The 144,179-nt window shown below is 38.5% G+C and overlaps 2 protein-coding genes and 1 pseudogene across 7 annotated transcripts; all 3 read right to left on the bottom strand.

Annotated features, from left to right (window-relative positions):
• Positions 1-50,345: 50,345 nt before the first annotated feature.
• Positions 50,346-114,288, bottom strand: LOC136400349 (guanylate-binding protein 4-like). 6 transcript variants are annotated; one of them, XM_066376860.1, is made up of 12 exons: positions 113,997-114,288; positions 112,665-112,923; positions 103,471-103,666; positions 100,321-100,448; positions 95,717-95,826; positions 95,298-95,494; positions 80,372-80,617; positions 63,692-63,972; positions 54,012-54,224; positions 52,513-52,615; positions 52,024-52,217; positions 50,347-50,761 (listed from the first exon to the last, which is right to left on the bottom strand). In XM_066376860.1, the coding sequence occupies exons 3-12, from the start codon at positions 103,658-103,660 to the stop codon at positions 50,543-50,545; spliced, it is 1,881 nt and encodes a 626-aa protein (XP_066232957.1). In that variant the 5' UTR covers positions 103,661-103,666; positions 112,665-112,923; positions 113,997-114,288; the 3' UTR covers positions 50,347-50,542. The 6 variants fall into 6 exon arrangements, with proteins under 6 accessions (XP_066232960.1, XP_066232957.1, XP_066232958.1 ...); XM_066376861.1 differs by having other exon boundaries at positions 112,665-112,864; XM_066376862.1 differs by having other exon boundaries at positions 112,665-112,770.
• On the bottom strand, positions 97,469-97,986 carry LOC136397304 (cleavage and polyadenylation specificity factor subunit 5 pseudogene; annotated as a pseudogene).
• Positions 114,289-125,443: 11,155 nt separating the features above from the next.
• LOC136400347 (guanylate-binding protein 1-like) lies at positions 125,444-141,563 on the bottom strand. The gene is given in 13 exon segments (XM_066376857.1): positions 125,444-129,833; positions 130,930-131,123; positions 131,356-131,458; positions 131,870-132,082; positions 133,227-133,453; positions 133,456-133,506; positions 134,344-134,451; positions 134,454-134,585; positions 135,747-135,943; positions 136,196-136,305; positions 137,193-137,320; positions 138,092-138,308; positions 141,373-141,563. Coding segments are annotated over 12 exon segments (1,770 nt in total). The 5' UTR covers positions 138,282-138,308; positions 141,373-141,563; the 3' UTR covers positions 125,444-129,716.
• Positions 141,564-144,179: the final 2,616 nt, after the last annotated feature.

Raw genomic sequence — 144,179 nt, 5'->3', positions numbered from 1 at the left:
AAAAAAAAATAAAATAAAAAAAGGGGGGGTATGGACCCACAAAAAGCAAATAATGAAAAAATTTGGATCAAGAATAAAATGATTTGCATTTAGGTGTTGGTTGACTAAGAGTTATGATGAGAGGAATAAGAGGGAAACAGGAAAATGGGGGGACAAATTAAAAAATTACTATTGTATTTAGTGGAACAAGAGCTTGATAAAATGGAGAGCCAGGGATGGGAGCACTGCTAGTGATTTAAAAATGTGAAGTAAAAACCCCCCGAAATGCCACAAACATAAGTTTGAGTCCCAGATAAGATAATTTGTTCGTTATTGAGGTTTAAATGAGAGGAGACATAAAGGAGAAAGGAAGAAACTAATATAGAGGGAGAAAAGAAAGAGAGAGAGAGAGAAAAAAAGAGGGAACCACTAAAAGAAGAAAAAAGAAAAAAGAGGAGAGAGAGAGAGAGAGAATTAAGGGTTTTGGAGTGCAACCCTCATAGAGAGAAAGGAAGAGGAAAGAAAAGATAATGGGAGATGTAACACTTATGGGTAGTGTAGTTCAAGGAGAGGAGAGAGTAAGACCGGTAGACAGTTAAACGACCAAATTGGAGGAGGAAAAAAAAAAATCAAGGATGAAGATAAGAGAAACAAATGAACAAATATAATAAAATGGGATAGGTTATAAAGTCTTCGGATTATTCTTGATTTTGAGAGGTTATCTTCTTGATTTTTCTTTTCTCTCCCTCTTCCTGGTCAGTGACTCTGTACCTTAGGTTCTGCCCCTTTGGCACACTCAGGTAGAGGTTTGCAGTTGATAAGTCTCTATGGTGATGTCATGTATTGTGCTTCAGTCTCGTTGGCAGTCGAGGCTCATTAGCATTTATAGGCTCCGACAGTGAGAGAGTCCGTGTTCCTGAAGCCTCTCTCTTAGTCTTTCCTTCCTCAATTAGTAGCCTGATAATCCAGCTATGGGGTTGCTGCTGCCTCTGCCTGGATAGTAAGAGGCTCAAAGAGCTGGCAACTCCCCACTCTATATATTCCCACTCAGCGCAGGGCTCTGGGTAAGGCTCAGTCAGTCAGAGCTGCTAGCATATCAGGCGGGGCTTCCGCCCACTCAAAGACCTCTGGCTCTGCCACTCTGTCCGGTAACACGGGCGTGCACCCACTTCTGGGGTGCTTGGAGGAAACTCTCGTTCACTATCTGTGCGTGCAGACCAGGATTTCAGGTCTGTTCCCTCTGAATGAAACCCCCCGCCCGCACTGAAAAGTTCCAGCGTTGGAATTGGCTCTCACTCCGTCCCCGTGTGCGGCTTTTTCAAGGCGCTGGGGCAGCCTGAGACTCTGCCCTCGGCCCACACAAAGGCCCCCGACTCTGCCCCTCCATGGGACAACACGGGCTCCCACTCCCGAGGTGCTGGGAGGAGTCTCCTGCCCACTCTCCATGCGCGCAGACCAGGATGTCAGGCCGGAAGTCTTGCCCTCTGAGTGAAACCCCCTGCCTGCACTGAAAAGTTCCAGCGTTGGAATTAGCTCTCGCTCCCTTCCCGTGCAGGCTCCCTCAAGGCACTGGGGCGGCCCGAGATTCCGCTTTTTGGCCCACACAAAGGCCCCTGACTCTGCCCTTCTGTGGGATAACACGGGCAGGCACTGCCAAGGCACTCAGAGGAATCTCTCGCTCACTATCTGCATGCGCAGACCAGGATATCAGACCAGCGGCCTCACCGTCTGAGTGAAAACCCCGCCCGTACGGAAAAGTTCCAGTGTTGGAATTTGTTCTCGCTCCCTCCCCGTGTGCGGCTCTCCCAGGGCGCTGGGGCGGCCCAGAGGCTTTCGGCCCACACAAAGGCCTCTGACTCTGCCTCTCTGTGGGGTAACACGGGCGCACCCTCCCGGGGCTTTGGAAGGAATCTCTTGCTCACTATCTGCGCGCGCCGACCAGGAGATTGGGTAAAATGGCTGCCCCGCTTGTCTTTCTTTGTCTGGGTTTGGCGCGAGTGTTAGCTGTATTGCCCGGGTTGTCACAGGAACAGTTTTTCCTCGGCTTGGATGTCTGTGCCACAGCCTGGTTCAGCCGTTTGTGCTGTGGCCTGGATCTATTCACCCCCTTTGCCCGCCTTAGTTTCTATATTCTCAGTTTCCAGTGAAAGCTGCCCTGTTTAGGTTAGTGAGGAAGGCGGAGCATTTCTTACTCCCTATTTCCTTCGGTGTTTGGTTATATATTTAGCCAATTTTTCGCTTGATCATACCTTTGGTTGTATTGCGAAACATCTGGAGGCTCCAAGGATAGGTTTTTCTGTTTCTGGTTGAAGATCTTGTTGAGTTTTGGGGGAGATTTATCGGTATCGCTTCCTACCCCGCCATTACTCTGACGTCATCTCCTATTATTTTAATTTAGTCTGATCCTTGCTCTTGATGCTTGCTGCACAGAGATTTTATATTAGGTTCCAATTTGGTTAGCTTTAGTCTCAAGTCTCCATGTTGTGTTATATCCAGCCGATTTCTTTTTTTTACCAGTAAATCATTTACAGCACTAAATCCACATTCAGCTAAAAATGAAGATGGAAATGGTAGCAATATTTTTCTTGCAAATTTGGTTGAATTTGGGTATTTGATTTCTGTTTCCTCACAAAGCCATGCCATCGCTTCTTTGATATTAAATAAAGCTTTAACTGACTCATCATTTTGCAATTCTGCGAGTTCTTCTTGATACTGCATATTTGATATATCAGACAAATCCACTAACATTGGCTGCATCATCCATGTTGGGAAATCAATTTGTTTTAAATCAGAAAATCTTTCTTTTAAATCAGCCGATAGAATATTCAAATGATTGACAATAACAAATAAAGCGGTATCAGTTACTTCACATTTTTGGAGCCAATGAAACTGTTGAAAGTTTTTGTTGTTAATATGTTTCTGACATAACTCAATATTGGTAATGAAATGAAATATCTTTGCTTTTGCATCGCCAAGAGTTTTATTTGTCCCTTGAAGTTGCTTATTTAATATATTTAGTTTTTCAAAGATAATGGCTAAATAACTCACAAATGCTTTACCATCTATTGTTAACAGATACTTCATTTCAGGTTTGTCGCTTAAAAAATCACTAAGAGTATCAAAGAGTTCCATAAATCTTTTCAAACAGTTTCCTTTAGATAGCCATCTTACTTCAGTATGAAGTAAAAGTCTCACATGGTCTTCATTTTGTTCTTCACAAAATAGCTTGAAAAGACGCTCACATTTGGCACTAGCTTTAATAGCATTAACACACTTTATTACTGTATGTAATACTTCATTCAGAACAGGCGAGATGTTTTTAGCTACCAAGTTTTCCCTATGAATAACACAATGCACAAGAATCATTTCTGGATTCGCATCTTTCATCAATTTTAAGCAGACATTTTTCTTGCCCATCATATTGGGAACACCATCTGCAGCACAAGATGTTATATTTTTCATTGGTATGTCATTGACATCTAAGTAGTTTTTTAGCTTATTATATATATCTTTGGAGGTAGTGGTGCTTTCTAATCTTTTACAGAACAACATTTCTTCAGCAAAATGTCCTTTATCAATATATCTTACGTAAGTTATCAATACTGCCTCACTGTCTCTCAAAGTTGATTCATCCATTTGCAAGGAGAATTTTCTTGTTTTCAGCTTTTCAATAAGTTGTTTTTCAATATCCTCACTCATTTTGTCTATTCTTCTGCTAACAGAATTGTTACTGAGTGGCATAACTTTTATATCTTTGTCATCTTTTTCAAGAACCGTTTTAAGAAATGCTGATATTGACGGTTTTATTAAATTCTCTCTGATAGTGTGATTTTCTCCAGTTTTAGCGATGAATAAAGAAATTTGATAACTAGCCTCAAGAACACAATTATTAGTTGAAGTATGAGCAGTAAATAGAGACTTTAATGTTCTTTTTTCAAAATTTTTCTTTAAAGTTTTAAAGTAATTCAAATCTAAATTAATATGAGCACTATGTTTCACCTTCAAATGCACCTCAAGACGACCTCGTTTCATTGATTCGTTGGTCAAGCATGGCTGGCATAAAAGACAAAAAGGAATCCGCTCATCGTGAACAGCGGGTATGAACCCAAATTTTAAATATTCCTCTGAATATTGACGAGTTTTTTTCTTGCTTGCACCACTCATTTTACTATGGGTATAAGAAATAAAAATAAGATCAATTAAAAACTAATATTAAAATATGTGTTAAAATATATTCAGTGTGACATAGAGTAAACGTATACTAAAAATTCATATTTATTTAAATGTATATAACACATTTACTACACTACCACCGCAAATCAAAAGGTATCTATATTTTTTCCACTTGACAAAATTTTCTGGAAAGTTATGCTTCTAAAATTAAAATTGTCATGCATGCACTATTATAGCCCCAATAATATTTATAAAATATTATTGCTTTCTAGCCCCGATGCAAGAAGTACTTAAAAAAGAGTTTAATATTGATAAAAATAAAATCAAATACTTACCAATTATATCTATACAATATATATATGTATATTTACTAAATCAACGAGCTTTTACAACAGTTTTGACTGACACTTATTTCAAATTAACACCAACTGAATAATGTGAAACACTACAGAAGTTGCAATGGGCCAATTAGGTGAGAATAACTGCGTTGTTTATCGAGTTTTTAAAACGTCTGGGGTTCCCCGTGGCAGACGGCACGCTCCGCGGTGTACCCAGGACGAAGTTTACTTGACGGCGCCAATCACCCAGTTGATATTTTGGTCTCGTCAAACAAAATTATACTTAATAATTATTTACCGCAATTATTTAAGAATTGCATTTTTTGTTAAATTTGGCACCGATAGCTAGCATTGCATTTAAATGGCCCGGGGTGAAAGAGTTAAAGTTGTGTCGAGTCCATTTTCAAATTGCCCCCCTTAACTATCGAATTGCCCCCCTGTGGGGCGTGGGCCCCACTTTGGGAAACACCAATCTAGATGAATAAACTGGACTTTTAAAATTAAATTCAAGTAACTAAATGTTTAATCCAATCTTTTTATGTATATATAACTTATTATGACCAAATTGAGTGGACAGGTCTGCTGAAACATAAGTTGTACATTTAGACAAAGGTTTTGTTTTAATTTCTCAATTAAGTGCCTAGTTGGATGAATTTCTGTAACAGCTGATTCAGACATGAATTGATAACCTAATGATGCTTTTCTTTTATTCAGGATAAAAGAAGTAAATGAGACTACCAAACAGGTAGAACAAAAAATCAAAGTGGTCATTTTCAAACTTATCAATGAAATTAATAAGAATGGAAAATCTCTCTTACAGCAGCTAGAGGTATGATTCACAGCACAATCAAACAAAAACTGCTTGTTTCTCTTAAGCTGTTGTTTAATGTTTATTGAAAGTTTTTCTAGATTGAGAAAATATGGAAGTAAACTGAAAAAGATGGTGCATATATTGATTACTTCAAATGAATTGTCACTATTCAACACATTATTTATTTCACGCTTTACAGATTTTTTTTTTCTTTTATTTATTTTTAATGGGGTGACATCAGTAAATCAAGATACATATATTCAAAGACAACATGTCCAGGTTATCTTAAAGTTCAATTATGTTGCATACCCATCACCCAAAGTCAGATTGTCCTGTCACCCTCTATCTAGTTCTCTTTGTGCCCCTCCCCCTCCCCCTTCCCTCTTCCTCTCCTCCCTCCCCCCGTAACCACCACACTCTTATCAATGTCTCTTGGTCTCACTTTTATGTCCCATCTATGTATGGAAAAATGCAGTTCCTGGTTTTTTCTGATTTACTTATTTCACTCCATATAATGTTGTCAAGGTCCCACCATTTTGCTATAAATGATCCGATGTCATCATTTCTTATGGCTGAGTAGTATTCCATGGTGTATATGTGCCACATCTTCTTTATCCAGTCATCTATTGATGGGCTTTTTGGTTGTTTCCATGTCCTGGCCACTGTGAACAATGCTGCAATGAACATGGGGCTGCATGTGTCTTTACAAGTCAATGTTTCTGAGTTTTTGGGGTATATACCCAGTAGAGGGATTGCTGGGTCATAAGGTAGTTCTATTTTCAGTTTTTTGAGGAACCACCATACTTTCTTCCATAATGGTTGTACTACTTTACATTCCCACCAACAGTGGATGAGGGTTCCTTTTTCTCCACAACCTCTCCAACATTTGCTATTACCTGTCTTGTTAATAATAGCTAATCTAACAGGTGTGAGGTGGTATCTCATTGCAGTTTTGATTTGCATTTCTCTAATAACTAAAGAAGATGAGCATCTTTTCATATATCTGTTGGCCATCTGTATTTTTTCCTGGGAGAAGTGTCTGTTCATATCCTCTTCCCATTTTTTTATTGGATTGTTTGTTTGTTTGTCGTTGAGTTTTATGAGTTCTTTGTATATTTTGGATATTAGGCCCTTATCTGAGCAGGTGCTTAAAAATATCATTTCCCAATTAGTTGGCTGTCTGTTTATCTTGTTATCAATTTCTCTTGCTGAACAAAAACTTCTTAGTCTGATGTAGTCCCATTCATTAATTTTTGCTTTCACTTCTCTTGCCTGTGGAGTCAAATTCATAAAATGCTCTTTAAAGCCCAGGTCCATGAGTTTGGTACCTATGTCTTCTTCTATGTACTTTATTGTTTCAGGTCTTACGTTTAGATCTTTGATCCATTTTGAGTTAATTTTAGTACAGGGGGACAAATTGTAGTCCAGCTTCATTCTTTTGCATGTGGCTTTCCAGTTTTCCCAGCACCATTTGTTGAAGAGGCTTTCTTTTCTCCATTGTGTGTTGTTGGCCCCTTTGTCAAAAATTATTTGACTATATATATGTGATTTTATTTCTGGGCTTTCTATTCTGTTCCATTGGTCCGAGTGTCTATTTTTATGCCAATACCATGCTGTTTTGATTGTCGTGGCCCTATAATAGAGTTTGAAGTCAGGTATTGTAATGCCCCCAGCTTCGTTCTTTTTCTTTAGGATTGCTTTGGCTATTCGGGGCTTTTTATAGTTCCATATAAATCTGATGATTTTTTGCTCTATTTCTTTAAAAAATGTCATTGGAATTTTGATGGGAATTGCATTAAATTTGTATATAGCTTTGGGTAATATGGCCATCTTAATTATATTTATTCTACCTAACCAAGAACAAGGAATATTCTTCCCTCTCATAATGTCTTTTTCGATTTCTCTTAACAATGGTTTATAGTTTTCATTGTATAAGTCTTTTACATTCTTTGTTATGTTTATTCCTAGGTATTTTATTTTTTTTGTTGCTATCGTGAAGGGGATTATTCTTTTGAGTTCATTCTCAAATGTTTCATTGTTGGCATATAGAAAGGCTATTGACTTCTGTATGTTGATTTTGTATCCTGCGACCTTACTGTATTGGCTTATTTTTTCTAGAAGTATTTTTGTGGATTCTTTGGGGTTTTCGATGTATAGGATCATATCATCTGCAAAAAGTGATACCTTTACTTCTTCTTTTCCGATATGGATGCCTTTTATTTCTTTGTCTTGTCTGATTGCTGTGGCAAGAACCTCTAGTACCACATTAAATAAGAGTGGAGAGAGTGGACAACCCTGTCTTGTTCCTGATTTAAGGGGGAAAGCCTTCAGTTTTGTGCCATTTAGTATGATGTTAGCTGATGGTTTATCATATATGGCCTTTATCATGTTGAGATATTTTCCTTCTATACCCATTTTGTTGAGAGTCTTAAACATAAAATTGTGTTGTATTTTATCAAAAGCCTTTTCTGCATCTATTGATAATATCATGTGATTCTTGTTCTTTGTTTTGTTGATATGGTGTATTATGTTGACCGTTTTACGTATGTTGAACCATCCTTGAGATTCTGGGATGAATCCCACTTGATCATGATGTATTATTTTTTTAATATGTTGTTGTATTCGATTTGCTAGTATTTTGTTTAGTATTTTAGCATCTGTATTCATTAGAGATATTGGTCTGTAGTTTTCTTTTTTTGTGCCATTCTTGCCTGGTTTTGGTATAAGGGTTATGTTTGCCTCATAAAATGTGTTTGGAAGTATTGCTTCTTCTTCAATTTTTTGGAAGACTTTCTGTAGAATAGGAACCAAGTCTTCTTTGAAGGTTTGATAAAATTCACTGGTATAGCCGTCTGGGCCTGGACTTTTATTTTTGGGGAGGTTTTTAATGGTTTTTTCTATTTCTTCTCTACTAATAGGTCTGTTTAGGCTTTCTGCTTCTTCATGACTCAGTCTAGGAAGGTTGTATTGTTCTAGGAATTTATCCATTTCTTCTAGGTTGTTGAATTTAGTGGCATAAAGTTTTTCATAGTATTCTACAATAATTCTTTGTATATCTATGATGTCTGTGGTGATTTCTCCTCTTTCATTTTGGATTTTGTTTATATGAGTTCTTTCTCTTTTTTCCTTGGTAAGTCTTGCCAAGGGTTTGTCAATTTTGTTGATTTTTTCAAAGAACCAGCTCCTTGTTCTATTAATTTTTTCTATAGTTTTTCTGTTCTCTATTTCATTTATTTCTGCTCTGATTTTTATTATCTCCTTTCTTCGGCTGGTTTTGGGTTGTCTTTGTTCTTCATTTTCTAGTTCCTTAAGGTGTGAAGTTAAGTGGTTTACTTGGGCTCTCTCTTGTTTGTTCATATATGCCTGAAGTGATATGAACTTCCCTCTTATCACAGCTTTTGCTGCGTCCCATAGATTCTGATATGTCGTATTATCATTTTCATTTGTCTGTATATATCTTTTGATCTCTGCACTTATTTCTTCTTTGACCCATTCATTCTTTAAAAGTATGTTGTTTAGTTTCCACATTTTTGTGGGATTTTTTCCCTCTTTTTTGCTGTTGAATTCTAGTTTCAAGGCTTTATGATCAGAAAATATGCTTGGTACAACTTTGATTTTTCTGAATTTGCTGATGTTGTTTTTGTGGCCCAACATATGGTCAATTCTTGAGAATGATCCATGTACACTGGAGAAAAATGTATACTCAGTCACTTTGGGATGAAATGTCCTGTAGATGTCTATCATATCCAGGTGCTCTAGTGTTTTGTTTAAGGCCACTATGTCTTTGTTGATTCTCTGTTTGGATGACCGATCTAGAGCCGTCAGCGGTGTATTGAGGTCTCCAAGTATGATTGTATTTTTGTCAGTTTTTGTTTTAAGGTCAATAAGTAGCTGTCTTATATATTTTGGTGCTCCTTGGTTTGGTGCATATATATTAAGAATTGTTATGTCTTCTTGATTCAGTGTCCCCTTAGCCATTATGAAATGGCCATTTTTGTCTCTGAGTACTTTTGCTGTCTTGTAGTCAGCATCATCAGATATGAGTATTGCTACGCCTGCTTTTTTGTGGATGTTATTTGCTTGGAGTATTGTTTTCCAGCCTTTCACTTTTAATTTGTTTTTATCCTTGTTGCTTAGATGAGTTTCTTGTAGGCAGCATACAGTTGGATTTTCTTTTTTGATCCATTTGGCTACTCTGTGCCTTTTTATTGGTGAGTTTAATCCGTTTACATTTAGTGTAATTATTGACACTTGTGAGTTCCTCATTGCCATTTTATAGATTGCTTTCTGTTAGTTTTGTGCCTTGTTTGATTCTTTTCTTTCATTTTTTTATCTTTTGTTTTTATTTGGTTGTGTTCCATACATCTTTCCTCTGTTGCTATCTTTTTTAAATCATGTGCTTCTGTGGTGGTTTTTTCAATGATGGTTACCATTAAGTACTGAAAAGGGTTCCTACCCTGTTCATTGTAGTGCACTATTTTGTGAGTACTTTTGCCCTCCATCGCCCTTTGCTACTGTTAATCTTCATCCTCTCCCCCCTTTCTTATTGTTGTCACAGTTTAAAGTTGGTTTTGTTATGTTTTTCTTGGAGCTTTTACTTGTGGCTTTGTTGTTGTTGTTTTTTTATTCTTTGTATCTGATTGGAGAACCCCCTTTAGTATTTCCTGGAGTGGGGGTTTTCTGGTGATAAATTCTCTCATCTTTTCTGTATCTGTGAATGTTTTTATTTCTCCTTCATATTTGAAGGATAGCTTTGATGGGTATAGTATTCGTGGCTGAAAGTTCCTCTCTTTCAAGACTTTAAATATTGGGGTCCACTCTCTTCTAGCTTGTAGAGTTTCTGTTGAGAAATCTGATGATAATCTAATGGGCCTTCCTTTATATGTTGTATTCTTCTTTTCCCTGGCTGCCTTGAGAATTTTTTCTTTGCAGTTGGTTTGTGCCAATTTTATTATGATGTGCCTTGAAGTAGGTTTGTTGGGGTTAAGAAAACTTGGAGTTCTGTTTGCTTCTAGAATTTGAGGTTTTAGTTCTTTCCACAGGCTTGGGAAGTTCTCATCTATTATTTGTTTGAGTATGTTCTCCATTCCATTTTCTCTCTCTTCTCCCTCTGAAATACCTATTATTCTTATGTTATTCTTTTTGATGGAGTCAGATAATTCCTGTAGGGCTATCTCATTTTTTTTAATTTTTAAATCTCTTTCTTCTTCTCTTTGTTGAGCCTCAAGTTGCTTGTCTTCTATTTCGCTAATCCTCTCTTCTATCTGGCCTGTTCTATTAGCTAAGCTTGTTACCTCATTTTTCAGCTCATGAATTGAGTTTTTCATCTCTGATTGATTTGTTTTTATAGTTTCAATTTCCTTGAAGATATACTCTTTGTGTTCATCGAGTTGTTTTCTGAGCTCCCTAAATTGCCTTTCTGTGTTTTCTTGTATATCTCTGAGTATTTTTAGGATTTCTATTTTAAATTCTCTGTCGTTTAACTCCAAGGTTTCCAATATCTTAAATTTTTTCTCCATAGATTTTTCCTCATCTCTCTGTGTTACCTCTCTTTCTTTTGTATCCATGATAATCGATTTTCTCTTCTTTAATGGCATCTGAGGGTGGTTTTCTTGATAGTATTAATGAGATTTTATAAGGAATAAAAGGATAAAAAAATAAAAATAAAAATAAAAAATTGCGTGTTTTTTTTTTTTAAAAATTAATCATTAAATAAAGAAAAATAAAATAAGATAAAAATTTGAGGAAAAAAAAAAGGAATAATTCTCTCCCCTCCTTTTTTCCTCTCCTCTCCTCTCCCCTCTTTTTTGAGAAAATCTTGTGATGAACTGTGAATTATATTGTACTAGATAGAACAAACAATACTTGTGGTGGAGGGCCTGAATTGGGGAGAAGTAATATAGGGGTAAAGGAAAAAGACAAAAAATAAAAAATAAAAAATAAAAGAAAAAAATATTTATATATAAAAAAGGGGGGGAGCAGTATAGACCCACAAAAAGCAAATTAGGAAAAAATTTGGGTCAAGAATAAAATGATTTGCTTTTAGGTGTTGGCTGACTCAGAGTTATGATGAGAGGAATAAGAGGGAAACAGGAAAAAGGGGTGGAAAATTAAAAAATTACTATTGTATTTAGTGGAACAAGAACTAGATAAAATGGAGAGCCAGGGATGGGAGCACTGCTAATGTGTTAAAAAGGTGAAGTAAAAACCATCCAAAATGCCACAAACTTAAGTTTGAGTCCCAGATAAGATAATTTGTTCGTTATTGAGGTTTGAATGAGAGAAGACGTAAAGGAGAGAGGAAGAGGCTAATATAGAGGGAGAAAAGAGAGAGAGAGAGAGAGAGAGAGAGAGAGAGAGAAAAGATGGAACCACTTAAAGAAGAAAAAAGAAAAAGGAGGAGAGAGAAAGAGAGAGTTAGGGGTTTTGGATTGCAACCCTCATAGAGAGAAAGGAGGAGGAAAGAAAAGATAATGGGAGATGTAACACTTATGGGTAGTGTAGTTCAAAGAGAGGCGAGAGTAAGACTGAAAGAGAATTAAATGACCAAATTGGAATAAAAAAAAGAAATCAAGTATAAAGAAAAGAGACACAGACGAACAAATATAATAAAATGGGATAGGTTATAAAGTCTGCAGATTATTCTTGATTTTGAGAGGTTGTCGTCTTGCTTTTTCTTTTCTGTCTTTCTGGTCGGTGACTTTGTACCCCGGGTTCTGCCCCTGTGGCACGCTCTGGAAGAGGTTTGCAGTTGATAATTCTCTATGGTGATGTCATGTATTGGGCTTCAGTCTCGTTGGCAGTCGAGGCTTATTAGTGTTTATAGGCTCCAACAGTGAGAGGATCTCTCACTGTGAGAGTGTTCCTGGAGCCTCTCTTCTAGTCTTTTCCTTCCACAATTAGAAGCCTGGTAATCCAGCTATGGGGTTGCTGCTGCCTCTGCCTGGATAGTAAGAGTCTCAAAGAGCGGGCAACTCCCCACTCTATTCCCACTCAGCACAGGGCTCTGAGTAAGGCTCAGTCAGTCAGAGCTGCTAGCATAATCAGGCGTGGCTTCCTCCCACTCAAAGATCTCTGGTTCTGCCCCTCTGTGGGATAACTCGAGTGCCCACTCCTGAGGTGTTCGGTGGAATCTCTTGCCCACTCTCCGTGCGCACCCACCAGGATGTCAGACCAGACAGGTCACACTTCGAGTGAAATCCCTACCCACACGGAGAAGATCGAGCTTTGGAACTGGCTTTCGCTCTATCCCCGTGCGGCTTTCCCAAGGGGCTAGGGCTGCCTGAGATTCCGTTCCTGGCCCGCTCGCAGACCTCTGATTCTGCTCCTCTGAGGGGAAACACGGGCGCCCACCCCTGAGGAGTTCGGAGGAATCTCCTGCACACTCTCCGTGCGTGGGCGCTGACCAGATTCTGAGTCTCAGGCGGGACGTCTCTCACTCCGAGAAAGCCCTCCTCCCACACAGAAAAGTTACTGGGTTGGAATTGGCTTTCGCTCTGTCCCTGTGCGGCTTTCCCAAGGCGCTGGGGCTTCCACTCCTGGCCCGCTCACAGGCCTCTGACTCTGCTCCTCTGAGGGAAAACACGGGCGCCCACCCCTGAGGAGTTCGGAGGAATCTCCTGCACACTCTCCGTGCGTGGGCGCTGACCAGATTCTGAGTCTCAGGCGGGACGTCTCTCACTCCGAGAAAGCCCTCCTCCCACACAGAAAAGTTACTGGGTTGGAATTGGCTTTCGCTCTGTCCCCGTGCGGCTTTCCCAAGGCGGCTTTCCCAAGGCGCTGGGGCTTCCGCTCCTGGCCCGCTTACTGGCCTCTGACTCTGCTCCTCTAAGGGAAAACACGGGCGCCCACCCCTGAGGAGTTCGGAGGAATCTCCTGCACACTCTCCGTGCGTGGGCGCTGACCCGATTCTGAGTCTCAGGCGGGACGCCTCTCGCTCCGAGAAAGCCCTCCTCCCACACAGAAAAGTTTCGCCTTTGGAGTTGGCTCCAGCTCCCTCCCCGTGCCCGGTCCCCTCAGGGCGCTGGGGCTCCTAGGAGATGCTGCTTTTTGCCCTCACAGAGGCCTCTGACTCTGCTTCTCTGTGGGTTAGCACGGGCTGCGCCCACCCCTGAAGTGTTCGTGGGAATCTCTTGCCCACTAACCCCGCACGCGCCAGCCAGGAGATGTGGAAAATGGCTGTCCCACTTGTCTTTCTTTGTCTGGGTTTGGTGCGCGTGTTAGCTTGAATTGCCCAGGTTTTTCCACGGCTTGGATCTCCGTGCCACAGCCTGGTTTGGCTGTTTGTACTGCGGTCTGGATCTATTCACTCCCTATGCCCGCCTTAGTTTCTATATTCTCAGTTCTCAGTGAAAGCCATCCTGTTTAGATTAGAGAGGAAGGTGGAGCATTTCTTACTCCTTATTTCCCCCGGGGTTTGACCATATATTTAGCCAATCTTTCGCTCGATCCTACCTTCGGGTGTGTTGTGAAGCATCTGAAGACTCCAAGGATAGGTTTTTCTGTTTCTGGTTGAAGAACTTGTTGAGTTTATGGGGAGATTTTTGGTATCGCTTCCTACCGCGCCATCACTGTGACGTCATCCCGCTTTACAGATTTAAATCGAAATGTTCAGATCCCGCCATATCAGAAACAGTGCCGTGTTTCCACTCGAATGCCATTTTAAACATTCAACCTATACACATTTTTTTCTTTTTGGTATAAGTACAGCATTTGGAAGGGCACATTGCAGGTGATACACGTGTGTGTGTTTCTGCCATAAGAAACAGATCATCTTTGTACTTTCAGCCATTAATAGAGAGCACACTTAAAATAGCTTTAAAGCATTCTGTAGGGTTAAGCACTGTCTATAACATCCACAATATACAGATGTTCAAATTTACCATATGTATATCATATAGTAAATGATTCCATTTATTCCATTCTTTATAAAATGCACAAGCATCACCACTCATACTTAGTCTCGTATTTGCTAGAGTTACATTGTGGCCTGCTCTTCATGAAAAGCAGTGCTTGCCAATACTTTGTTTTTCCTTAGGGATTGAGATAGCAGTCAGTTCTGTTACACAATGTATACATTCATTGCTGTGCTTCGATTCTTGAACCTGAAATGATGCAATTTCAAGTTACGGGTAATAAGTTTGGTAAGAAGTTGTGTAAAGATTAGATCATACTTTAAAGGGGACTATATTCTTCCAAGGCAATGGTTAATGCTTTTACATGTCAGAATTAGTTTCTCGTTGTATTCAAAATCCTTTCTAAAATTAGTTTCAAGTGTTTGAGTTAGCTTCGCTCATGTGTCTATTTGGCACTGCTGTAAAATTAACTTCAGGTTTGATTTTTAACTTGTCTCTATTTTCAGCTCAGGAAAATATTGCACGTTTAGATTACAGAACATCTTCCTTTAAACAAAAACTGCTTTATTTATGAACTGCACCATTACCAGCATACTGAGTTGAATATACAATCAGATTCCTGACAGTAAAGTGTGACATCATTGTGTAAAAAGAGTTACATACCCTTTAGAGAACACAATTTAACCTCTAATTTGAAAGTAATTTTAATCATGTAGCTAACATTAACAGCAAGTCCAACTTCAATGCACATGTACAGAAAACATTACACCTGTGTCATAAGTTAAAACTAAAGATGTATCCTACATTTCACACAATTCTTGAAACAAGGTACGTGCAGAATCAAAGGACCATTGTAAAGCAACCAATATGTGTCCTGTCATGTTTACCCTCAGCCTGAACCAAATTCCAAATAACTACAGCCTAAAATGAAATGCCTCTTTAAAAGATGACCCAAGATGTATTTTAACACTAAAATAAAAAAAAAAATTTTAAATAATTTTATTTTTAATGGGGCGACATCAATAAATCAGGATACATATATTCAAAGATAACAACTCCAGGTTATCTTGTCGATCACTTACGTTGCATACCCATCACCCAAAGTCAGATTGTCCTCTATCACCTTTTATCTAGTTTTCTTTGTGCCCCTCCCCCTCCCCCTTCCCCTCTCCCTCTCCCCCCCCCCCCCGTAACCACCACATTCTTATCAATGTCTCTTAGTTTCACTTTTATGTCCCACCTACGTATGGAATAATGCAGTTCCTGGTTTTTTCTGATTTACTTATTTCACTTCGTATAATGTTATCAAGATCCCACCATTTTGCTGTAAATGATCTGATGTCATCATTTCTTATGGCTGAGTAGTATTCCATAGTGTATATGTGCCACATCTTCTTTATCCAGTCATCTATTGACGGGCTTTTTGGTTGTTTCCATGTCCTGGCCACTGTGAACAATGCTGCAATGAACATGGGGCTGCATGTGTCTTTATGTATCAATATTTCTGAGTTTTTTTGGTATATACCCAGTAGAGGGATTGCTGGGTCATAAGGTAATTCTATTTTCAGTTTTTTGAGGAACCACCATACTTTCTTCCATAATGGTTGTACTACTTTACATTCCCACCAACTGTGTATGAGGGTTCCTTTTTCTCCACAAAGCCTCTCCAACATTTGCTATTACCTGTCTTGTTAATAATAGCTAATCTAACAGGTGTGAGGTGGTATCTCATTGCAGTTTTGATTTGCATTTCTCTAATAACTAAAGAAGATGAGCATCTTTTCATATATCTGTTGGCCATTTGTATTTCTTCCTGGGAGAAGTGTCTGTTCATGTCCTCTTCCCATTTTTTTATTGGATTGTTTGTTTGTTTGTTGTTGAGTTTTATGAGCTCTTTGTATATTTTGGATATTAGGCCCTTATCTGAGCAGTTGTTTGAAAATATCATTTCCCATTTGGTTGGCTTTCTGTTTATTTTGTTGTCAGTTTCTCTTGCTGAGCAAAAACTTCTTAGTCTGATGTAGTGCCATTCATTAATTTTTGCCTTCACTTCTCTTGCCATTGGAGTCAAATTCATAAAATGCTCTTTAAAACCGAGGTCCATGAGTTTAGTACCTATGTCTTTTTCTATGCACTTAATTGTTTCAGGTCTTATGTTTAGATCTTTGATCCATTTTGAGTTAATTTTAGTACAGAGGAACAGACTGTAGTCCAGTTTCATTCTTTTGCGTGTGGCTTTCCAGTTTTCCTAGCACCATTTATTGAAGAGGCTTTCTTTTCTCCATTGTGTGTTGTTGGCCCCTTTATCAAAAATTATTTGACTATATATATGTGGTTTTATTTCTGGGTTTTCTATTCTGTTCCATTGGTCTGAGTGTCTGTTTTTCTGCCAATACCATGCTGTTTTGATTGTCGTGGCCCTATAATATAGTTTGAAGTCAGGTATTGTAATGCCCCCAGCTTCATTCTTTTTCTTTAGGATTGCTTTGGCTATTCGGGGTTTTTTATAGTTCCATATAAATTTGATGATTTTTTGCTCTATTTCTTTAAAAAATGTCATTGGAATTTTGATGGGAATTGCATTAAATTTGTATATTGCTTTGGGTAATATGGCCATCCTGATTATAAAAAATATTTTTTAAACTTTCCATTATTCTACCTCTAATGTCAAACTGTACATAATACTAAGCTCCAGAAGATATCCTAACATTAATGTAAACTCAGTCTTTCTCGATCATTCATGTTCAGAAATGTAAGAATACCAGCCACGTTACTTGGAAAGTAGTATATTTTTACTGTGTGGAAAAGGAAACATACTTTGCCAAAAGTACAGCAATCTCGCGTGAAAAGTCTTACACTGTACACAAATCAGCTATGTGAATACTGATCAGCTGAAATGCTTTGTGAATAGTCCTCACATTGTTTCTTTCATATTTTGCAGTTGTAAATTAAAACGTTCAGATCCTGGCCTATCAGAAACAGTGCCTTTTCTCCATTCAGATGCTATTGTAAACATTCAACCCATACACGGTTCTCCTTGGAATATATTCAGCATTTGGAAGAGCACATTGCAGTGAAGACAGGCGTCTGTGATAGTACCATAAGGAACAGGTCATCATTGTAACTTTAGCCAATTATGCAGAGAGCACACTTAAAATATCTTTAAAGCACTTATTCTTAGGCTTTAGCATGTCTATAACCCCACAGTATACAGATATTCAAAAGTGACCATATGTATCAACACTATCATATCATTCCATTCTTTACAGAATGCATGAAAATCACCATTCATAGTTACTATAATAAGTGCTAGAGTTACATTGTGGTCGGCTCTTCAAGAGAAGCAGTTCTTGGCAATACTTTGTTTTTCCTTAGAAATTGAGATAGTACTCAGTTGTGTTACACAATAATGTACATCCACCCCATGTGCTTAGATTCTCGAACTGAATGAAATGGTGAGATTTCAAATTACTGTTAATATAGTTTTGTGTTTTTTTTTTTGTGTGTGTGTCTCCTTTTTTTTTTTTTAATAAATTTTTATTTATTTTAATAGGGTGACATTAATAAATCAGGGTACATATGTTCAAAGAAAACATATCCAGGTTATCTTGTCATTCAATTATATTGCAAACCCATCAACCAAAGTCAGATTGTCCTCTGTCACCTTCTATCTAGTTTTCTTTGTGCTACTCCCCTCCCCTTCTCTCCCTCCCTCTCCTCCCTCCCCCTCCCCTAGTAAACACCACACTCTTGTCCATGTCTCTTAGTCTCAATTTTATGTGCCACCTATGCATGGAATTGTGCAGTTCTTAGTTTTTTTCTGATTTACTTATTTCACTCCGTAAAATGTTATCAAGATCCATCCACTTTGTTGTAAATGATCCGATGTCATCATTTCTTATGGCTGAGTAGTGTTCCATAGAATATATGTACCACTTCTTCTTTATCCAGTCATCTATGGAAGGGCTTTTTGGTTGTTCCATGTCTTGGCCACTGTGAAAAATGCTGCAATGAACATGGAGCTGCATGTGTCTTTACATACCAATGTTTTGAGTTTTGGGGGTATATACCCATTAGAGGGATTGCTGGGTTATATGGTAGCTCTATTTTTAGTTTTTTGAGGAACAACCATACTTTCTTCCATAATGGTTGTATTATTTTACATTCCCACCAACAGTGAATGAGGGTTCCTTTTTCTCCACAGCCTCTCCAACACTTGCTATTACCTGTCTTGTTGATAATAGCTAATCTAACAGGTGTGAGGTGGTATCTCATTGTAGTTTTGATTTGCATTTCTCTAATACTTAATGAAGATGAGCATCTTTTCATATATCTGTTGGCCATTTGTATTTCTTCCTGTGAGAAGTGTCTGTTCAGGACCTCTTCCCATTTTTTTTTTATTGGATTGTTTGTTGTTGAGTTTTATGAGTTCTTTGTATATTTTGGATATACATGCACCCCATGTTCATTGCAGCATTTTTCACAGTGGCCAAGACATGGAACAACCAAAAAGCCCTTCCATAGATGACTGGATAAAGAAGAAGTGGTACATATATTCTATGGAACACTACTCAGCCATAAGAAATGATGACATCGGATCATTTACAACAAAGTGGATGGATCTTGATAACATTTTACGGAGTGAAATAAGTAAATTAGAAAAAACTTACCTGAGCTGTTGTTTGAAAATATCATCTTCCATTTAGTTGGCTGTCTGTTTGTTTTGTTGTCAGTTTCTCTTGCTGTGCAAAAACATCTTAGTCTAATGTGGTCCCATTCATTTATATTTGCCTTCACTTCTCTTGCTTTTGGAGTCAAATTCATAAAATGCTCTTTAGAACCAAGGTCTATGAGTTTAGTACCTATTTTTTCTTCTAGGTACTTTATTGTTTCAGGTCTTATATGTAGATCTTTGATCCATTTTGAATTAATTTTAGTACAAGGGGACAAACTGTAGTTGAGTTTCATTCTTTTGCATGTGGCTTTCCAGTTTTCCCAGCACCATTTGTTGAACAGGCTTTCTTTTCTCCATTGTGTGTTGTTGGCCCCTTTATCAAAATTATTTGACCATATATATATGGTTTTATTTCTGGGCTTTCTATTCTATTCCATTGGTCTGAGTGTCTATTTTTCTGCCAATACCATGCTGTTTTGATTGTCGTAGCTCTATAATATAGTTTGAAGTCAGGTATTGTAATGCCCCCAGTTTTGTTCTTTTTCTTTAGGATTGCTTTAACTATTAGGGAATTTTTATAGTTCCTTATAAATCTAATGATTTTTTGTTCCATTTCATTAAAAAATGTCATTGGAATTTTGATAGGAATTGCATTAAATTTGTATATTGGTTTGGGTAATATGGTCATTTTGATTATATTTATTCTTCTATCTAAGAACAAGGAATATTTTTTTCATTTCATTTTATCTTTTTCGATTTCCCTTAACAATGCTTTGTAGTTTTTGCTGTATAGGTACTTCACATTCTTTTTTTGTTTATTCGTAGGTATTTTATTTTTTTGTTGCGACTGTGAAGGGAATTATTATTTTCTAGTTTGTTTTATAATGTTTTGTTGTTGGCATATGGACTTTTGTATATTAACTTGGTATCCTTTGACTTACTGTATTGATTTATTGTTTCTAGTAATCTTTTTATGGAGTCTTTGGGGTTTTCGTTGTATAGAATCATGTCATCTGCAAAAAGCAAAACCTTTACTTCTTCTTTTTCAATATGGATGACTTTTATTTCTTTATCTTGTCTGATTGCTCTAGCTAGAACTTCTAGCACCACGTTAAATAAGAGTGGAGAGAGTGGACAACCCTGTCTTGTTCCTGATTTAAGGGGGGAAGTCCTCAGTTTTATGCCATTTAATATGATGTTAGCTGATGGTTTATCATGAATGGCCTTTATCATGTTGAGATATTTTCCTTCTATACCCATTTTGTTGAGTGTTTTAAACATAAAATTGTGTTGTATTTTATCGAATGCCTTTTCTGCATAACATCATGTGGTTTTTGTTCTTTGTTTTGTTGATATAGTATATTACGTTAACCATTTTACGTATGTTGAACTATCCTTGAGATTCTGGGATGACTCCCACTTGATCATGATGTATTATTTTTTTAATATGTTGTTGTATTCAATTTGCTAGTATTTTGTTTAGTATTTTAGCATCTGTATTTATTAGAGATATTGGTCTATAGTTTTATTTTATTTTATTTATTTATTTTTTTGCCATCCTTACCGGGTTTTGGTATGAGGATTATGTTGGCGTCATAAAATGTGTTTGGAAGTATTGCTTCTTCTTCAATTTTTTGGAAATTTTTGAGTTAAATAGAAACCACCTCTTCTTTGAATGTTTGATAGAATTAATTAGTATAGCCATCTTGGCCTGGATTTTTATTTTTGGAGAGGTTTTTAATAGTCTTTTCTCTTTCCTCCCTGCTTATGGGTCTGTTTAGGTTTTCTGCTTCTTCATGACTCAGTCTAGGAAGGTTGTATTGTTCTAGATATTTATCCATTTTTTCTAGATTGTTGAATTTGGTGGCATATAGTTTTGTTTTTTTTTTGTATTTTTCTGAAGCTGGAAATGGGGAGAGACAGTCAGACAGACTCCCGCATGCGCCCGACCGGGATCCACCCGGCACGCCCACCATGGGCGATGCTCTGCCCACCAGCGCCTGGAGCAGAGGCCAAGGAGCCATCCCCAGCGTCCGGGCCATCTTTGCTCCAATGGAGCCTTGGCTGTGGGAGGGGAAGAGAAAGACAGAGAGGAAGGAGGGGGGGTGGAGAAGCAAATGGGCGCTTCTCCTATGTGCCCTGGCTGGGAATCGAACCCAGGTCCCCCACACGCCAGGCCGACGCTCTACCGCTGAGCTAACTGGCCAGGGCCATATAGTATTCTAAACATTATAAAACAAACTAAAAGTATTATATACAAATAATTCTTTGTATATCTTTGATATCTGTGCTGATTTCTCCTTTTTCATACGATAGTGTGAATTTTGTTTGGATTTTGTTTATATGAGTCCTTTCTCTTTTTTCCTTGGTGAGTCTTGCCAAGGGTTTATCAATTTTGTCGATCTTTTCAAAGAACCAGCTCCTTGTTTTATTAATTTTTTCTATAGTTTTTTTGTTCTCTATTTCATTTATTTCTGCTCTGATTTTTATTATTTCCTTTCTTCGGCTGCTTTTTGGTTTTCTTTGTTATTTTTCTAGTTCCTTAAGTTGTGAAGTTAAGTGGTTTACTTGGGCTCTCTCTTGCTTGTTCATATAGATCTGAAGTGATATGAACTTCCCTCTTATTACTGCTTTTGATGCATTCCAGATATTCTGTTATGTCATATTGTTATTCTCATTTGTCTGTATAGATCTTTTGATCTCTACAGTTATTTTTTCTTTGACCCATTCATTTTTTAAAAGTACGTTCTTTAGTTTCCACATTTTTGTGGGTTTTTTCCCCTCTTTTTTGCAGTTGAATTGTGGTTTCAAGCTTTATGATCAGAAAATATACTTGTTACAATTTCAATTTTTCTGAATTTGCTGATGTTATTTTGTGGTCCAACATATGGTCAATTCTTCAGAATGTTTCATGTACACTAGAGAAAAATGTGTACTCTGTCCCTTTGGGATGAAATGCCCTGTAGATGTCTATCATATCCAATTATTCTAGTGTTTCATTTAAGGCTAATATTTCTTTATTGATTTTCTGTTTGGATGAACGATCTAGAGCCATCAGCAGCACATTGAGGTCTCCAGGTATGATTGTATTTTTGTCAGTTTTTGTTTCTAGGTCAGTCAGTAGCTGTCTTATATATTTTCGTACTCCTTCGTTTGGTGCATATATATAAAGAAGTGTTATATCTTTTTGATTCAATGTCCCCTTAACCATTATAAAATTACTATTTTTTGTCTCTGATTATTTTTGTTCTCTTGTAGTCGGCATTGTTAGATATGAGTATTGCTATACCTTCTTTTTGTGGATGTTATTTGCTTGGAGTATTGTTTTCCAGCCTTTTACTTTGAATTTGTTTTTATCCTTGTTGCTTAGATGTGTTTCTTGTAGGCCGCATACAGTTGGATTTTCTTTTTTAATCCATTCTGCTACTCTGTCTTTTTATTGGTGAGGTTAATCTGTTTACGCTTAGTGTAATTATTGACACTTGAGGGTTTCCTATTGCCATTTTATATATTGCTTTCTGTTAGTTTTGTATCTTGTTCGATTCTTCTCTTTTTTCTATCATTTGTTTTTGTTTGGTTGTAACCTACACTTCTTTCCTTAGTTACTACCTTTTTTAAGTCATGTGCTTCTGTGGTGGTTTTTTCAGGGGTGGTTACATTAAGTAATGAAAAGGGTACCCTCCATGTTCATTGTACTACACTATTGTATGAATGCTTCTGTACTCCATCGTCCTTTGCTACTGTTAATCTTTGGCCTCTCCCCTTTTTTTGTTTTTGTTGTCACAGTTTACTTTGTTTTATTGTGTTCTTGGTGGAGCATTTACTTGTGGTTTTGTTTTGTTTTGTTCTTTGTATCTGGATGCAAAACCCCTTTAGAATTTCCTGAAGTGGGTGTTTTCTGATGATAAATTTTCTCATCTTTTCTGTATCTGTGAATGTTTTTTATTTCTCCTTCATATTTGAAGGACAGCTTTGATGGGTATAGTATTCTTGGCTATAAGTTTCTCTCTTTCAGAACTTTAAACATTGGGTTCCACTCTCTTCTAGCTTGTGGAGTTTCTGCTGAGAAATTCGATGATAATCTAATAGGTCTTCCTATATATTTTGTATTCTTCTTTTCCTGGCTGCCTTTAGAATTTTTTCTTTGTCGTTCGTTTGTGCCAATTTCATTATGATGTGCCTTGGAGTAGGTTTTGGGGTTAAGATAACTCAGTGTTCTGTTTGCTTCTTGAATTTGAGGTTTAGTTCTTTCCACAGGCTTGGGAAGTTCTCATCTATTATTTGTTTGAATATGTTCTCCATTCCATATTCTCTCTCTTCTCCTTCTGATATACCTATTATTCTTATGTCGCTCTTTTTGATGCAGTCAGATAATTCCTGTAGGGCTTTCTCATTTTTTTTTTTTTTAATTCTTGAGTCTCTGTCTTCTCTCTGTTATGCCTCAAGTTGCCTGTCTTTTATGTCACTAATCCTCTCTTTCTATATGGCCTGTTCTATTAGCTAAGCTTGTTACCTTGTTTTTCAGTCAATTGAGTTTTTCATCTCTGTTTGATTTGTTTTCATAGTTTCAGTTTCTTTGGTAATATATTCTTTCTGTTTATTGAGTTGTTTTTTGAGTTTCCTAAATTGTTTTTCTGTGTTTTCTTGTATATCTCTGAGCATTTTTAGGATTTCTATTTTAAATTCTCTGTCAGTTAACTCCATGGTTTCCAATCTATAAAATCTTTTTCTATAGATTTTTATCATCTATCTGTGCTACATCTCTGTCTTTTGTATCCATGATATTCGATTTCCTTTTCCCTAATGGCATCTGAGGGTGGTTTTGTTAATACCACTAATGAGAATTAATAAAAAATAAGAGAAAAAAAGGACAATAAAAATAATTTTAAAAATTATTTTTTTTCCTTTTTTCTTTCCTTCTTTGAGAAAATACTGTGAAAAACTGAGAAGTATATTGTGCTAAATGGAACAAAACTACCTATAACGAAGGGCCTGAGTTGGGGAGAAATGATAAAGGGGCAGAAAGAAGGTACAGACCCACAAAATGTAAAAAAGAAAAAGATTTGAATCAACAATAAAATAATTTGCTTGTAAATGATGGTCCACTGAGAGATATAGTGAAGAGGATAAGAGGGAAACAAAAAAAAAGAAAAAAATTGTATTGTATTAAGTGGAACAAAAACTACATAGAATGGAGAGCTGGGGTTTGGGGGAATGCTAATGAGTTAAAAAGCAAAATAAAAAGCACACAAAATGCCACAAAGAAAAAGTTTGAATCCAAAATAAAATAATTTGTTTGTGAGTGAGGATCGAATGAGAGGATAATAAAAGAGAAATGAAGAAACTAAGAGAGAGGGAGAAAATAAAAAAAGGGAAAAAAAGGAGAGAGTTAAGGGTTTTGGAATGTAACCTGCATAGAGAGAAAGAAAAAAGAAAAGAAAAAAATGGGAAATGTAACACTTATGGGTAATGTAGTTCAAGATAAAGAGAAAAGAATAAGATGAGCAGAGGATAGAAAGACCAAGGTGGAAGAAGGAAAAAAAATGAAGAAAAAAATGAAAAAAACAAAAAAAGTGGAATAAGTTATAAAGATGTTAAAGACTGTGAATTTTTCTTGATTTTGAGAGGGTCTCTTCTTATTTTTTCCTCTCCCTCTTTCTGGTTGGTGGTTCTGTACCCCAGGCTCTGCCCTGTGTCATGCTTAGGTAGAGATTTGCAGTTGATATGTCTCTATGATGATGTCATATATTAGGCCTCAGTCTCGTTGGTAGTTGGGGCTTGTTAGCATTTGCAGGCTACAACAATGATAGAGTTTGTTTTATCAAAATCTCTCTCCTAATCTCTCCTTCCTGAATTAGCAGCCTGATGATCCAGCTATGAGGTTGCCACTGCCACTGCCTGGAGATTAAGAGGCTCAAAGAGCTGGGAGATCCCCACTCTATCCCCACTCAGAGCACTGTTCTGGGTAAGGCTCTGTCACTCAGAGCCGCCAGTATAATCAGGCAGGGCTGGGAGCCAATTGCTCTCAAGGTGTCTTTCTATGAGCCCCCAGGCATGTTCAGTATGCCTCAGCACTCTGTGGGACCACTCTTCCCAGGCTTTTTGCACTTTGTAACCTGTATTGGCTGGGAAGAAGATGCCCTAGTCATTGCCTGCAGCACAGGAGGTCTTAAAAGCTGCCAAGTCTCTCTTTTGAGTGCACAGCCCTGAGTATAAAAGCTCTGCCAATCAGAGCCACCAGCTTAAGTAGGTAAGGGGGAGTGTTGACTTCTGTTCAGTTCCCCAGGTATATCTAGTTAAATTTGCCTTAGCGTTCCATGGGATTGCTTTCTACAGGCTTCTTCCTTGTTAAAAAAAACCTACAGCCTAGCCTGTCTAACTTCTGCAGTATTCTCTGATGTTTTTTCCATAGGAATGTATTTTTCACCCTGTACCAGCTGACAGGAAGTTGCCCCCACCCCTACGTGCAGAGAAAGAGGCACTAAAATATGTAATGTCTCTTGTCTTAGATCGCTGATCTGAGAAAGACATTGTCAACTAGAACCGACCGCATAAGCCATATGTGTGGTGAGCAGACTGTGGGTTAAGTGAATTTCAGTGATTGGATTTGCAGATCTGCCCTAGAGACTGTCTGCAAGCTGCCTGCACACCCCTCTCCCTAGCGTTTCATATTTTATTTTTTCCCCGGGATGTTGGCCTGAATGGCTGGATGAGGTGCCCCGCCCGCCTGCAGAAGTCCAGGCATAGGGATGTTCGCTTTTGTGCACTCCCCATGCGCCGCTGTTCGAGGAGCAGGGATTACACCAAGTCTCTGGTCACAGCCCACGCTGAAGTCTCTGACCCTGCCTCTCTGCCAGGGAACATGGGTGCCAAGCCCAGGGCACTAGGAGAAACCTCTCGCACACTGTCTGCACTTGCCGACCAGGATATCAGGAGTACTGGTGGCTGCCACTCGCCTACCTTTGCTGAGGCCGGAGCCAGTGTTAACATGCATGGGCTGAGTTGCTGTGGGCACACTCTTTCCTTGGCTTGAAGGTCTGTGTTCAGCCTGGCTCCCTCCATGCTCCTAGCCCCCACTCTCTCTCAGTTCCAAGTGAAAACAGCCCTTGCTCAGGTTCATGAGGAAGGTGGAGTGTTTCGTTCTTTGTCTTATTTCCTTCACGGTTGATTATATATTTAGGCAGTTTTTCACCCAATGCCTTCTTGTTCAGTGTGTGGGACTTCCAGATGCCCCATGGATAGATTTTTCCATCTCTGGTTGTATAACTTGTTAAAATTTTGGGCAGAGTTATCGAGAGCACTTCTCACTGCGCCATTTCTCTGATGTCCCAATATAATTTTTATAATAAGTTGTGCAAACATTAGTTCTCACTTTCAAGGGGACTAGATTCTTTGAAGACAATGGTAAATGCTTTTACATGTCAGATTTTGTTTTTCATTGTATACGTGTGTTTTGCTGAAATTCTTCATCATGCCAAGATACTGTAATACGTGCTAGAGTTACACTGTGGTCTGCACTTTAGGAGAAGTAATGCTTGGCAATAGCTTTTTGTTTTAGGAACTAAGTTATGTTACACAGTAATGTACATCCACTGAACACTGCTTAGATTTTTAAACTGAATGAAATAGTGAGATTTCAAATTACTTTTTTTTTTTTTTTTGTATTTTTCTGAAGCTGGAAACGGGGAAAGACAGTCAGACAGACTCCCGCATGCGCCCAACCGGGATCCACCCGGCATGCCCACCAGGGGCGATGCTCTGCTCACCAGGGGGCGATGCTCTGCCTCTCCGGGGCGTCGCTCTGCCGCGATCAGAGCCACTCTAGTGCCTGGGGCAGAGGCCAAGGAGCCATCCCCAGCGCCCGGGCCATCCTTGCTCCAATGGAGCCTTGGCTGCGGGAGGGGAAGAGAGAGACAGAGAGGACGGAGAGGGGGAGGGGTAGAGAAGCAGATGGGCGCTTCTCCTATGTGCCCTGGCCGGGAATCAAACCCGGGTCCCCCACACGCCAGGCCGACGCTCTACCACTGAGCCAACCGGCCAGGGCCTCAAATTACTCTTAATATTATATATTTTGGTAAGAGATGCAAAGAATATTTCATACTTTATAGAGGACTGGATTATTCCAGGATGATGATTAATGCTTTTACATGTCAGATTTAGGTTTTTGTTGTATCCAGGTTTTTTAAAATTAATTTTAATGGGGTTACATTGATAAAGCAGGGTACATATGTTCAGAGAAATTATCTCCAGGTTATTTTGACATTTGATAATTTGCATACCCCTCACCCAAAGTCAAATTGTCTTCTTTCACCTTCTATCTGGTTATCTTTGTGCCCATCCCCTCCACCCATCCTCTCCCTCTTCTTCCGCCCCCTTCCTGCCACAGTAACCATCACACTGATGTCTATGTCTCTGAGTCTCATTTTTATATCCCATTTATGTATAGAATCAAATATTTCTTTGTTTTTTTCAGATTTACTTATTTCACTCAGTATAATGTTATGAAGGTCCACCCATGTTGTTGTAAATGATCCGATGTCATCAGTTCTTATGGCTGAGTAGTATTCCATAGTATATATGTACCAAGCTTTTTAATCCACTCATTCACTGACAGATATTTGGGCTGTTTCCAGATCTTTGCTATTGTGAACAATGCTGCCATAAACAAGGGGGTGCGTTTATCTTTTTGAAAGAGTGCTATGGTGTTCTTGAATGTATATTCCTAAAAGTGGGATAGCTGGGTCAAAAAGCAGTTCAATTTTTAGTTTTCTGAGGAATCTCCATTCTGTTTTCCACAGTGGCTACACCGGTCTGCATTCCCACCAGCAGTGCAGGAGGGTTCCCTTTTCTCCACATCCTCGCCAGCACTTATTCTGAGTTGTTTTGTTAATGAGCGCCATTCTGACTGGTGTGAGGTAATATCTCATTGTGGTTTTAATTTGCATTTCTCTAATTTAGGGGTCCCCAAACTACGGCCTGCGGGCCGCATGCGGCCCCTGAGGCCATTTATCCAGCCCCCACCACACTTCCGGAAGGGGCACCTCTTTCATTGGTGGTCAGTGAGAGGAGCATATAGTCCCCATTGAAATACTGGTCAGTTTGTTGATTTAAATTTACTTGTTCTTTATTTTAAATATTGTATTTGTTCCCGTTTTGTTTTTTTACTTTAAAATAAGATATGTGCAGTGTGCATAGGGATTTGTTCATAGTTTTTTTTATAGTCCGGCCCTCCGATGGTCTGAGGGACAGTGAACTGGCCCCCTGTGTAAAAAGTTTGGGGACCCCTGCTCTAATGATTAGTGATGTTGAGCATTTTTTCATATGCCTATTGGCCATCTGTATTTCCTCTTTGGAAAAGTATCTATTCATTTCTTTTACCCGTTTTTTCATTGAATTGTTCCTTCCTGGTGTTGAGTTTTACAAGTTCTGTATAATGTTTGGTTATTATCCCTTTATCAGTTGTATTGTCGAATATGTTCTCCCATTGTGTAGTTTGTCTTATTATTCTGTTCTTATTGTCTTTAGCTGTGCAAAAGCTTTTAAGTTTGATATAGTCTCATTTGTTTATCCTGTCCTTTATTTCACTTGCCCGTGGAGATAAATTGGTAAATACAATATATTGCTGCGAGAGATGTCAGAGAGCTTACTGCGTATGTTTTCTTCTAAGACACTTATGGTTTCACAGCTTATGTTTAAATCTTTTATGCATTTTGAGTTTATTATTGTGAGAGGTGTAAGTTGGTGGTCTAGTTTCATTTTTTTTTTTTGCAGGTAGATGTCCAATTTTTCCAACACCATTTATTGAAGAGGTTGTCTTTAGTACATTGTATGCTCTTACTTCCTTTGTCAAATAAATATCAGTTTTCCAGAAAACTGTGGGTTTACTTCTGGGTTCTCTGTTCTGTTTCATTGATCTATATGCCTGTTCTTATGCCGGTACCAGGCTGTTTTGAATACAATGGACTTGTAGGATAACTTGATATAGAAAAGTGTAATGCCTCCCACTTTATTTTTCCTTTTCAAGATTGCTGAGGCTATTTGTGTTCTTTCTGGTTCCATATAAATTTTTGAAATATGTGTTCTATATCTTTGAAGTATGTCATTGGTATTTTGATCAGTACTGCATTGAATTTATGAATTGCTTTGGGTAATATAGACATTTCAATGATGTTTATTCTTCCTAACCATGAGCACAGTATATGCTTCCACTTGTTTGTATCTTCCTTGATTTCTTTTATCAATGTTTAATAATTTTCTGAATAAAAGTCTTTAATCTCCTTGGTTAAATTTACTCCTAGGTACTTTATTTTTTTGGTTGCAATAGTGAAGGGGATTGTTTCCTTAATTTCTCTTTCTGACAGTTCATTGTTGGTGTATAAAAATGCCTCTGATTTCTGAGTATTAATTTTATATCCTGCTACCTTGCTGAATTCATTTATCAGGTCCAGTAGTTTTATGACTGAGACTTTAGGGTTTTCTATATACAATATCATATCGTCTGCAAATAATGATAGTTTTACTACTTCTTTTTCAATTTGGATGCCTTTTATTTCTTCTTCTTGTCTGATTGCTGTATCTAGGACTTCCAGGACTATGTTAAATAAGAGTGGTGAGAGGGGGCACCCTGCCTTGTTCCTGATCATAAAGGGATTGCTTTTAATTTTTACCCATTGAGTATGATGTTGGCTGTGGGTTTGTCATAAATGGCCTTTATCATGTTGAGGTATTTTCCCTCTATTCCCACTTTGCTGAGAGTTTTAATTATGAATGGGTGCTGGATTTTATCAAATGCTTTTTCTGCATCTATTGAAATTATCATGTGGTTTTTCTCCTTCTTTTTGTTTATGTGATGAATCACATTGGTTGATTTCCAAATATTGTACCAGCCTTGTCTCCTCAGAATAAATCTCACTTGATCATGGTGTATGATTTTTTTCATATATTGCTGGATCCAGTTTGCTAATATTTTGTTGAGGATTTTAGTATCAATATTCACCAGGGATATTGGCCTATCATTTTCTTTCTTTGTGTTGTCTTTGCCTGGTTTTGGAATCAGAATTATGCTCGCCTCATAAAAGGAGGTTGGAAGTCTTCCTTCCTCTTGAATTTTTTGAAATAGCTTGAGAAGGGTAGGAGATAGTTCTTCTTTGAATATTTGGTAGAATTCATTTTTGAAGCCATCAGGCCCAGGCGTTTTCTTTGTTGGGAGTTTTTTGATAACTGTTTTGATCTCGTTTGTTGTAATCGGTCTGTTAAGGTTTTCTGATTCTTCTAGACTGATATTTGGACGATTGTATGTTTCAAGAAATTTGTCAATTTCATCCAGGTTGTCTAGTTTTTTGGCATACAGTTCCTCATAGTGTTTTCTTACAGTATTTTGTATTTCTGTTGTGTCAGTTGTTATTTCTCCACTCTCATTTCTTATTTTATTTATTTGAGTCCTCTCTCTTTTTTTCTTGGTGAGTCTAGATAAAGGTTCATCGATCTTGTTTACCTTTTCAAAAAACCAGCTCCTAGTTTCATTGATCCTCTGCATTGTTTCTTTAGCCTCTATGTCATTTATTTCTATTCTGATCTTATTATTTCCTTTCTAGTACTACATCTGGGCTTTACTTGCTATTCTTTTTCTAGTTCTTTTAGAAGCAGGGTTAAGTTGTTTATTTGAGCTTTTTCTAGCATCTTAAAGTGTGCCTGTAGTGCTATGAACTTCCCTCTCAGTACTGCTTTTGCTGTGTCCCATAAATTTAGAGTTTTTATGTGCTCATCATCATTAGTTTCTAAGAATTTTTTATGTCTTCTTTGATCTCATTCTTAATCCATTCTTTATTTAACAACCTTTTATTTAGTTTCCATGTGTTTGAGAATTTTTGAGTTTTTCTCTAGTGGTTGATTTTTAGTTTCATGTCATTGTGATCAGAGAAAATGCTTGATATGATATCAATCTTTTTAAATTTATTGAGACCGCTTTTGTGCCCTAACATGTGGTCTATTCTAAAAACTGTATTATGAGCACTTGAAGAGAATGTATACTCTGCTGCTTTAGGGTGAAAGGTTCTGTAGATATCTATTAAATCCAATTTATCTAGTGTGTCCTTTAAGTCTGCTGTTTTTTTTGTTAATTTTCTTTCTTGAGTATATATCGAATGATGTTAGTAGGGTATTGAAATCCCCTACTATAATGGTATTGCTATTGATCTCGTCCTTTATATACATCAACATCTGCTTTATATATTTACGTGCTCCAATATTAGGTGCATAGATATTTGTAATGATTATATCTTCCTGTGGATTGCTCCCTTTATCATTATGTAGTGGCCTTCTTTATCTCTTAATATAGTCTTTGTTTTAAAGTCCATTTTGTTTAAGTATTGTTACCCCAGCTTTTTTTTTTCATTTTAATTTGCATGAAATATTTTTTTCCATCCTTTTACCTTCAGACTATGTGCCTCTTTTGTTTTAAGTTGTCTCTTGTAGACAGCATATGTATGGGTCTTATTTTCTTGTCCATGCAGCTACCCTATGTCTTTTGATTGGATCATTTATTCCATTTACATTTAAGGTTATATCGATATGTAATTGTTTATTGCCATTTTATTCTTTAAAGCTCTATTCCTCTTTTGCTATATTCTTTTCCCACTTTGATCTGTTTACACCAGGCCCCTTAATATGTCCTGCAGAATTAGTTTGGTTGTAATGAGTTCCTTGAGTTTTTTTTTAAATCTAGGAAGCTTTTTATTTCTTCTTCAATTTTAAATGATAGCCTCTGCTGGATAAAGTAGTCTTGGTTGTAGGTTCTTGTTCTGTATTACTTTGAATATTTCTTGCCATTCTCTCTGACCCCATGTGCTTCTGTTGAGAAGTCGAATATCATTCTATGGAGTCTCCTTTGTAGGTGACAGCCTTTTATTTCTCTAGCAGCTTTTAATATTTTCTCTTTATCACTTAGCTTTGGTATTTTAATTATGATGTATCTTGGTTTAGATTTCTTTGGGTTTCTCTTAAATGGAGTTCTCTGTGCTTCTTGAGCTTGTGAGAGTTTTTCCTTCATTAATTTAGGGAACTTTTCAGCTATGGTATGGTTGAACAAAGTCTCTATCCCTTGATCCTTCTCTTCTTCTTCAGGAACCCCTATGATGAGATGTTATTTCTCTTCCTTTTGTCACAGAGCTCTCTTAGAGTTTCCTCAGAGTTTTTAAGTCATTTTTCTTTTTTCTGCTCTGCTTCCATGCCTTCATTCAACTTGTTCTCCAACTTGCTTTTTCAATCTTCAGCTTCATCCATCCTATTTTTAATTCTTTCCATTGTAGTCTTCATTTCTGATATGTATTTGTCATCTCTGACTGATTCTTCTTTAATATTTAAATGTCCTTTTTTATACTTGCTATCTCTTTATTTAGGTGTTCATAATGACCATCCATTGTTATTCTAAGATTCCTAAGCATCTTTACAATCATTATTTTAAACTCTGCATCTGGAAGTATGGTTATTTCCATATCACTCAGTTTATTTCCTGGAGGTTTCTCTTGTGTTTTCATTTGGATTGCACTTCTCTGTCTTCTCATTATGTCTGCTTGTTTGTGTGTATTGTTAATAGAGCTGGTTGAGTCTAGGCCTGGTGTTGTCTGCCTCCAATTTTCAGTTGTGCTATTTCTAGGTCTTCTTTGTTTGGCATCAGTTGTTATTTGTAATCCACTGTGGGAAATGGCTTTTCTAGTAGAGCTGCTTTGAAGTCTTGATTTGTTTGTTTTCTTCTCAGTTTTCTTAACACAGTGTTAGTCTTTTTTACTTATCTCAGCAGGGGCCTCCTTTGAAAATGTATCCAGGAATGCGTTGGGTGTAACCTGAGACTCTGAAGGCCTGATCTGCCAGTTACTCTCTCCTGGGGCGGGGTGCTTTCTCAGCTTCAGTAGGGGGAGGTGTATCTCAGATCTCCATGGAGACCTGAGTTACTGCCTCTCCTCCCCACTTCCTTTTTTCAGCTGTGTGTTATTGTACTGATTATAGCTGGAGAGATGTCTGGAGATGGGTGACCCAGAACTACTTTAATCTTGTATTGTGTGGAAGGATCAAGCCCTCCCCCAGCTATGGCTGTCTCCAGCACTGGATGAATCAGCTTCTCAGGTCATCTTATGCATTCTTCTGCTTCTCACCATCTGTCTCTCTCTCTCTCTCCCCCTTTCTTTTGTAATACAAGCCAACCCTTTCAACATACCTCATTCTCAGGTCCCAGGCAAGTTGCTGTGAGTAATATTTATTGCCCTTTTCCTTGGAGTGACAGCCCTTCTAGGCTTTCAGCCTCACCCACCCTCCATTCCTGTAAGCAAAGGAGACCCAACATTCCTGGGAGCTTCCTACCAAGCTCAGTGTGGATTCTTCTTTGCTCCTTGCTTTTTGAGAGCTGTTTTTGTACTACAGAGTTGGTTTTTAACACTGATTGTTCCTAAATTAAATTTGTAATGCAATTTGGTGCTGTGAGCTGGGAGTCTGTGCATCTGCCTAGTCTGCTGCCATCTTCAGGTCTCTATCCAATTTTTTTGATGAAATTCATTTGAAGTGTTTTGAAGTTGTTTCACTTGTGTATTTTTGACAATGTATTAAAATTCACTTAAGGCTTTCACTTTAAATTAACTTCCTTTCCCCGCTCAGGAACATGATCAAAGCTTAGGTTACAGAAAGTTCTCTTTTAACCAAACAGTGTTTCATTTATGAACTGCACCATTACCAGCACACAGAGTTTAATATACAATCAGATTTCTCATGGTAAAGTGTGACATCATTGTGTAAACAAAGTTAAAAAAACTGAAAAAAACAGAAGTTAACCCCTAATTTAAAAGTAACTTCAATCATTTAACTAACATTAACATCAAGTCCAACTTCACTGCACATGTACAGGGAATGTTACAAGTGTGCAAAAGTTAAAACTAGAGATGTTTCCTACATTTCACACAACACTTGGGTCATGATACATGCAGAATCAAAGAACCATTGACAAACAATCAGTGTGTATCCTGTCATGTTTACCCTCAGTCTGTATGAAATTCCAGATAGCTAAAACCATATACATGAACTCAGATGTATTCTAACACTGAAGTGAATTGTTTTCCTATACTTTCTGTTATTCTGCCTTTAATATCAAACTGTATATCATACTAAGCTTCAGAAGATATTCTAACATTAATGTGAACTCATTAGTCTTTCTCTGACTTTACCTTTCAGAAATATCATAATACCATTTCGGTCACTTAGAAAGCAGAACATTTTCACTGTGTGCATAACAAAACATACTTTGCCAAAAGATCAGCAATTTCACTGGATCTTACATTGTAACCAAATATGCTTTGAGTGATGTGTATAATGAGTAGCTGAAATGCATTGTCAATATTCATTACATTGTTTCTTTCAAGTTTTACAGATAGAAACCAAAAGGTTCAGCTCCTTTCCTATCATAAACAGTGCCTTGTTCCCATTTGGATGCCAATTTCTATGTTCAACACATAAAGGATTTTGCTCCTTAATAAATAAACAGTGTTTGGAAGGGAACATTTCAGGTAAGACATGCATCTGTATTAGTACTAGAAGGAACAGATCATCACTGTACCTTCTTCCATTAAAGCAGAGAGCAAGCTTAAAATATCTTCAAGGTCTTTGGTAGGCTTTTAACACTTTCTACAACAGCCACAGTATACAGACGTTCAAAAGTAACTATATATATATCAACCCTTCCTTTCCATTTTTTACAAACACCATCAGAATCATTAGTCAAAGTTACTGTAGTATTTGCTAGACTTACACACATGTCTGGTCTTCAGGAGAAGTGCTTGGCAATACATTGATTTTCATTATGAAGTGAGATAGTATGCAGTTTTGTACACAGTAATGTACATACACCAACTGTGCTTAGACTCTCAAACTGAATGAAATGGTGAGGTTTCAAATTACTGTTAGTATAGTTTTTGTAAAAAGTTATACAAAAATCAGTTCATAGTTCTAAAGATATTATATTCTTCTAAGACATTGATTAACATTTTATTACACGTCAGATTTAGTATTTTGTTGTATCTGCATTTTTGGTGAAATCAGTTTCAAGTGTTTTAAGTTAGTTTCACTCATGTTTATGTTTAATTCTACTTGAAATTAACTTTAGGTTATCATGTTTACAATGTATATATTTTTTGCTCAGGAAAATCTTCCAAGCTTATGTTACAGAAATACTTTCTTTAACCAAACAGTGCTTCATTTATGAACTGCACTTTTACAGCACATGGAGTTCAATATAAAATCAGATTCCTCTTGTTAAATAGTGACCTTATTGAGTAAATAGTGTTACAAATCCCTGAAGAAAACAAAAGTTAATCTTGAATTTAATAGTAACTTCAGTTATCTAACTAATATTAGCAGCAAGTCCAACCTCACTTTACATGTACAGGAAATATTACAAGTGCGCAAAAGATAAAACTAGAGATGTTTCCTACATTTCACACAACGATTGTGTCAAGATACATGCAGAATCAAAGAACCATTGTCAAACAACCAGTATGTATCTTGTTATGGTTCCACTCAGCCAGTACATTTCAGGTAGCTAAACCATATAGATGAAACCAGATGTTTCCTAGCACTGAAATAAAAAGTTTCTCTATACTTTCTGTTAATTTCTCTTAATATCAAACTGTATATTATACTAAGCTCCAGAATATATTCTAACATTAATGTGAATTCATTAGTCTATCTCTTTCTTTCTCTTTCAGAAGTGTCAGAATACCACATTAGTCACAAAGAAAGCAGTACGTTTTCACTGTGTGCATATCAAAACATACCTTGCCAAAATTTCAGCAGGGACTTAGAAAATTCAGAACAGAAAATGTTTTCTACAAAAGAGTTAGCGAATGCTTTTCATCTCTGCACCAGGAATGGTAAAGTTAGAAGAGCTAGATCCTGATACGTGGAAGTTCACCAATGTTTACAGTTCCTGAAGGCCTGAGATGCTACAGGGCCATTTATGATGAGAAAAAGAAAAGCTCTGGACAAACCTTCCTGATGCCTACTTCAAGAAACTGACTGCAGTAGCAGAATCAAAACCTGACTCTCTATCATCAGTCCCATCCACTCCAACAAGTCCATCACCTTCTGCATTATCAAGATTGTTTAAGATTGTATTTGAAAATGTTTAAGTATTTATATACAGAGAAAGGTAAAAGTACATACTATATTGAGACAAATATCTGTCTCAGTTGCATTTAATAGGTAAATGCACCTGTTGCAACTTACATACAAATTCAATTTAAGAAGAAACCTACAGAACATATCTCATTTGTAACCCGGGAACAGCTTGTATATAATAAAATTTGTAATGCTTTTAAAATTATGTATTACTTATTGAATCTTATGTAAGTATTGATGAAAAATTGAGTGTCTAAGAAATCAGAGAGGGTAAGTTCTGAATGAAGGTGAAGATTTGGCTTTGGACTGAAACAGTAACACTCCCCCCCCCCCCCAGATACAAGCTCATGGGAGGATACATCCCACAAGGAGGATGAGCAGTAACAGCTGAGAGGTGACCCTGGTGGAGGGGAGCCCTCTGGGAGGTCCTGGGTATCAGAGCACAGGTGCTGGAGTGGCTACCAGGGTTCACACTCCAGGGATTGAAGTTAGCTCTGTGAGCCTTCATTTTCTTATCAGTGTTATGGGTAAAGCAAGAAAACCTGTCCAATTAATTCTTGTACAGACTAGTAACATCTAGGCTTTCAATAATAAAAAAGTATTTTCAAAGGTTAATGTAGTGTTTTAACAATAAGCAAGTTAGGCAATGTGTAAATCATGAGCCTTTTCCTGCTGTGTTACAAGCAAGAAAAATTACAGAGTATGCTTCTTGGACTCAATATATAAAATTTAGAGTGGTATAGATGATTTAACAAAAAAAATTTAAATGTAAATATATTGAAATACTCAACCCAAAATCTATTGACCTCAAATAAACAAGTAAAATGAAATAGTCTATTTTATGGTGGAATTAGATGGTTTCCAAAGTTTGCTCTTCAGGAGAGTCAGTCACCTGCAGTGATGGTGAGCACTAGCCCAGCCCTGGCTTCTCAGCAAGTGTCTCATATATTCCGGTACATTCTTGTGTGGACCACACAGAAAAACAATGCATGATAAACAAACACTATCAGGTCTTATAGTTATTTATAACAGTTGATCAATGAGAGTTAGGTTGATTTATTCTATATAACACAGGTTTATACTGTCTTTGAAATATTAAGTATTGTTAATACAAAAAATAACCAGAGTCAATCTTTTAAGATTTAAATTGTTTGTGAATTAAGAGCCACTTTTCTTGTAGTTGCTCCAGTGCATGGCATCGTTGGGTTGGGGGGAGTACAGAGATCCTGAGGCTGGAAGAGAAAAAAGGAGTGGGAAGTGACAGCAACCAGACTCAGCACGCAGATGGGGTTTACTCCATCAGTCCCAGGAAGAACTTAGCCCTTTTGGGCATTTGAACTAGGATGTGTTTCTCTTCCTCCTCTGCAGGGCTTTCGTGTAGCCCTGGGTGTGTGCATGAGGGGCAGCTCATTCCCGTGACAAAGTGCAGTTGCTCTGGTCACCTTGCTGTATGTAGCCTCTGATCCAGAGGTGTGGAGCTCCTGCAGCCTGGTTCAGGTTCTAGCCTCCAACTGCCTCCCTGCTGGCCAATACGGGGCCTGCACTCCAAATTGGGGTGCATTTGGGCATGGGTAGTTGCTGCTGATGTTTCACAAACATGCATATGGAAGACCAAGTTTAGGGGCTAACTTACATGTCTCAGGTGCTGCAGACAAGACAAGTTATCAGTTGTTCTTGTCCTTGCTTTGCAAGTTCCTCCTGTGTCTGGTCCTCTGGATACCAACGGTTCTGTTTAGAAGCTGAAAATCATGCCAGATATTTCAGCCAAGCAGTTATTGGTTGGGTTGATTAGACCCCAAATTGAAATCAAAGGGCAGGCACTTTTTTTTGCTGTCTGAAAAGTAGTTAGTGAGCCAAAGATTTCAGAGGCAGAGTTCCCAGAAAGCAAGAATAAAACTGCACAAGAGCACAGAGAGGTCAGGTGATCAAAATGTTGGTTTTAGTGATGTAGCACATAGATTTTTTAGAGAGAAAACTTTTTAGTAAAGCAGTGGGGGCAACTTCTGCCTATTGGGGTGAAAAGGGAGTTGCCACTAAAAAATTGAATGCAGTGAATGGGAGCTACTTTTTATTTCATTTAAAACATTTAGTTTTCAATTACAGTTAACATTCAATATTATATTAGCTTTACGTGTACCCCATAGTGGTTAGACATTTATATAACTTAAGAAGTGATTCCCCCCATAGTTCTAGTACCCACATGACAGCTGCATAATCATTACAATATATTGACTATATTCCCTATGCTGTACTCTACATCCCTGTGACTGTTCTGTAACTGCCAGTTCGTACTTCTTAGGTCCCCTTTCCTTTTCATCCAGCCCCAACATTGCTCCCATCTGGCAACCAGAACTTGGATTACATCAAAAAGAAGGAATCTACTCTTTTTTTTTTTTTTTCAGAGACAAAGAGTCAGAGAGAGGGATAGAGGGATAGATAGGGACAGACAGACAGGAACGGAGAGAGATGATAAGCATCAATCATCAGTTTTTCGTTGCAACACCTTAGTTGTGCATTGATTGCTTTCTCATATGTGCCTTGACCGCGGGCCTTTAGCAGACTGAGTAACCCCTTGCTCAAGCCAGCGACCTTGGGTCCATGCTGGCGAGGTTTGCTCAAACCAGATGAGCCCGTGCTCAAACTGGTGACCTGGGACCTCGAACTTGGGTCCTTCAACATCCCAGTTTGATGCTCTATGCACTGCACCACCGCCTAATCAGGCTGTATCTACTTTGAAATAAAGTTTATATGTATGATTAAAAAGTATGGTGTGTTCCTGACATTTTTTCTTTCGCTCCGGGTTTCAGGTTTTTCTTTCATGGTCTGAAACAGTGCTGGGTGGCTATGTACACAGCATCTCATTTACTATGCTTTATTTCTCAGGAAAATAACATATTTGTAGCCATTTCAGTGACTTAGCTGCAGTCAGATTCGAACTGAGCAATTTCCACTAAACACAATGATAATCTGTGTCTGCAGGCAACACAGACAATGTTGGAAGAGAGAAGGACAATCCAATGAATGCATTTCAAACTCTTAGTTTAGCCAATATCTACTGGGGCCTAATTTTAAGCAAACACAGCAGGACACTAGGGATGCCCTGCCACCTGATAGTGTCAGGATTTCACCCAACCTCCTGTCACACGCTGGGCTCAGCTGCAACCTATCTTCACGCTGGTCGTTTTTTAGAAAAAAAAACTGACCTTGTAAATCCTTCCCACCCTTACCCCAACCTTATCCCTGGGCTCCATTTCCCAGAGTACAGGTCATTTAGAGGTGGAGAGAAAACTGCTTTGATTAGAAAGTAACGTTGTTATCTGCCTTTTCCTCCTCAGTTTAGGTTGGCGTATATCTCTGAATATGGAGGCTCTGTCAATCAGAAGTTGCCCCCGCCCCTTTAGCGAGAGGCACTGAAAAATATAATGCCTCTTGTCTTGGATCACTGAACTGAGAGAGATCCTATCAATTAGAGCCCCATGGGTGCGCAGATTTCGTGGGTTAAGCTAATTTCAGTGATTGGATCCGCAGCTGTGCTCCAGAAAGTATTTCAGGCTGCCTGCGCGCCCCTCCCCCAATGCTTGATTGTTAGCTTGAATGGCTGGGTGAGGTGCCCCGCCCACGGAGAGAATCTCTGGAATGGGGAAGACAGCCTTGGCGCCCCTCCCTGACCACGACACAGGGCATGCGCGCGGTCTCTCAGGGCACACCGGTGGCTGGGGACCCTCACTCACAGTGCGCGGGCCGCTGGGGATGCTGGTGGTGTAAGGGAGCTCGCTCTGCGACCGGACCGCGACAGGGGGCACGTGCGCGCGCGGTTTCTCAGGGCACGCCGGTGGCTGGGGACTCTCCGGACCGCGGGGCGCGGGCACAGTTTCTCAGGGCACGCCGGTGGCTGGGGACTCTCCGGACTGCGGCACGGGGCGCGGGCACAGTTTCTCAGGGCACGCCGGTGGCTGGGGACTCTCTGGACCGCAGCACAGGGCGCGCACGCGGTTTCTCAGGGCACGCTGGTGGCTGGGGACTCTCTGGACCACGGCATGGGGCGCGCGCCTGGTTTCTCAGGGCACGCCGGTGGCCACCAGCGCCCAGGCTGCCGCTCCCCGAGTGTGGGTGGGCAGTTGCACGCGTGGGCTGACTCACCCCAGGCGTACTCCCTCCTCGGCTTGAATGAACATCCGTGCGGTAGTTAGCTTCCTTCACACTGTCAGCTCTGAACCGTCTCTCAGATTCAAGTGATAACAGTCCTTTCGCTTTCAGTGTGTATGGAACTCTGGAATGCTCCGAGGATAAATTTTTCTGTTTCTAGTTGATAAATTTGTTGAGATTTTGGGGAGATCTGGCGGACGCGCTGCTCATGGCGCCATTTCCGTGACGTCACTCCCTTCAGTTTAGGTTGAAGTGGTTTCTATTACTTCTCTTTCACTGATGGTTGGACTTCTAATTCACTTGACCAATGTCATGGAGCTTCACCAATTTCCTAATATGCATAAAGTAGAAGTAGAGGATTTACATTAATGTGAAACCGAAAGCACAGAGTACACAGCAATAACAACCATAAAAAAAATAGCTGAGAGCCCTGCCAATGGGAGGGTACATGGGTTTCACAAGATTTCACAACCATACTCCTCACAAAAATTAGGGGATACTTTATTGCTTCATATTCATTTTTAAATATCCTCTAATTTTTGTGAGCAGTATAGTTCAGTTTGACAAAAGCTCCAATCCTGATAGGCATGGTCAACATGGGAGCTCCCTCTTCTCCCATCGTTCAAGGAGGGCGAAGTTTCTCACTGGGAGGGGCAGGCCACCAGTATATCTCATCCCCTCCAACACTGAGTTGCAGAAACTAAACTCCTGGTTTGTGTGACCAGAAGCTAGGGGCAACTAACTCCACCCAGCCCGGTCTTAGAGTGAAGGCTTTAGCCCACACATAGTGGGCTGAGATCTGTGGGCTTAAGCACCCCACTCTGGCTCACTAGTAGGATGGGTTTTCCAAGCTGGGAGAAGCAAGTGGAGAAGTCCAGAGGCCAGCACCTCTGACCAGAAGAGGGAGCAGTGGCTCAGAGATATTTGTCCAGGGTGAAAGGCAGTCCCTAAACACAGAGATCTCTGAAGCTCTCCTCAAAAGAACTGACTTTGTTTGAAACAGAGTGTGGGAACTTGAAGACACTTGATTGTTAGCAGATTGACTTTACAGAAAATACAAACAGAGTTTTTCCAATCAGGAAGTAAGGGACCCCAGATAGTAATACAAATCAATATAGAAAACAAAGAGCACAGTAAGGGTATTATGTAATTATAAAAGACAGTATAAAAGCAGATCTCTCCCCTTTCTTCTCTTAACTGATTTGAAAAGCAATTGTCTTTGTAAAATACTTTTTTTGAATTTTGGTGTGACATTGGTTAATAACATTATACATTTAGTTGTACATTTATCTAATATAACATCTCTATATTGTATTGTACATTCACCATTCTAAGTCAAGTCTTCTTCTAATCTTCTATAAAGCAATTGTATATGAAAATATGTACATAATTATATAACAGGGTTTATAATATAAAATTATGTATATTATAAATACTATATATAATTATAACTTATTTAACAATAACAATACAATGGATAGGTGGATGCAAAGCTTATTGAAATTAAGATATTAATTGAACTTACATCTGATATTAACTTGAACTTACAAGAATAAAGAAAACCAGAAATTGTAAAAGAGAATGTTAATATAATAAACCCTATACATTTACTTTTTCACTTTTAGCCTCTTTAAAAGACATAAAATCATACAAACTAATAACTATCAATGTGTATTGTTGGGATTGTTACATATATAGATGTAATTTGTAATATATAAGTAAAAATAATAGCCCAAAAGAAGATATAGGGAACAGAGCGAGGAGTAACAATAGTTATGTATCTCATTGGAATTAATTTAGCATAGAATTGTTTTATTTTTAATTTTTTTGAATTTCTTTTTTTCCTTTGCTCTTTTTACAGCAGGCCCCTTAACATTCCTTGCAGTACTAGCTTGGCTGTAATGAATTCCTTGAGTTCTTTTTGTTTGTTTGTTTGGGAAACTTTTTATTTCTCCTTTCATTTTTAAATGATAGCCTTGCTGAATAAAGTCGTCTGGTTGTAGGTTCTTGTGTTGCATCACTTTGAAAGTTTCTTGTCGATCCCTTCTGGTCTCAAGTGTTTCTGTTCAGAATTTAGATGTCATCCTTATGAGGGCTCCTCTGTAGGTAATTAACTGCCTTGCTCTTGCAGCTTTTAGTATTCTTTCTTTGTCTCTTTAACTTTGGCATTTTAATTATGATGTGTCTTGGTGTAGGCCTCTTTTGGTTCCTCTTTAATGGGACTCTCTGTGCTTCTTGAACTTGTGTGACTTTTTCCTTCATCACTTTAGAGAAATGTAAACTTATAATTTCTTCAAACAGGTATTCACTCTATCTCTTGTTTGTTCTCTTCTCCATCAGGAACCCATATGATGTGGATGTTATTTCTCTTCATGTTGTCACAGAGGTATCTTAGAATTTCCTCAGTCTTTTTGTGCCTCTTTTCATTTTACTGCTCTGTTTCTGTGCTTCTGTTATCTTGTCTTCTAAATTGCGGATTCCATCCTTTGCTTCATCCAGCCTGCCATTGATTTAATCTAGTGCAGTCTTCATTTCTGATATTGTGTTTGTCATTTCTGACTGGTTCTTTTTTATGATTTTAGTGTCTTTTTTAATGCTTGCTATCTCTTTATTCAGGTATTTATTATGACCATCCATTCTTGCTCGATGATTCTTGAGCATCCTAAAAATCATTATTTTAAACTCTGCTTCTGGTAGTGTCATTACTTCCATTTCATTTAGTTCTTTTTTTGGAGATTTCTCATGTTGATTCATTTGGGTTGCATATCTTTGACAATTTTGTCTCTGTGTTAGTTAGTTCTGATTGAATTTGAAATTTTTGTGGTGTCTTTATGAGGAAAATGGGTTCTGTGGTACTGACCTCCAGGCCACCTCTTTTCCTTGCTCTAGGAATGCTTCTTGTGGGCACTATTTTCCTTCCTGTTGTATGTGAGTATTGAATGCAGTTGGTCTTTACGTGGGTACAGTTATTCCTTCAGGCTGCCTGGCTCTAATGGTAAACCATGATCATGTGCATTAGACACTGCTATGTCTGTCTTGTTGGGTGTATTTTTTTCTCCACAGTGTCTGGTATCTGCTAGACTCCTTCTTTGGGTGTGTTGCTTGTGTAGGTAGCTGAGTCTAGGGATGGGGCTGCCATCCAGTAGCAGTTGTGTTGGTTCTTGGCCTTCTGTGTTGGCATCAGCCATCAGCCATTGTTTTTGTAACTTGCTGAGGGCTACCTATCTGCAGCTACTACTCTTTTAGCTGTTTGAGTCTGTGTTTTCAGTGCCTGGGTAGTGTGGGAGTGGACAACCTGTGTATAAAGAGCAGCTTTTCTTTCCTGCTTAGATATGACAGAAACTCCATAAAACCACAAGCCATATAACATTTACCTCCACTTTCAGCTGCTCCACCTCCTCTTGCAGCTGCCTAGTCTTTCCGCAAAGTCTTCTGTAGAAAGACTGTAATGTGGGCACAGACCGGCCTCATCCAACCATCTTCTCTACAGGTTGCAAGCTTGTTGGTTTAAAGCAGCTATGGTTGGGAATACAATGTTAGTGGGGCCCTCTACTTCAGCGTTCTTTTGGTCAGCAGCTCAGTATGGGGAATGTGGCCCCCATTATAGAGCTTAATCTCTCAGCCACTGCTGGATACTCAAATTTTATTTCTCCCCAACAAAGTGAGCAACAGGTTCTGATAAAGTGTGGCTAACAGTCCCTCTGCAGATGTTCTTACAGCTGATGATACCCTGGTCTCATGGAGGAACACTGAGAGAGTCCTCTCCTGAGGCTGACTGTGCCCCCAGAAATTAGCTAAGCCCTTCTATCAGATCCAATAATAATAAGCTTACAGGGACCCACACATTAAATATCCATGCTCCAAGCCTGTCTTCTTTCCTTTTGTGGAATCTAGCCCAGCAGGCCAGGAGAGCCAGTAGCCAGGTCAGTTGACTGTGAAGCTCCACTGTATCTAATGCACATGAGCCGCTGCGCCAGTGCTGATCACAGAAATCAGAACTTGCTTTAGCTGGGCCAGATGTGAAGAGCCTTTCCTTAGGACACACCATTAGCAAGGGTTGTTAGGTCCTAGACCACTGCTCTCTGCAGCTGGCCACTGAATGTGGCAGTGCTTAGACTCCTTAGAAGGAACCCAGCACAGACCATGGAAGACCCTGCCTGTGACTGGCCCTCAGCAACCTTTTTGGAGCTAGCTAATTTGAGTTTGCAATCCAGAGTTTGTGGCTGCCTCTGATCGGGTCTGGTGCACGTGGAAATACCAAGCTGCATGCCTTGGCTGGCTTTTACCCACACTGGTCCTAGGGGAAGGTCTGCTTAAAAAGACATGATTCTGTGAGTCCCACCTCCAGCAGCCTCTGACTCCTGGCTGATTGATGGGATTGGCCACTGAAAAAACTTTTGGTAGATTCTAGAGCCTGTGGCAATTCAGGGATTAGGAAGAGTGGTTGGTGTGACTCCACCCCTTGGACCCAGGTGTCAGTCAGTCTAGACATTTTTTCACAGACCTCAGTAGGGTGTGACCCCTGGAGTTGAGTGGGTGTGGTTTCTTAGACCTAGAGGTATGGTCTGCTTGCAGTCTGGATAGCTTCTTTTGAGTCTACCCTGTGGCAGAAGAACCAGTCTTAGACTCAGACAAGGTGGGAGAAAGCTCAGGCCTCAACACCAGAAAACTGAGTCACTGATGTGCCTCTTGCTTCCTGGCTTCTCAGTGTGACCCAGTCTCCATGCTTGAGGCAGGAGTGACTCCCAAAGGTGTAGCAGTTACTTTTCTCCAGGCTGACGCTGCTTGGAGAGGACTGCTACACTCAAGAAATATGATGACTGTAATACTGGAGAATGACTCAACACAGGGGTTCTGGTGGCTGTCCCCCACAGTGTCTCTCCATGGGCCTCTAACTTTACACTCTCCTCATGCAACTCTAGTGCTCTCTACACTCCTCTTCTTGAGCCCTGGTAAATGACTGTGAATAATAGTTTCTGCCCTGGCCCTTTAAGACAGAGCTTGAATCTCCAAGAGCTTCGTCTCTTCCTTGCACACAGAAGCCCTGGCTCTTTTCACCACCAAATGCCATTTGTGCTCCTCTTCTAGGATCTGGGGCTATAGGCTGTGGCTCCAGGAAAGGGGCTGAAGACCCATACCTCATAGGGTGCCGCTCCTAGCAATGAGAGTCACTTTGGACCCTCAGCATGCTATCTCCTGGGCGCGTGGCAGCCCTTTCTGTGTCTCAGCCCTTCCTTCCAGTCTTGGTGTGGCTTATTCTGTGATCCTTGGTTATAGACTCTTTTTAGTTTAGTCCTAAATTGTTTTTTCAAGATGATTTTCCTGGGAGGTGGCAGTTGAAACATCCACCTACTTCATTGCCATCTTGGAATCTATATCAATATTTTCTTCATAGAAAATGAAAGAAATTTGGGGGAAACAGTACTTTTTAATATATTGATTTGAAATGTGATGTCTAGGACTACAACTGTCATTTTGAGAACAAGAAAGGATCTAGCCTTGAACATAAAAATGAGGTTGTCAGTGCATAGAGCAAAAAGAAAGCTGGATTACTAATGAGGCTCTTTGATCTGTACATTTCAATACTACCTTCAGGTTTCTGAGGCTACATTATTTTTAAAAAATTTATTTATAAGATTTAATTTAATTGGATGATTAAGTACCTTCTAAAATGTCCTATTATAGGCCATTTAAGTTGTCTTCAATTTCATAGCTTAAATTATTACTTTTTGCTTGTGATCACATTATTTGTATAATTAAAAAAATCTCTTTTAGATAATGACTAAATATGTTTAAAATTCTTAAATAAATTATAGGAAGATTACATCAGCTGAAGATTATAGCTTTAAGAGAATGAGAAGCTACAGAATGGGAGAAAATGTTTGCAAAAAAGAAACTTCCACTAAATGGCAAATCACTCTAGCAAATCAATGGACAACTTTATACTGAAACTCTCAACTTAAAATCAGCTCAAAAACTAGAATTATATTTCATTATCATGGCTTTTCAGCATTTGCCATATTCCCCCTTTAATCTACATACAGACAGCAAATATTTACTTATAGTGTTTCCACTATAAAGACTGCAGTCTTAGGGACAAATGCTGATGAACTATTTCAGCACTTCCTCCTTCTTCTAAGACTTGCATGTCAACATAAAGCTCCATGTTTTATAGGACATACTTGAGCTCACTCCATGCTCCCTGGAGCTTTAGCACAAGGGAATGCCCTTGTTGATCAAGCTACCCAAAAGAAAATTATTTGGAGCAACCATGACAGATCGAGCAATTCAGTCTCATACTATTCATCACCAGAACGCTGCAGCCTTGTGTAAACAGTTTCAAATTTCTCAGGAAGCAGCACAGCAGATTGGGAAATTCTGTCCAAGGGGTCCTATACTACAATCTGTCCCTTCATTTGGAGTTAACCCTCAAGGTCCCTTACCAGGACAACTTTGGCAAATGGATGTTACTCATATACCTTCATTTGGCAAACAGTCCTATGTCCACGTTACAGTGGATACATATTCTGGATTTAAAGTAACCTCTGTCAGAACAGGAGAGGCTGCTAAGCATGTTGTAGCTCATTGTCTGTATGCATTGGTCTATTATTGGATTTCCTAAACAGGTTAAACTGACAATGCTCCTGCATATGGAGCAAAAGCATTTACTGTATATTGTCAAACCTTTCGAATTATGTGTATTTCTTACAATCTTTAAAGTCAAGGTATTATTAAAGTGTACCCAGGCCTGACCAGGTGGTGGCGCAGTGGATAGAGCGTCGGACTGGGATGCGGAAGGACCCAGGTTCGAGACCCCGGAACAGCCAGCTTGAGCTCATCTGGCTTGAGCAAAAAAGCTCACTAGCATGGACCCAAGGTCACTGGCTCGAGCAGGGGGTTACTCGGTCTGCTGAAGGCCCGCGGTCATGGCACATATGAGAAAGCAATCAATGAACAACTATGGTGTCACAACAAAAAACTGATGATCGATGCTTCTCATCTCTCTCCGTTCCTGTCTATCTGTCTCTATCTATCCCTCTATCTGACTCTCTCTCTGTCCCTGTAAAAAAAAATAGATAGAAGGTGACAGAGGACAATCTGACTTTGGGTGATTGGTATGCAACATAATTGAACGACAAGATAACCTGGACATGTTATCTTTGAATATATGTATCCTGATTTATTGATGTCACCCCATTAAAAAAATAAAATTAAATTAAAAAAAAATAAAGTGTACCCAGCAAATATTTTAAGGTCAATTTAAAAAAAAAATTAAAAGGGGGGAGTCATATCCTGGAACTCCTACAGGTTTACCATACCATGCTTTTTACTTAAAAAATTTTAAATTTCTCTTGAATGCTGATGAACAGGAGACGCCAAATCTTTTTCTCCTGCAAACTACTACCTTCTTTATTTGATCCAGCTGATAACACTGTTTTGTCTTTTTCCAAATAGCCTCAGATATATGGAGAAGATTTATATAGGCGGATGAGGATCCTCAAACCCCTCAGCGAGATCTTCTGAGCATGGCTTTTAAGATACCGAGAGGCAGATAAAGCCCAATAGAGATCAGGGGAACTACCAGCTTTTAGGATATGCCCTTAAAGGCTCCAACACCACAAAAGGGTCTCCTAGGATGCCATCTGGGTCCTGCTTCAATAGTGGCAAAGGAAGGTCATTGAGCTAAAGCCTGCCAGACTTACATGTCTCTGCTGTGAGGAAACAGGGACACTGGAAGGTAGGCTTCCCCCTCGCTCCTCTAAGGAAGGGTTCAGTCTCTTCCAGCCCTACTCCAGCCACCTATGACCTAACCTTGCCCAGAATACTGGGGTTTGCCACTGAAGGCTGAAGGTGCTCAGGGCCATCGGCCCCATCTATGACACTGTGGACGAGCCTAGGGTATTTCTTCCAAGAAGCAGGTAAACTGATCTTATTTGCACAAGGGCCACCTAACTATGTCTTGCCTGAATAGTCAGGTTTTTTATTCTTCCCTTGAAGATCTCTGTTGTGGGTGTTGATAGTCCTATTTTCTGCTGCTTTGTTTAATATATAGTGTTTTTTTATTCCTCCTACCTCAATGCCCCACTTATATTTCAGGCTGGGACCTACTCCTAATTTGGAGCTTTCTTTCCCTTTTTTGCCAACTTCTATTATGAATCTACCTTTGCCACCCAGCTTAGTGTATCCCAAGGTTCTCTTTACCAAGCCACAGTCGCAGAGCTCCAGGGAAAGCAACCTGGTCTCATCTCTTCAGGCAGAGGAGAACAGAAGCTCCATATCCACACATGCTGCAGATGGCTTTTCCAGTCTACCTGAATCATTACCAGCCTGAAGCAGCAGTCATTGGGACTTGGATGTGAGCAGCAAAGTATAGAATTGTGACAACAATTCCAGTGCCATGCAGACTTTTCCTGGATGTGGACTTTTCCTGGACTCCTGCTCCTTTGGATAGCTCCTAACAGACTGAACTGGGGTTGGGTTGCATTTATCAGGGACTTGGCATGGTGTTGGGGCCAACTTGGACTTGGTGAACTTGTTAAGGACACTACTCTTTTATGGATTCTTGCTGTATTGGTCACGAGTTTGCTTAAAGGCTTTAATCACTGTAAAAAAACAACAACAATAGAAGACTGGATAAAGATGTGGCACATATACACCACGGTATACTGTTCAGCCATAAGAAATGATGAAAGCGGATCACTTACAATGAAATGGTGGGACCTTGATAACATTATATGGAGTGAAATAAGTAAATCAGAAAAAAAAAAGAACTGCAAGATTCCACACTTTGGTGGGACATAAAAACGAGACTAAGAGACATGGACAAGAGTGTGGTGGTTATGCGGGGCAGGGGGAGGGAACAAGGGAGAGGGGGAGGGGGAGGGGCACAAAGAAAACTAGATAAAAGGTGACGGAGGACAACCTGACTTGGGGTGATGGGTATGCAACAGAATTGAATAACAAGATAACCTGGACATGTTTTCTTTGAATATATGTACCCTGATTTATTGATGTCACCCCATTAAAATTAATTAAAAAAAAAAAGAATTAAAATATTGGAGCTGACCCTGAAAAGTTTTCTGTCTAAATCACCATCTTTATAAATTGCAGCAAGAATTTGGAGACCACTGCAGCTGACATTCCGGTAGACTTTATATTTGAACATAAAGTAGGGACTCAATTTTCAAGGCCTTATTGAGAGGCCCAAGGGACAATAAAATTAAGATGCACATCTTGTAATTTCTCTTTCCTGTGATAAGTAGACTCTTCCTGTTGAGATGAATTATGGTATTTCTGGTAGTGTCAAATTGATCCTGTCATGGGAACTTTCTCTTTCATGTGTTATTATTTCATTTTTAATCTGAGTAATCACATTTATTTTTGTTTAAATAATTAATAATTCATACAAGGTTTAAAGGGCTAGAAAATATATAAAGTTAGCTGTTCTCTCATGTCTTACCTCAGTTACGCATGTTCATTCCTGTTGTTTCCACGGATGATATTTTATGTTGTATTTTTCTACATAGATGGTCATAAACGCACATACTCATTATTTTCTAAATTTGCTGGTACACACCTTCTGCATCTTAGAGGTTTCTTCATATTCCTACAAACAGAGCTTCCCCTTTCACACTAGTGACTGTAGTGTATTCCTTTGTAAGCACGTCTCAAGATTTACTTTACCAGTATAAGACCCAGAAATTCAAAATTGTTTCTAGTCTTTTGGAATTACAAGAATCCTGATAGAAATTTAGTACTACATATGTCATTTTCAGCGAGGGTCAATAAATCTTAAGGTTTATTCCTAAGTGTGGACATGATAGATCAATAGTACTTGCTTTTTACATTTTGATACATATTTGTATTTCTGTAGCACATCGGAGAGACTGCCAGTTTCCTGAACCATTCATTGCCTACCTAGTGTCTTATCAAAACTTTCTTTCTAGACCATCTGACTGGTGACATGGCAACCTCCTCGTTTTACTTTGCAAGTCTGTTATAATCAATGAAGTTAAATATTTTTGCCTATTTAAAACATGTGGTTGTTGCTATTTGCTCTTTGTTTATAGGAATCATTGTAGCTGAAGAAATAAAATCCGTGACTATAATACAGATTACCAGTGTTTTCTTCACCTTACCATTTGTTTTCTTTTTTGTTTTACTTAAATCTTTAATATGAATAAATCATTTTCTAACATGTGTTTTATTTCTTTAAATTAATTAATTCTATCAAAATTAAACCCTTTTATACATAAGGCGCTGATGCTCTTTTGTAATCATTCTTTATTTTTAAACATTTTTTGGGTGAACCTACAATAACACACATACTTGAAAAAGACTCATAGTGTTATACTATTAAGACACAATGAACCTTCTATAAAATATTTACTGAAAATTCTTAGCCTATCTAAAAACGTAGCCCTAACTTCTTCACTCCAGCAATTATCTTCCCTGCTTTCCCACCGAGTGCTCCAAGTAATACACCACCTGCCACACTAACAATTTCTTTTAGTATTGAAGACCAACTGTTTTTATTTTCTTCAACCTCTTCTTTTAGTTGATTTATCTCTTTCATCATCTCCTCAGATTTCTTTTCAAATCCTTCATTAAGTAGTTCTGCTTGCATCTGTAAAAGGGAGAGAGTTGTCTTATGAAAGTTCCATATAATCATCTCTTTGTATTTAATGATTGCAGCAGCTCAGCACGTTCTATTTCTCTACTAGCTTACGTGGTGGTTGATGTATTTGTTCAAGTTTCCAGCTTTTGTTTCCTGATAGTGGGAGTAACCATGGTTTCAACTTTCCTAGGGTCCCTCAGCAAAATCTCACAGGGTTGGAGAGGAGTTAGGCTGAGTCAGAAATGACAACTATTACCGGGAATGTGTTCCTGTTCTAAGGATGTTTTTTGGGAAGAATGGAAGTTTAATTCTATTTCCCTATTGCACTGAAACAGGATGACTACACACATGTAACACATGATGGGAATTCTGACTCTCTGCAGAACACTGGTTATCACACTGCAGGTAGGGACAAAGTATGCATGGTACTCTGGGTATACAGAATGAATCAGGAAGACCTAGAAACTGATGCAGCATATTTAAGAGTTTTCAGCATTTTATATATCATATCAGATACAATCTGATATTTTCAACCAAATGAGTCCACATTAAGTTTTATTGATGGTTGTAACAAACATCCTAAGGTCTGAGGTCCTATTCACTTAGGGGCACAATGAGAACCTGAAATCACCACAAACAGCACTTCAGGAGCCTGGAGCAAGTCATTTGTACCCTGCAAACTCTAATACTACAGAAGATGTTGAAATTTTTTTTTTTTTTTTTTTGGTATTTTTCTGAAGCTGGAAACGGGGAGAGACAGTCAGACAGACTCCCGCATGCGCCCGACCGGGATCCACCCGGCATGCCCACCAGGGGCGACGCTCTGCCCACCAGGGGGTGATGCTCTGCCCCTCCGGGGCGTCGCTCTGCCGCGACCAGAGCCACTCTAGCGCCTGGGGCAGAGGCCAAGGAGCCATCCCCAGCGCCCGGGCCATCTTTGCTCCAATGGAGCCTTGGCTGCGGGAGGGGAAGAGAGAGACAGAGAGGAAGGAGGGGGGGTGGAGAAGCAAATGGGCGCTTCTCCTATGTGCCCTGGCTGGGAATCGAACCCGGGTCCCCCACACGCCAGGCCGACGCTCTACCACTGAGCCAACCGGCCAGGGCGAATTTTTTGATTTAAAGAATTAGAAGATCAGATTAATCTGACAATTCACTGAGTCATATGCCTTTGGATTTCCTTCAGGGTTTCTGACTTTAAAGTTTTGCTCTTCCCTTCATGAGGAAGCAGGTTCCTGTCCTTTAGGCTTTGCCCTGAACCCACATGGACTTACCTTCAGCTTGTGCTCCAGTGCCCTTTCCTGTTCTCTCAGGATGTTTTCTCTTTCTCTCTCCATTTTCTCCTTCAGTTGGGTTATGTTTTCCTTGAAGCTCTTCTCTTGAGCCTCCAACTTTTCCTCCTGTTCCTTCTGTTTCTGTCTTAGCAGCTCCTTTTCCTTCTCAGCTTCCAAATTCTTGGCATGCTCAGCTGTTCCCCAAGGGTTGTAGAGAGGAAAGAATAGCAGTTATAGCTGAGCTGTACTCCCCTAATTTCAGGGACTAAAATGACTTTAAAATGGTAAGGAGAAATCTGTTTCAGAATGTGTTGGAAAGGCATTAACTGACTCAATGAGCTTCCAGAATTTCCCTGGTTATTTTCAGTTTAGTAGAGTTGTAGGACAGAAGGACAGGAAGCACCTTGTTTCAGGAAGGTTTTGCTCTCACACCTGTTACAGGGCACTGCAGGAGCCTCCCCTCCCTGTGGTCAGAGCCCTGCCCTGTACCTGCTAGAGCCTTCTCCCCAGCAGTGAGGGCTTTGTCTGCCTGCAGGATGGATTCCTTTGTTGCAGCCTGTGACTGCAGGAAAGTCTGGAAGACCTCATTTCCCTTAAAAAAATAAATAAATAAAACAAACAAAGAAGAGCAAAGATTTGTTGTTCAATAAAACTACAAATTTGATCCTGAAAATTCTTCATCCTTCTTAGGATCCCATATTAATTACCTTTCGCCACAGCCACAATAAAAAATCCAACCTCTTTGGTAGAGTAAAACTCTGTATAGCAGCCTCTTTTCTAGCTCCCTAGCTTCTTATCTTAATGATGCCACCATCACAAACCCAGGTTCCAGACAGCCAGATTTAGGTACAGTTCTACAAACACTCATCCTCTATTATTACACTACCTGCACATTATTTTTCTTTGACTGGATTCTACTCTACCCTTTCTTTATTCAGATAGCATTTATTGATACTTTGGCTTGCAGCTTCTACTTTCTCTTCCATGAAGATCTGCTGAATTTCCTTCTAAGATTTGAATGGGATGTCAAGTACACAGACCTGACCCACCATCTCTACCACTCACTGGCTGTGTGTGCTTAGGCAGCTCAGTTAACATCTCAGTACATCACATTTCTTAGTTGTGTAATGGGGATGACAGCTGCACCTATATTCATATTATTCTAAGAATTAAATTGATAATCCAAATACAGCACCTAAGGTGATACCTGTAACAGAAAGTGAGTGCTCAATATATGTTAGCCATCATCATCATCACTATCATGTATACTTGCATGATAACCATATCTCATCATATCCAACTGACTATTTATATGTCCTACTTCAGTAAGATCATAAGCTTTTGGAGAACAGTGTTTCTCAAATTATATACCATATTTCCCAGTGTATAAGAAAGATGCTCCCATATATAAGATGCACCTAAATTTTGGGGCCTGAAATTTGAAAAAAATATATTATATAAAGTTATTGAACTCAAGTTTTATTCATCATAAAATTCATAAACTTCTTATCACTGTAAAAACTCTCATTCATTAGCTTGAGCTCATCTGTGTTTGATAATGAATCACTGTCTTTAACAATGAATGCAAAATCAAGTGTGAAAAAGTGGGAAATGCAAGTAAAAATGTCTACAACCACTCTATAAGTAGTATCCAGTTTTTAGACCACAAAATTTTTGAAATAAGGTGCATGTTATACAGGGGGAAATATGGTATTTCTTATGCTAAGCGCAAAAACTATTTATTAAATAAAACAGATGGTCTTTTTATATCTAGATTTATAATAATAAATTCCATATTTGAGAAGATCTATTTCTGGTTTATTTAAGATTATCTAACTAATTGTGTATACAAAAGCTGAAAATGTACAGATATCACCATGCTCTGCATTCTCTGCACATATGGTCCCATGGTCTTAAATTTTCAAGAGAATCCAGACAGACCCTGTGACTCCAGTGTGAAATTCTTTCCCCCTCTTTTTATACTTCACCTTAACTCCTTTCCTGGGCACCAGGTAATAGGACTTTTCAACCTTGTCAATTTCTTCTGAGTAGAGAGTGTATCCTCCAGGCTGAGAGAAATTTCCTCTCATAATGCCTTCTATCAGTGGCTCTGAAAGCTTCTTAAGCTGATCCTGGCAATATTTGACAGATGCCTCTTCATTCTGCAGCAAGAAATCATCTTTCTTCTTCTCTATGGTTTCCTGTCAGAGAAATGTGGAGAAATCCGAGGGAAAGAAGCTGTTAGAAGGGAAGGTCCCTCTGTGATTCTCTTGGAAGAAGTAGTCTGACTTTGAATTGAATAATGGGGCAAAATAGGTAAGTGGTATGGTCAACTCATCCCAGGACCACATCAAATTTACAAAAAAGTTATAGAACAATCAGCTTGGAGAATCATCTGTAGACTAGCATAACTGATATTCTGTCCTCTGTAAAACCCTTGGGGAACAGCTGAGCATGCCAAAAACTTAGAAGCTGAGAAGAAAAGGAGCTGCTAGGACAAAAAGAGAAGGAACAGGAGGAAAAGCTGGAGGCTTCAAGGAAAATATAACCCAATTGAAAGGAGAAAATAGAGAGAGAAAAATATAAAGAAGAAGCCACACAGGATTGGTAGGAAGGACAGATATGTGGAACAAGCATGTCCCATACCTACAGTGTGGTAATTAAGAATTGAGAAGGACAGCTCGGTTGGTCAGTCCCACCCTGTGGAATGATAAACCCCAGCCCATAAAACGAGTGCTTGGAAGAGGAGTTGCTGTAACATTTGTCTGTGAACACCTGAAAGATTTTAAATGAATGAGAAGAAAGTCTTCTGAATCCAAAGTGTTGCTTTTTATGGGCCTGAAAAGGGCTCAATTACTCATAAACTCACTTTCTCCAACCTTGCAGGGGTAGAAGTTTGAAAGACTCCAGAGATATACAAAGAGAAACTTAATTGGCTAGCTTCAGAAGATACAAAAGTCAGGGTAAAAACTGGTAAAAAGCCTCAACTCACATCATGGTGCCCACCAATGGGCTGCAAGCCTGATACTAGTGTCACCTGAGCTGTTCACAGCATAGTCTCTCCCAAGAACCATCACATCCAGTACAGGTGGAAACCAACTGCAGAGCATATTTTAACTCCCACCAAGAGGCCCTAAGGCAGATACAAATGGCAGTTGAACATGAATTACATTGGAACTTCTAAAAGGCTTCAAAACCAACACACCTGGTGGCCTGATTTAGTTTGCACCAGAGCACTATACAATCATTTCTAAAATGACATATCTGAATGGTGAGCTTAGTTGGCACCAGAACCATGCTATAAAGAAACTTTTGCACTGTGAGATCAGGATTCATACACAACTCATCCCTGTAGTCATCAGACCTTACTGATGTGTCAAGAGAAATGAAGGCTCACAACAAAAGGAGGGTACACAAATCCCTAGAGCAGCCAACTTAAGTTAACCAGGAAGACTGCACTATAGGTCACTACAGGACACTCTCTTCTTAATGACTGAAAGATTCCTTAACCTGGTGAAGGAAACAGACATATAAGTCCAAGAAGTGAAGAGAGTCCCAAACAAGATGAAGTCAAATAGGCCTGTCCTAAGATACATGATAACTAAAATGGCCAAGGTAAGAGATAAACAGAGAACCTTAAATGCAGTCAGAGAAGCAGTTAGTTATGTATAAGGAAGCTTTCATGAGACTGTCAGCTGATTTCTCAACAGAAACTATGCAGGCCAGAGATGATTAGCATGAAATAGTTAAAGTGGTAAAAAGCAAAGACTATAACCAAGATTACTTGACCCAATAATTTAATTTACACTTAAACAAGATAGAGTTTTGCAGACAAGAAAAAGCTAAAAGGTTCATCACTCCCAAGCATATATTGCAAGAAATGTTAAAGGTACTTTTTAAAGTAAAAAAATCAAAAATAAGAAATACAAATAAGGAAATATAGAAAAAATAACCAATTCTCACTAACAAATCCAAACACTTAATAAAAGCAGTGGATCAACTAAATATAAAGCTAGTACAAAGGTTAAAAGGCAAAAGTAGGAAGATTATATGTAATTACAATAAACAAAAATGCACATAAACCATACATACCGAGGAGTAAATCACTAATAAAAAAGAAACTTGGAAGAAGTAAAAATATTAGTGATTTTCAATTGTGTTCAAACTTAAATAACCATCAACTAAAAGTAGAACAGAATAGACATAACATGGTGTATATGAAGCAAATGGCAAGTGCAAACCAAAAATCTATAAGAGATATAAAAAAATAAAGAGAAAAGGAGGCAAACACAATGCTGTAGAAAGTAATCAAAACATAAGAGAGCAAGAGAATAAAAAAGAAATAGAGAACTATAAAATCATTCAATAAATAATAAAATACTAAAAACTACATGCTCATCTATAATTACATTAACTTTAAACAGACTAAATGCTCCAGTCAGAAACATGAAGTAGTTGAATAGATAAAAACACAAGAGTTGTGCATATGCTGCCTACGAGAGACCCACTTCAGATCAAAAGACACACACAAACCGAAAGTCAAGTGTTGGAAAAGAATAAAATTGCAGTAGCAATAGTTTTAACAGACAAGACTGACTTTCAAACACAGGCTGCAACAAGAGAGAAAGCAGGGCATTTAAAAATGATAAAGGGATTCATCAAACAAAAAATATAACTCATAAATATCTATGCACATAAAGTAGGAATATCTAAGTATATAAAGCAAATGTTGATAACATAAATTCAGAGATTGACATATACAGTTATAGTAGAGTAATTTACACACCATTGATATCAATAGATAGATCTCCAGCCAAAAAATAAACAAGGGAACACTAGCCTTAAAGTACACATTAATCTGGCCCTGGCCAGTTGGCTCAGCGGTAGAGCATCGGCCTGGCGTGCGGGGGATCCTGGTTCGATTCCCAGCCAGGGCACATAGGAGAGGCGCCCATTTGCTTCTCCACTCCCCCCCTCCTTCCTCTCTGTCTCTCTCTTCCCCTCCCGCAGCCAAGGCTCCATTGGAGCAAAGATGGCCCGGGCGCTGGGGATGGCTCCTCGGCCTCTGCTCCAGGCGCTAGAGTGGCTCTGATCTCGGCAGAGCATCGCCCCCTGGTGGGCGAGCCGGGTGGATCCCGGTCAGGCACATGCAGGAGTCTGTCTGACTGTCTCTCCCGTTTCCACCTTAAAAAAAAAAAAAAAAAGTACACATTAATCCATCTTTCAGGATCACTACAGTATGAAACTAGAATTAAATGACAGGAAGAAAACTGAAAAACACAAACATATAATATGCTACTAACCAAAGAAGGGGTTAACAATGAGATCAAAGGAAAAAAATTGAAAGATATTTGAGACTAATAAAAATAGAAACACAAGTACCCCAAAACTATGGGATACAGCCAATGGACATCTCAGAGGGACATTTATAGGCACACAGGCAGTGGTGGGATCCAGCTGGTTTGCACTGGTTCAGTAGAACCAATACCTAATTTTTTGCTGAGTTCGGCAAACCGGTTGTTAAAATGGCACTTGGAACTAGGGTTCTCTCTAAGGTGGATGCATGGGTAGCCGCCCAATGTGGAAATCACAAATGTACATTCCTTACTCTTTTTTAACATTCATCAGCGCAACAGCATATTCTAAGTGCCCGTAGTAATCTTCAATACGTCCATAAGTGAAAAAAATCGCATGTGAAGATGCCAATCAAGAAGCAGTATGGAAATACCTTAAATAGAAATTTTATTGTGTTTTGTCAGGTATTATTCAATATTTTTTCATTAATATTTTAAAAACACTTTTTTATAATCTAGTTTTGTATACCACTTTTATTGTTCTTATTCAAGTATTAAATGCATAAAAAACTACCTTTTGGTATGTTTTTTTTATACTTAAAATGGTCATTAGGGCAGAGAACCCGTTGTTAAATTATTTGAATCCCACCACTGAATACAGGCCTACCTCCACCAAAAACAGGAAAAACTTAAACAATCTATCCTTTCACTAAAGAAACCAGAAAAAAAAATAGACCAAATTAAGTAGGAGGAAGGAAATAATAAATAGAATGAAAATATATAAAACAAAGTCTAAAAAATATCAATAGAAAAGAAAAAATCAGAGAAGCCGAGAGCTGATTCTTTGAAAAGATATATGGAATTAATAATCTTTAAACAGATTCATCAAAAAAGAAAAGAAAGAGAAAAAGTTCAAGTAAATAAAGTCAGAATCAAAAGAGGAATAACGACAACTGACACAATAGAAATACAAAGGACTATAAGCATATATTATGAATAATTGTATGCAAACAATTTGAACAAGCTGGAAGAAATTCTTAGAAACATAAAATCTTTCAAAGCTAAATTGGGAAGAAATAAAATATCTGAACAGATTGATAACTAATGAATTATTGATAGCTAATTAAATTGAATCAATGATTAAAAAAAACCCTCCCAACAAACATAAGCCCTTATCAGATGGCTTTAGAGGTGAATTTAGAAAACATTCAAAGAAGAATTAGTACCTATTCTTCTCAAATTATTCCAAAAAACCAAAGAAGACTGAAGACCTCCAAAGTACTTAGAGGGTAACATCATCCTGATATCAAAGTCAGACAAAATATTCCAAAAATAGAAAGTTATAGGAGTATAACTGAAGTGCAAAGATCCTCAACAAAAGATTAGCTAACCAAATATAGCAATACATTAAAAAGTTCATATACCATGATCAAGTAGGATTTATTCCTGGGATGCAAAGTTAGTTCAACATTTGCAAATCAATGAATGAAATAAATCACATAAACAAAATGAAAAATTAAATAATATGATCATGTTAATCAATGCAAAAAAATTGACAATATCCAACATCAATTTATAATAAAATGGAGCAAATTTGGAATACAGGCTATATACCTTAACATAATAAAGGGCATGTATGAAAAACTCTCAGATAACATCATACTCAATGGTGAAAAGAAAAGTTTTTTCTTTGAGATCAGGAAAAGACAAGCATGTCTACTTCCACCAATTTTATTCAATATCATATTGGACATCCTAGTCACAGCAGTCATTACAAAAAAAGAAGTAATGATATTTAAATTAAAAAGAAAAAAGTAAAACTGTCATTAATTGCAGATAACATGATTTTATATATAGAGATCCCTAGAGATTTCATTAAAAACTATTAAAACTAATAAATAAATTCAGGAAAGTACAAAGATTCAAAGCTATGTAATATTCAGAAATTAATTGTAGTTTTATACATTAATAATGAATGATCAAGAAGATGATTTAAGAAAACAACCTCATTTATGACTATATAACAAAGAATAAAATGCCTAGGACTAAATTTATCCAGTGAGGTAAAAGAATTGTACTTGTAAAACTAAAAGATGCGGATAAAAGAAACTGAAAACAATACCAAAAACATGGAAAGATATACTATGGCCATATATGGGAAGAATTAACATCATTAAAATGTCCATAATATCCAAGCAATCAATAGATTCAATGCAATTTTTGTCAAAATACCAATGACATTATCACAGAGCTAAATAATCTTAAAATTTATGTGAAACCATAAAAGACCCTGAAGAGGCAAAGCAGTCATGAGAAAGAAGAACAAAGTTGGAGATATGCTCCTTGATATGAAACTATACAATCTATAGTAATCAAAACAGCATGGCAGTGACATAAAAACAGGTACCTAGGTCAATGGAAGAGAATGGGGACCCAAGACACAAGCCCCCACCTATTGGTGAATTAATCTGTGATAAAGGAGGCAAGAATATGCATGGGATAAAGACAGTCTCTTCAATAAATAGTGTTGGGAAAACTAGACAGACATATATACAAGAATAAACACAAAATGAATTACAGATTTAAATGTAAGAACTGAAATCCTAAGACTTTGACATCACTTCTAGTTTTACAGATATATGCTATGTCTCCATGGGCAGGGGAAACAATAAACAAACAAACAAACGAGACTAACTTAAACTAAAATGTTTTTTGCAGAGAGAAGAAAACCATCAATAAAACAAAAAATTACCTACTGAATAAAAAAAGATATTCACCAATGATATATCTGGTAAAGGGTTATATTCAAAATATATAAGGAATTCATACAACTTAACACACACACACACACACACACACACACACACACACAAATTAATAAAAGGGCAGAAGGCCTGAATAGACACTTCTCCCAAAGAAACATTCAGAATGCCAAAAGAATACAAAGATGCTCAATATCACTAATCATCAGGAAAATGCAAATTAGAACCACAGTGAGATATCACCTCACACTTGTCAGAATGGCTATCATCAATAAACAAACAAACAAACAAACAAATGTTGGCAAGGATGTTGAGAATAGGGAACTGTCATGTTCTACTGGTGGAATTTTAAATTGGTGCAGTCACCATGAAAATTAGTAAGAAAGCTCCTCAAAATATTAAAAAGTGAGTATTATACTGAATAAAATAAGTCAGACAAAGAAAGACAAATACCATATAATTTTACTTATATATGGAATCTAAAAACAAAATAAATGTAAAAACAAAATAGAAACAAACTTATAGAGAAGAAATTAATGGCTGCCAGATGGACGGCATGCAGTTTGGGGCAATGGGTGAAAAAGGGGAAGGGATTAAGAAGTATAAAGTACCAGTTAGAAAAACAGTCATGGGGATGTGATGTACAACATAAAAAATATAGCCAATAGGCCCTGGCTGGTTGGCTCAGTGGTAGAGCGTCGGCCTGGCGTGTGGGGGACCCGGGTTCGATTCCCGGCCAGGGCACATAGGAGAAGCGCCCATTTGCTTCTCCACCCCCACCCCCTCCTTCCTCTCTGTCTCTCTCTTCCCCTCCTGCAGCCAAGGCTCCATTGGAGCAAAGATGGCCCGGGCGCTGGGGATGGCTCCTTGGCCTCTGCCCCAGGCGCTAAAGTGGCTCTGGTCGCTGCAGAGCGACGCCCCGGAGGGGCAGAGCATCGCCCCCTGGTGGGCAGAGCGTTGCCCCTGGTGGGTGTGCATGCGGGAGTCTGTCTGAATGTCTCTCCCCGTTTCCAGCTTCAGAAAAATCCAAAAAAAAAAAAAAAAGCCAATAATACTGGAGTAACATTGTCTATTATTCCAGTGTAAGATGGGTACTAGACTTTTTGGGATGAGCAATCTCTAAGTTATGTAAGTGTCTAATCACTATGCATATGCCTGAAAGAAATATAATATTGTATGTTAACTGTTATTGAAAAAATTAAAAAGAAAAATAAAAGAAGCAGTCTGATAGCATCAGAGTGGACTAGGAATTGCAATCACCAAGCATCATGTGGAAAGTCCCTTATTTGCTTTGGCTCAGGCTCAATACCTGTGAAATGATGGGGTTGGTAGACATGAATTCCATGTGCCTTTCCCCCAGTTGATATAAAACTGACAATAACATTATATTATTTTCAGGTGTACAATTTAAGAATCAGTATTTGTATACGTTATGAAATGATAACCACAGTAAGTCTAGCTAATATCCCACACTTACATAGTTAGAAACATTTCTTTCTTTTTTTTTCTACTTCATTGAATTTATTGGTGTGAAATGGGTTAACAAAATTATACAAATTTTAGGTGCACAGTTCTACCAATCATCACTGTATTGTGTGTTCACTATCCCAAGTGAAATCTCTGCCCATCATTTATTTTCCTCTTGATAAATAGTTGTAAGATTTACTCACTAGCAACTTTCAAATATGTAATCTAGTATTATGCATGGTTTCTTTTTCAGAAGTAAGACTAATAGACAACAAACAATAAAAAATTCAACAGGACTTTCCTCTGCAAACTTGGGTTGCTATGGAAAAAAAGACAGAATGGGGCAAAAGGAGGTTTACAGCTGTGAGTACACAAAATACAGAGTTTATTCTTGTGTAATTTATTGATTATTTTCCATATGAACAACTGTAAGCCTACTTCTAGCCACCATGTATTTAAATAGCAAATCAACTGCCCAGTAATGAGTTGTGGTCTCTGAACAGTCTTAAACTAGTCATAAATATTTTCAATGAGAGTTTGTAAAACAAAACAAAACACAAAAACAAAAACAAAAAAAACCCCAGAAAAATAAAATTTATTTTCTTTATTTCTGTATTTAAATAAATTTGGGTTCCTTGTATATGAATTGAGAGATTTTTGTAACCTATATTTAAAGAAAGGTTCAAAGACAAACTTTTTGTGAAGGTGCCTATAGTAAGTAGAATTATGAAGTCTTCTAACTGTTCTCTTTCATTTATCCACTCTCTACATAGTACATGGGCCTATGGATGTGATGAATATGAATCTAATGATTAGATTATGTTATACAGTCCAGCTTGATTTCTTTTTTATTCATTGGGATGCAGGGAGGCAGAGACAGACTCCCGCATGCATCTCAATCAGGGTCCACCCCACAGGGGTGATGCTCTGCCCATCTGGGGCATTGCTCAGCAACTGAGCTCTTTTTATGCCTGAGGCAGAGGCTATGGAGCCATCCTCAGTACCTGGAGCCAACTTGCTCCAACTGAGCCATGGCTGCAGGAAGAGGGGAGAGAGAGAGAGAGAGAGAGAGAGAGAGAGAGAGAGAGAGAGAGAGAGAGAGAGAGAGAGGGAGAGAGAGAATGAAAAGTAAAAGGCGGAGGGGTGGAGAAGCAGAGGGGCACTTCCCCTGTGTGCCCTGACCAGAATTCCAACTCCAGACATCCACAGTGGAGCCTATGCTCTACCACTGAGTCATCCAGCCAGGGCCCAGCTTGATTTTAAGATGGGAATTTCCAGTTGGGCATTGCCTAACTACGCGAAACTTTTTATTTTATTTTTTAATTTTTTTGGTATTTTTCCGAAGTGAGAAGTGGGGGGAAGGGAGACAGACAGAGTTGGGCATGCGCCCAACTGAGATCTATCCGGCATGACCACCAGGGGGTGATGCTCCACCCCTATGGGGCGTTGCTCTACTGCAATCAGAGCCATCCTAGCACCTGATGTGGAGGCCATGGAGTCATCCTCAGAGCCCGGGCCAACTCTGCTCCAATGGAGCTTTGGCTGCGGGAGGGGAAGAGAGAGAGAGAGAGAGAGAGAGAGAGAGAAAAGTAGAGGGGAAAGGGTGGAGAAGCCAATAGGTGCCTCTCCTGTGTGCCCTGGCCAGGAATCGAACCTGGGACTTCCACATGCAGGGCCGACGCTCTACGGCTAAGCCAACCAGCCAGGGCGCGAGCCTTTTAAAGCAGCTTCTCCAGTTGGTGGTAGAGACGGTTCAGAGAGATTGGAAACAATACAAGGATATGATGCACCATTACTGGCCTGAAGATGGAGGGGAGTTTCCTAGAGCCTCCGTATGACATAAGCTTGTTTGAACCTTGTTTTCAGCTATGGTCTCTGAGCATGGCACTCATAACTTGTGCTAGAATCTGACCTGAACAACATGTGTGTTGTTTTAAGTGGCTAAGCACACGGTCTTCTGTTTTGTAGTAATAGAACATAAAGAATCTTGTGAAAGAAGTGTGGATAGTAGTCTGTATAGCTCTGTCACTCAGAAGAATCCATGCTCATTTTACAGTGAGAGACATGCACTGTGGATCACAAAAGGGGTTTCTCGGCATCATTTTAGGACAGTTTTCAAGAAGAATATATACTAAGACATATTACCATAAGCTTCTTCTGGAACTCCCACTTGTCATCCTTGAAGGAGCGCTCCATGAACAATTGAATGGCTTCCCTCTCGCAGGCCATGTGCACACCCAGCAGCTCCTGGAGCGTGTCTGTGGGGAAGCTCACTCGCTGCGCCATCTGCTGGCTGTAGTGCTCGGCTGCCTTCTGGACAGCCGCTGAGTTCTCAATCTGGGCCAGAGTTGTCACCGCGTTCTCCAAACAAGGCACTGCCCCACTGTTGATAGCACCCACATAGGCCTTTGCCAGAGTCCCCAGTCCTGAAAGATACATGCTATTTAGGAAATGAAATGCAACTTCTCACTAATTGTTGTACAAGTTTTAGAGAGCAGCATTCTAAAACAATTTTATTGAAATAATTTTTTTTGTTTTCTCGTTTTTCTTCTCCCCATATTTTTCCTTGTCTGCATCCTTATCTTCTCCTTTCACTTTTGTGTGTCCTGTCTACTATTTTTTAATGAATTCTTTGGTTGACATTAGTTAATATTTTATAGGTTTCAGAAATACAATTCTATAATTAGTCATTTGTATACTGTATTGTGTGTTCACTATCCCAAGTCAAGTCTCCTTCCATCACCCTTTATGCTCTACATCCTCATCCCCATTTCCCCTCCCACATTTTACTCTGTAATCACTATACTGTTGTCTGTGTCTAGGATTCTTTTTGTTCTTAATCACTTCACCTGTTTCACCCTGTCATCAATCCCCCTCTTCCCTAAGCTTTCTGTCAGTTCTTTCTGTGTCTGTTTCTACTTTGTTTATTTTGTTTATTAAATTCCATGTATGAATAAAATAATAGAGTACTTCTCTTTCTCTGACTGGCTTATTTCACTTAGCATAATACTCTCCAGGTCCATCCATGCTGTTACAAAAGGTAGTATTCTCTTCTTTTTTATAGATGTGAAATATATTCCATGATGTAAATGTACCACAGCTTTTTTATACACTCACACTCATCCACTGATGGACAATTGGGATGCTTCTAAATTTTGGCTACTGTAAATAACTGCAATGAACATAGGGGTGCATATATTCTTTTGAATTAGTGTTTCAGGCTTCTTTGGATATATCCCCGGAAGTGGAATTGATGAATCATAAGGCAGTGCCAGTTCTAATTTCTCCATTCTGCTTTCCACAATCTAAAAATTTTTACCTACAATTCATGACGGTTCCCTATTCTCCACCTTCTCTATTCTCACTAACACTTGATATTTGTTGATTTATTGAAGGTAGCCATTCTGACAAGCATGTAATGTTATCTTATTGTGGTTTTAATTTGCATTCCTCTGATGAATTGTGACATTGAGCATGTCTTCATATGTCTATTGGCCATGTGTTTGCCCTCTCTGGAGAAGTGTCTATTCGGGTCTTCTGTCCATTTTTTAAATTGTTATTTTTTATGTTGAGCTGTTTTAGATATTAAGCCCCTATAAGATATTTCATTGGTGAATATGTTGTCCATTCAATGGGTTGCATTTTTATTTTGTTAATGGTTTTTGTTTGTTTTGTAACATCTTTTAGTTTGATATACAGGGAATCTTTGGGTTACTACAGTTTCTGACATACGATGTTTTGAGTTTATGATACTCACTTCCATAAACACTTAAAAAAACTGAGATGTGAGTGTTTTGGCTTTCACTGTTAGCGTCATACTCATGGACTATGTGGGCAAACTGGTTTGGTTGCATGCGGTGGAAGAATATGCAGTACATTGTAAATACAGTATATTTATGTCCTTTTCCTTTTTCTGTGGCTTAGTTTTGTTGTTATGTTCTAGGTTATGATTTTGCAACTGTGTTAGGATAGGTCAGTGACTTAGGCTAGGGTGTATTTCGACTTACAACAAAATTCGGGTTACGTCACTGTCATAGGAACAAAACTGTGTTGTAACCGAGGACCCCCTTAGTCTCATTTGTTTATTTTTTTTGTTATCCTTGCCTGAGGCAATATATCAGAAAATATGTGGCTAAGAGAAATGCACACAATTTTACAGTTCATGTTTTCTTCTGGGTTTTTATGGTTTCAGTACTAGTGTTTAAGTATTTAATCTATTTTCAGTTTATACTTTGTATAAGAAAATGGTGTACTTTCATTTTTTTGTACTTCTCTGCCCAATTTTCCCAATACCATTTATTGAATAGATTTCTTTACTCGCTGTATTTTTTTTGTCCATTTTGTCAAATATTAATCAATCATATAGTAATGAGTTGAGTTCTGGGCTCTTTATTCTTTTCCATTGATTTACATGACTGTTTTTATGCCAGTGCCATGCTGTTTCAATTACTGTGGCTTTGTATTATTTGTATCAGGTGGAGTGATTCCTCCAACTTTGGTCTTCTTTCTCAAGAGTTGCTGTGACTATTTGAGGTCTTTTGTGGTTCCACATATGTTATTTGAACTATTTCTTCTGGTTCTTTGAAATACACCATTGGTATCTTGATAGGAATTGTATTAATCTGTAATTGCTTTGAGTGGTATGGAATTTTAAAGATGTTAATTCTCCCTATTCATGAACACAGAATACGCTTCTATTTATTTGTATTTTCTTCAGTGTCTTATAATTTCCAAGTAAAGGTCTTTTGCATCTTTTTTTTTTTTATAAATTTTTATTAATGTTAATGGGATGACATTAATAATTCAGGGTACATATATTCAAAGAAAACATGTCTAGGTTATCTTGTCATTAAATTATGTTGCATACCCCTCGCCCAGAGTCAGATTGTCCTCCGTCACCCTCTATCTAGTTTTCTCTGTGCCCCTCCCCCTCCCCCTAACTCTCTCCCTCCCTCCCTCCTGCGTCCTCCCTCCCCCCACCCCTGGTAACCACCACACTCTTGTCCATGTCTCTTAGTCTCCTTTTTATGTTCCACCAATGTATGGAATCATGTAGTTCTTGTTTTTTTCTGATTTACTTATTTCACACCGTATAATGTTATCAAGATCCCACCATTTTGCTGTAAATGATCTAATGTCATCATTTCTTATGGCTGAGTAGTATTCCATAGTGTATATGTGCCACATCTTCTTTATCCAATCTTCTATTGAAGGGCTTTTTGGTTGTTTCCATGTCTTGGCCACTGTGAACAGTGCTGCTATGAACATGGGGCTACATGTGTCTTTACGTATCAATGATTCTGAGGTTTTGGGGTATATACCCAGTAGAGGGATTGCTGGGTCATAAGGTAGTTCTATTTGCAGTTTTTTGAGGAACCACCATACTTTCCTCCATAGTGGTTGTACTAACTTTACATTCCCACCAACAGTGTATGAGGGTTCCTTTTTCTCCACAGCCTCTCCAACATTTGTTATTACCCGTCTTGTTGATAATAGCTAATCTAACAGGGGTGAGGTGGTATCTCATTGTAGTTTTGATTTGCATTTCTCTAATAACTAATGAAGCTGAGCATCTTTTCATATATCTGTTGGCCATTTGTATTTCTTCCTGGGAGAAGTGTCTGTTCATGTCCTCTTCCCATTTTTTTATTGGATTGTTTGTTTGTTTGTTGTTGAGTTTTATGAGTTCTTTGTAAATTTTGGATATTAGGCCCTTATCTGAGCTGTTGTTTGAAAATATCAGTTCCCATTTAGTTGGCTGTCTGTTTATTTTGATATCAGTTTCTCTTGCTGAGCAAAAACTTTTTATTCTGATGTAGTCCCATTCATTTATCTTTGCCTTCACTTCTCTTGCCATTGGAGTCAAGTTCATAAAATGTTCTTCAAAACCCAGATCCATGAGTTTAGTACCTATGTCTTCTTCTATGTACTTTATTGTTTCAGATCTTATATTTAGGTCTTTGATCCATTTTGAATTAATTTTAGTACACGGGGACAGGCTGTAGTCGAGTTTCATTCTTTTGCATGTGGCTTTCCAGTTTTCCCAGCACCATTTGTTGAAGAGGCTTTCTTTTCTCCATTTTGTGTTGTTGGCCCCTTTATCAAAGATTATTTGACCATATATATGTGGTTTTATTTCTGGGCTTTCTATTCTGTTCCATTGGTCTGAGTGTCTATTTTTCTGCCAATACCATGCAGTTTTGATTATTGTGGCCCTATAATATAGTTTAAAGTCAGGTATTGTAATGCCCCTAGCTTCATTCTTTTTCCTTAGGATTGCTTTGGCTATTCGGGGTTTTTTATAGTTCCATATAAATCTGATGATTTTTTGTTCCATTTCTTTAAAAAATGTCATAGGAATTTTGATGGGAATTGCATTAAATTTTTATATTACTTTGGGTAATATGGCCATTTTAATTATATTTATTCTTCCTATCCAAGAACAAGGAATATTTTTCCATCTCATTGTGTCTATTTCTATTTCTCTTAGCAATGCCTTGTAGTTTTCTTTATATAGGTCCTTTACATTCTTTGTTATGTTTATTCCTAGGTATTTTATTTTTTTTGTTGCGATCGTGAAGGGGATTATTTTTTTGAGTTCATTTTCTAATATTTCATTGTTGGCATATAGAAAGGCTATGGACTTTTGTATGTTAATTTTGTATCCTGCAACCTTACTGTATTGGTTTATTGTTTCTAGTAATCTTTTTGTGGAGTCCTTTGGGTTTTCGATGTATAGGATCATATCATCAGCAAAAAGTGATACCTTTACTTCTTCTTTTCCGATATGGATGCCTTTTATTTCTTTGTCTTGTCTGATTGCTCTGGCCAGAACTTCTAGCACCACGTTAAATAAGAGTGGAGAGAGTGGACAACCCTGTCTTGTTCCTGATTTAAGGTAGAAAGTCCTCAGTTTTATGCCGTTTAATATGATGTTGGCTGATGGTTTATCATATATGGCCTTTATCATGTTGAGATATTTTCCTTCTATACCCATTTTGTTGAGAGTCTTAAACATAAAATTGTGTTGTATTTTATCGAAAGCCTTTTCTGCATCTATTGATAAGATCATGTGGTTTTTGTTCTTTGTCTTGTTGATATGGTGTATTACGTTAACCGTTTTACGTATGTTGAACCATCCTTGAGATTCTGGGATGAATCCCACTTGATCATGATGTATTATTTTTTTAATATGTTGTTGTATTCAATTTGCCAGTATTTTGTTTAGTATTTTAGCATCTGTATTCATTAGAGATATTGGTCTGTAGTTTTCTTTTTTTGTGCCATCCTTGCCAGGTTTTGGTATGAGGGTTATGTTGGCCTCATAAAATGTGTTTGGAAGTATTGCTTCTTCTTCAATTTTTTGGAAGACTTTGAGTAGAATAGGAACCAAGTCTTCTTTGAATGTTTGATAGAATTCACTAGTATAACCGTCTGGGCCTGGACTTTTATTTTTGGGGAGGTTTTTAATAGTTTTTTCTATTTCCTCCCTGCTGATTGATCTGTTTAGGCTTTCTGCTTCTTCATGACTCAGTTTAGGAAGGTTGTATTGTTCTAGGAATTTATCCATTTCTTCTAGATTGTTGTATTTGGAGGCATATAGTTTTTCATAGTATTCTACAATAATTCTTTGTATATCTATGATGTCTGTGGTGATCTCTCCTCTTTCAATTTGGATTTTATTTACTTGAGTCCTGTGTCTTTTTTCCTTGGTGAGTCTTGCCAAGGGTTTGTCGATTTTGTTGATCTTTTCAAAGAACCAGCTCCTTGTTTTATTGATTTTTTCTATAGTTTTTCTGTTCTCTATTTCATTTATTTCTGCTCTGATTTTTATTATCTCCTTTCTTCGGCTGGTTTTGGGTTGTCTTTGTTCTTCTTTTTCTAGTTCCTTAAGGTGTGAAGTTAAGTGGTTTACTTCGGCTCTCTCTTGTTTGTTCATATAGGCCTGAAGTGATATGAACTTTCCTCTTATTACTGCTTTTGCTGCATCCCATAGATTCTGATATGTCGTATTTTCATTTTCATTTGTCTGTATATATCTTTTGATCTCTGCGCTTATTTCTTCTTTGACCCATTCATTTTTTAGAAGTATGTTGTTTAGTTTCCACAATTTTGTGGGTTTTTCCCCTTCTTTTTTACAGTTGAATTCTAGTTTCAAGGCTTTATGATCAGAGAATATGCTTGGCACAATTTCAATTTTTCTAAATTTGCTGATATTGTCTTTGTGGCCCAACATATGGTCAATTCTTGAGAATGTTCCATGTACACTAGAGATAAATGTATACTCTGTCGCTTTGGGATGAAGTGTCCTGTAGATGTCTATCATATCCAGGTGTTCTTGTATTTCGTTTAAGGCCACTATATCTTTATTGATTCTCTGTTTGGATGACCGATCTAGAACCGTCAGCAGTGTATTGAGGTCTCCAGGTATGATTGTATTTTTGTCAGTTTTTGTTTTAAGGTCAATAAGTAGCTGTCTTATATATTTTGGTGCTCCTTGGTTTGGTGCATATATATTAAGGATTGTTATGTCTTCTTGATTCAGTGTCCCCTTAATCATTATGAAATGACCATTTTTGTCTCTGAGTACTTTTTCTGTCTTGTAGTCAGCATTATTAGATATGAGTATTGCTACACCTGCTTTTTTTTGGGTGTTGTTTTCTTGGAGTATTGTTTTCCAGACTTTCACTTTGAATTTGTTTTTATCCTTGTTGCTTAGATGAGTTTCTTGTAGGCAGCATACAGTTGAATTTTCTTTTTTAATTCATTCTGCTACTCTGTGTCTTTTTATTGGTAAGTTTAATCCATTTACATTTAGTGTAATTATTGACACTTGTGGGTTCCCTATTGCCATTTTATAAATTGCTTTCTGTTAGTTTTGTATCTTGTTTGATTCTTCTCTTTTGTTTTTCTATCGTTTGTTTTTGTTTGTTTGTATTCCATACTTCTTTCCTCTGTTGCTACTTTTTTTAAGTCAAGTGTTTTTGTGGTGGTTTTTTCAAGGGTGGTTACCATTAAGTAATGAAAAGGGTACCTACCATATTCATTGTAGTACCCTTTCTTATGAGTATTTCTGTGCTTCATCGTCCTTTGCTACTGTTAATCTTCATCCTTTCTCCCCTTTTTTTTCTTTTGTTGTCACAGTTTAAGTTTGGTTTTATTGTTTTCTTGGTGGAGCTATTACTTGTGGTTACATTTTCTTTTGTTCTTTGAATCTGGTTGGAAAACCCCCTTTAGTATTTCCTGGAGTGGGGTCTTTCTGATGATAAATTCTCTCATCTTTTCTGTATTTGTGAATATTTTTATATCTCCTTCGTACTTGAAGGATAGCTTTGATGGGTATAGTATTCTTGGCTGAAAGTTCCTCTCTTTCAGGGCTTTAAATATTGGGGTCCACTCTCTTCTAGCTTGTAGAGTTTCTGCTGAGAAATCTGATGATAATCTAATAGGCCTTCCTTTATATGTTGTATTCTTCTTTTCCCTGGCTGCCTTGAGAATTTTTTCTTTGCCATTGGTTTGTGTCATCTTCATTATTATGTGCCTTGGAGTGGGTTTGTTGTGGTTAAGAAAACTCGGTGTTCTGTTTGCTTCTTGAATTTGAGGCTTTAGTTCTTTCCACAGGCTTGGGAAGTTCTCATCTAATATTTGTTTGAGTATATTCTCCATTCCATTTTCTTTCTCTTCTCCCTCTGAAATACCTATTATTCTTATGTTATTCTTTCTGATGGAGTCAGACAATTCTTGTAGGGCTTTCTTGTTTTTTATTATTTTTGAGTCTCTTTCTTCTTCTCTCTGTTGTGCCTCAAGTTGCTTGTCTTCTATTTCACTGATCCTATCTTCTATCTGGGCTGTTCTATTAGCTAAGCTTGTTACCTCGTTTTTCAGCTCTTGAATTGAGTTTTTAATTTCTGTTTGATTTGTTTTTATAGTTTCAATTTTTTGGTAATATATTCTTTGTGATCATTGAGTTGTTTTCTGATTTCCCTAAATTGCCTTTCTGTGTTTTCTTGTATATCTCTGAGTATTTTTAAGATTTCTATTTTAAATTCTCTGTCATTTGGCGCCAAGGCTTCCAATATGTTAAATCTTTTCTCCATAGATTTTTCCACATCTATTTGTGTTACCTCTCTATCTTTTGTATCCATAATGTTCGATTTCCTTTTTCTTATTGGCATCTGAAGGTGGTCTTGTTGATAGTGTTAATTAGAATTAATAAAAAATAAAAAGGAAAAAAAAAAAAAGGAAAACACTCCACAAAAAAAAAAAGTAATAATTTATCATTTCCCCCTTTTTTCTTTCTTCTCTTCCCCTCCTCTCACCTCCTTAGGGAAATATCGTGATGACTTGTGAATTATATTATGCTAAATGGAACAAAAACTGCCTAGAATGGAGGGCCTAATTTGGGGTGAAGAGTTCAAGGGGCAAAAAAGGGAGTAGGGACCTACTAAATGCAAAAAAAAAAAAAAAAAAAAAAAAAAAGGAGAAAATCTTAGACAAGCATAAAATGATTTGCTTGTAAGTGATGGTCGACTAAGAGATATAATGAGAGGGATAAGAGGGAAACAGAAAAAAGGAGAGAAAAAACAATAATTAAAGAAGAAAAAAATAAAAATAAAAATAATAAGTAAAAATCTGTTGTATTAAGTGGAGTGAAGACTAAATACAATGGAGACTTTGGGTTGGGAGGAATGCTAGTGAGTTAAAAAGCAATGTAAAAAGTGCCCAAAATGCCACAAAAACAAACAAATAAAGGAAAACCAAGAACAAAAGCAGAAGAAGAAAAAAAGAACAAAAAAAACCCCCAAAAAGAACTTGAGTCCCAAATTAATTAATTTGTTTGTGATTGAGGCTTAAATGGGAGGAAAAGTAAAAGGAGAAAAGAAGAAATGAATAGAAAGGAAAAAATAAGAAAAAGAGAGAAACGAAGGAAGAAAAAAAAGAAAGGAAAAAGAAAACAAAATAACAAAAGGGGAGAGAGTGAGAGTTAAGGGTTTTAGAGTATAACTCTAAAGGAGAGTTAGGATGAAGAAAAGAAATAAAATGTAACACTCATGGGTAGTGTAGTTCAAGAAAATGGTAGCATAAGATGAGCAGAGAGTAAAAGGACCGAGGTGGAAGAAATAGAAATAATAATAAAGGCAATAAGAAAGAAGAAAGAAACAACAACAACAAAGAATTAGTGGAACAAGTTATAAAGTCTGTGGATTTTTCTTGATTTTGAGAGGTTAACTTCTTCCTTTTTCTTTTCTCTCCCTCTTCCTGGTCAGTGACTCTGTACCCCAGGTTCTGCCCCTGTGTCACTCTTAGGTAGGAATTTGCAGTTGATGGGATTCTATGGCAATGTCATATAATTGGCTTTAGTCTCACTGGTAGTCAAGGCTTGTTGGCGTTTGCAGAGTCCAACAATGAGAGAGTTTGCTTTCCTGGAGTCTCTTTCCTAGTCTCCCCTTCCTGAATTAGCAGCCTGGTGATCCAGCTATGAGGCTGCCACTGCTTCTGTCTGGGGAGTAAGAGGCTCAAAGAGCTGGGAAATCCCCAAGCTATCCTCACTCAGCGCAAGGCTCTGGGTAAGGCTCTGGCAGAGCCTCCAGCGTAATCAGGTGGGGCTGGGAGTCAATTGTTGTCAAGGTGACTGTTCAGCGCCTATCATTCAGTTGGACCACTCAACCCAGGCTTTCCACACTTGGTAGCCTGTTTTGGCTGGGAAGAAGAAGCACTAGTTGCTGCTTGCTGTATAGATCTTAATATCTGCCAAGTCTCTCTTGTTAGGTATATCCCTGAATATGGAGGCTCTGTCAATCAGAAGTTGCCTCCGCCCCTTTAGCGAAAGGCACTGAAAAATATCACGCCTCTTGTCTTAGATCACTGAACTGGGAGAGATCTTATCAATTAGAGCCCCGTGGGTGCGTAGATTTCGTGGGTTAAGCTAATTTCAGTGATTGGATCCGCAGCTGTGCTCCAGAAAGTATTTCAGGCTGCCTGCGCACCCCTCCCCCCAACGCTTGATTGTTAGCTTGAATGGCTGGGTGAGGTGCCCCGCTCACGGAGAGAATCTCCTGACTAGGAAAGACAGCCTTGGCTCCCCTCCCGGACCACGGCACGGGGCGTGCGCGCGGTTTCTCAGCACGCCAGTGGCCGGGGACTCTCCGGGCCGCGGCACGGGGCGCGCACGCGGTTTCTCGGCACGCCAGTGACCGGGGACTCTATGAACCGCGGCACGGGGCGCACGCGCGCGGTTTCTCGTCATGCCAGTGGTTGGGGACTCTCCAGACCGCGGCATGGGGGGCGCGTGCGCGGTTTCTCAGGGCATGCAGCGGCGGCCGCCAGTGCCCAGGCTGCCGTTCCCCGAGTGTGGGCGGGCAGGTGCATGTGTGGGTTGACTCACCACAGGTGTACTCCCTCCTTGTCAACAGTCCTTTTGCTTTCAGTGTGTGTTTGGAACTCTGGAATGCTCTGAGGATAAATTTTTCTGTTTCTAGTTGATAAATTTGTTGAGATTTTGGGGAGATCTGTCGGACGCGCTGCTCACGGCGCCATTTCCGTGACGTCACTCTCCCGGTCTTTTGCATCTTCAGTTAAATTTATTACTAGGTATTTTTTTATTTTTGAAACAATTGTGAATGAAATTTTTTTATTAGTTTCCATTTCTGATGTTTTTTTATTGGTATATAAAAATAAAACCGATTTCTGAATATTTAATTTGTGTGCTGCTAGTTTACTGAATTGATCAGTTAAAGTAATTGTTTGATGAAATATTTATTGTTTTCTATTGACAGTATCCTGTTATCTGCAGATAATGATAGTTTTACTTCTTGTTTTCCAATTTGGATGCCTTTATTTCTTCTTTTTGTCTGAATGCTGTGGCTAGGATTTCTAGTACTGTGTTGAATAAGACTTGTTTCTGATTTTAAGAAAAATGCTTTTAGTTTTTGTTCATTGAGTATGATATTGCCTGTGGGCTTGTCAAACATAGCTTTTATTATGTGAAGTATGTTCCCTCTATTTTCACTTTGCTGAGAGTCTTTATCATAAAAAGGTTCTAAATTTTATCAAATACTTTTTTTACATCTATTAATATAGTCATGGCGTTTTTATTCTGTTTTAAAATGTGTTGTATCACTTCTATTACTTGTGGATATTGTATTATCTTTGCATCCCTGGAATAAATTACACTTGAGCATGGTATATCATCTGAAAATATTACTGGGTCTGGTTTGCTAATATATTGCTGGAATTTTAACATCTATGCCTACTGGGGATATTGACCTATAATTTTCTCATTTTGTAGTGTCTTTATCTGGTTTTGAAATTAGGATAATGGAGGCCTCTTAAAATGAGATTGGGAATCTTTTATGCCCTTGAATTTTTTTGTAATAGTTTGAGAAGGATAGGTGTTAGTTCTTCTGAATGTTTGTTAAAATTTACTGGTAAAGCTGTTCAGTCCTGGATATTTGATATTTGTTTGTTGAGAAGTTTTTGATTACTATTTCAATTTTATTTCTTGTACTCTATCTATTCAGATTCTCTGATTCTTTCTGATTCAATTTTAGAACACTGCATGTTTCTAGGACTGTATCCATTTCATCCAGATAGTCCATGTGTTGGCATATAGTAGCTGGTAATATTTTCTTACAATCTTTTGTATCTCTTTAGTCTCTGTTTTTACTTCTCCTTTTTATTTCTGGTTTTATTTATTTGAGTCCCTTTATTTTCTTTTTCTTGATGATTCTGGTTAAGGGTTTGTCAATCTTGTTTATCTTTTCAAAGAAGCAGTACTTAGTTTTATTGGTCTTTTGTATTGTCTTTTAAATTTTTATTTTAATTATTTCTTCTCTGTTTTTTACTGTTTTTTTCCTTCTACTCACTTTGGGCTTTGTTTGTTATTTTTCCTTTAAAGTTCCTTTAAGTGTAAGGTTAGACTGATTATTTGAGAATATTCTTTTTTTTGAGGTAGGCCTGTAATGCTTAGTTTCCTTCTTAAGACTGCTTTCACTGTGTCCTATAGATTTTGGGTCACTGTGTTCTCATTTTCATTTGTTTCAAGGTATCTTTTGATTTCTTTCCTAATCAGATCATTAACCTATTAATTGTTTAGTAATATGTTATTTAGCCTCCATGTCTTTGTGTGTTTTTCAGTTTTTCTGTTTGTTTTTTTTTGTGATTGAGTTCTAGTTTCATTCTATTGTGGTCAGAGAAGATGCTTTATACGATTTCAATCTTCTTAAATTTATTGAGATTTCTTTTGTGTTCTAAAACGTGGTCTATCCTAGAAGATGTTCCATGTGGACTTGGAATAAAGGTATATTCTGCTGCTTTGGACTGAAATGCTCTGAAGATATCTGATTTCATGTGTCATTTTAAGGCCACCATTGTTCTATTGTTTTTCTGTATGGAAGATATACCCTTTCATGTCAGTGGAAGGACAAAATCCTTCCATTTAACAATGGAAGTGTTAAAATCCCCTATAAGGACTGAATTATGGTCAATTTCTTCTTTTATGTCCCTCATGATTAATTTTACATATTTAGGTGCTCCTGTGTTGAATGCATAAATGTTTATAAGGGTTATATTCCCTTGTGGATTGCTCACTTGATCATTATAGTGTTCTTTTTTGTCTTTTACTATAACTTTTGTTTTAAAGTCTATTTTGTCTGATATAAGTATTACTACCCTGGATTTTATTTTCCTTTCCATTTTCATAAAATATCTTTTCCATTCATTTATTTTAGTCTGTGTCTTTCATTCTGCAGTGGGTCTCCTGTAGACAGCAGATCTGTGTTCATGTTTTCATATCCATTCAGATACCCTATGTCATATGAAGCCATTTACTTTTGATGTGATTATTGATAGGTATGTGTTTATTGCTGTATCAGTCTTTTTTTTTTTTTTGTGAAGAGACAGAGTCAGAGAAAGGGACAGACAGACAGGAAGTTAGAGAGATGAGAAGCATGAATTCTTTGTTGTGACACCTTGGTTGTTCATTGATTGCTTTCTCATATGTGCTTTTGAATGGGGGTGGGGGGGGGCTACAGCAGACTGAGTGACCCCAAGCTCAAGCCAGTGACCTTGGGCTCAAGCTGGTGAGCTTTGCTCAAACCAGATGAGCCTGCGCTCAAACTGGTGACCTCGGGGTCTTGAACCTGGGTCCTCGGCATCCCAGTTCGACACTCTATCCACTGCGCCACCACCTGGTCATGCTGTATCAGTCTTTTAACTGTGTTTCTTTGTGTGTATTTTTTCTCTTTTCTTCTTTTTGCTATTATTCCTCTTATAGCAGGCTCTTACATATTTCTTGTAATGTTGGTTTGGTGGTAACAGACTCTTTTAAGCCTTTTCTTGTCTGTGAAGCTCTTTATTTCTCCTTCAATTTTAAATGATAGCCTTGCTGGGTAAAGTAGTTTTGGTTGTAAGTCCTTGAATATCTTCACTTTAAATATTTCATTTCTGGCCTTACAATGTTTCTCTTGATAAATGAACTGATAGTTTTCTAGGAATTTTCTTATTATGTAACTAATTGTGTTTCTCTTGCAGCTTTTAAGATTTTCTCTTTGTCATTAACATTTGCCATTTTAATTATGTTTTGTCTTGGTTTGTGCCTTTTTGGGTTCATCTTGTTTGGGACTCTCTGCTTATAGGATTTGTCTTTTCTCTTCACCAGATTAGGGGAGTTTTTAGTCATTATTTCTTCAAACAGGTTTTGAATATTTTAGTCTCTCTCCTCTTTCTGTACTTCTACGATGCATATATTTTAAAGCAGTGGTCCCCAATCTTTTTTGGGCCACGGACTGGTTTAATGTCAGAAAATATTTTCACGGACCGGCCTTTAAGGTGGGACGGATAAATGTATCATGTGACTGAGACAAGCGTCAAGAGTGAGTCTTAGATGGATGTAACAGAGGGAATCTGGTCATTTTATAAAAATAAAACATCGTTCAGACTTAAATATAAATAAAACAGAAATAATGTAAGTTATATATTCTTTCTCTGCGGACCAGTACCGGGCCACAGCCTGGGGTTTGGGGACCACTGTTTTAAAGCTTTCTATTGTCCCAAATTTCTCTTAAACTATCCTCATTTTTTAAAATTCTTTTTTCTTTTTGCAGCTCATATTGGGTGTGTTCTGTTACTTTGCCTTACACATCACTGGTTGAGGCCTCTTCTTCATATCTAACCAACTATTTATTCCTTTCAGTGTATTTTTCATTTCAGATAATAAATTTAACATTTCTGACTGGTCCTTTTGTATGGTTTCTATCTACTTTTTTATGCTTTTGGGCATTCTTATAACCCAAACTCTGAACTTTGTATCTGATAAACTGCTTGCCTCCATTTCATTTAGTTCTTTTCCTGGAGATGTTTCTTATTCTTTCATTTGAGGACTATTTGTCTCCTCATTTTGACTGCCTCTTTGTGTTCACTTCTATGTATTAGGCAGAGCTGCTATAATTCCCAGGCTTCATGGGGTGGCCATATGTGGTAGGTGCCCTGTGGGGTCCAGTGAGGCATTCTCTTTGATCACCAGAGCTTGATTTAGTCATGTTTAGGATTGACATTCAGGTTGGCTGACTGTGAGGCTCAACCTTGAATACACTGTGCAAGTTGCTGTGTAGGTGCTGACCACATGAAGTAGAATTTACCTCAGCAAGATTTTGTGCCTGACAACATCTTCTTTTGGATATGCTGATTGTGAAGCATATTGGATCCTGCTCTGGTGTTTTCTGAAGCTGACCCCTGGGTGTGTTTGTTGTGGGTCACTTGAGTAGGACCCTGGTGTAGGCCAATGCCAGATGTTCTGGGCAATCTGTTTGGAGCTACAAGCAATCTACATCTTGTAACTACCTCTGCTGTGACTGGATGAATGTGGGATGGACCAAGTTGTACAACAATGCCAGCCTTACTAGCCTGAGTCCAGGGACAGATAAGCAAAAATCCCAAGGCACCCTGAGATCCACCTCTGCCTGCCTTGTCTGCCTGATGCTTGTCAGGCTCAGTCACTGAAAGGGCCACTGGCAGTACTCGAGCTGATGAGGTGGGTGCACAGTGAGTCAACAGGTAGTGGTGAGAGGTTGTCCTATGATGGGGCGGTATTGGTCCGGCTTAGGGGAATGTGTGGGGAAAGGTCCCCATCCTAAGACTACACAATTCAGTATGTCCTGGATTTTTCCTGGACCTTAGCTGGGCAGAGCCACCTTGAGTCAGACAAGTAGGGCCTCTGAACCTCGGAAGGTGAGCTTGCCAAAGCCTGGCTGGTGGTTCTAATGAATGCGTATTAGGAGAAAGTTCCAGTCAGGTTCATGGTAAGTAGGAGAAATAGTTCCATCCCCAAAGCCACTGAACTCAGTCACTGACACCTCCTGAGTCTGCCCAGACCAGTCTGGCTAAGGCAGCTTACTCCTCAGCAAGGTGTGAGCTCTGCTGTATGGGCGAGAGGGAGGTCACAGTGTTGGTCTATTGTTTTCCTGCAGGCTGATACCACTTCAAGGGGAATGTTCACTTCAAGAAAGATGACATTTATGGTGTTTGAGAAGGACTTAGCACATGGATCCTGGTGGCTGTCCCTTCAGCTTTCTCTCCAGAGCTACACATGCTAGATTTTCTTTAAGCAATTCTAGCGCACTCCACCCTCCTTCTGCCAGAGCCCAGGGTAAATGGCTGAAAAAGGAATTTTATGCATTGACCTTTTAAGAGCGTGCCTGTGACTCTATTGGATTCCTGTTTAATTCTGAGGGAAAGTATCCTTGCTTTTCACAGCCAGATGTTATGTGGGTGCTCCTTCCTAGCTCTGGTGCTCTGGGATGTGGAGCTAGGCTTGGAGTTTAGATTCCACATTTCTTTGGGGGAACCTTTAAAGTTTAGATATCCTTCTTGAACCTCAGTTGCTCTCCATGGGATCAGGGCTAGACCTTTTTGTATCACTGTCCTTACTATCAGTCTGCATGTGGCTTCTTCTAGAAATTCTTGGTTATAGAACTTTTCTTCAGCTAGCCTTACATTTGTTAATAGAATTATTGTTCTATAATTTAATTGTAATTCATTTTGTTCTTGGGAGGAGGAGAATGTAACTTCTACCTACTCTGTTACCATCTTGAATTCCCTTCACTTTCTAATAATATAATTATTGTGTATTCAACTCACTCTTTTTTATTTATGAATTCATCACATTATAATATTAAAATAATAATCTAAATCAATATGTTTAAGGATTTCCTAGAATACTTTTCCCATTGATACTTTACAAAGCGTTTATTATATAAGTGACTAATGTAGATAAATTTTGTATATTACTTGAAAATGAATGAGAAGCCTCTTTAAAAAATCATCAGGAATTTTAGGACAGTGACACAAACATTAAACCAAGCATGGGCTCAGTTCAGCACTGGGCACTATGTGTCTGCCCAGGTTGCATAACTGTGAATCCAGTTCTGTACATAAAACTATAGTTAAATTAGCTTCTCAAACTCTCCATGAACTCTCAGAGGCTCAAGGAATTGCTATATATTTTCAAACTTGTGTAAATTCACTAAATATCTTGTGTATCTTCACCAAGACACACTCGTCTCATTGGTCTTCTCATCACTATGCGGATTCTTATCTTTAACAGCAGCTTGTGCTTACATAATTAGTGTATTAGTTTCACAAGATATAGTTGGCTTGAATAATCCTTCACATAGGGAAACTTTAATGAAAAAAGTTGCATGTCTATGTATGGCAAGAATCTCTGATTTGCCAAATCACATAAAGAAGAAAACAAAATTATCAGCAAACCTAATGTGCACTCACACACACCGAGACACAGAGGAATATGTGCTCACAAGGAAGACTCACCATTTCCAGTGACAGTGATGTTCCGTTGGATGGTTTTGGTTTCTGCATGTGTGAAGATATATTTGCAGAAATTTTTGGATTGCTGCTGGAAATTCAAATCTAGTTGATTTTCTGACACCTTTTCCAAATGGTGTAATAATTCCTTGTCATTTGTAGGCCGGTCAAACACAAAGCATTTCCGCCTTGGAAAGAACTTCCTGATACACTCCCTAGGCAGGTTGGATTTCTCAATTTGGGGATTCTTGCCTGTAGAATAGAAAAAGGGGAATCATTGATGAGATGATCTTCAGACAAGGAGATAGAAGACTTTTATTTCCAAGGACCTTTGTATCACTGTAACACTAGTGCCTGTAAATCTTCTTTTACTTAACCAGGCAAATCATTTACCCAAAGCATAAAAATTTAGATTTTTTTTTTGTCCAAAGCCAGGTATAAAGGAACTAGTCCTGGAGAAGAAGGGGAGACATCCATCCCAAGTGAAGAAAACTTATGATTGTTTTTCTTAGCCTTTCCATGGTGTTCAGTGGCTCTCTTTAATAGATTTTTGTTTTGAATGATAGATTGATTCCCCAAATTTTCAGAAATAGTTTTGATATTATAGTCCTCATGTTAGAAATAAAATGAGTGCTCTAAAGAAAGAGTAAATTATTTCCTGGTAGAAATAATTATATTTATGGGAGAAATATTACATGAAAGACAGAAAATACTCAGAACAGTAAAGAAAAACTTCTAAAAATCAGAGTTAAAAGATACAGTGACGGCCCTGGCCGATTGGCTCAGTGGTAGAGCGTTGGCCTGATGTGCAGGAGTCCTGGGTTCGATTCCTGGCCAGGGCACACAGGAGAAGCATCCATCTGTATCTCCACCCCTTCCTCTCTCCTTCCTCTCTGTCTCTCTCTTCTCCTCCTGCAGCCAAGGCTCCATTGGAGCAAAGTTTGCCCAGGTGCTGAGGATGACTATGTGGCCTCTGCCTCAGGCTCTAGAATGGCTCTGATTGCTGCAGAGTGACACCCCAAGATGGGCAGAGCATCGCCCCCTGGTGGGCATACTGGGTGGATCCCGGTTGGGCGCATGCAAGAGTCTGTCTGACTGCCTCCCTGTTTCCAACTTTGGAAAAATACACACACACACACACACACAAGAGATACAGTGACGTCAGAGAAATGGCGCCGTGAGGAACATTCCCGATACTTCTTCTCAAAATTTCAACAAGTTCTTCAACTAGAGACAGAAAAATTGATTCCTGGAGCGTCTGTAAGTCCCACACACTGAACAAAAAGGTATGATTGGGTGAAATGGTGGCTAAATATATAATTAACCCTGAAGGAAATAAGACTGAGAACGGAACACTCCTCCTTCCTCACTAACCTGAGCAAGGGCAGCTTTCACTTGGAACTGAGAGAGAATGAGCTGGGGGTGTGGAAGGATGGGCTGAGGCACAGAGGTCAAGCCAAGGAAAGAGTGTGCCTGCGGCGAATCAACCCACACGAGCTAATGCCAGCGCCAGGCCCCGGCAAAGGCAGGCAAGCGGAGGCCTCCATTACTCCTGATATCCTGGTCGGTGAGCACGAATAGTGTGCAAGAGGTTCCTCCTAGTGCCCTGGGCTTGGGCACCCATGTTCTTGGACAGAGGGTCAGGGTCAGAGACTTCTGCGTGGGCTGTGACCAGAGTCTCAGTGTGATCCCTGCTCCCCCAACAACAGCACGTGGGGAGTGCATGAAAGCAAACTTCCCTACACCCAATTTCTCCGGGCAGGTTGTCTCAGCTAGCCATTCTGACTAACATCCCAGGGAAGAAAAAATTCAGAACAACTAGGGGGAGGTGTGGCAGGCAGCTTGCAGACCATCTCTGGAGCAGATTTGCAAATCCAATTGCTGAAACTAGCTTAACCCATAGTCTCCTCACCACACAACTGGCCTACGTGGCTCTAGCTGACAAGGTCTTCTCTCTCAGCTCAGCAATCTGAGACAAGAGATGTGATATTTTTTAGTGCCTCTTGCTCTGCATGTAGGGGAGGGGGAAACTTCCTGTCAGCTGATACAGGGTGAAAAACACACTCTTATGGAACAAACCTCAGAGAACACTGCAGAAGTAGTACAGGCTAGGCTGTAGGCTTCTTAACAAGGAAGAAGCCTGCAGAGAGCAATCCGACGGAATGCTAAGGCAAATTTAACTAGGCATACCTGGGGAACTGAACAGATGTCAACACTCTCCCCCTACCTGCTTAAGCTGGTGGTTCTGATTGGCAGAGCTTTCATACTCAGGGCTATGTGCTAACAAGAGGGACTTGGAAGCTTTTAAGACCTCCTGTTCCGCAGGCAGTGACTAGACATCTTCTTCCCAGCCAATACAGGTTACAAAGTGCAAAAGCCTGGGGAGAGTGGTCCCACAGAGTGCTAAGACATACAAGACATGCCTGGAGGCTCATAGAAAGACACCTTGAGAGCAATTGGCTCCCAGCCCTGCCTGATTATGCTGGCGGCTCTGACTGACAGAGCCTTACAGAGTCCTGTGCTCAGTGGCAAAAGAGTGGGGATTTGCCAGCTCTTTGAGCCTCTTACACTCCAGGCAGTGGCAGTGGCAACCTCATAGGTGGATCATCAGGCTGCTAATTTAGGAAGGAGAGACTAGGAGAGAGGCTCAGGGAAAATGAACTCTCCCATTGTCAGAGCCTGCAAATACTAACAAGCTCTGACTACCAACGAGACTGAGGCCTAGTATATGACATTGCCATAGCATCACATCAATTACAAATCTCTTCCTAAGCATGCCTCAGGGGCAGAGCCTGGGGTACATGCCACTGACCAGGAAGAGGGAGAGGAAAAAAAAAGAAGAAGATAACCTCTCAAAATCAAGAAAAATCCAGTCTTCATAAATTTTTCCACTATTTTTTTGTTTCTTTCATCTTCTTATCTTTATTTTTTTTCTTTTTTCATCTACCTTGGTCCTTTTATCCTCTGCTCATCTTATTATTTTCTCTTCATCTTGAACTACAATACCCACAAGTATTACCTTTCCCATTATTTTCTTTTCTTTTTTCTTTCTCTCTATGATAGTTGCACTCCAAAACCCTTAACTCTCTCCTTTTTTTCTTTTTCCCTTTTTCATTTTTCCTGCTCTCTCTTAGTTTCTTCTTTTCTCTTTTACTTTGCCTTTCATTCAATACTCACGAACAAATTATTTTATTTTGGATTCAAATTTTTTCTTTGTGGCATTTTGTGTGCTTTTTACTTCACTTTTTAACTCATTAGCATTCCCCCCAACCCCAGCTCTCCATTCTAAGTAGTTTTTGTTCCACTTAATACAATAGTATTTTTATCTTTTTCTTGTTTCCTTCTTATCCCTTTCACTGTATCTCTCATTAGTCCATCATTTACAAGCAAATTATTTTATTTTTGAATCAAATTTTTTTTCCTTTTTTGAATTTTGTGTGTCCCTACGTCCTTTTTTGCCCCTTTATCACTTCTCCCCAACTCAGGCCCTCTGTTATAGGTAGTTTTTGTTCCATTTAGCACAACATAATTCTCAGTTTTTCATGGTATTTTCTCAAAGAAGGAGAAAAAAAAGGAAAAAAGAGAAATAATAATTATTTTAAAAATTTATTTTGTTTTGTTGTCTATTTTTTTACTTTTTATTCTTTATGAATTCTCATTAGTGTTATTAATAAAACCACCCCCAGAAACCATTAAGGAAAAGGAAATCGAATATCATAGATACAAAGAACAGAGATGTAGCACAGATAGATGAGGACAAATCTATAGAAAACTATTTTAATAGATTGGAAACCTTGGAGTTAAATGACAGAGAATTTAAAATAGAAATCCTAAAAATACCCAGAGATATACAAAAAAAATACAGAAAGGCAAATTAGGAAGCTCAAAAAACAACTCAACGAACACAAAGAATATATTACCAAGAAAATTGAAACTATATAAACAAATCAAACACAGATGAAAAACTCAATTCATGAACTGAAAAATGAGGTAACAAGCTTAGCTAATAGAACAGGCCATATAGAAGAGAGGATTAGTGACATAGAAGACAGGCAACTTGAGGCACAACAGAGAGAAGAGGAGAGAGACTCAAGAATTAAAAAAAAGAGAAATCCCTATAGGAATTGTCTGACTCCATCAAAAAGAGTAACATAAGAATAATAGGTATATCAGAAGGAGAAGAGAGAGAAAATGGAATGGAGAACATATTCAAACAAATAATAGACGAGAACTTCCCAAGCCTATGGAAAGAACTAAAACCTCGAATTCAAGAAGCAAACAGAACACCAAGTTATCTTAACCCCAACAAACCTACTTCAAAGCACATCATAATGAAATTGGACAAATCAACAACAACAAAAAATTCTCAAGACACCCAGGGAAAAGAAGAATACAACATATAAAGGAAGACCTATTAGATTATCATTGGATTTCTCAGCAGAAACTCTACAAGCTAGAAGAGAGTGGACCCTGATATTTAAAGTTCTGAAAGAGAGGAACTTCCAACTAAGAAAACTATACCCATCAAAGCTATCCTTCAAATATGAAGGAGAAATAAAAACATTCACAGATACAGAAAAGATGAGGAAATTTATCATCAGAAAACTCCCCTTCAGGAAATACTAAATGGGGTCTTCCAACCAGATACAAAGAACAAAACAAAACAAAACCACAAGTAAAAGCTCCATCAAGAACACAATAAAACCAAATTTAAACTGTGACAACAAAAACAAAAAAGAGGAGAGGACGAAGATTAACAGTAACAAAGGACGATGAAGTGTAGTAGCACTTATAAGATAGTGTACTACAATGAACATGGTAGGTACCCTTTCCATTACTTAATGGTAACCACCCCTGAAAAAACCACCACAGAAGCACATGACTTGAAAAAATAAGTAACAGACGAATAAAGTATGGATTACAACCAAGCAAAAACAAATGATAGAAATGATAGAAAAACAAAAGAGAAAAATCAAACAAGATACAAAACTGGCCCTGGCCGGTTGGCTCAGCGGTAGAGCGTCAGCCTGGCGTGAGGGGGACCTGGGTTCCATTCCCGGCCATGGCACATAGGAGAAGCACCCATTTGCTTCTCCACCACCCCCTCCTTCCTCTCTGTCTCTCTCTTCCCCTCCCGCAGCCAAGGCTCCATTGGAGCAAAGATGGCCCGGGCACTGGGGATGGCTCCTTGGCCTCTGCCCCAGGTGCTAGAGTGGCTCTGGTCACGGCAGAGCGATGCCCCGGAGGGGCAGAGCATCGCCCCCTGGTGGGCAGAGCGTCATCCCTGGTGGGCATGCCGGGTGGATCCCGGTCGGGCGCATGCGAGAGTCTGTCTGACTGTCTCTCCCCGTTTCCAGCTTCAGAAAAATACAAAAAAAAAAAAAAGATACAAAACTAACAGAAAGCAATATATAAAATGGCAACAGGAAACCCTCAAGTGTCAATAATTACACTAAATGTAAATGGATTGGACTCACCAATAAAAAGACACAGAGTAGCAGAATGGATTAAAAAAGAAAATACAAATGTATGCTCCCTAAAAGAAACACATCTAAGCAACAAGGATAAAAACAAATTCAAAGTGCAAGGCTGGAAAACAATACTACAAGCAAATAATATCCATAAAAAGCAGGTGTAGCAATACTTATATCTAACAATGCTGACTAAATGACAGCAAAAATAATCAGAGACAAAAATTTAACCATAATGATTAAGGGGACACTGAATCAAGAAGACATAACACTTCTTAATATATATGCACTAAAACAAGGAGCACCAAAATATATAAGACAGCTACTGGTCTTTTGAAGATGGCAGCGGAGTAGGCGGATGCACAGACGCCCAGCTCTCACCACCAAACTGGAATACAAATCAATTTAGAAAAAATCAGCATGAAAAACCAACACTGAACTGCAAGAACAGCTCTCAAAAACCAAGGAGCAAAGAGGAAGCCACAATACTCCTGGTAAGGAGTGCCTGAATCTCCTCTGCTTACAGGAACGGAAAGGGGGGGGGGTTGTGAGGCTGAGAGCCCGGAGAGGATTTCACAGAGGAAAAAGAGCAGAAACTACTGCTCACAGCCACTTACCTGGTGACCAGGGAGCAAGGTGGGTTGAAAAGACCAGCTTATCTCCCAAGTGGAAAGGTCGTGGAGAGGGACAGACTGTGAGGGGATAAGGTATGCAAGAAACGAAATAAAAAAGCTGACTCATTCGTGCTGGAGGCAGCCATAGCTGGGGGAGGGACTGAACCTTTCACAAAACAGAGCTGAAGTGCTTCCGGATCAGAGATCTCAGGACATCTATCCAGCTCCAATCAGCGCAACAAGACACAGCTGAAAACAAGAAGTGGGGAGGAGGGGCCGTAACTCAGGTCTCCATGGAGATCTGAGATACACCTCCCCCTACTGAAGCTGAGAAAAAACCCTGCCCCCAGTGAGATTAGTTGGTGGAAGAGACCTTCAGCTTCTCAGGTTACACCCACAGCATTCCTGGTTACAGTTTCAAGGAAGCCCCCTGCTGAGATCAGTTAACAAGACTATCACCTATTAAGAAAACAAACAAATCAAGACTTCAAAGCTGCCCAAATCCGAAAGTGGATTACAAATAATAGCTGATACCAACCCAAGAAGACCTAGAAATAACACAACTGAAAACTTGAGGCAGACAACACCAAGCCTAAACTCAAACAACTCTACAAATAAAACACCATTATGAGAAGACAAAGGAGTGCAACCCAAATGAAACCACAAGAGACACCTTTGAGAGATGAGCTGAGTGATATGGAAATAATCAAACTTCCAGATGCAGAGTTCAAAATAATGATTGTAAGGATGCTCAGGGATCTTAGAACAACAATGGAGGGGCAGTTTGAAAACCTAAATAAAGAAATAGCAAGTATAAAAAAGGATATTGAAATATGAAAAAAGAATCAGTCAGAGATGACAAATACAATATCAGAAATGAAGACCACAATGGAAGGAATTAAAAACAGTATGGATACAGCTGAGGATCAAATAAGCGAGTTGGAGGACAACTGGAATGAAAGCATGAAAGCAGAGAAGAAAAGAGAAAAGAGACTCAAAAGGTCAGAGGAAACACTTAGAGAGCTCTTTGACAACATGAAGAGAAATAACATCTGCATCATAGGGGTTCCTGAAGAAGAAGAAAAAGAACAAGGGATAGAGACTTTGTTCAATCATATCATAACTGAAAACTTCCCTAAATTAATGCAAGAGAAACTCTCACAAGTCCAAGAAGCACAGAGAACTCCATTAAAGAGAAACACAAAGAAACCTACACCAAGACACATCATAATTAAAATACCAAAGCTAAGCGATAAAGAGAAAATATTAAAAGCTGCAAGAGAAAAAAAAGTTATCACCTACAAAGGAGCCCCCATAAGGATGACATCCGACTTCTCAACAGAAACACTTGAGGCCAGAAGGGAATGGCAAGAAATATTCAAAGTAATGCAGAACAAGAACCTACAACCAAGACTACTTTATCCAGCAAGGCTATTGTTTAAAATCAAAGGAGAAATAAAAAGCTTCCCAGACAAAAAGCAACTCAAGGAGTTCATTACAACCAAACCAATGCTGCAGGAAATGTTAAGGGGCCTGTTGTAAACAGATCAAAGTTGGAAAAGAATATAGCAAAAAAAGGAATACACCTTTAAAGAAGAAAATGGCAATAAACAACTACATATCAATAATAACCTTAAATGTAAATGGATTAAATGATCCAATCAAAAGACATATGGTAGCTGCGTGGATAAGAAAACAGGACCCATACATAGGTTGTCTACAAGAGACACACCTTAGAACAAAAGACACACATAGATTGAATGTAAAAGGATGGAAAAAAACATTTCATGCAAACGGAAATGAAAAAAAAGCTGGGGTAGCAATACTGATATCAGACAAATTGGACTTTAAAACAAAGGATATAGTAAGAGATAAAGAAGGCCACTACATAATGATAAAGGGAGTAATCCAACAGGAAGATATAACTATTATAAATATCTATGCACCTAATATAGGAGCACCCAAATATATAAAGCAGACTTTGATGGATTTAAAGGGTGAGATCAACAGCAATACTATAATAGTAGGGGATTTCAATACCCCACTAACATCACTAGATAGATCCTCAAGAAAGAAAATTAACAAAGAAACAGCAGACTTATTGTAAACACTAGATCAACTCGATTTAATAGATATCTTCAGAACCTTTCACCCTAAAGCAGCAGAATATACATTCTTTTCAAGTGCTCATGGTACATTCTCTAGGATAGACCACATGTTAGGGCACAAAAGTGCTCTCAACAAGTTTAAGAAGACTGAAATCATATCAAGCACTTTCTCTGATCACAACGGCATGAAACTAGAAATGAATCACTGCAGAAAAGCTCAAAAATTCTCAAACACATGGAAACTAAATAGCAGGGTGTTAAATAATGAATGGATTAAGAATGAGATCAAAGAAGAAATAAAAAAAATTCCTAGAAACGAACGACAATGAGAATACAACAACTCAAAATTTATGGGACACAGCGAAAGCAGTGCTGAGAGGGAAGTTCATAGCACTACAGGCACACTTTCAGAAGCTAGAAAAAGCTCAAATAAACAACTTAACCCTGCATCTAAAAGAATTAGAAAAAAAACAGCAAGTAAAGCCCAAATATAGTAGAAGGAAGGAAATAATAAAGATCAGAGCAGAAATAAATGACATAGAGGCTAAAGAAACAATACAGAGGATCAATGAAACTAGGAGCTGGTTCTTTGAAAAGGTAAACAAGAATGATGAACCTTTAAGTAGACTCACCAAGAAAAAGAGAGAGAGGACTCAAATAAATAAAATTAGAAATGAGAGAGGAGAAATAACAACTGACAGAACAGAAATACAAAATATTGTAAGAAAATACTATGAAGAACTGTATGCCAAAAAACTAGACAACCTAGATGAAATGGACAAATTCCTTGAAACATACAATCTTCCAAAAATCAATCTGGAAGAATCAGAAAACCTAAACAGACCGATTACACCAAATGAGATCGAAACAGTTATCAAAAAACTCCCAACAAAGAAAAGTCCAGGGCCCGATGGCTTCACAACGGAATTCTTCCAAATATTCAAAGAAGAACTAACTCCTATCCTTCTCAAACTATTTCAAAAAATTCAAGAGGAAGGAAGACTTCCAACCTCCTTTTATGAGGCGAGCATAATTCTGATTCCAAAACCAGGCAAAGACAACACAAAGAAAGAAAATTATAGGCCAATATCTCTGATGAATATAGATGCTAAAATCCTCAACAAAATATTAGCAAACCGGATCCAACAATATATGGAAAAATCATACACCATGATCAAGTGGGATTTATACTGGGGAGGCAAGGCTGGTACAATATTCGTAAATCAATCAATGTGATTCATCACATAAACAAAAAGAAGGAGAAAAACCATATGATAATTTCAATAGATGCAGAAAAAGCATTTGATAAAGTCCAGCACCCATTCATGATCAAAACTCTCAGCAAAGTGGGAATACAGGGAACATACCTCAACATGATAAAAACCATCTATGAGAAACCCACAGCCAACATCATACTCAATGGGAAAAAATTAAAAGCAATACCCTTAAGATCAGGAACAAGGCAGGGGTGCCCCCTATCACCACTCTTATTTAACATAGTCCTGGAAGTCCTAGCCACAGCAATCAGACAAGAAGAAGAAATAAAAGGCATTCAGGTTGGAAAAGAAGAAGTAAAACTATCATTATTTGCAGATGATATGATACTGTATATAGAAAACCCTAAAGTCTCAGTCAAAAAACTACTGGACCTGATAAATAAATTCAGCAAAGTGGTAGGATATAAAATCAATACTCAGAAATCAGAAGCATTTTTATACACCAACAATGAACAGTCAGAAAGAGAAATTAAGGAAACAATCCCCTTCACAATTACAACCAAAAAAATAAAGTACCTAGGAGTAAACTTAACCAAGGGGACTAAAGACTTGTACTCGGAAAATTACAAAGCATTGATAAAAGAAATCAAGGAAGATACAAACAAGTGGAAGCATATACCGTGCTCATGGTTAGGAAGAATAAACATCATTAAAATGTCTATATTACCCAAAGCAATCTATAAATTCAATGCAATACCAATTAAAATACCAATGACATACTTTAAAGATATAGAACACATATTCCAAAAATTTATATGGAACCAAAAGAGGACACGAATAGCCTCAGCAATCTTAAAAAAGAAGAATAAAGTGGGAGGTATCACACTTCCTGATATCAAGTTATACTACAAGGCCGTTGTACTCAAAACAGCCTGGTACTGGCAGAAGAACAGGCATATAGATCAATGGAACAGAACAGAGAACCCAGAAATAAACCCACAGTTCTATGGACAACTGATATTTGACAAAGGAGGTAAGGAAATACAATGGAGTAAAAACAGCTTCTTTAACAAATGGTGTTGGGAAAATTGGACAGCTACCTGCAAAAAAATGAAACTAGATCACCAGCTTACACCACTCACAAAAATAAACTCAAAATGGATAAAAGACTTAAATGTAGGCCGTGAAACCATAAGCATCTTAGAAGAAAACATAGGCAGTAAGCTCTCCAACATCTCTCGGAGCAATATATTTGCTGATTTATCTCCACGGGGAAGTGAAATAAAAGACAGGATAAACAAATGGGACTATATCAAACTAAAAAGCTTTTGCACAGCTAAAGACAACAAGAGCAGAATAAAAAGACAAACTACACAATGGGAGAACATATTTGACAATACGTCTGATAAGGGGTTAATAACCAAAATTTATAAAGAACTTGTAAAACTCAACACCAGGAAGACAAACAACCCAATCCAAAAATGGGCAAAAGAGATGAATAGACACTTCTCCAAAGAGGACATACAGATGGCCAATAGGCATATGAAAAAATGCTCAACATCACTAATCATTAGAGAAATGCAAATTAAAACCACAATGAGATATCACCTCACACCAGTCAGAATGGCGCTTATCAACAAAACAACACAGAATAAGTGCTGGCGAGGATGTGGAGAAAAAGGAACCCTCCTGCACTGCTGGTGGGAATGCAGACTGGTGCAGCCACTGTGGAAAACAGTATGGAGATTCCTCAAAAATCTGAAAATCGAACTGCCTTTTGACCCAGCTATCCCACTTTTAGGAATATACCCCAAGGACACCATAGAACGGCTTGAAAAAGAGAAATGCACCCGCATGTTTGTGGCAGCATTGTTCACAATAGCGAAGATCTGGAAACAGCCCAAGTGTTCGTCAGAGGACGAGTGGATTAAAAAGCTTTGGTACATATATACTATGGAATACTACTCAGCCATAAGAAATGATGACATCGGATCATTTACAATAACATGGATGGACCTTGACAACATTATACGGAGTGAAATAAGTAAATCAGAAAAAAAAAAAACTAAGATGAATACATACATAGAAGGGACATAAAAATGAGACTCAGAGACATGAACAAGAATGTGATGGCAACAGGGGCAGGAGGTTGGGCAGGGGGGAGGGGGTGAAGAAGGAGAGAGGGGTTAGGGGAGGGGAGGGGCACAAAGAAAACCAGATAGAAGGTGACAGAAGACAATTTAACTTTGGGGGAGGGGTATACAGCACAATCAAATGTCAAAATAATCTAGAGATATTTTCTCTCAACATATGTACCCTGATTTATCAACGTCACTGCATTAAATTTAATTAAAAAAAAAAAAAAAAAAGACAGCTACTAACTGACCTAAAAACAAAAACTGACAAAAACACAATACCTCAATATACCACTGATGGCTTTAGATCACTCATCTGAACAGAAAATCAATAAAAAAATACTGGCCTTAAACAAAACATTAGAGCAATTGGATATGATAGATATCTACAGGACATTTCATCCCAAAGTGACAGAGTACACATGTTTTTCTCTAGTGTACATAGAACATTCTCAAGAATTGATCATATGTTGGGCCACAAAAATAGCGTCAGCAAATTTAGAAAAATTGAAATTGTACCAAGCATATTTTCTGATCATAAAACCTTGAAACTAGAATTCAACTGCAAAAAAGATGTAAAAAAACCCACATAAATGTGGAAACTAAAGAACATACTTTTAAAAAATGAGTGGGTCAAAGAAGAAATAAGCGCAGAGATCAAAAGATATATACAGACAAATGAAAATGACAATACAACATATCAGAATCTCTGGGATGCAGCAAAAGCAGTAATAAGAGGGAAGTTCATATCACTTCAGGTCTATATGAACAAACAAGAGAGAGCCCAAGTAAACCACTTAACTTCACACCTTAAGGAACTAGACAAAGAAGAACAAATACAACTCAAAACCAGCTAAATAAAGAAAATAATAAAATCAGAGCAGAAATAACTAAAATAGAGAACAGAAAAACTATAGAAAAAATTAATAAAACAAGAATCTGATTCTTTGAAAAGATCAACAAAATTGACAAACCCTTGGCATGACTCGCCAAGGAAAAAAGAGAAAGGACTCAGATAAACAAAATCCAAAATGAAAGAGGAGAAATCACCATAGATATCACAGATATACAAAGAATTATTGTAGAATACTGTGAAAAACTGTATGCCACCAAATTCAACAATCTAGAAAAAATGGATAAATTCCTAGAACAATAAAACCTTTCTAGACTGAGTCATGAAGAAGGAGAAAGCCTAAACAGACCAATAAGCAGGGAGGAAATAGAAAAAAACTATTAAAAACCACTCCAAAATAAAAGTCCAGGCCCAGATGGCTATACTAGTGAATTCTATCAAACATTCAAAGAAGACTTGGTTTCTATTCTACTCAAAGTCTTCCAAAAGATTGAAAAAGAAGCAATACTTCCAAACACATTTTTTGATGCCTGGGCACTGAGGATGGCTCTATGGCCTCTGCCTCAGGTGCTAGAATGGCTCTGGTTGCAAAAGAGCAATGCCTCAGATGGGCAGAGCATCGCCCCCTGGTGGGCATGCCGGGTGGATCCAAGTCGGGCACATGCGGGAGTCTGTCTGACTGCCTCCCCGTTTCCAACTTCAGAAAAAAAAAAAAAGAAAACCCCCAAAAAACAAAAACAAAAACAAAAACATTGGTATGTAAAGACACATGCAGCCCCATGTTCATTGCAGCATTGTTTACTGTGGCTAAGACATGGAATCAACCAAAAAGCCCTTCAATAGATGACTAAATAAAGAAGATGTGGTACATATATACTATGGAATACTACTCAGCCATAAGAAATGAGGACATCGATCATTTACAACAACATGGATGAATCTTGATAACATTATATGGAGTGAAATAAGTAAATCAGAAAAAACTAAGAACTGCATGATTCCATACATTGGTGGGACATAAAAACAAGACTAAGAGACATGGAAGAGTGTGGTAGTTACTGAGGTAGTGGAGGAGGGAGGAGAGGGAGGAAGAGAGGGGAGTGGAGGCACAAAGAAAACCAGACTGAAGGTGACAAAGGACAATTTGACTTAGGTGACAGGTATGCAACATAATTAAATGACAAGATAACCTGGAGATGTTTTCTTTGCACATATGTACCCTTATTTATTAATGTCACCCAATTAAAATTAAAAATTAAAAAAAGAAAAGAAAAAAGAAAACAAAAAGATACACACAAAATAACTGTGTTTAGAGATTATTTTAGCAGACACCATAAAACAGTATAGTTAATCTAAAGCCATTTGGAGACCCTACCTGTTCTTTATATCAGATTATATTGAATGTGACAATGTCACACAGATGGATTCTGGGCATATATCACTTATTCAATAATTGATTGTTGGCCGGTTTGCTCAGTGGTACAACGCTGGCCCGGTGTGAGGAAGTCCCGGGTTGATTCCCTGCCAGGTCACACAGGAAAAGCATCCATCTGCTACTCTACCCTTATCCTTCTCTTTTCTCTTTATCACTCTCTTCTTCTCCCTCAACCAAAGCTCCATGGGGCAAAGGTGGCTTGGGCGCTGAGGATGGCTCCAGGGCCTCTACCTCAGGCGCTAGATGGCTCAGGTTGCAGTGGAGCAATGCCCCAGATGGACCAAGCATTGGCCCCTGGTGGGCATGCAGAGTGGATCCTGTCGGGCGCATGCAGGAGTCTATCTGCCGCCCCCCGCCCTGCTTCTCACTTCAGAAAAATACAAATAAATAAATAATAATGAATGACTGTTGTGTGAATAAATAAATTATTAAGTAAGCAAAAAAATAATATGCTTTGAGGCACCACCTATTATTCTTTCTAAATTTATTCTGTATAATGAATTTATTATGTCAACATGACAAAATATTGTATGATGCTATAAAAAGAAGAGAGTGATGGTATGAAAAACAAACACATAATAAAGAATTTGTCGATCTTATAGAAGGATATGCCAATGGTTTTTAAAGGAAATATTAGTGTATAAATATCTTTTATATAAAAGCTGTAACTATGCAGGCTAGTAATGTAGACTACATAAAATATATTTTAAAAATAAAGTAATTTAATATGTTTGTGTTTACCATCTTTCATACTAATGGGCTTATTTGTCTAAATAGAAATAGAGGAGCTTTGAACTTAATCAGTAACAAAATATTTGAGCCTTAGGAAGTTTTAGCACTAATTGTAAGCCTGTGCATTTTTTCATGGTGTCAATTTTTCTAAGAGCTCTTGGCCCAATATTAGTTTCTATATTTTTTCAGCCAGCCTAAATTCTGATCTTTTCAGTTTTTTCAGTAATAATAACTGAAATCATACCTACCTGTCACACACATGTCAACATTAGTATGGATCTCAATATCATCAAAAATAACAATTGAGCTTAAGTAGTGAATGACGGGACTCAGTTGACTTTACACCACCCAGGCCATCCTCTGTTACCTGGAATCAACTTCAAGGCGTGCTCCAGGTACTCGTCTTCAGTGATGGTGCCTCCCTCTAACTTTAGCTCCAGACTGAAGTCCCGTACAGCCCAAACAAAGTCTGGAAAGAAACTCACAAACTTGGCTGAGTCATCTTCTTCACCAGAGCTTGGAGAGGATTTTGTCTTGATTAGTTTTGTTAGTTCCGTCACGTAGCTGGGATCTTAGCTAAGGAATGAGATCTGCTTCATGTCAAAATTTTCAGTTCTTACCCAGAAACAAGTTTTATAAACATTCCCGTTAATCCTGTGGCCCTTCTCCTCAGCCATGATTACTGACATGAGGAAACCACCACCACCACCAAGAACAAAAAGAACAGTCTCAGTTACGCTCCCATAAACTCAATGACACATGGTGATTTGGTTCTGGGAAGGATACTGCAGCTGCTCCAGGGCCTGATGGTTGATGGTGCCCAGGCTGTTGTAGACAAACATACTGCTCAGAAGCACAGCCAGGGCGAAGATCCATGTGTCATTCTTAGGGTCGCCCTAGAAACGCGTTATAGGAAGGGACTTGGGTGCCTCCAGTTTTTGTTTGTTTTAATTTTTAAAATTGATATAACAATAAAATAAAATTAAAAACACTGACAGTGAAATCAAACTTTTACTTTACAAATATAAAGATACAATTGCAAATGGCAATTTTATACATTTACTATTAACTTAATATGAGAATAATTTTTAAAGTTAAACTATGAATGATGCCTATACTCTGAGATGTGAACACAGTAACCAAAAGTTTATCTAATCTTTCCCTCAACAGATACATTTTCCCAATTCATCTCTTGACTTACAATCCATCACTGAAATACAAGTTACACCTAGACTGATTTAATCTAAACTTACTTAGGTTTTAGTCTCTTTCTTTTCCATGAAAATAAGCTTCGTAAGTATGAGATAATATTAAAATGTGTTTTATGACTCAAGTCAACTTACAGTATTATGCTTCTCAACATATTTAAAGAACAAATGAAAATTGAAGTTAGTCCAGTTTAATAAGTGATATGGAACAAATGTAATAATTATGGGAAATGAAACCTATGCTAACAAAGCTGGCTTGTGTTACAGTCAGAAACCACTACGTCCTCTCTGGCCATGCTACGTACAAAATTGTCCATTCTCTGAACTGGTCTTAGTAATGGGCACAATGTCCCAAACACTGTGAACTAGAAAAAACATTAAGTTAGAAGAAGTCCAATGTGGAAAAGCTACTCTAAGCATTTCATTTCAAATGACTGAGCAGGCACTTAATCAATAAATTTGGTAAAAACTTGAGAGTATAAGTGTCATGTCATTTGAAAGGGAATTTTGAGCTGACCACTTGCTGGCCTGTTCAATCTGGAAGGCCCCTACCCCTCACGTCTAATTAACCATGGAAGAAAAAAGAAAGAGACTGGGTAACTTGGTTGTTTAATCCAAATAAAGTGCTAACTCTGTGGAACCCTTCTATATCCAAAGTGGTAAGTGAAGCACTCAGTGCCAGGTAGGTACAAGGTAAGGAAATGTTAACAATTCAGATCTGCTGTTAAAAGTACAGTTTTATGTACAGAACCATCGTAATGCCATTTTAAATATTACTTTGTTTTTTAAAGAATCACAGGTCGTCATCATTTAGAAAAATAAATTTTACTTTTTTTCAAAAAAAAAAATCAAAGCTAAATATAATTGAAAACATTTGTGTAAAAGTTTTTCATTTTTTCCCTTAACTACTGAATATTTCCCAGTGTTCATTAGTTTTATATAGAACAGACACTGCTTGCATTACTGCAGAAAACAACACAGCAAAGATTGCGGTTATACAATACAAAAGGGGGCTATTATTTATAAGCAAACCTGTAACATGGAAGGTAGCCAGAAAGATGTCAGTGAAGAGCTCATTTAAACACTATTTTGTATTTAGTATGTAGAGAATTGGAATGTGCAATTGAAGACTGTTAGTTCCTGAAGAGGTATGATTAAAAACTTATTTATCAAAAGACTGTCCTGTTAAAAAGTGCCTTTGTACCCTCTCCTAATGCTGCAGGATACATTAGGTTTAAGTTTCCGTAGGTTTACTATTTCCTTCAAGAAGCCAGAACAAGTGTATTGAGATAGACAGAGACAGCTCTTTTACTTCTCCCTGTGTGGGAATTCAGTTATATACGAAACTGAACCCTCTCAAAAGCTGAGGGAGACTAGAAATGATGGGTCCATACCCTGGTGCACTGTCTTACCATTCAGAAAATGTTGCATTTACTGGCTTATACATTTTAGGAACTGCTAACAAGCCTTTCTCTTGAATTTGAACCAAAAACAACTTTTTGTGTGTGTGTGTTTTATGTTTTTGTAATATGTGAAGAAATATATGGATACTAAGGAGGCTTAAAATTCAGTTTCAAGCTGTAACCAATGTAGTTATCAATGATCCGACTTGCAGTACCTCAGCTAACAACTTATTTTCTCTGTCATTAAGCATTTTCATCCACCGAGTTTATCTTCATCTGGGTTCAGTTCACCACCATGTTTTGAAGAAAGTTGTTCCCAGCTGTAAAGTAACACTTGGGGAGCCAGTACTTGTGTACAATCAGACCCCTTCTATAATCGTCCTCATCTAATTTTATCAAATTCCTCCCTCGTGGATTGAAACGTGGCTGCAACAGCTGTCCTCATAGAGGGGCTCTGTGTATCAAAAATATAATTGGTAAGAAAGTCCAGGTTGATTCTGTGCTATAAGGTGGGGGGACTTGATCTTTTGAATGTATGTGTTGTTACGCCCCACTTTTGCCACGTCTTGGGGTCTAGCCTGTCTGCTAGCTGTTAACCCTATAAGCTCACACCTGGCGAGCACAGACCACAAGTGGAATGCGGGAGGCAGGGACACTGCCCTGTATGGGCAGTGGTTATCAGCATCCCACTTCTCAACCGCTGCCCGCCATTAACTTTCAGCGCAAGGGGAAGTGTATGCACATCAGGAGGGCAGCAGGAGCCTCTGGAGACAGGAGGTAGTGAGTTAGGTGTGTACTCTTCATTCACTCATTCAGCTGCTCATGCACTATGTCAGCTCTGCTACAACTGAAGAGTGGAGTAAAAACATAAACTGTGCAGATAATGTTGAGTTCATACCTCATTTGGGTATTGACATTGACTCTGCTATGACCTGACTTTCTTTAGCTATTAGCCAAAGTGAACACATTGTGAGCATGTGCCAATTGTTTAATACAGTGCCTAGAACATAGAAATCTATTATAACAATTGGGCAATGATTCTGTTGAAATATTTTCCCAATCAAAGGTTTATTGGGGACACAAATGCTATTCAATTAAATTCTAAAACTACTCATTTTGTATCTAAAAAAAAAAGCTAGATACTATGTCGGCTTTCATGGATATAAAGTTCTATAATGCAGTCCCTGACCTCCCTGGATGACATGATGGAAGGGCAGATGTACATGGAAACATGCAGATGTATCCAAGGTGATAAACTGTCAGAAGTGAAGCCCAAGGGTATAACATAAAAGACAAAGGGGAAATGCAAAATTCAGAAAAGTATTCTACTTTTCTAGCAAGAAGTGATTTGTCTGAGAGCAAAACAATCCCATTAGGTTGAAAACAGCTGGACTTTGAAGAACTGACAGAATGTGGTATTGGGAGAGAAAGAGACCATGTAGGTGGAAGGAACAATAGAAACCAATCAGAACTGTCAGAAAGTGTGGCCATATAAAGGTATTATGCAATTATTTCAATTGATTGAAGCAGTGGTTGTCTGTGGGCGGTGAGAGTAGATGATGATGCTGAAAACAAGATTCAGAGTAAGTCATGAGTGACTTTGCAATAGAATCAGATACTCCGAAATACACTATGTTGTAAAGGCAGCAAGTAGTTCTTCTTTTAGTAGTTCAATTTGGTGTGTTCTTGTTTCCTTGACAAGTGTGATTACATAAAAAAGGAAGGTTTGTGCAAACTACAATCTGTTACAGTGGTTCTCAACCTTTCTAATGCCGTGACCCCGCAATACAGTTCCTCATGTTGCGGTGACCGCAAACCAAAAAATAATTTTGGTGGCTACTTCATAACTGTAATTTTGCTACAGTTATGATTCGGAATGTAAATATCTGATATGCATTATGTATTTTCCGATGGCTTTAGGCGACCCCACCAGGGTCGCGACCCACAGGTTGAGAACTGCTGGTCTATTAGATGTCAGTAGACCATCTTGGGTTTCACTAAGCTGATTAATGAGTACTTTTTAAATTCAGATTTTCTAAATTCATTCCGCTACTCTCTCATTATTATTATTATTGCAGTAATGGAAACCCAATATGCATTCGGGATACTTTTAATTTAGACTCACACTAATATAAATAAAGAGAAAAAGTTGAATTTTAACTTACATTATAGTTAGAATACACTTATAGTATCCCAAAATAGTGCTTTTGATGGGTCTAACTCATGGTTTAATAGAAGTCAGTTCAGAATTCATCTTCAAATACTGAATATTCTTGGTGTAGCTGAAGCTTTTCTAAAGATTATTTAAGTAGATTATTTTACTGCAACTGACTTTCATAGGTTTTACTGCCAACCCCATTAATCTCACAGCCTTAACTGGTATATCCCATGGGTTATAGGTTCCTCCAGAATGACTGGGTTAGGTTCTCCATAGCTGCATCCATGGTACTCTGTTCTGATAACACTGCATATTACTTATCTCCTCAACAAGGCTCTGAGTCTTTACTTCATTCACTGCCGTATCTGTAGTACTTAACACAAAGCCCTGGACGCAGCTGCTCAATAAGTAATTAATTTTTGTCTCAGTGTAAAAATAAAAATATCTATTCCTAACCAAAGTATTGAGTGTACCAAGAAAGTAAATTCAACCAAACAGAAATTAATCTCATAGTTCTTAATTACATTTTTAGTTTAGAAAAATATGTCATAAAAGTTGAGTGGAGGTGGCAAATTAAAATGTAAATGGAGAATTAAGAACAAAGAAGATTCTCTGCCTTACCTTTTCCACATCACCCAGGCCCTCAGTATCCAGAAGGACCAGTGTGTGGTTCTGCTTGGAGGGGTGGGGTACACACCACATCCAGATGCCCTTGGTTTCAGACTGCACTGTGGAGCCCAGAGGGAAACCTTCAAAGAAGAGGAGAAAACACTATATAGTAACAGCAGATAGTCCAGGCTGCGTATGGGTTACACTTGGGTAAACTTGTTGGCATGTGATTATCTGGCTGGAATGAAATTCACTTCTATTTCAGCAAAAACAGCTAATCCAGCCTTTATATAGATTAAGGACTTTTTCAAGAACCACTTTCTGTCCCCTATAACTTTATATCAGTAGTTCAAGCTATGTCACATTAATATTTAATATAAACTCTATTGACCTTTATATTTTTATGTGACACTGAAAAGTTCCCTTGTTCTTCAGATTGTGATGGAAGTTAACTAGTGGGAGGCTCCAGCATAAGACCAGAGGTCAAGCAATTTGTTCCCTTCACTTCCCCGCTGTTAACCACAGTGTCCCTGTGTTGCTGGTCCTCTACTTTGAGTCACAGCCCTTTCATTTAGCTCCATCCTATATCTCTGTTGTTTGCCCCATTCTGTTATTCACATTTTGCTTGCCTCTTCTGGCTGTAGAAGTTATAGTGTCTACCTGGCCATTGCTGTTGCCACTTTTTGGCTGCATCTTCACCCCTCCATTAGTTTCTTGTGTGGTGCCTATGCCATCGTAAACAGTACCCCATTTAGTGCTCTTCAATACCCCTGAGTGGGTCATCTATGTCCTACCAGGACCTGGATGATACATCAACATTTGCGGGATTTTTTCTTTCCCTTCACCTCTGTATTTTCCTCAATATTTTCTCTTCTTCAACAAATCATCAGCTCTTTGCTCATGTCTCAGGTGAAGAAAAAGTGGAGAGAAAGCAGAAAAGACCTTTGAGATATTCTAGATCCTTTTTCCAAGGTGAAATTAAACACACAGTGGTTGAAGATATGAGGTATGTGCCCAGGAACCTGCTGATGATAACTCTTGTTCTGGACAGATGTCCAGGATTGTGACGATTTGTTATATGTCAATGCTTATGAGGACTAGAATGGAATATGATGAAATACCAGGGGAGGTAGATTTATCATGGTTCAGGCCATTAAATGTTTATATTCAGAGTGTTCCTCATAAAGAGGCTATAAAGCATGACATGCCTACATTCTTCTAGAGGTGAGTCTTTATTTGATTTCTGGTTAATACAGAATAATCTGAAGTTTTCATTCCTCCAAGAAGGAAAGACAAGTTATAACTTCAGCTCATTGCTCAGTTATGGGAGGTAAGAAACACCTAAAGCAAGTTATCAACAAGAAGATAGAGAGTAATGACCCGGTCATGCTCATGGAATTTGACTGGGTGCAAAAGACTTTCTTTTTATTCTTTCTGTGATATCAGTGGGGTAGTAAAACTGCAGTCTTTGTGTTTTAACAAGGTAGAGACTTCCTCAGCAATGGAAAATCACCTTGTAATGACCTGATGTTATCTTAAATAGAATATAAAGGATATTTTTGAAACTCCTTGGCTGATCACTCTCAAACATTTAATCCGTCAAAAAATAATTTATTAAATAGTTCAGGGGAAGGAAGTCAAAAGTGTCTTCAACTGGTTTGTGGTAAAGAATTCTTCTAAAAGGATTGCAATGACAAAATATTTTGTTAGAAGCTAACAGGGAATTGGGAAGCAAAAAGAAGAGAGGAGAAAATGAAAGAAAGGAAAAGCTGGAGGAGATAGAGAATCAGAGAGAGAGAGAGCGAGAGAGCAAGAGAGAGAGAGAGAAAGAGGGAGAGAGAATGAGAGATTCTCAAGGGATCCTTATAATTTAGTGGTCAGAGGTTCATTCCCCTAAGAATGCTGAGCCACTGAGTCATAGAGGAAGACATCAGCAAAAAAGGGTGTGTTATGTTTATAGACAGAAATTCCTAACAAGATAAAGCCAAATTTTTTTAAAAATCAAATAGAACCAATAAAGGCAACCTGATAGAAAAAAATATAACCATTTTTCAATAAGGAAGAATGAAAGAATGCACCATGCAGAATCAAAAGACATTGATGAGTTGGAGGGAGGTGTAAGAGGGCATAATTTGGGCTCTTATGTGTTACTGATGTTTTATTTCTTGATCTTGGCAATGGTTATACAAATGATCACTTTATATGTATTAAACTTACTGTAAATGTTTGGTATGCATCTTTTTATTTATTTAATTTATTTTTTTGGGGGGTATGCATCTTTTTATATGTAGTAAGGTTTATATATTAAAAAAAGGATGAAAGCCTGACCAGGCAGTGGCACAGTGGATAGATCATCAGACTGGAATGTGGAGGATTCAGATTCAAAACACCGAGGTTGTCGGCTTGAGTGTGGGCTCATCCGGTTGAGCGTGGAGTCGCTGGCTTGAGTGTGGGATCATAGACATGACCCATGGTGGCTGGCTTGAGCCCAAAGGTTGTTGGCTTGAAGTCCAAGGTCATTGGCTTGAGCCTAAGGTCATTGGCTTGAGCAAGGGGTCACTTGCTCTGTTGTAGTTCCCCCAATCAATGAATAACTAAGATGCTACAGTGAATAATTGATGCTTCTCATCTCTCTCCCTTCCTGTCTGTCTGTCTCTATCTGTCCCTCTCTCTGAGTCTCTCTGTTTCTGTCAGAGAAAGAGAGAGAAAGGGGGTATAATTCATCAAATTTTTCTATGAAATGAAGGGAACAGTTAGAAGGTAACCCCACTGAGATATGGGGTATACAGAATATACTCCTGTTTGTTCTATCTCCTTTTTTAAATGGGAAACATTGAACAATATTTGTATGCTACCAAAATTACCCTCTAGTTTAAGGAAGAATTGATGTAGGAGAAAGGAAAAGAATAACTTCTGAAGCTGAGGTTCCCAGTAGATAACTAATAGGGTTGGCCTTTAATAGGGTCTGGAACTCTTTATCACTGAACAAATGAGTGAGATTTTTGTGGACAGATGGGTTGAAATTATAAATTTGGAAATGAGAATTAATAATTTCCTGCAGTGGGAGGAATTCTTCCTTAAGAGGGCCACTGAAAGAGGTGTGATCAGCCTGTGTTATCATTGTTTCTAAACAAATGGCCCTGGACCCAGAACAACACTCACCATGGTTCTGTCCTGCCAGAAGGTTCATTAGGAAGGATTTTCCTGTCCGATACAGCCCTGCGATGGCCACCACCACCACAGGCTGGGAGATTTTGTTAAGAATCTCCAGTGCTTTTGTATTGACTGTCAGCTGATTTTCCTGGTTTTCCACCAGACAGATGGGGCCCGTTCTAGTGGATCCAGATGCCATGGTAAGCTGTAACCCAGAGGAACAACTCAGTACAATACAATATCTCAAAGTCAGATCTAATGGTTACACAAGTCATTTGCATATCAGCTTTATACTTCTGGAGCTCATATATCAGTTTCCTATATTTTGTATGGTATTAAAATGTAAGTATTTAGCCTAGTGTGTAATGGATTGGTACAGATTCTTTATGTACATTGTCTAATTAATCCATTATTGAACCCTAACACAACCTTGCCCATGTGATGCATAAAGGGAATAGATTGAGAAGAACAAAACTCTGATGATGGAACCTTGAGAACATGAACATATTGGGGTGAGGAGAGGGAGAATAGGACATGCAGGAGATGAGGGGTGACCAGAGAAGAGATCTGGGGATCCAGAATGATTTGTTTTCTCCTTAGCCTCATCTATTTCCTGAGTACTTACCACATGCTGGGCACTATTCTAGGTGCTCAGTATCAAGTGCTGAACAAAATGATACCATGCCTCATGGGGCTCTACTCTAGTGGGAGGAGACAGATAAAGAAAGCAAATAAGCAACAAGCACATGTGTATATTCAAGGATGGAAGGTGCTCAGGAGAAAATGAGCAGGGACTGGGATAGGGAGCATGAGGGCTGGGTTTTTACAATGTGGTCAGGGAAGACCTCTCAGAGAAAGAGAAATAAATGTGGTCTGTGACCCTAAGTCATTCAACTTACTTATAACTTGTCTCATGATTGAGGCACCATAGGGATATTGGTAATCAACTTCAGCTGGTCATCAGTAAAAATGATATCATAGAATTACTCGACTCCCATGGCAAAGAACTAACCAATGAAGAACTATGGAACTAGAGCAGTATTTAGGAAAGAAAACAGAAACTTAGAAAATTCAGAACGGAAAATGTTTTTTATAAAAGAGTTAGCTGATGCTTTTCATCTCTGCACCAGGAATGGTAAAGTTAGAAGAGCAAGATCCTGATACGTGGAGATTCACCACCGTTTACAGTTCCTGAAGGCCTGAGATGCTACAGGGCCATTTATGATGAGAAAAAGAAAAGCTATGGACAAAACTTCCTGATGCCTACTTCAAGAACTGACTGTAGTAGGGGGGAAAAAAGATGGCAGTGGAGTAGGTGGACACACAGATGCTCAGCTCTCACCACCAAACTGGAATACAAATCAATTTAGAAAAAATCAGCATGAAAAACCAACTCTGAACTACAAGAACAGCTCTCAAAAACCAAGGAGCAAAGAAGAAGCCACAACAAACCTGGTAGTGAGCACCTGAATCTCCCCTGCTTACAGGAATGGGGGGGGGTGAGGCTGAGAGCCCAGAGGGGATCTCTCACAAGGGAAAAGAGCAGAAACTACTGCTCACAGCCACTTGCCTGGTAACCAGGGAGTGAGGTATGTTGAAAAGACCAGCTTATCTCCCAAATGGAAAGGAAAAAGAGAGGGACAGACTGTGAGGGCGTAATGAATGAAGGAGACGACCTAAAAAAGCTGACTCATCCATGCTGGAGGTGGCCAGAGCTGGGGGAGGAACTGAACCTTTCACAAAACAGAGCTGAATTGCTTCCGAATCAGAGATCTCTGGACATCTATCCAGCTCCAATCAGCGCAACAAGACACAGCTGAAAACAAGAAGTGGGGAGGAGGGGCAGTAACTCAGGTCTCCATGGAGATCTGAGATACACCTCCCCCTACTGAAGCTGAGAAAACACCCTGCCCCCAGAGAGATTAGTTGGTGGAAGAGGCCTTAGAGTCTCAGGTTACAGCCATCCCATTCCTGGATACAGTTTCAAGGAAGCCCCCTACTGAGATCAGTAAACAAGACTATCACGTGTTAAGAAAACAAACAAATCAAAGCTGCCCAAATCCGAAAGTGGATTACAGATAACAGCTGATACCAACCAAAGAAGACCTAGAAATAACACAACTGAAAACTGAAGGCAGACAACACCAAGTCTAGACTCAACCAACTCTACAAATAAAACACCCAAAAACAGACAATGAGAAGACAAAGAAGTGCAATGCAAATGAAACCACAAGAGATACCTTCAGGAGATGAACTGAGTGATATGGAAATAATCAAACTTCCAGATGCGGAGTTCAAAATAATGATTCTAAGGATGCTCAGGGATCTTAGAAAAACAATGGATGGTCATTATGAACACCTAAATAAAAAATAGCAAGTATAAAAAAGAATCAGTCGGAGATGACAAATACAATATCAGAAATAAAGACCACAATGGAAGGAATTAAAAACAGGATAGATAGAGCTGAGGATCAAATCAGCGAGTAGGAGGACAACTGGAATGAAGGCATGAAAGCAGAGAAGAAAAGAGAAAAGAGACTCAAAAGGTCAGAGGAAACTCTAAGAGAGCTCTGTGACAACATGAAGAGAAATAACATCCGCATCATAGGGGTTCCTGAAGAAGAAGAAAAGGAACAAGGGAGAGAGACTTTGTTCAATCATATCATAGCTGAAAACTTCCCTAAATTAATGCAAGAGAAACTCTCACAAGTCCAAGAAGCACAGAGGAATCCATTAAAGAGAAACCCAAAGAAACCTACACCAAGACACATCATAATTAAAATACCAAAGCTAAGCGATAAAGAGAAAATATTAAAAGCTGCAAGAGGAAAAAAAAGTTATCACCTACAAAGGAGCCCCCATAAGGATGACATCTGACTTCTCAACAGAAACACTTGAGGCCAGAAGGGAATGGCAAGAAATATTCAAAGTAATGCAGAACAAGAACCTACAACCAAGACTACTTTATCCAGCAAGGCTATCGTTTAAAATCAAAGGAGAAATAAAAAGCTTCCCAGACAAAAACAACTCAAGGAATTCATTACAACCAAACCAATGCTGCAGGAAATGTTAAGGGGCCTGTTGTAAACAGATCAAAGTGGGAAAAGAATACAGCAAAAAAGGAATACACCTTTAAAGAAGAAAATGGCAATAAACAACTACTTATCAATAATAACCTTAAATGTAAATCAAAAGACATAGGGTAGTTGCGTGGATAAGAGAACAGGACCCATACATACGTTGTCTACAAGATACACACCTTAGAACAAAAGATACACATAGATCGAAGGTAAAAGGATGGAAAAAAACATTTCATGCAAATGGAAATGAAAAAAAAGCTGGGGTAGCATACTTCTATCAGACAAATTGGACTTTAAAACAAAGGATATAGTAAGAGATAAAGAAGGCCACTACATAATGATAAAGGGAGTAATCCAACAGGAAGATATAACTATTATAAATATCTATGCACCTAATACAGGAGCACCCAAATATATAAAGCAGACTTTGACGTATTTAAAGGGCGAGATCAACAGCAATATTATAATAGTAGGGGATTTCAATACCCCACTAACATCACTAGATAGATCCTCAAGAAAGAAAATTAACAAAGAAACAGCAGACTTATTGTAAACACTAGATCAACTCGATTTAATAGATATCTTCAGAACCTTTCACCCTAAAGCAGCAGAATATACATTCTTTTCAAGTGCTCATGGTACATTCTCTAGGATAGACCACATATTAGGGCACAAAAGTGCTCTCAACAAGTTTAAGAAGACTGAAATCATATCAAGCACTTTCTCTGATCACAACAGCATGAAACTAGAAATGAATCACAGCAGAAAAGCTCAAAAATTCTCAAACACATGGAAACTAAATAGCAGGTTGTTAAATAACGAATGGATTAAGAATGAGATCAAAGAAGAAATAAAAAAATTCCTAGAAACGAATGACAATGAGCATACAACAACTCAAAATTTATGGGACACAGCGAAAGCAGTGCTGAGAGGGAAGTTCATAGCACTACAGGCACATTTTCAGAAGCTAGAAAAAGCTCAAATAAACAACTTAACACTGCATCTGAAAGAATTAGAAAAAGAACAGCAAGTAAGCCCAAATGTAGTAGAAGGAAGGAAATAATATAGGTCAGAGCAGAAATAAATGACATAGAGGCTAAAAAAACAATACAGAGGATCAATGAATCAAGGAGCTGGTTCTTTGAAAAGGTAAACAAGATTGATGAACCTTTAACTAGACTCATCAAGAAAAAGAGAGAGAGGACTCAAATAAATAAAATTAGAAATGAGAGAGGAGAAATAACAACTGACACAACAGAAATACAAAATATTGTAAGAAAATACTATGAAGAACTGTATGCCAAAAAACTAGACAACCTAGATGAAATGGACAAATTCCTTGAAACATACAATCTTCCAAAAATCAATCTGGAAGAATCAGAAAACCTAAACAGACCGATTACACCAAATGAGATCGAAACAGTTATCAAAAAACTCCCAACAAAGAAAAGTCCAGGGCCCGATGGCTTCACAACGGAATTCTTCCAAATATTCAAAGAAGAACTAACTCCTATCCTTCTCAAACTATTTCAAAAAATTCAAGAGAAAGGAAGACTTCCAACCTCCTTTTATGAGGCGAGCATAATTCTGATTCCAAAACCAGGCAAAGACAACACAAAGAAAGAAAATTATAGGCCAATATCTCTGATGAATATAAATGCTAAAATCCTCAACAAAATATTAGCAAACCGAATCCAACAATATATGGAAAAAATCATACACCATGATCAAGTGGGATTTATACTGGGGAGGCAAGGCTGGTACAATATTCGTAAATCAATCAATGTGATTCATCACATAAACAAAAAGAAGGAGAAAAACCATATGATAATTTCAATAGATGCAGAAAAAGCATTTGATAAAGTCCAGCACCCATTCATGATCAAAACTCTCAGCAAAGTGGGAATACAGGGAACATACCTCAACATGATAAAAACCATCTATGAGAAACCCACAGCCAACATCATACTCAATGGGAAAAAATTAAAAGCAATACCCTTAAGATCAGGAACAAGGCAGGGGTGCCCCCTATCACCACTCTTATTTAACATAGTCCTGGAAGTCCTAGCCACAGCAATCAGACAGGAAGAAGAAATAAAAGGCATTCAAGTTGGAAAAGAAGAAGTAAAACTATCATTATTTGCAGATGATATGATATTGTATATAGAAAACCCTAAAGTCTCAGTCAAAAAGCTACTGGACCTGATAAATGAATTTAGCAAAGTGGCAGGATATAAAATCAATACTCAGAAATCAGAGGCATTTTTATACACCAACAATGAACAGTCAGAAAGAGAAATTAAGGAAACAATCCCCTTCACAAAAAAATAAAGTACCTAGGAGTAAACTTAACCAAGGAGACTAAAGACTTGTACTTGGAAAATTACAAAGCATTGATAAAAGAAATCAAGGAAGATACAAACAAGTGGAAGCATATACCGTGCTCATGGTTAGGAAGAATAAACATCATTAAAATGTCTATATTACCCAAAGCAATCTATAAATTCAATGCAATACCAATTAAAATACCAATGACATACTTCAAAGATATAGACCACATATTCCAAAAATTTATATGGAACCAAAGGGAACAAATAGCCTCAGCAATCTTAAAAAAGAAGAATAAAGTGGGAGGTATCACACTTCCTGATATCAAGTTATACTACAAGGCCATTGTACTCAAAACAGCCTGGTACTGGCATAAGAACAGGCATATAGATCAATGGAACAGAACAGAGAACCCAGAAATAAACCCACAGTTCTATGGACAACTGATATTTGACAAAGGAGGTAAGGAAATACAATGGAGTAAAAACAGCTTCTTTAACAAATGGTGTTGGGAAAATTGGACAGCTACCTGCAAAAAAATGAAACTAGATCACCAGCTTACACCACTCACAAAAATAAACTCAAAATGGATAAAAGACTTAAATGTAGGCCGTGAAACCATAAGCATCTTAGAAGAAAACATAGGCAGTAAGCTCTCCAACATCTCTCGGAGCAATATATTTGCGGATTTATCTCCACGGGGAAGTGAAATAAAAGACAGGATAAACAAATGGGACTATATCAAACTAAAAAGCTTTTGCACAGCTAAAGACAACAAGAGCAGAATAAAAAGACAACTACACAATGGGAGAACATATTTGACAATACGTCTGATAAGGGGTTAATAACCAAAATTTATAAAGAACTTGTAAATCTCAACACCAGGAAGACAAACAATCCAATCCAAGAATGGGCAAAAGAGATGAATAGACACTTCTCCGAAAAGGACATACAGATGGCCAATAGGCATATGAAAAAATGCTCAACATCACTAATCATTAGAGAAATGCAAATTAAAACCACAATGAGATATCACCTCACACCAGTCAGAATGGCGCTCATCAACAAAACAACACAGAATAAGTGCTGGTGAGGATGTGGAGAAAAGGGAACCCTCCTGCACTGCTGGTGGGAATGCAGACTGGTGCAGCCACTGTGGAAAACAGTATGAAGATTCCTCAAAAAACTGAAAATCGAACTGCCTTTTGACCCAGCTATCCCACTTTTAGGAATATACCCCAAGGACACCATAGAACGGCTCCAAAAGGAGATATACACCCCCATGTTTGTGGCAGCATTGTTCACAATAGCGAAGATCTGGAAACAGCCCAAGTGTCCATCAGAGGACAAGTGGATTAAAAAGCTTTGGTACATATATACTATGGAATACTACTCAGCCATAAGAAATGATGACATCGGATCTTTTACAATAACATGGATGGACCTTGATAACATTATATGGAGTGAAATAAGTAAATCAGAAAAAAAACTAAGAACTATATGAATCCATACATAGAAGGGACATAAAAATGAGACTCAGAGACATGAACAAGAATGTGATGGCAACAGGGGTGGGGGGTGGAGGGAGGGGGGATGGGGCGAAGAAGAAAAGAGGGGTTGGGCGAGGGGAGGGGCACAAAGAAAACCAGATAGAAGGTGACAGAAGACAATTTAACTTTGGGGGAGGGTTATACAACACAATCAGATGTCAAAATAATCTAGAGATGTTTTCTCTCAACATATGTACCCTGATTTATCAATGTCACTGCATTAAATTTAATAAATAAATTAAAAAAAACCAAAAAGACAAAAAACCTTAGTAAACCTGAAAAAACAAACAAACAAAAACAGAACTGACTGCAGTAGCAAAATTAAACCCTGACTCTCTATCATCAGTCCCATCCACTCCAACAAGTCCATCACCTTCTGCATTATCAAGATTGTTTAAGATTGTATTTGAAAATGTTTAAGTATTTATATGCAGAGAAAGGTAAAAGTACATACTATATTGAGACAAATATCTGTCTCAGTTGCATTTACTACAGGTAAATGCACCTGTTACAACTAACATACAAATTCAACTTAAGAAGAAACCTAAGGAGCTATCTCATTTGTAACCCGGGAATAGCTTATATATGATAAAATTTGTAATGCTTTTAAAATCATGTGTTACTTATTGAATCTTATATAAGTATTGATGAAAAATTGAGTGTCTAAGAAATTCTGAATGATGGTGAAGATTTGACTTTGGACTGAAACAGTGACCCTTCTTTCCTCAGGCACAAGCCAGTGGGAGGATACATCCCATGAGGAGGATGAGCAGGCAGGAAGGGCCCTGTAGTAACAGCTGAGAGGAGACACGGTAGAGGGAAGCCCTCTGGGAGGGACCCGGCACAGTCCTGGGTCTCAGAGCACAGGTGCTGGAGTGGCCCCCAGGGTTCACACCCAGGGTTTGAATAACTTCTGTCAGTGAGACCTTGAAAAGGGACAGTTAGCTCTGTGAGCCTTCATCTTCTTATCAGTGTTACAGGTAAAGCAAGAAAACCTGTCCAATTCATTCTTGTACAGACTAGTAACAGCTAGGCTCTCAATAATAAAAAAGTATTTTCAAAGATTAATGTAGTGTTTTAACAATAAGCAAGTTAGTTAGGCAATGTGTTAAAATGTTTTAATACATTCAGTAAACTGCAAATTGCCAAGAAATAATAAGGTGTTTAAAATCTTTTTGCCAGAAAATAACATAAATTTGTTTAACAGAGTTTGTACCATTTCTCTTTTACACAGGTGATTGGGAGCAGAGCAGGGAGTAAATCGTGAGCCTTTTCCTGCTGTGTTACAAGCAAGAAAAATTACAGAGTATGCTTCTTGGATTCAATATATAAAATTTATAGCGGCATAGATGAGTTAACAAAAAAATTTTAAATGTAAATATATTGAAATACTCAACCCAAAATCTATTGACCTCAAATAAACAAGTAAAATGAAATAGTCTATTTTATGGTAGAATTAGATGGTTTCCAAAGTTTGCTCTTCAGGACAGTCAGTCACCTGCAGTGATGGTGAGCACTAGCCCAGCCCTGGCTTCTCAGCAAGTGTCTCATATATTCTGGTACATTCTTGTGTGGACCACACAGAAAAACAATGCATGATAAACAAACACTATCAGGTCTTATAGTTATTTTTAACAGTTGATCAATGAGAGTGAGGTTGATTTATTCTATATAACACAGGTTTATACTGTCTTTGAAATATTAAGTATTGTTAATACAAAAAATAACCAGAGTCAATCTTTTAAGATTTAAATTGTTTGTGAATTAAGAGCCACTTTTCTTGTAGTTGCTCCAGTGCATGGCATCCAGTGTTGGGTTGGGGGGAGTAGGGAGAGCCTGAGACTGAGAAAGAAAGAAGGTGGAGGAAGTGACTCCACCCAGCTACTCAGCATGCAGATGGGGTTTACTCCATCAGTCTCGGGAAGGACTTCAGCCCTTTTGGGCATTTGAACTAGGTTGTGTTTCTCTTCCTCCTCTGCAGGGCTTTCGTGTAGCCCTGGGTGTGTGCATGAGGGCAGCTCATCCCGGTTACAAAGTGCAGTTGCTCTGGTCACCTTGCTGTATGTAGCCTCTGATCCAGAGGTGTGGAGCTCCTGCAGCCTGGCTCAGGTTCTAGCCTCCAACTGCCTCCCTGCTGGCCAATACGGGGCCTGCACTCCAAATTGGGGTGCATTTGGGCATGGGTAGTTGCTGCTGATGTTTCACAAACATGCACATGGAAGACCAAGTTTAGGGGCGAACTTACATATCTCGGGTGCTGCAGATGGGACAAGTTATCAGTTGTCCTCGTCCCTGCTTTGCAAATTCCTCCTGTGTCTGGTCCTCTGGATACCAACGGTTCTGTTTAGAAGCTGAAAATCATGTCAGATATTTCAGCCAAGCAGTTATTGGTTGGTTTGATAAGACCCCAAATTGAAATCAAGGGCCAGGCACTTTTTTTGCTGTCTGAAAAGTAGATGATGAAAGGATTTCAGAGGCAGAGTTCCTGGAAAGCAAGAATAAAACTGCAAGAGAGCACAGAAAGGTCAGGTGATCAAAATGTTGATTTTAGGGATGTACCACAGAGATTCTTTAGAGAGAAAATTTTTAGTAAAGCAGTGGGGCCACCTTTTGCCTACTGTGGTGAAAAGGAAGTTGCCCTTAAAAAATTGGATCTAGTGAACGAGAGCTATTTTTTATTTCATTTAAAAAATTTAGTTTTCAATTACAGTTAACATTCAATATTATATTAGCTTTACGTGTACCCCATAGTGGTTAGACATTTATATAACTTAAGAAGTGATTCCCCCCATAGTTCTAGTACCCACATGACAGCTGCATAATCATTACAATATATTGACTATATTCCCTATGCTGTACTCTACATCCCTGTGACTGTTCTGTAACTGCCAGTTCGTACTTCTTAGGTCCCCTTTCCTTTTCACCCAGCCCCCAACATTGTTCCCATCTGGCAACCAGAACCTGGATTACATCAAAAAGAAGGAATCTACTTTGAAATAAAGTTCATATGTATGATTAAAAAGTATAGTGTGTTCCTGAAATTTCTTCTTTCACTCTGGGATTCAGATTTTTCTTTCATGGTCTGAAACAGTGCTGGGTGGCTATGTACAGAGCATCTCATTTACTATGCTTTATTTCTCAGGAAAATAACATCTTTGTAGCCCTTTCAGTTTCTTAGCTGCAGTCAGATTCGAATTAAGCAATTTCCATTAAACACAATGGTAATCTGTGTCTGCAGCCAACACAGATAATGTTGGAAGAGAGAAAGACAATGCAATGAATGCATTTCAATTTTTTAGTTTAGCCCAATATCTTCTGGTGCTTAATTCTACGAATACACAGCAGGGCACTAGGGATGCCCTGCCACCTGATAGTGTCAGGATTTCACCCAACCTCCTGTCACACGCTGGGCTCAGCTGCAACCTGTCTTCAGGCTGGTCATCTTTTAGAAAAAAAAAACTGACCTTGTAAATCCTTCCCACCCCTGCCCCAACCTTATCCTGGGCTCCCTATTTTAGAGTATAGATCGTTTAGAGGTGGAAAGAAAGCAGCTTTGATGAGAAAATAAAGTTCTTACCTGCTTTTTCCTCCTCAGTTTAGGTTGAAGTGGTTTCTGTTACTTCTCTTTTACCGGATGATTGGACTTTTAATTCACTTGACCGATGTCATTGGGCTTCACCAATTTCCTAACATGCTTAAAGTAGAAGCAGAGGATTTACAGTAATGTGAAACCGAAAGTACAGAGTACAAAGCAATAACAACCATAAAAGGAATTGCTGAGAGCCCTGCCAATGGGAGGGAACATGGGTTTCACAAGATTTCACAACTATACTGCTCACAAAAATTAGGGGTTATTTTATTGCTTCATAATCATTTTTAAATATCCTCTAATTTTTGTGAGCAATATAGTTCAGTTTGACAAAAGCTCCAATCCTGATAGGCATGGTCAACATGGGAGCTCCCTCTTCTCCCATCGTTCAAGCAGGGCGAGGTTTCTCACTGGGAGGGGCAGGCCACCAGTATATCTCATCCCCTCCAACACTGAGTTGCAGAAACTAAACTCCTGGTTTGTGTGACCAGAAGCTGGGGGCAACTAACTCCACCCAGCCCCGTCTTAGAGTGAAGGCTTTAGCCCACACATAGTGGGCTGAGATCTGTGGGCTTAAGCACCCCACTCTGGCTCACTAGTAGGATGGGTTTTCCAAGCTGGGAGAAGCAAGTGGAGAAGTCCAGAGGCCAGCACCTCTGACCAGAAGAGGGAGCAGTGGCTCAGAGATATTTGTCCAGGGTGAAAGGCAGTCCCTAAACACAGAGATCTCTGAAGCTCTCCTCAAAGAACTGACTTTGTTTGAAACAGAGTGTGGGAACTTGAAGACACTTGATTGTTAGCAGATTGACTTTACAGAAAATACAAAAGGAGGTTTTCCAATCAGGAAGTAAAGGACCCCAGATAGTAATACAAATCAATATAGAAAACAAAGAGCACAGTAAGGGTATTATGTAATTATAAAAGACAGTATAAATGCAGTTCTCTTTCCTTTCTTCTCTTAACTGATTTGAAAAGCAATTGTCTTTTTAAAATATTTTTATTGAATTTTGGGGAGACATTGGTTAAAAATTATAGGTTTTAGTTGTACATTTATCTAATATAACATCTCTATATTGTATTGTACATTCATCACCCTAAGTCAACTTTTCTTAAAAATAAATTAAAAAGCAATTATATGTGAAAATATGTACATAAATATATTACAGGGTTGATAATATAAAATTATGTATACTATACATAATTATAACTTATTTAACAATAACAGAATACAATGGATAGGTGGATGCAAAGCCTATTGAAATGAAGATATTACATTTGATATTAACTTGAACTTACAAGAATAAAGAAAAGCAGAAATTGCCTGACCAGGCGGTGGCGCAGTGGATAGAGTATCAGACTGGGATGCGGAGGACCCAGGTTCGAGACCCCAAGTTTTCCAGCTTGAGCACAGGCTCATCTGGTTTGAGCAAAGCTCACCAGCTTGGACCCAAGGTTGCTGGCTCGAGCAAGGGGTTAATTGGTCAGCTGAAGACCCATGGCCAAGGCACATATGAGAAAGCAATCAATGAAAACTAAGGTGTCACAATGTATCTATCCCTCTTTCTGACTGTCTCTCTGTCTCTGTAAAAAAAAAAAAAAAAAGAAAACCAGAAATTGTAAAAGAGAATGTTAATATAATAAGCCCTATATATTTATTTTTTCACTTTCAGCCTCTTTAAAAGACATAAAATCATACAAACTAATAACTATCAGTGTGTATTTTTGGGGTTGTTACATATATAGATGTAATTTATAATAAATATGTAAAACTAATAGCCCAAAACAAGATATAAGAAACAGAGTTAGGAGTAACAATAGTTCTGTATCTCATTGGAATAATTTAGCATAGAATTGTTTTATATGCTTTTATTTAATTTTTATTTTTTTTCTTTTCTCTTTTTACAACAGGACCCTTAACATTCCTTGCAGTACTAGCTTGGCTGTAATGAATTCCTTGAGTTCTTTTTGTTTGTTTGTTTGGGAAACTTTTCATTTCTCCTTTTTTTTTTAAATTTATTTATTAAATTTAATGCAGCGACACTGATAAATCAGGGTACATATGTTGAGAGAAAACATCTCTAGATTATTTTGACATTTGATTGTGCTGTATACCCCTCCCCCAAAGTTAAATTGTCTTCTGTCACCTTCTATCTGGTTTTCTTTGTGCCCTTCCCCTCCCCCAACCCCTCTCTCCTTCTTCACCCCCTCCCCCCTCCCTCCACCCCCCACCCCTGTTGCCATCACATTCTTGTTCATGTCTCTGAGTCTCATTTTTATGTCCCTTCTATGTATGGATTCATATAGTTCTTAGTTTTTTTTCTGATTTACTTATTTCACTCCATATAATGTTATCAAGGTCCATCCATGTTATTGTAAATGATCCGATGTCATCATTTCTTATGGCTGAGTAGTATTCCATAGTATATATGTACCAAAGCTTTTTAATCCACTTGTCCTCTGATGGACACTTGGGCTGTTTCCAGATCTTCGCTATTGTGAACAATGCTGCCACAAACATGGGGGTGCATTTCTCCTTTTGGAGCCATTCTATGGTGTCCTTGGGGTATATTCCTAAAAGTGGGATAGCTGGGTCAAAAGGCAGTTCGATTTTCAGTTTTTTGAGGAATCTTCATACTGTTTTCCACAGTGGCTGCACCAGTCTGCATTCCCACCAGCAGTGCAGGAGGGTTCCCTTTTCTCCACATCCTCGCCAGCACTTATTCTGTGTTGTTTTGTTGATGAGTGCCATTCTGACTGGTGTGAGGTGATATCTCATTGTGGTTTTAATTTGCATTTCTCTAATGATTAGTGATGTTGAGCATTTTTTCATATGCCTATTGGCCATCTGTATGTCCTCTTTGGAGAAGTGTCTATTCATCTCTTTTGCCCATTCTTGGATTGGATTGTTTGTCTTCCTGGTGTTGAGATTTACAAGTTCTTTATAAATTTTGGTTATTATCCCCTTATCAGACGTATTGTCAAATATGTTCTCCCATTGTGTAGTTTGTCTTTTTATTCTGCTCTTGTTGTCTTTAGCTGTGCAAAAGCTTTTTAGTTTGATATAGTCCCATTTGTTTATCCTGTCTTTTATTTCACTTCCCCGTGGAGATAAATCAGCAAATATATTGCTCTGAGAGATGTTGGAGAGCTTACTGCCTATGTTTTCTTCTAAGATGCTTATGGTTTCACGGCCTACATTTAAGTCTTTTATCCATTTTGAGTTTATTTTTGTGAGTGGTGTAAGCTGGTGATCTAGTTTCATTTTTTTGCAGGTAGCTGTCCAATTTTCCCAACACCATTTGTTAAAGAAGCTGTTTTTACTCCATTGTATTTCCTTACCTCCTTTGTCAAATATCAGTTGTCCATAGAACTGTGGGTTTATTTCTGGGTTCTCTGTTCTGTTCCATTGATCTATATGCCTGTTCTTATGCCAGCACCAGGCTGTTTTGAGTACAACGGCCTTGTAGTATAACTTGATATCAGGAAGTGTGATACCTCCCACTTTATTCTTCTTTTTTAAGATTGCTGAGGCTATTCGTGTCCTCTTTTGGTTCCATATAAATTTTTGGAATATGTGGTCTATATCTTTGAAGTATGTCATTGGCATTTTAATTGGTATTGCATTGAATTTATAGATTGCTTTGGGTAATATAGACATTTTAATGATGTTTATTCTTCCTAACCATGAGCACGGTATATGCTTCCACTTGTTTGTATCTTCCTTGATTTCTTTTATCAATGCTTTGTAATTTTCCAAGTACAAGTCTTTAGTCTCCTTGGTTAAGTTTACTCCTAGGTACTTTATTTTTTTGTGAAGGGGATTGTTTCCTTAATTTCTCTTTCTGACTGTTCATTGTTGGTGTATAAAAATGCCTCTGATTTCTGAGTATTGATTTTATATCCTGCCACTTTGCTAAATTCATTTATCAGGTCCAGTAGCTTTTTGACTGAGACTTTAGGGTTTTCTATATACAATATCATATCATCTGCAAATAATGATAGTTTTACTTCTTCTTTTCCAACTTGAATGCCTTTTATTTCTTCTTCCTGTCTGATTGCTGTTTCTAGGACTTCCAGGACCATGTTAAATAAGAGTGGTGAAAGGGGGCACCCCTGCCTTGTTCCTGATCTTAAAGGTATTGCTTTTAATTTTTTCCCATTGAGTATGATGTTGGCTGTGGGTTTCTCATAGATGGCTTTTATCATGTTGAGGTATGTTCCCTGTATTCCCACTTTGCTGAGAGTTTTGATCATGAATGGGTGCTAGACTTTATCAAATGCTTTTTCTGCATCTATTGAAATTATCATATGGTTTTTCTCCTACTTTTTGTTTATGTGATGAATCACATTGATTGATTTACAAATATTGTACCAGTCTTGCCTCCCCAGAATAAATCCCACTTGATCATGGTGTATGTTTTCTTCCGTATATTGTTGGATTGGTTTGCTAATATTTTGTTGAGGATTTTAGCATCTATACTCATCAGAGATATTGGCCTATAATTTTCTTTCTTTGTGTTGTCTTTGCCTGGTTTTGGAATCAGAATTATGCTCGCCTCATAAAAGGAGGTTGGAAGTCTTCCTTCCTCTTGAATTTTTTGAAATAGTTTGAGAAGGATAGGAGTTAGTTCTTCTTTGAATATTTGGAAGAATTCCGTTGTGAAGCCATCGGGCCCTGGACTTTTCTTTGTTGGGAGTTTTTTGATAACTGTTTCGATCTCATTTGGTGTAATCGGTCTGTTTAGGTTTTCTGATTCTTCCAGATTGATTTTTGGAAGATTGTATGTTTCAAGGAATTTGTCCATTTCATCTAGGTTGTCTAGTTTTTTGGCATACAGTTCTTCATAGTATTTTCTTACAATATTTTGTATTTCTGTTGTGTCAGTTGTTATTTCTCCTCTCTCTTTTCTAATTTTATTTATTTGAGTCCTCTCTCTCTTTTTCTTGGTGAGTCTACTTAAAGGTTCATCAATCTTGTTTACCTTTTCAAAGAACCAGCTCCTTGATTCATTGATCCTCTGTATTGTTTTTTTAGCCTCTATGTCATTTATTTCTGCTCTGACCTATATTATTTCCTTCCTTCTACTACATTTGGGCTTACTTGCTGTTCTTTTTCTAATTCTTTCAGATGCAGTGTTGTTTATTTGAGCTTTTTCTAGCTTCTGAAAATGTGCCTGTAGTGCTATGAACTTCCCTCTCAGCACTGCTTTCGCTGTGTCCCATAAATTTTGAGTTGTTGTATGCTCATTGTCATTCGTTTCTAGGAATTTTTTTATTTCTTCTTTGATCTCATTCTTAATCCATTCGTTATTTAACAACCTGCTATTTAGTTTCCATGTGTTTGAGAATTTTTGAGCTTTTCTGCTGTGATTCATTTCTAGTTTCATGCTGTTGTGATCAGAGAAAGTGCTTGATATGATTTCAGTCTTCTTAAACTTGTTGAGAGCACTTTTGTGCCCTAACATGTGGTCTATCCTAGAGAATGTACCATGAGCACTTGAAAAGAATGTATATTCTGCTGCTTTAGGGTGAAAGGTTCTGAAGATATCTATTAAATCGAGTTGATCTAGTGTTTACAATAAGTCTGCTGTTTCTTTGTTAATTTTCTTTCTTGAGGATCTATCTAGTGATGTTAGTGGGGTATTGAAATCCCCTACTATTATAGTATTGCTGTTGATCTCACCCTTTAAATATGTCAAAGTCTGCTTTATATATTTGGGTGCTCCTGTATTAGGTGCATAGATATTTATAATAGTTATATCTTCCTGTTGGATTACTCCCTTTATCATTATGTAGTGGCCTTCTTTATCTCTTACTATATCCTTTGTTTTAAAGTCCAATTTGTCTGATAGAAGTATGCTACCCCAGCTTTTTTTTCATTTTCGTTTGCATGAAATGTTTTTTTCCATCCTTTTATCTTCAATCTATGTGTGTATTTTGTTCTAAGGTGTGTCTCTTGTAGACAACATATGTATGGGTCCTGTTTTCTTAACCACGCAGGTACCTTATGTCTTTTGATAGAATCATTTAATCCATTTACATTTAAGGTTATTATTGATATGTAGTTGTTTATTGCCATTTTCTTCTTTAAAGGTGTATTCCTTTTTTGCTGTATTCTTTTCCCACTTTGATCTGTTTACAACAGGCCCCTTAACATTTCCTGCAGCATTGGTTTGGTTGTAATGAACTCCTTGAGTTGCTTTTTGTCTGGGAAGCTTTTTATTTCTCCTTTGATTTTAAACAATAGCCTTGCTGGATAAAGTAGTCTTGGTTGTAGGTTCTTGTTCTGCATTACTTTGAATATTTCTTGCCATTCCCTTCTGGCCTCAAGTGTTTCTGTTGAGAAGTCGGATGTCATCCTTATGGCGGCTCCTTTGTAGGTGATAACTTTTTTTTCTCTTGCAGCTTTTAATATTTTCTCTTTATCGCTTATCTTTGGTATTTTAATTATGATGTGTCTTGGTGTGGGTTTCTTTGGGTTTCTCTTTAATGGAGTCCTCTGTGCTTCTTGGACTTGTGAGAGTTTCTCTTGCATTAATTTAGGGAAGTTTTCAGTTATGATATGATTGAACAAAGTCTCTCTCCCTTGTTCCTTTTCTTCTTCTTCAGGAACCCCTATGATGCGGATGTTATTTCTCTTCATGTTGTCAGAGCTCTCTAAGAGTTTCCTCTGACCTTTTGAGTCTCTTTTCTCTTTTCTTCTCTGCTTTCATGCCTTCATTCCAGTTGTCCTCCAACTCGCTGATTTGATCCTCAGCTCTGTCTATCCTGTTTTTAATTCCTTCCATTGTGGTCTTTATTTCTGATATTGTATTTTTCATCTCCAACTGATTCTTTTTTATACTTGCTATTTCTTTATTTAGGTGTTCATAGTGACCATCCATTGTTGTTCTAAGATCCCTAAGCATTTTTATAATCATTATTTTGAACTCCGCATCTGGAAGTTTGATTATTTCCATACCACTCAGTTCATCTCCTGAAGGTGTCACTTGTGGTTTCATTTGCATTGCACTTCTTTGTCTTCTCATTGTGTTTGGGTGTTTTATTTGTAGAGTTGGTTGAGTCTAGGCTTGGTGTTGTCTGCCTCCAGTTTTCAGTTGTGTTATTTCTAGATCTTCTTGGGTTAGTATCAGCTATTATCTGTAATCCACTTTCGGATTTGGGCAGCTTTGAAGTCTTGATTTGTTTGTTTTCTTAACACGTGATAGTCTTGTTTACTGATCTCAGCAGGGAGCTTCCTTGAAACTGTATCCAGGAATGTGATGGGTGTAACCTGAGACTCTGAAGGCCTCTTTAGCCAGCTAATCTCACTGGGGGCTGGGTGTTTTCTCAGCTTCAGTAGGGGGAGGTGTATCTCAGATCTCCATGGAGACCTGAGTTACTGCCCCTCCTCCCCACTTCTTGTTTTCAGCTGTGTCTTGTTGTGCTGATTGGAGCTGGATAGATGTCCAGAGATCTGTGATCCAGAAGCAATTCAGCTCTGTTTTGTGAAAGGTTCAGTTCCTCCCCCAGCTATGGCTGCCTCCAGCATGGATGAGTCAGCTTTTTTAGTTCATTTCCTGCATTCCTTAGCCCCTCACAGTCTGTCCTTCTCCCTGTCATTTCCACTTGGAGATAAGCTGGTCTTTTCAACACACCTTGCTCCCTGGTCGCCAGGCAAGTGGCTGTGAGCAGTAGTTTCTGCTCTTTTCCCTGTGTGAGTTCCCCTCTGGGCTCTCAGCCTCACCCCTCCCCCTCCGTTCCTGTAAGCAGAGGAGATTCAGGCGCTCCCTACCAGGATTGTTGTGGCTTCTTCTTTGCTCCTTGGTTTTTGAGAGCTGTTCTTGCAGTTCAGAGTTGGTTTTTCATGCTGATTTTTCCTAAATTGATTTGTATTCCAGTTTGGTGGTGAGAGCTGGGCGTCTGTGCATCCGTGTACTCCGCTGCCATCTTGCCTCTCTCCTTTCTCCTTCATTTTTAAATAATAACCTTGCTGGATAAAGTTGTCTGGTTGTAGGTTCTTGTGTTGCATCACTTTGAAAGTTTCTTGCTGATTCATTCTGGTCTCAAGTGTTTCTGTTCAGAATTTAGATGTCATCCTTATGAGGGCTCCTCTGTAGGTAATTAACTGCCTTGCTCTTGCAGCTTTTAGTATTCTTTCTTTGTCTATTTAACTTTGGCATTTTAATTATGATGTGTCTTGGTGTAGACCTCTTTTGGTTCCTCTTTAATGGGACTCTCTGTGCTTCTTGAACTTGTGTGACTTTTTCCTTCATCACTTTAGAAAAATGTTCAACTGATTTCTTCAAACAGGTATTCACTCTATCTCTTCTTTGTTCTCTTCTCCATCAGGAACCAATATGATGTGGATGTTATTTCTCTTCATGTTGTCACAGAGGTATCTTAGAATTTCCTCAGTCTTTTTGTGTCTCTTTTCATTTTACTGCTCTGTTTCTGTGCTTCTGTTATCTTGTCTTCTAAATTGCAGATTCCATCCTTTGCTTCATCCAGCCTGCCATTGCTTTAATCTAGTGCAGTCTTCATTTCTGATATTGTGTTTGTCATTTCTGACAGGTTCTTTTTTATGATTTCAGTGTCTTTTTTGATGCTTGCTATCTCTTTAATTAGGTACTCATTATGACCATCCATTGTTGCTCGATGATTCTTGAGCACCCTAAAATTCATTATTATAAACTTTGCTTCTAGTAGTGTCATTACTTCCATTTCATTTAGTTCTTTTTTTGGAGATTTCTCATGTTGATTCATTTGGGTTGCATATCTTTGTCCATTTTGTCTTTGTGTTAGTTAGTTCTGTTTGAAATTTTTGTGGTGTCTTTTTGAGGAAAATGGGTTCTGTGGTACTGACCTCCAGGCCACCTCTTTTCCTTGCTCTAGGAATGCTTCTTGTGGGCACTATTTTTCTTCCTGTTGTATGTGAGTATTGAATGCAGTTGGTCCTTTCATGAGTACAGTTATTCCTTCAGGCTGGATGGCTCTAACGGTCAACCTTGATCATGTGTATTACACACTGCTACGTCTGTCTTATTGGGTGTATTTATTCTCCACAGTGTCTGTAATCTGCTAGACTCCTTCTTTGGGTGTGTTGCTTGTGTAGGCAGCTGAGTCTAGGGGTGGTGCTGCCACTCAGTTCCATTTGTGTTGGTTCTTAGTCTTCTGTGTTGGCATCAGATATCAGCCATTGTTTTTGTAACTTGCTGAGGGCTACCTATCTGCAGCTACTGCTATGTTTGCTGTTTGTGTCCGTGTTTTCAATGCCTGTGTAGTGTGGGAGGGGCCAATCAGTATATAAAGAACAGCTTTTTCCTCCTGTTTAGATATGACAGAAGCTCCATTAAACCAAAAGCCATGTAACATTAACCTCCACTTTCAGTTGCTTCACCTCGTCTTGCAGCTGCCTAGTCTTTCCGCAAAGTCTTCTGTAGAAAGACTGTAATGTGGGCACAGACCGGCCTCATCCAACCATCTTCTCTACAGGTTGCAAGCTTGTTGGTTTAAAGCAGCTATGGTTGGGAATACAATGTTAGTGGGGCCCTCTACTTCAGCGTTTTTTTGGTCAGCAGCTCAGTATGGAGAATGTGGCCTCTACTATAGAGCTTAATATCTCAGCCACTGCTGGATACTCAAATTTTATTTCTCCCCAACAAAGTGAGCAACAGGTTCTGATAAAGTGTGGCTAACAGTTCCTCTGCAAATGTTCTTACAGCTGATGATACCCTGATCTCAGGGAGGAAGACTGAGAGAGTCCTCTCCTGGGGTTGACTATGCCCCTAGAAATTGGCTAAGCCCTTCTATCAGATCCAATAATAAGCTTAATGGGACCCACACATTAAATATCCATGCTCCAAGCCTGTCTTCTTTCCTTTTGTGGAATCTAGCCCAGCAGGCCAGGAGAGCCAGTAGGCAGGTCAGTTGACTGTGAAGCTCCACTGTATCTAATGCACATAAGCTGCTGTGCCAGTGCTGATCACAGAAAGCAGAACATGCTTTAACTGGGCCAGATGTTAAGGGCCTTTTTTTAGTACACACCATTAGCAAAGGTTGTTAGGTCCTAGACCACTGCTCTCTGCAGCTGGCCACTGAATGTAGCAGTGCTTGGACTCCTTAGAAGGAACCCAGCACAGACCATGGAAGACCCTGCCTGTGACTGGCCCTCAGCAACCTTTTTGGAGCTACAAGCAATCCAGAGTTTGTGGCTGCCTCTGATCAGCTCCGGTGCACACAGAAATACCAAGCTGCATGCTATGGCTGGTCTGCCCTCACTGGTCCTAGGGGAAGGTCCACTTAAAAAGACATGGTTCCCTGAGTCCCACCTCTTACATCCTCTGTCTCCTGGCTGATTGTTGGGATTGGCCACTGAAAAAAACTTTTGGTAGATTCTAGAGCCTGTGGCAATTCAGGGATTAGGAAGAGTGGTGGATGTGGCTCCACCCCTTGGCCCCAGGTGTCAGTCAGTCCAGACGTTTTTTACAGACCTCAGTAGGGTGTGGCCCCTGGAGTTGAGTGGGTGTGGTTTCTTAGACCCGGAGATATGGTCTGCTTACATTCTGGACAGCTTCCATTGAGTCTACCCTGTGGCAGAAGAACCAGTCTTAGACTCAGACCAGGTGGGGGAAAGCTCAGGCCTCAACACTAGAAAACTGAGTCACTGATGTGCCTCTTGCTTCCTGGCTTCTCAGTGTGACCCAGTCTCCATGCTTGAGGCAGGAGTGACTCCCAAAGGTGTAGCAGTTACTTTTCTCCAGGCTGACGCTGCTTGGAGAGGACTGCTACACCCAAGAAATATGACGACTGTAATACTGGAGAATGACTCAACACAGGGGTTCTGGTGGCTGTCCCCCACAGTGTCTCTCCATGGGCCTCTAACTTTACACTCTCCTCATGTAACTCTAGTGCTCTCTACACTCCTCTTCTTGAGCCCTGGTAAATGACTGTGAATAATAGTTTCTGCCCTGGCCCTTTAAGACAGAGCTTGAATCTCCAAGAGCTTCGTCTCTTCCTTGCACACAGAAGCCCTGGCTCTTTTCACCACCAAATGCCATTTGTGCTCCTCTTCTAGGATCTGGGGCTATAGGCTGTGGCTCCAGGAAAGGGGCTGAAGACCCATACCTCATAGGGTGCCGCTCCTAGCAATGAGAGTCACTTTGGACCCTCAGCGTGCTATCTCCTGGGCGCATGGCAGCCCTTTCTGTGTCTCAGCCCTTCCTTCCAGTCTTGGTGTGGCTTCTTCTATGATCCTTGGTTATAGACTCTTCTTTGTTTAGTCCTGAGTTGTTTTTTCAAGATGATTTTCCTGGGAGGTGGCAGTTAAAACATCCGCCTACTTCATTGCCATCTTGGAATCTATATCAATATTTTCTTCATAGAGAATGAAAGAAATTTGGGGGAAACAGTACTTTTTAATTTTTAATATATTGATTTGAAATGTGATGTCTAGGACTACAACTGTCATTTTGAGAACAAGAAAGGATCTGGCCTTGAACATAAAAATGAGGTTTTCAGTGCATAGAGCAAAAAGAAAGCTGGATTACTAATGAGGCTCTTTGATCTGTACATTTCAACCTTCAGGTTTCTGAGGCTACATTATTTTTTAAAAAATTTATTTATAAGATTTAATTTAATTGGGTGATTAAGTACCTTCTAAAATGTCCTATTATAGGCCATTTTAAGTTGTCTTCTAATTTCATAGCTTAAATTATTACTTTTTGCTTGTGATAATATTATTTGTATAACTTAAAAAATCACTTTTAGACAATGACTAAATATGTTTAAAATTCTTACATAAATTATAGGAACATTACATCAGCTGAAGATTATAATTTTAAGAGAATGAGAAGAAAAGTTACAGAATGGGAGAAAATGTTTGCAAAAGAGAAATCTGATAAAGGACTATTACCCAAGATATACAAAGAATTCTTAAAACTTAACAATAAGATAACAACTAATCTAATTCCAAACTGGGCAGAAGACCCAAACAGATAGTACACCAAAAACATATATACAGAAGGCAAATAAGCATTTGAAAAGATATTATATTCTTGAAAGTTGCTTTGAGTAGATCTTAAGCATTCTCATTATACACCCCCCCCCACAAGTTAAGTGTCAATTATGTGAGGTAACAGATATAGTAATTATATTGATCTTGGTAATCCTTCCACAATGTATATAAATATAAAATTATACTAAAGAATACAATCACATTGTATTCTTTAAATATACATTTTTGTCAGAAAAGAACTATATCTAGTTTTCAGCCTCTTTTAGCCATTTTAAATGCAAAATTTCATGTGTGTCTATATTATTAAAATAATTAATACTTTCTATGCAGGTAATTATAGCTGTACAAACAGTTTAAATATTTAAAAAAATCATAATAGAAATTTTACATTTACTCATAGAAAGGCTGCCCAGGGTAACAATGTATCTTTTATCTGTCTATCCACATGCACATTTGGCTGAATTTATAGCAATTTAATATTAATATTGGTTACTTGATTCAGTGAGAAATTCTTCACATGTCTGAACAATTTTTAAAAAGAGAAAATGAATTTTGCCTAACCTATGTTGGCACAGTGGATAGAGCATTGTCTTGGAACACTGGAGACTCAGGTTTGAAACCCCGAGGTTGCCGGTTTAAGGATAGGCTCCCAGCTTGAGCGTGGGCTCATCAGCTGAGCTTAGGGCCACTGGCTTGAGCATGAGATCATCGACATGATCCCATGGTCACAAGCTTGAACTCAAAGGTTGCTGTCTTGAAGCTCAAGATCACTGGCTTGAATGCAAGGTTGCTGGCTTGAGCTAGGGGTTATTGGCTTAGCTTGAGCCCTCTGGTAAAAGCATGTATGAGAAGCAGTCAATGAACAATTAAGATGATGCAACTTCGAGTTGGTGATTCTCATCTCCATTCCTGACTCTATCTATCTCAAATAAATAAATGACTAAGTATATAAACAATAAATGGGAAAACTTACAGAAAAAAACATTAAAAAAATAAATTTTTTCTTTACAAATCAGATTGGTAGAAAATATTTTACTTGAAACATCAGGTCTGTATGTAAAATGTAACACTAAAAATTGTCCTTGTGAAAACTTGGGCAAGTATTGTGCCCTTCAAGACATGGACTAGGTGTGTGGCTTCTGGCTAACAGTGTTAGAAAATGTCACTACACAAGTGAGTATCACTGTGTTAGAACCTGGTAGAAACTATTCTTTTTAGGAAGGTATTAGATTTCCTTTCTCAGCTTAACTTTGACTCTGGAATTCCTGGTTCATGTTTATGATGAAGCTCTTAAGCTTTTAGGGGATTCTATGTTACAGGTTCTCAGCTCTTGGAGGGTTTCAATGGTGACTGCCCTTTGCTTCTTCAATTTGTCATAGCCTGCAGTGTCCTCTCAGCACCTCCACTGGTCAGCACTCTGGGTTTATGTCAGGTAGGTCCCCAGAACAGTGGCAGCAGCGTAAATCAACACCAGGTTTTCTAGGTCTATAAAAAAGGGACAATGATAACATTCTTTTTTGAAGTTGGAGAGGGAGAATATTCTACTCTAAACAGTACAAGAATTGAGATAACTATTAAATCACTGTACTATTTGATATGACATTAAATATTCAAATGTTAAACATTCAGGTAGAAGCATCAGGAGTGGTGCTGGGAAGATAAACTGTTCATGTAAGATGTTCACTCATATGCTTAAAAATATTTATTGTGTGGTTTAGTATGTGGCAGGAATGCTTCTAAACATCTGAGTCTATGATGAAGAAAATAGGCAATGTTTCTAGCCACATGGAGCTTATATACTGATGGGGGAGAAGGGCAATAAATATGAACAAATTGGTGATAAAATACTGTGAAAAGAAATAAAAATGTTGGCCACTAGATGAATCTCATTGCTTTCATTTCTTTCACTTAACAATCCACTCCAAAAGAGAGATTCTATGAGCATGATACAATATTAAAGTTGTGTTTTGGGGCCAAGTAATAGGTGCTTACTCTTTTTCTGTCTCTCCCCAACTTGGATTTCTTTTTTTCATACTAATTCACCTTTTAAGGGACTTTGGTTAAGACATGCTGAGGAGCCATCTGAGATATCTTGGTGGAGGTGGATTAGATCAGCTCCTTTCTAAATCAGATACCCTTTCCGCTCTATTTCTTGGGCAATTAATAATCTTTATTTATTTGTTTAATCTCTATATTCACCACCAGATTAGCAGCTCCTTAAGAGTGGGACTTCAACTATGTTCCTACTCCCTGGAAGAGTACCATATTTTCCCATGTATTAGACACACCCTTTTTCAAAAAATTTGGGTCTATAAACTGGGTGCATCTTATACAGTGGTTGTGACATTTTAAATGCCATAGATGGAACTGACTGAGTATGAGGTAATATATGAAGACAGTGATTTGTCATCAGACACAGATGAGGACAAGCTAATGGATAGGAGTCTTGACAGTGAGGAGGAGTTGTATTAATTTTATGATTAATAAATTTGTGTTCAATAACTTTATGTAATACTTTTTTTCTTCAAATTTCAGGCCCCCAAATTAAGGTGTGTTTTATACAAGGGAGCGTTTCATACATGGGAAAATATGGTATGTGGTAGATCCTTACCAGTATTTTATGAATGAACAATTCGTATAAACTAAGCAATTGCTGCTTTTTATGCATTGTCATCTAACTCTCCACGACTCTATATTAGAGTTAGGTTGGAGAGAAAATCTCTAAAATAAAAACCTGATAATTTTTATGAAATACTGTCTGTCAAAGAACTGCCCCTGGGTAGATGTGTGTGTGCATGCGTGTGTGTGTGTGTGTGTGTGTGTGTGTGTGTGTGTGTGTGTGTGTGTGTGTGTAGTTGAGATATTACGTGACACTCTGAGTTCTGGGCAATATTTTTTCTCTTTCTATTTGATGAAAGCTAACACACAAAATGGAAATATTCTCAGTGCTCACTGGAACTTTATAATAGGCACATGCTTTTATCATGGCTAACCATAAAGAAGTGTCTTGAACCTTCTCCTCTACAATGAGTGAAAGGAACATCAAGAAAACTGCAAGGGATTGGAATCTAAGGAGATTTACGGGTTATGATCTATCCCTAATCTCTTGGTCTTAGAATGGTTTTCAGCATTGAGATCCTTTTAATGTTTTGGTAGATTTCTACCTAAGTATTTCATTTTTTAAAAACAGCTATTGTTAAATGGTATTGTTTTTAAATTTTGTTTTCTAATTGTTCATTGCTTTTATGTAGAAATACAGTTGAAAATTGATTTTTGTGTGTCAACCTTGAATCATACAGCCTTTGTGAAATCACTTATCTGCTCCAAGAGGTGTTTTTTCCCCCCCTGTGGACACCCTGGGATTTTTCTATATGGATAATGATGGTGTCTGAGAATAAAGACAGTTTAATTTTAACTTTTCTGACCTATATGCCTTTTATTTCTTTTTCTTGCCATATTATATTAAGCTTTGCAGTAAAACAGTTAAGAACAGTGGAGAGACAAGGCAGACTTGCTTTGTTCCTGAGTTAGGGGCAGAGAATTCAGCTTTTCATCATGAAATATGTGAGGTGAAGGGATTTTTGGTAAGTTCCTTTTATCAGCTTGAAGAAGGTCACTTTTTCTCAAGTAAAGTGTCATTTTTCTAAATTCTAAGACTGCTTGAGTTATGCCATCATTAAAGAGTGTCCAGGAAAGCTCTATTTCTTAGGTGTTTAGCTTAAGACACATCTCCCTCTCTTTTTCCCTATGTTATTCCTAAGATTCTTTATTTCATTCTGAAGTTGTGCACTCTCCCGTTTGAATCCTTCCTTTAGTAACACTTCCTGTTCCTAAAAAGGGACAAATAAAGAGTGAGTAAATAAACTATAGCAGTAAGCAAATCACTAACTTTTATCTATAAGTTTTCATATTCATACATTTTGTTTGTTAATATCTTGAAATTTTTTCCCCCATTAATTTTTATTATATTTTCTCTTGAGCATCCTAGCTCTGAGATTACTTTCCCTGAACCTCTTTTCCTAAAAATACTTTTGGCTTATGCCTTTTGATATACTGATGAGCTTAAATTATAAATCTTTATTTTTTATCCCATTAATTTTATACAACCTTTGTAAGCAACTTAAAAATATGCATGCTTTCCGATGTTATTTATGCATCATTGGCTTTTTTATACACACATATAAATGGAGACACTTTTGTATACACACACAAAACATACACATAAAAGAAATAAAAAGTTCTTGAAATCAAATGATGAGTCTGAATCTTAGTACAGAATATTTGATTTAAACCTCCATGTCTTGGTGGCAAGGGTAGCAGGATATAAATAAAGAAATCAAAGTCCCAAACTGCCCATGCTGTATTCTTGCACATAACTCACTCCTTAACCTGGGAGTATGGCATAGAAAGCAGTCAGGAGGGGCAGACTGACACAGGTGTGAGAGTTAAGGAGTCTCTCTGGTCTGAAATTCCATTAGAACTAGAGTCATATACCAGGTGTCACAGAAAAAGTCATCTTGAATTCCCATAAGTGGGAAAGATGGCTCAGATGTCTTACCAAGCTGTGTGACCTTATAAAAGTTATTTAATCTTTTTCTGAACCTAAGTCATAGGTACACAGCAGTTTTGCTTCATATAATATTAAGCAAGAGATACAGATTAAACATATTTTATAATGCCTAGCAGGCAAGCTACCATTGATCAAAGAATGTAATGATAAAGGACTGGATGTGATATAAATGCAAAAATAATTTTAATAACCTGACATAAGCAGGAGCCAAGTGAGGCAATCAGACAGGGATTGAAAAGTGTATGTAGGCAAGCAAGGTCCTCCTGGGTTTCATCTTCTAACAACCACACAAAGAGATCAGGGAGAGTGGAGAGAAAATAGAAAAAGAGAAACCTCAAGGTGATATAATGAAATACCTGAAGTTTCATATTGAGAACTCTCTCTTGCTCTGCCATTAGCTGGGCCCTCTCCAACTCTATCTTCTCAGTCAATTGTCGTACGTGTTCCTGATGACTCTTTTCTTTCTCTTCCATCATCTGCTGATTCTTTGTTTGCATCTTCTCCAACATTTCTGCTGCAGCCTCTGCAGATTCAGCTTTTACACGTTGTACTTACAGGAGGAAAAGAAGAAGAAAATTCATGTGGGTGACCACGCTGCTTTTTCTTCCTTGTAAATTTACCAGTCGCTGTTGCTGCTGACTGTGTATGCCCAACTGACTTCAGCTAGTTAGAGGCATCTTTGCTCACATTGCTCTAGTTTAAGGACCCCAGGATCACCCAGCCAAATTGTTTAAACTTTTAAAAGCTATTGAAGGTATCTACTTTCTTGAGTTGCTCCTCACCTTCAATCTCCCTTTCCTTTTCTGTGAGGGTTTGGTCTGTCTGTAGAATTGCATTAGTTACAGACTCCTTGGACTTCAAGTATGTCTGGAGAATTTCTTCACTCTAGGATCCAGAGAAAGTAAATTAGTAATAAGGAATAGCTGTAAGTGCTTATTCTTATTTGCCCACCATACATTCCTCTAGGAATTGCTTTTTTTAGCCCTGCTGCATCTGGTGGTCAAGATGCCCAGTCACAGGTAGGCATATGCTTCATGTTGGCCAACCGTGGCAGCCTATGAAGCAGAATCCTTTATAGACGATTGACATAAATATAGATGGAGAGTTTCTGATCTTTGACTGAAGGCTCCAATTTTGGAGCTGTTGAGCTGTGGTCCTATGTGGGGTGAGCTTGCTGGGGAAGGAAGCCATCATGGAGAAAGCAGACCCAAGGATAAGAGGTGTGGGGAGAATGGAGGGAGGGAAGTGTGGGGTTGAGGGGAGCTACGGACAGAGAGACAGATAAATGTTGGTTACCTGTATTCCCTTCCTGGGCTCCTGAAGGTACTTTTCCTTCAGGTCTTGCATCTTCTGGATTAAGAGATAATATCCTCCTGGTTTAGAATAAATTCCTTGCTTTATATTTTCTTCTAGAGGATTGAAGATATCCTCAAGTAAAGCTGAGCAACGATCTGATGATGCTTTCACATTCTGACCACAAAACTCATCACGCTTTTTTTCTAGCTTGGCCTTTAGTGTGAAAATAAGAAGTAAAAACAACAGAGAGAAGATGTTAGCTTGACCTCAGAATGTTTGGAAAGACTTCTCAAAAAAATAAAGTCTGTGATCCCTAGAAAACATTATAGGCAACTCAGCAGGCCCACATCCTTCCTTCTGATCCTGTCTGTCTATTGACGTCCCTTTCTCCTTGGAGGTGAAGTTCCTGGCTGAAATTTCTAGCTTTTGTTAGCATTTATCCTACCCATCTGCTGGTCAGTGGGCGTGGCCTTCTGCACTCCAGGCTCATATTCAGTCTGGGCCAAGGCTAGGGTTGTGTTCTCCATGCAGAGCAGATCTCCACTGATGATGGCATTGACCTAGGTCAACTCTAGGCTCTCGAATGCTATGCCTTTCAAAATAAACTACTGCTTTTCAAATTGGGCCAATAATTTTTATGAAATATGTGGCGCAATATAAGCCTTCTCAAGATAACTAAGACTCCATATTTCTTTGTTTTTGGCTACAATGTAAATCAGTCTGATGAGCAGGCAGGTAATTTTATTACAAATTCTGATTGCAGCCTATATGCTTTTGTTTTTTTTTTGTTTTGTTTTTGTATTTTTCTGAACTGAGAAGCAGGGAGGCTGACAGACTCCCACATGCACCCGACTGGCATCCACTGGGCAAGCCCACTAGATGGCAATGCTCTGCCTATCTGGGGCATTGCTCCTTGTAACAAGAGCAATTCTAGTGCCTGTGCTGGAGGCCATGGAGCCTTGGCTGCAGGAAGGGAAGAGAGAGATATGGAGAAAGAAAAGGGGGAAGGGTGGAAAAGCAGATGGGCGCTTCCTCTGTGTGCCCTGGCTGGGCATCAAACCTGGGACTTCCACATGATGGGCCGATGCTCTACTGCTAGCCAACTGGCCAAGGCTACCTATATGCTTGTAATTAAATTACGAGAAAGAATATTAGTTTATGCATGAAAGAAAAAAAGTTTCAAAACTTTTTAATTAATCATAATAAAATTGGTTCTTTTTATTATAGTAATAAATAGTGTGGTTTTAAAATCATTTTGGAGTCTGGTAAGAATTTCTGCTCTCATAATAAATACTCATTTTTTATTAGTACTTTACTTTCTGAGTCCCTAATCAATGTAAAAGTGAAAAAAAAATACCGCTAATTCCTTTTGAAATAAATGGTCTACATCTTTGAAGGAATTCTTAATGAAGACTTCAATGGCCTCTTTCTCAATGGCCCTATGCAGGTCCAGCAGCTCCTGGAGAGTTTCTGTGGGTAGCTGCACCTTCTGGCCCATCTGCTGCTCATAGTGGGCAATGGCCTTTTGCACTGCGGCCGAGTTCTCTATCTGGGCCAAGGCCAGGACTGCGTTCTCCATGCAGGCAGCTCCCCACTGCTGATGGCTTTAACATAGGTCAGCACCATGCTCTCCAGCCCTAAAAATAGAGAACAAAAGATGATGTTTGTAGTAGCTAGGGTGAGGAAGCTGTCTATTCTGTGTCAATGTAATGATACCTTTTACCACTCATTTGCCTGAAACATCAATGTCCTCAGCATCACTTGGAAGCTTGCTAGGAATGCAACTCTCAGCCTTTACCCCAGATCCACTGAATTAGACCTTCCCTGGCAAGATCCTTGGGTAATATGAGAACATATCAAATGGTGAGAACTTCTGCAGTCCTGTGTTTATTGAGTGCATGTACTTTACCCCAAGCTCCATTAGGATAGGAAATGCACCTCTCCATTTATGTCTCCATTATCAGTGCTGGTTCATGGAAAGCATGAGAAAAATCAAGATTTGTGCAACAATTAAAAAGGGGTCCTCCATATCATTTATTATAGTAGAACACTGTTCCAAAAATATTCCTATGATGATGGATATATTCTGTACATGCTGTCCGGTGTTGCAGTCACTAGTAATGTATACATATGAGCCCTTGAAATATAACTGTGTAATTAGAATTTACAATTTTTTATTCTGAATTAATCTACATTTACTTTTAGATAGTCACACTTGTCTAAGAGCTACCATATTAGATAGTGAAGGTCCAAGGTACAAGGGCAATTTTAAGTAATATAGATTTTTATTTGACTTTCCTATCTTTTCTTGACCAAGAAACTTGACTAATAAAATCTATTAGAAATGTTGTGTCACCCAGAAGGTACCAAAATAATATTAAAGATTTGCATCTTTCAAAGCTGAAACTTGGTGGATGTTATTCCACCTTCCTTTCGTCTCAACACTGAGAGTAAAGACTGGAAAGAGTACTCACGAGGTCCATTGACCTCGATGCCTCCTGGAAGAGTTTTAATTTTGGAATTGTTAAAGATGTAGGAACAGAAGACTGTAGCTTGTAGCACAAATTCAGAGTCTAGCTCATATCCGGGAGTGTCTCCAGCTGGTCTAGCTTCTTCCGGTGAGTGGGCCGATCAAAAATAAAGCATTTTTTATTTGGAAAGAATTTCTGGATACAGAGTCGAGGTAGATTAAAATTTGTATCTTTTTGACTGGTACCTGGGGAAAAATTAAAAAAAAAACTTAGCTTAATATAGGGGTTTATAAACCTTTTCTGTTAAGAGCCTATGAGTCAATATATTAGGCTTTACAGGTCAGGTAGTCTCTTTTCCAAGCATTCTATTCTGCGATTATAGCATGAAATCAGCCACAGACTATCTGTAAATGAATGAGCACAGCACTAGTTCAGTAAAACTCAGTTATAAGACATCTTGCAGGCTGGAAAGTTCCCTGAGAATGAAACATAATCCTGATCCAAATATGTTCTGACTTTTAGGGTGACAATCAAAATGATTATAAGATACCTTTTACCACTCATTTATACTTAGTTATAAGACATCTTGTGTTGGCCATCATTTGTCTGTGGATCATAGTTTGACAACCCTTGGACTAATGCACTGTTTATTCTATTTTCTTCATTAAGTGCCCATTCTACTCCAGTATTTGTCTAATTACAGCATCATATCCCCTGGGGAAGGAGCTAAATTTAATCTGGTCATAGCACAAGGAAAAGTAGAAGAAAAAGAAACTTGTTTTTAGAACAGGGGAGAAGATAATTCAAAATAAAATGTATTAATTCAGAGAGTAAACAAGCAATAATTTTTAATAATAGCCAGCTGAGAAAAAGTAGAAAAGTATAAATATTAAAAAACAACTATATAGAGGCCCTGGCCGGTTGGCTCAGCGGTAGAGCGTCGGCCTAGCGTGCGGAGGACCCAGGTTCGATTCCCGGCCAGGGCACACAGGAGAAGCGCCCGTTTGCTTCTCCACCCCTCCGCCGCACTTTCCTCTCTGTCTCTCTCTTCCCCTCCCGCAGCCGGGGCTCCATTGGAGCAAAGATGGCCCGGGCGCTGGGGATGGCTCTGTGGCCTCTGCCTCAGGCGCTAGAGTGGCTCTGGTCGCAATATGGCGATGCCCAGGATGGGCAGAGCATCGCCCCCTGGTGGGCAGAGCGTCGCCCCTGGTGGGCGTGCTGGGTGGATCCCGGTCGGGCGCATGCGGGAGTCTGTCTGACTGTCTCTCCCCGTTTCCAGCTTCAGAAAAATGAAAAAAAAAAAACACAAAAAAACAAAACAAAACAAAAAAAAAACAACTATATAGATAAAAATAAAATTTCTACTATCTCTTCATTCCCAATGATCACTTCTCAATCCCCTTTACCTGGCCTAAGTTTGAGTGAATTCTGCAGGTACTCATCTGCTGAGATAGGTTGTCCATCTGCTTCCAAGTCCAGAGAAAAATCCCTCAGTGTCCACACAAAATCTGGAAAGAAGCTCACAAATTCAGCTGAATCCTCTACCTCATTTCCAACAGGTGAGGAAGTTGCCCTTATTCGATCTGTCAGCTCTGTCACATAGCTGAGTAACAAACTAAGGAAACGTGGTGTAAAAGAACGTTGGCCCTCATTCCATATTAGTCTCACATATTTAAAACCTTTATTTTGCCTTTGTTTCTAACTGCAGTGTCAATTCTTCAATAGGTACATAAGATCTTTCTCCAGCCTTGAATTATTTTTTACACTTTCTCTTTTGTGCTTGTTTCACCAGGACTCATACTCAGGCAGCTCTCCCCTCTGATTCTGATGCTCTTCTGGACCACAAAAAGGATACTGCAGTTGGTCCATGGCCTGCTGGTTGATGGTCCCCATGCTGTTGTACACAAAAGTGCTGCTCAGCAGAATTGCCAGAGCAAAGATCCAGGAGTCATTTTGATTGTCACCCTAAAAGTCAGAACATACTGAATCAGGATTATGTTTCATTCTCAGGGTACTTTCCAGGTCACCAGTAGTGAAAGGATGCTTATTTAATCTGGGTGGTGTTTTCTCTTTAGATTTATAACCTTTAATAGAAAACCAAATCTAAATGAAAAGGATTGTTAGTAGGACTTGGACTTTGAACAGTTTTCTGATGAGTATTTTGATTTACACTGATTTTTACTAGGTCCTCTTGTATTCATTGGCAGATCATTGCAAAACAAATTGTCAAGGTTGGTGGGTGTTCTAAGAGTTAAATATAATTTTAATTTAATATTCTCTATGTTTTTTTCAGCAAAATGGACCTATATAAAATAATAATATTGATAGCTATTTTATTGAGCAGTTATTATGTCACCGTACACTTTCCATTCTTATTAAATATTCAGAACAATTCTATGAGGGAAATATCAATTGTTTATGTCTGTTTTACATATCAGAAAGTGGTGGTTAAAAGAAGTGAAATAATTTGCTAAGGCCATTGTGTTAATGACAGTTTAAATGTAAACACCAGTGTTGGACTTCTGAACATAAATAATTAACTAAAGTTCTCTGCAGGATAAGAGTCATGACATGGATTTTGTTCGTATTGCCTTTATGCATCTTCTTAATTGGCTCATAGCCTGTTGTTAATAACTAGAAAACTATCTATTGACCACTGTGCTTTTCTTCTATGATTCTGCATTATGAATATTTTCTTGACTCCTGATTGCAAAACTTGATCTCGAAGCGTTTTAACAGAAATGAACAGAATATGATGTTTCAGTGCAAGCTCTTATTTGAAAAAAATTATATAGTGTATAGAATATACAGAGATGAGGGGGTTGTCCCCAAATTGAATCTTCAATACTTACCTTCTCTACATCCCCGAGGCCCTCAGTGTCAAGCAGAACTAGGGTGAGGCTTAGCTTCTCAGGATGAGGCACACACCACATCCAGATTCCCTTGGTGTGAGACTGCACAGTGGAGCCCAGAGAGAAGCCTGCAGGGGCAGTGGAGATGAGGGAGTGGAGTTTTAATAGCACATGTGTCTGGAAATTCAGAGAAAAGTTAACATATAATCAAGGTAAGGAGAGAGAACCAAAATTACAACTGTTAATCTTAATCTTAATGAGAGAAACAGGGAAAATTGAATATCCAATACATGAAAATATTTGATACCTTTTTAGATAAAAACAGTCAACAAACTGAAACTAGAAGTAAACTTATCTCAACCTAATAGAAACCATGTATGAAAAACCTTCGACCAACATCACGCTCAATGGTAAAAGACAGAAAACTTTCCTTCTATTCAAGTTAACGAAAGTAATTCAAAGATCTACATGTCATTAGGAAAATACAAATTGAAAGTACAATCAGATACTATTTCACATCCATTAGGATGACCATGATAAAAAAATTACAACAACGGGTGTTGGTGAGAATGTGGAAAATTTAGAATCCTATGAATTTCTGGGAGAAATCTAAAATGTAACAGTTACTGTGGAAGCCAAAATGGTGGTTTCTTTAAAAAAAATTAATCATAGATTTCTAAGGAAGGAAGAAAAATTTGATGCTTTTAAAAGGGAAAATTAAGGCAAAGTGGGAAGAGACAGTGAGTTGATTCTTTTAGATCACTGTGAAGAGCATAAATGTGACCGAAAGCATTCAATATTCCTTCCCTTCTCTGTTTTCCCTCCTTGTATCACCGTACTCAGTGCTGGGAGTGTGAGTAGACACAAGGTCTCAGCAGAGCTTTGCTGGTGTCACTCACCCTTTTTCTTCCCAGCTAGCTTGTTCATCAGGTAGGATTTGCCTGTACGGTAGAGACCCATGATGGCCACCACGACAAGAGGCTCTGTGATGGCAGACAGGATCTTCAGAGCTTCCTGATTAACTGCCAGTTGCCCTTCAGTGTTCTCAATGAAGCACACTGGGGCTGGCATGTGGCTCTCTGAGGCCATGTCCAGGGTGTCACCTTATCTGTAAGCCTGAAGATGGGATGAATTAAAATTTTCATACTAAGTAGATCAAGAACTTTCACAAGGTTATTTTGCATTTAGAGGTTGGAGTTATAACATTCCCCAACATGGACAAGAGTTTAGTGTCAACAGTGAGATAGACGAGCGGAAGATCTGCATCATTTCAGAAAGCTACAGAAGTGTAATCAAAGTAATCCATTCAAAAATAGGTATCACAGTGACTTGTCAACATTTAACCACAATCATGAATAAGAATTTTAATGTACCATGGAAAACTTTCTTTTTTGGTTTCTCCTTAAAATTTATACACTAGATGTAAATGTAAAACAGAATAGGGTTTAGAGGGTATTTTACATGCTGGTTATATGTAAGAAATTCAATATTGATATTTTATTCATTAATTCTATTATGAATAAAGACTGGTAAATAAATGCTTAATTATTTGATGTATGCTCTTTGGACAATTTTCACAGATTTTCAATGTGTTTTTTTTTTAATACTAGTTGTACTTATATTGCTGAATAAAGGTTCACTGAACTCTTTGCCATTTTGGAATGTGAAGCCAATATCACTTACATTTGCAAATTATATAAAATTCATAATCCTATGAAACACAGAAGTAGGGACCCTTCCAAAGCCTTGGTACGGGCTGTGTAAGCAAGGGGCCCCGACTCTCCAACTTCATTAGCTTCACAATAAATTTGCCTCCAGTTAAGTGAGAGTATAGCCACACAGCTGCCCAAACTGAATGTTGCTGAAAACATGTTTGTGTGTATATGTGTATGTGTAAGGGAACAAAAGATTATGAAATGTGGATTAAAAGATCAGGAGAGCTGGAAAGGTGGGTTGTTCAATGAAAATATATTTCCAGCTGTATATTTCTAGGTTTTCTGTTTTGTTCTGTTTATCCACACGGTAGAGGAGAAGGAAAAGCAGGAAGAGGAGAGAAAGGTGAGAGGGGAGGGAGAGAAGGAGGTAGACAGGGAGGGGAGAAGGATGGAGAGAGAAAGGGGGAGGAAGAGCTGAAAGGAGAGAGAGAGAGAGAGAGAGAGAGAGAGAGAGAGAACTGTCAGACAAGGCGGTGATGAGCCAAGGAATTCAGAGCACAGTTTCCAGAAAGCAAGACCAAAGAAAGCCGCATGAGAGCACAGAGAAATCAGGTGAAGAAAATGTTGGTGTTAGTGATGTGCCACACGAATTCTTCAAAGAGAAAACTTTTTAGTAAAGCAGTGGGGCCAAATTCTGCCTGTAGTGGTGAGAAGGGAGTTGGCACTAAAAAATTGGATCTAGTGAACCTGAGCTATTTTTATTTTATTTTCCTTTAAATTTTTTTTTTGGTTTTCAATTACAGTTGTTATTCAGTATTATATTAGTTTCACGTGTACTCCATAGTGGTTAGACATTTATATAACTTAAGAAGTGAGCCCCCCCACCCCATAGGTCTAGTACCCACATGACAGCTGCATAATTATTTCAATATATTGACTATATTTTTTACTGTAGTCTACACCCCTGTGGTTGTTCTGTAATTGCCAATTTGTACTTAATCCCTCTCCTTTTCACCCAGCCCCCAACGTTTCTCCTATCTGGCAACCAGAACCTGGGTTACATCTAAATGAAGAAATCTAATTTGAAACAAAGTTCATATGTTTGATTAAAACGTATTGTATGTTCCTAAATCTTCTTTTACTCTGGGTTTCAAGTTTTTCTTTCTTGTCCTTAACAGTGCTGGTGTTGTAAAGTAACGTTCTACCAGGTTTACGCAGAGACACCAAGTCCAAATGAATTTTAAGGCGTTTTATTAAAAGGAGGAGATTTAAGAATGTGCTGGCTGCATATGACTAACATGGGGCATAGCTGACCCAAATCAAGGCTCCCTGCACAGTCCCTGAGGCAGTTTATATACCCTTGATCACACACAGGTCAGCGGGAGAAGGAGGAGGGGAAGGGACACAATTCATTAGCAAGCTTATAACACTCGTCTATAAGATTTATAAAAAAACATTTCTACCTATTAAAACTTATAAGGTAACACCATAGCGAAAGATGTTGCTTTTCATATTAAAAAACATTTCCTAATCTTTCAGCGTTTATTTGCTATTTATTTGTCTAGAGGTATATACATTAACTATAAGCCTTTGAGAGAGGGAGGGGGAGCCGACCCGGTGCCTGGGGATAAGCGTTTGTAAATGGCCCATTAAAGAAAGAAAGAGAGGGAAAGGAAAATGGCTTGCCTTATCTCTCCCTAGCCTCCCCACACCTGGATAGGTGTTTACCCTAACCAGGGGTGAGGGAAGGGGGACTCTAAATCTTCCTAGCACAAAATCTCTTTACAATACAATGCCGTTGTCTATCCTGAGTTGGTGCAAATCACACACAAGTATAAAAATCATATTTACAAAATCTCTGTATGCTTAGCTCAAATTAAAAAAATGCCCTTTAAGCTTCTTAGTAAAAGGGAGTTTCCTACACAGTATGTTTCTGCAAGCTAGGAAACTTCCACATTTCTTTTTTTTATTCTTTACAGGAAGGAGGAGACAAGAAACCTATTTTCCCTAAAATATTAATATTAATTTTTTATTCTTTGGTACCTTACCACACTAGGTGGCTGCATCTCATTTACTATGCTTTCTTTCTCAGGAAAATGACATATCTATAGCCCTTTCAGTGTCTTAGCTACAGTCAGATCAGAACTAAGCAAGTTCCATTAAAGATAATGGTAAAAAGACAATGGTAATTTAACTGTGTTCACAGCTAACACAGGACATGTTGGCAGAGAAAAAGACAATCCAATGAATGCATTTCAAACTCTTAGTTTAGCCCAATATCTGCTGGTGACTAATTCCACACAAGCACAGCAGGAATACTCTGCCACCTGATAGTGTCAGGATTTCACCCAACCTCCTGTCACACCCTGGGCTCAGTCTTCACACTGGTCACTTTTTAGAAAACAAACTGACCTTGTAAATCCTTCCTACCCCTGCCCCAACTTTATCCTGGGCTCCATTTTTCAGAGTATAGATCGTTTAGAGGTAGAGAGAAAGTTGCTTTGATGAGAAAATAAAGTTCCTACCTGTTTTTTCTCTTCAGTTGAAGTTGAAGTGGTGTTTGTTACTTCTCTTTCACCAGATGATTGGACTTTTATTCGCCTGGACGATGTTGTGGGGCTTTCCAAATTCTAAAGATCATTTAATTAGAAATAAAGCATTTAGAGTAATGTGAAACAGAAAGCACTGAGTACAAAGCAGTAACAGCAACTATGAAAGGAATTTTTGAGAGTGGTGCCAATGGGAGGGAACATGGGTTTCACATGATTTCACAACCAGTTCAGTTTGACAAAAGCTCCACTCCTGGTGAGCATAGCCAACAAGATGAAGCTCCCTCTTACCCCATCTTTCAAGCAGGGTGAGGTTTCTCACTGGGAGGGGCAGGCCACCAGAATTTCTCAACCCCTCCAACACTGAGTTGCAGAAACTGAACTCCTGGTTTGTGTGACCAGAAGCTGGGGGCAACTAACTTTACCAATTCCTCATTCTTAGAGTGAAGGTTTTAGCCCACACATAGTGGGCTGAGATTGGCTGGCTTGAGCACCCCACTCTGGCTCACTAGTAGGACGGGTTTCCAAGCTGGGAGAGGTAATTGGAGAAGACCAGAGGCCAGCACCCCTGCCCAGAAGAGAGAGCAGTGGCTCAGAGCTATTTGCCCAGAGAGAGAGAGGCTGTCCATAAACAGAGATCTCTGAAGCTCTCCTCAAAAGAACTGATTTTATTTGAAACAGAGTGTGGGGACTTGAAGACACTTGATTGCTAGCAGATTAACTTTACAAAAAATACAAAAGGAATTTTCCCAGCAGGAAGCAAGAGATCCCAGATGGTAATACAAATCCATATAGAAAACAAATAGTATCAGTAAGGGGGAATTATGTAATCATACAAGACAGTATGCATGCAGATTTTTTTCTTCTTTTAACTGATTTAAAAAGCGATTGCATACAACAGTATATATATATTTGTAGTGTAGGTCTTATAATATATAGAAATGTAACAATAACAGAATAAAGAAGGTAGGGGGACGCCAACACTACTAAAATAAAGATATGACACCTCATGTTAACTTGAACTCACAGTAATAAAGACAACCAGAAATTGTAAATAAGAAAGTTAATATAGCAAGCCCTAGAAATATATTTTCTCTTTCACGTTCTTAAAAGGCATAATATTTTACAGATGAATAATGTAAGAATGAGACGGCACTCAAACACCAGGTGTGCAAGCTTTATTAGAGGAGTAAGACCTGCCGGGCACTTCTCCGAAAGAAGGGCACCAGAACAAGCTAGGGGGACGAATTTATAGGGTAAAGGGAGAATTTTGAGTATGTGGGCGTTGAATCAAAAGTCCTGTTATGTCTGGAATGCTTCTCCTAGGGGTGGCTTGCCAGCTTCTTGGAATTCCTCTGCCTCAGGGGCGATAGTCCAGTAAGGGTGAGGTCCGACAGATAAGCAGAACATCAAGAGGGCAGTTTGGAATTCACATATTCATCATTTCTCAACTCTGTGGTTATATATAAAAGAAAAGCAGTTATTAATTTTATAATATACAGTGAGGGGTGATGAGGAGAAAGAGGAGAATAATTGAAAAATTATTGCTTCTTCTGGAGAGAACTCAAGAACAGAACCTTGCCAAGCCAAGTCCCCCATCCAGTTAAGGAGGTTATCAATTTCCATGCTGTGAGGTCTGAACCAGGCGATGTCTTCGAACACCTGAGTGAGGAAGTAAAAAAATCTTGCGAGGTAATAATTGTGAATAGCTTGCTGCGAGTGCCGAGTGGACAGAGTGACATGGTGGGTGATACATGGTCTCCTGGATGAGCCTCATGAGACGTGCTGGTCTGGTTCCTCTCGAATGGGAGGACATGTGGAGATTTTTAGAGACAGGGAACCTGTTGGTGTAAGTTTTTAGAAGGACTGAATATGTGTGGTTAAAAGAAAGGGGGTTTGGAGAACATTCAGGAGGGAACTTCTCGGGCTGAGGGGCGGCTTCTTCCTGCTGTCATCCCTACCTATTTGATATTTCCCTCATGAAGTTCTCCTTGGGGTATTGGGGAATAGGAGTATAGGAGCATTTGATTGTAGGTAATCCTAGAGATTTCTCTCATCTGGGCCTGTAGGAACTTGATAAAGAAGGAGACAAGTATTAAAATTAGGCACAGAATTAGGATTGGTCCTATAATTGGTTCTAGCATGGAGAACAAGGGGTTTTTCCACCATTGTTTGGAGTAGGGGTCAGTACCAGCCTGACCACTACAGATTCGTTCCTGAAGTTTTCGGAGAGAGTTGATATTTTCCTCGACCAGGTCAGATTCGTTGATGTAATAGCAACACTGTTCCTGTAAAAAGAGACAAGTACTGCCTTTCTTGGCTGTTAGTAGGTCTAAAGCCCTTTGGTTTTGTAGGGTGACTTGAGCTAAAGAGGTCAGTTGTCTCTGGAGGGAGGCTAGAGAGATAGCTGAATTATCAAGGGCCTGTTCCAGGTCTGCCTTCAGTTGGTTAGTAGCCCATATATTATGGCCTAAGCCAGCCCCGCCTATCCCTATAGCCGTTATAGAGGTGGCAAGGGTAAGGCCAAGGAGGACCAGGAGGAAGGCAGCCCATTTATTCCTGCTTGTTCTCAGCTGGTTTGAAAATTCTTCTTCTCCATAATATGTTAGTTGTGGCGCAACTATTACCAGGACACAAGGGAGGGGAGAAGAGGTGTTTAAGGTTTTTAGAATGGTTCCATTGCACCAGAAATGAGTTCTGTTAGGGCTGGTTAGAGAAGTTTTGATTGGGATAGTCTTATTACATAACGAGGTAGGCCGATTGGTGTAGCAAATCGAGAGGGT

The sequence above is a fragment of the Saccopteryx leptura genome, chromosome 3 (genome assembly GCF_036850995.1).
Source record: "Saccopteryx leptura isolate mSacLep1 chromosome 3, mSacLep1_pri_phased_curated, whole genome shotgun sequence".
NCBI lineage: Eukaryota > Metazoa > Chordata > Mammalia > Chiroptera > Emballonuridae > Saccopteryx > Saccopteryx leptura.
This window is presented reverse-complemented; position numbering and strand designations above follow the sequence as displayed.

Bases quoted from the DNA above. Each gene is read 5' to 3' on its own strand.
- LOC136400349 (XM_066376863.1), bottom strand. From the start codon at position 103,660: ATGGCATCTGGATCCACTAGAACGGGCCCCATCTGTCTGGTGGAAAAC. The intron at 52,616-54,011 runs GTGAAGTATAAA...TATTTTTTTAAG, and splicing joins TGCCCAGGAAAGGAGTTAAG to GGAAATGAGGTCTTCCAGAC. The intron at 50,762-52,023 runs GTAAGTCCATGT...TCCCTTTTACAG, and splicing joins CACTGGAGCACAAGCTGAAG to ATGCAAGCAGAACTACTTAA.